The 144,179-nt window shown below is 32.3% G+C and overlaps 1 protein-coding gene and 2 long non-coding RNA genes across 3 annotated transcripts; 2 read left to right on the top strand and 1 right to left on the bottom strand.

The window, feature by feature from the left end:
- Positions 1-8,252: 8,252 nt before the first annotated feature.
- On the bottom strand, positions 8,253-11,252 carry LOC133183420 (uncharacterized). Its single transcript, XR_009720636.1, has 3 exons — positions 11,177-11,252; positions 8,840-8,926; positions 8,253-8,518 (listed from the first exon to the last, which is right to left on the bottom strand). It is a non-coding gene; the product is annotated as an uncharacterized LOC133183420 (long non-coding RNA).
- Positions 11,253-45,830: 34,578 nt separating this feature from the next.
- Positions 45,831-47,270, top strand: LOC133183423 (uncharacterized). Its single transcript, XR_009720638.1, has 3 exons — positions 45,831-45,978; positions 46,057-46,150; positions 47,224-47,270. It is a non-coding gene; the product is annotated as an uncharacterized LOC133183423 (long non-coding RNA).
- Positions 47,271-60,011: 12,741 nt separating this feature from the next.
- LOC133182507 (uncharacterized) lies at positions 60,012-134,389 on the top strand. Its single transcript, XM_061317352.1, has 35 exons — positions 60,012-60,284; positions 64,314-64,388; positions 64,488-64,610; positions 64,931-64,996; positions 65,401-65,490; positions 65,680-65,758; positions 69,827-69,912; positions 70,037-70,270; positions 71,623-71,697; positions 72,095-72,181; positions 72,356-72,514; positions 72,789-72,872; positions 79,304-79,458; positions 79,750-79,795; positions 82,711-82,944; positions 83,209-83,283; positions 90,101-90,220; positions 92,760-92,927; positions 123,580-123,663; positions 124,365-124,480; positions 124,587-124,635; positions 124,848-125,084; positions 125,170-125,244; positions 125,892-126,002; positions 127,003-127,161; positions 129,478-129,561; positions 129,715-129,809; positions 130,832-130,889; positions 131,107-131,337; positions 131,432-131,506; positions 131,727-131,825; positions 133,033-133,200; positions 133,320-133,403; positions 133,483-133,580; positions 133,674-134,389. The coding sequence occupies exons 1-35, from the start codon at positions 60,012-60,014 to the stop codon at positions 134,185-134,187; spliced, it is 4,566 nt and encodes a 1,521-aa protein (XP_061173336.1). The 3' UTR covers positions 134,188-134,389.
- The last annotated feature ends 9,790 nt before the right edge of the window (positions 134,390-144,179 follow it).

Raw genomic sequence — 144,179 nt, 5'->3', positions numbered from 1 at the left:
GAACTGAAAAAAGGGGATGCCAATGACTGGAGCCAAATACGTCGAAGGAACAGAGCTATGCATGAGGGAGACAATCCTTAATTTTGAAATAAATTTATAAATTTCACCACAGCAATTAAATATATATCTGTATTTTCAAGCTGGTACCGAAGTACATAGCTACTGTGCTGTAGAGACCCTCGGGAACTAACAATCCACCAGCAGAGGCCACGACCCAGGTGTCGTAATGTAAATCACATACGGTACCAATTTTGATGCACCAGATGTGTATTCCGACAAATTTTGTCATTTTATTTTAAAGTTACTCAGACTCAGAGGGTAACTGATGGTATTCTCTCCTGAAGAAAGGCATACAATAGCAGCAAAAATTGCAATTTGAATATTAAGAGCGTGATCTGAGCTTGAGCGAGAATTGTTTGATAAATTATTAACCGTTTAACGGAAGTTAATGAACTTAGTATCATTGAAAATACAAGGAAAATATACACATATTGTGACGTCATTTTATATTTTTTATTGGCTGCATAAAATATAAATTAGAATCAGACATATGTATCACCTATCATAAAAAATATTTGACTTAATGAATATAAAACACAAACTGTAACGTACGTTTTTACGCGATAAGTAAAATTCAATGTTCCAAAAAAGGGACCTGTCGTTGTCTCGATAGTAAATGATTAGCAGCTTTGTATATTACATATGAAAAACATATATTTTTAAAGATATTCTTCATGGAAGTAAATAAATCTCCTAAGGAGATGGGTGAACATAGCGTGCAGAAAGCCTACAGATTCAGATATATAAAAATCATTTCAATTTGTGAATTTAGTATTTAGAGTAAAGTTCTCATAATTGAAATTCATGAAATTATAATAAACAAAACTTTTCTGAGGAAAATTTTCTCGGCAAAATTTATTCTTTTATTAAAATAATAATGTGGCGTTCGTGGGGTTCGAACTCTAGCAATAAAAATTATGAGTATCATTTTCTTTCGAGACTAGCACGCTAACCACTAGACTACACAAGTCCTGATGAATAGTGGCATTTAAATCATCCTTATGATATGACCCTTGACTTTATGGATTTCATGTATTTCTCAAAAAGATGCAAATGCTATGTCATAAAAGTATATTTTTAAGGTATAGTGGGTCTTTGCTCCATGTTTTTGGAAACCAAAAAATGTATATTTTATGCAAAGTTTGAGGATTAACTTTCAAAAAATGGAGCGAAGACCCACTCATATCGAAAAATAATGTTACAGTATGAGAAAATGACTCTTTTTGCCCTCTTTAGTGCGTATATAATATTTCATAGGCAAATAATTTCAATCTTAGTGAGATTTTTGAAAATTGTAGAGATTTTACATAAAGTATATTTTAATGTTAGATGAAATATCAAGGAAATTTTTGATATAATTAAAATTTAATTTTTCACCTTCATGTTTGTCACACTATAGGCTTTTCGCTCGTCATGTTCACCCATCTTCTTAATGGACTTTTGCGAGAAGCGCTGACTTTTACAATCGACGGCTTACTTTTACACTGGGACAATATACGGCAGCTCTTTTGAGATATAAATATTTAGCTCAACTATTAAATAAACGATAATAATTCAAAGTATATATAACGTTGTCTACGGAGGGGAAGGAGATAACACCCTATACTAACCCCCTTCTTTCCCATTTGACCAACTGCTGCCAAGTTTTCATTCCGAATTATTTGATTCCTTCATAAATTGAGATTGAAAGGAAATACTATCCCTCACGAACAAGGTATTTTAAGTTATGTTATTCTACCTCCCATCATCTCTTGTGTTGATTGCATACAAGTAAATTATGTAAGTGCCTCTCACACCATACCTATGACTTCTAGTGAGGTTTTCTAATTTAATATCAATTCCGAACCTCCGTACATAACACATGTTTAAATGTCAAAGTAAGCTGTCGAGTGTAAAAGTCAGTGCTTCTCGCAAAAGTCCAATAAAGAAGAAAGAACATTCTGATGTATGATCTTTTTAATGTATAGTTAACCTTTAATTCTGAATAACTTTTCCCACTTCAATCCCATCCACCAAAACTTAAACTTATATGTATAAAGCGGTCCTCCGGGCTGCAATTAAGTAGAATTTGAAAATAAAACACTTTTACAAAATTAATTTATTACAAGTCTTTTTATGCTTATAACCATATAATTACAACCTGAATTTCCACAGCCTAATAGTCTAACTTAATGATAGACAAGTAAGGATTTGAATATAAATAAAGAATGTAGCAGGCGAAGTCAACTGTGTCTCTCCCGATCTATCCATTGCATGCCTTGGCTAATTTGGTAATTAACATCGGGATCGAAATGCTTGAAATGGAAACGAAAGTCAAATCAATAAAAACTGAAAAGCTTCAAAATATGAAATAATCCAATATTTATGCTGCAGAATTGAAAATACATGAAAATACATTTTAGATACTTTTCAAAACAGTTTCAACTGATGCGCCAAACACTGAGTAAAATGAATTTGTACAATTTTATGCTTCGTTGCGTATAACACACGTTTCATGAATATATGCGAATCAGTTAAATTACTGCGAACCAGGTTATAAAACTATTGAAAATGCAAACTAAAAAAAAAATCAATATAGGCAGTTTTCCCAGAGAATTCAGCATCAAACGCCTAACTGTTTTTAACTGTATTTACTATCATGATTTTATTGGTATATGGTGTTAAAATAGGGATTTCGTTGTTTAATCAATATTGATTTTACTGAAACGAAATCTACTCTTCGTCAACCTCCCAGAATCCCTTGCGCTCCTTAGAACCAATCTCAGGGTACCAGTCTACCTCCCAGAATTCCAGGACATGCAAGCTCAGTTGAAGTTCTTTGTAAGATAACTGTCTAGTCAGCCCACGGGCTGACTAATGACAAGTGTGGAACTTTGAGCAACCTGAACCCGAACAAATTTGACACCCAGTGTATCGCTAGTTTTAAAGAAAAGAAGATGCTTAGTGTAAAGTTAGACATTCCTTAATTTTCAGTAGATTGATTAAATCAAAATAAAATGCCAGATTCGATATTTAATCAATTTGATTCTTTTCTGCATCAGCGATATCAACGAAACGCCCTCAAGCAGCAAATTAACGAGGTCAATCTACTTGATCTCCGCATACGTTTTCACGCAGCGTTGTTTCAGACGCGTCACAGTACCCTTGATTGTCGTCACAATTGAATACAATAACGTCACAGTTAAAATGTTGACTGTGCGTGTTGAAAGTTCGTTCATTCTAGCATTTTTATCAATTACTATGTTTTAATAAATTAATACGTTTTGATTAAAAAACAACTTTGTAACATACTTTATTTTTGAGATACAACAATTTTTTTTTGATAATTATTATGTAAACCTATTGCGCCTGATAAAGTATCTTAAATATAATTTGAAGTCCTATTTTTGTGCTTTGATATGCTCCCTTTTCACTACAATAAAGGTTATCCACACTTTTTTCATTTTTTAAATGAGGAATGGATATAATTACATAATATATGTGATAAGCAAAATATTTCACCATTTAGTTTTTTTTATCAATTCCATTGTTTTTCATGTAGTTTTAGCATATAATTGTGTGTAAAACCACGAAAAAGTGTCCATATTTTGAAATTGCCCCCATTCCACACAATCAAGGAAAAGTAACAAAATTTCGATCTAATTTTTCTTAGCATGGTACAAACAAATAAATATTAAAATTTCAAAAGTATTTGCCGGTACGTTTTTGTAATTTCCAACTAGATTGGGCCTCGTTAAGGACATTGGCAAGTCAGGGCTTTCCGGAGAAAAAAGGTTTAATACATGGGTTTTTTCACTTGTAAAATAGTGATTGAGAGTGATCTCCCGTGTAGAATTCTCTAAGCGGTGAAAACCAATAAAGCGTATGTTATAGAGGTAAACAAAAGCACGTATACTTCCTTCAACGGGTAGAATCATCTATACAGCAAGAAAGAAAAGTAGTAATGGCTTTGTTGTGCATTGTATTCAGGGACAAAGAGCAAACAGGTCGTCATTTATGCTCAGTATGCTGGGAAGGGCAAAGATGTGACATATGCTGACAGGTAGGTCGACCATGCCGACTGAGAACAGTTCTTAGGTCGTGTGAAGGAATCAGCATTTAGTAATTACGAATAAAAGTTAAAAATAAATCCATGCCAATATTTTATGACAATGTGTTTCAATCAATTCAGTCAATTACATGATAAAAACAATCAACCAGTCTCTTGACCAATTTTAGCTGTTAAGGGACGCAACTCAAAAATGATGATCGGTGCCGGTATATCCATGTCTTGTTTCTATATATACATTTAAACCAAAATATCTAGAACTCATAGGAAATGAAGTTACAATAACGTATATAATACAAAAACTGTATGAAATAAATGTGTTTTGAAGAAATATTATGGTGAAAAATTATGTAGGTCCCTTTTATCAACATTTTACATAGGAAATGCATTAAGAATTGTAAAAACACTAATTTGACAAAATCTAAAAAGGAATGCTGGATTGGTAGGTAAAACGATCCAGAATATAGCCTATTTAGTACATTTAAACCTACTCAAAAGTTCTTGAAAAATTCTATACAATAACCAGGAACCTTGCCAATGTCCTTAAGTCATAAATCAAGAACGATAACTGAAATTCACTAATATTGGAAGTAAATATCGGGGTAGTAAACGCTAGGCTCGCAATTTTCTAAGCTTATTAAAATTTAAAATTATAATTACAGTATTAAATAACTTGTGATCTTTTGTATATATTTAGAAAATGTTTTTTATGTGTATGTAGGCCTAAATATTATTATGTGTATGTGTGAATGTATCTCAGTTAAATAAACCACAAATAAAATAAATACTTATCTAAAGAAATACGAATCATTCTGTGTTTATCTGCTTTTTTTAAATCTTTTGACACGGGTGACTTGTTTTGACTTTTGTTTTGTAAGTTCATTCCCGTGCTGGTCGTTTCCCGGGCTAGTCAGTTTGAGATTTGTAATTTGAAGTTCTGATTAATTTCTTTACAGTCAACTTAGAGTTTGGGTCTTTGGATTTAAGGTTTGTTTTATTAGTATTCTTATTTATTACGTAGCATATTGTAGTATCTGTGCGACTGTCCCATGGTACGACCTACTTATGATGTTACGTCAGATGGCGGGACAGTCGCACGGACCTCTTTCAGCACCAGGATGTCGAGAAGACAGGACGTGCACCAGAGACGCAGTCGGTGAGTCGGCCAGGGGCCAGAACCTGCGGTATTTGTATTTGTACATAGTGCAAATAAAGGTTATATAAGTACACCCCTGGTAGTTATTTTAATATGTATCAATTTGCCTATATTTCATTTAAAGGTGCTTAGACACAGATTTGAAGTTTATATTTTCTCAAATTTTCTGTATAATTGTCTGACGTCATGGCGTCAGACAGTACTAGATTTAGCCGGATTTTTCTCGGGGACGGGTGAGATTCACTCCGGAAATCGCAAAGCACATGCGCCGAATTTTCACTCTAAAATAGTATATTCCGGAGTAACTCAACTATTTCCGATATATAAAACTTTTTTTCGTAACAATTATGCTGAAATAACTCAAAAAAGTATTTTATTATTTAAAATAATGCATACTCCTGAGTCAACTCTACATTTTAAGAGGACGATAGTTTAATTCGGGGGGGGGGGGGGGGGGGGGTAGCGTAGCGGGGTGTTTAGATTATTTATTTATTTTCAAACTAGAAGATTGTTTATTTCCAAGATATTTAGGGACGAATTATTTATGTTTAACAGTTAAAGAAGCAAATAATAATAAGAAGAAAAGGAAAAAAACAGCCTTACTCCACAACTCTATTTGGGGGAGGGGTACCAACAGGCAATAAAAAAAAAATAATTATATATATGAAATAAATATTAGATAGATAATTAAAAAAAACCCAGACTTACTCCACAACTCTCTTTTGTGGGGGAGGGGGGGGGGGGTAGTTTGGTAGTGGTGGTTGTCGGGGGGGGGGGTGTTACCAGCAGGCAATGAAAAAAAATTCTTGCCAGCTGGGGAAAAATTATCTATTTCCAACATTACGGTAACCATATGTTTCAAAAAACTAGCAGCCCCCCCCCCCCTTTCAAATATATGGTCGTCCTCTAAACAATCTGAATTTGCAAATACATTTTATTTAGTACCTCTCAAATAAATATTGTAGGTTGTCATCTTTTCATTTTGAACAAACAAATTTATACTTTGCAAGCATCATGGTAAATGTATTTTATTTTTGCCATGTGTAGGTGTATTTGTTTGCATGTGTTTATGCATGTTTGTTTTGTAAAAATGAAAAGTACTGTAAATAAATTTACAAGAATACAGATAAAAACTGTGTATTTACTTACAACACTATTTTAATATTAACTTTTATATTACGTGTACTACAGAATTATAATAAAAACTCATGTTTGAAAAATTTACAAGAAGAAGTCCCAGGCTTTCACATATTTTAATCTTTATGTGAATTGTTCAAATATTAAACAGTAAACATTGAGCCAAACATTTGTATAAGCAGTATATAAAAATAACTCAGAATAATCATAATTTAATTTCATAATATTTTTATTATGACAACATACATGTACATGCTGAATAAAAAGACATATGAAATCAAACTTTAAAATGTTTTGTTCTTAAAATAAAGGTGACAATTGTACTAGTGATATTCTTTACACTCATACAAATATGCACATGTATTTAGTTTATCCTGCATTTGTTTATAAAAGTGTCTACCTATTATATCATTTTATTCAATAAGATTTTCAAATTATAGACAATAAATGTTAACTAAACAAAGTTTTTTGAATGATCTATGTACAGGCATGGGCATGTCATAACACATGAGATATAAATATTTGACTTACCCAGATATTACATTCTTATTTGCTTTAATAGGAAAAATGGGTAAAAAATGTTCTCAGATATTGGATGAGGTAAAAAAAAAAATGAATCAGAATCTTTTGAAAGATATTGATAATAATTATGTAAATTAATAATTAAATAATTTTGTAAATTTATGTACATATTGATAATAATTGTATAAATTAATAATTAAATAATTTTGTAAATTTATGTAGTACATGTTGTTTTTTTAATTCACATCTTATGAAGCAGGTTAAACTACATTATAAGGTAACTTTCAAGAGTACTAGCTGTCTGGGCTTCATCATTTAAAATAGTTAAAAAACATTTTTTCTTTTTTTTTCTCAATAAAGAACCTTTATGCATGCACCAAAAGTGCTAAAATAACAAACCAAAATAAAAAGGGAAAAAAGGACGCCCATGGGCCATAACTCTCAAAAAGTCATATTAGCCCTGTTCTTCTGAAGAACTTTTAAAAAAAAAAATTCCTCGTTATTCCCATAAAAAAATTTTGACCCAATATGGTGACCCTACCTTGGCCCCGAGGGATTATAATTAAACTAAATTTAAATTCACTCAAAATGGAAGGACTTCATTATCAAACTACATTGTACATACTGGATATGTACATTATCAATATACATGTAACTAAATTGACCTTATTGTAGAAAAGAATGTTTTAAAAATGTTATTTCATTTCATACACTATTTTAGCCTCAACCTTATCCAAGGATCCATAATTTGACAAAAAACAAAAAGCCAAAGGACCTTAGTGGTCACCCAAGTTTTTCATTATCGTTGTTGAATAATCAAAGGGGACTAACTTCTCTCAAAGTTGAGTGAAAATACCCTACATAATCAATTGTGCATTTCCAAGGCAGCAGAAACCCTGACCCTGTGGTTATGAATTTTACATATGTGGTAACAACACCCTTGCTCATTACAACTTTTCAATTGATTTGCCTGGCAAATGCCTACAGAAGAGAGAATAAGATTTTCAAAAATTTAATGCATTTTCAATATACGATGAGGACAGCCATGCCTTAAGACCACCCCTCTCCCCGAATTTTTGCTTTTTCTTGATTATCGCTGCTTCCAAGAAGGTACAGTCCTCTAATTGAAGAAACTGAATTTCCTTTACTCAAGGATGCCTTGTGCCAAGTTTGGTTGAAAATTGACGTTTCTGGAAAACAGTTCAAATATGTGAAAAGATATAATACATTGACAACAAAGGACAGATTTCAATCAGAAAGGCTAGCTGACACTTCACCCTTTGGTTCAGATGAGCTAAAACATATGAATGCTAAAAATTACCAGTACTTCAAACATGCTTTTAAAATGTAAACATTAACTAATTAAGTTCTCTCTGGATTGTAAATGTCAGGATAAGGAAATCTGATAAAGATTGGCAATAATCTGAGGGTATGAAAGGAACTCCTCATCACCCAACAAAACACATGATCCTGAGATGAATTCCTGCACTGCCAGCTTAACCAAATGAGCAATGGCTTAAGGCAAAAGTCTGTCTACCATTGCCAACCTGCTACTGGACTTAACGCACAAGTTATAGGTCCATTTCTGAGTGCTTCTAGGGTTGCACACATGAAAAGAAAAAGAAAAGATATTAACTACAAGAAATGCTAATCACAAATCATGCATTCAATATATTCTAACTTTGTAAGTTGTATATTTTGCTTTCCTAATCAACAAGATGTTCAATAAATTAAGATTTCTTCTGCTTGAAGCCTTTTCTTACTTTATAACCTAATTTAAGATTAAATTCAAAGATTAAAATAATTTCACAAAGCACTTCATTTATTCGAATTAGAGTCTCGGTGAAGATTGTTATTTGCATTTATATAAGTGACTCCTTTAGCATGTGTAGTGAATATCAAGACTGAAGTTTTACCATCTTTTGTCTTCAATTTGATCCTCCTCCCAAATCGTTGATGGTGGCACTCTCACCCTCTGCTGGAATCCAAGCTGACCATTTACCCTGCAAATTAAAACACACACAATTCTGAGCTTACTTTGACCTCAATATCAAAAAGAATCTTTTGTAAGTCATAGGTAATTATTTAAATTTCACATTAAAGCTGGTTTAAGAATGCTCTTAGGGATATAATTTAGAAATTCAGGTATTATATATGTATATATAGTTATATACGTATATATATTTACAATTGCAAATGTTTTCCTTTATATAATACTATTTGAAGAAGACGTACTGTAAAAGTATTATATTTAGCATGTATGATATTTAGCGGAAATTGATTTTTGAACAATTTAGCACAGATTTGAATTAGCACATTTTTAATGTTCTTATTTATGTGTAATATGTTTACAGTACTTAATTCTGTATACAAATAGGTTTGTCAATTATGACCATAAATTCATTGTCATAAAGGATTGACATAATTTTACAGTGATGTCATAAGCAGTCAACTTGTTCACACATTCAATTTATACCATTGAAGTTCGAAAAAATAAATCATTTCATGGATTTAAAACTAAAGTGTGCAAACAATTGTTATAAATCGGTCCAGCATGTAAAAATAAGTAATAAGGTATCATTTTAATATTTATATCATGATGAAAATTTGGGTTGGTATATCATCAAATCTACCATAAGGGATTTGATCCATATTTTACATTATGATAAAAAATTCAAAACAATACCTTATTTCTTAAGTATAACAGATAGACTGACAGACAGATGGATAAACCCAAATTAATATCCAATGCTTTCAATAAAATCATGGGCCAATTAGCTGATTTTAATGGCCTTTTCAAAGGTATTGCTGGCAAAAAAGAACCATATATTAGACCTTATTGAATCTCATTACAAATTATGTTCATAAAAAAGACTTATGATATCATGATGATACTTTTTTTCAAACATGATCATCAAATTACCTCCAAGTGCAATAATTTCATTCAATAGTATACAGTTATGGAAAGGGTATGAGGGAAATAGCAAATTTATGGTTCCCCGAGGGAGGAAACTATTTCCCGAGGCGGCGAAGCCTCAAATAATTAATAAATTTATAATCTAGCCTTGTATTTTCACCAATTTTGAGATAATGGGTTGAAATATTTTTTTCTTTAAATATACTTTCTTTCTTTATTGAATAACTTTAAGCCATACGACCCATCTGCATAAGCAAAATAAACATATGTAATTGTGAACGCAAATTGGCAAGTGTCTGCATGGGGTGGAACCCCTAGTGTTCATCTGTCCAATCTAGGATGAACTGAATTAAAATATTAGTTTGCTTTGAATTATGAGAGTAAACTATACTTTATAAGTTGTGATTTTGATATCTTATGTCAAAGGAGAGTCATTCCCTCCATTATAACTTTTGCAGAGTATGCAAAACTCCAGCTCAGTATGAGGACCTGGAGAAAAATGCATATTTCATTAATATGACAATTTTTAGTGAACTAGTCTTGGAGCAATAGGTCATCATTCACAGAAAACTGCATGGATTGAAGAGATTCCTGTGTTTTGATTAAAATGTTTGTCAATTGCTATGATTATTTTACCAAAAAGGGATGAAATAAGTTCATTTTTTTACTAGTGGAAATTTGAAAGGTGAAAAATTTATATTGTACTTTGTACTTGCCTACTTATCATAACATGAACTTGCCAACATTGAAAGTAGTAAAGGGGTCCACATCTATGGTAACATACATGTATGTTACGTTTTCCAAAAAAGAAATAAAATTAAGAAAAAAATAAAATAAAATTTATTCCTCAGATTGATAACTAATATAACATGTGATATTACTTTAATAGTTCAACAGCTAGTCTCAACATTGAATTATTTATAAATAAAATAAAAACAAATGAGAGATAAAAAAAATTATTCGTTGCATTATAAATGTAAAATATTCTTTTGCCACATTTTTCACCAAGGATTCTTTCCTAACCTTTTCTTCTTCCCCTTCACACCATCCTAGCTTTTTACAAGCCCATAGGTTGGGGTTGTGTGTGTGTAGGCCTGGGAGGGGGGGGGGAGGTCATCCTTCACTCTTTTGGAGAAAGTTATATATATTTTACTATGTAAATTTTCATTAAAGATAATCCCCCCCCCCCAAGGCTATACATATGTAACCCCCCCCCCCCCCCCCCGGCCACACACACACAATAATTTAATACCTATACTGTTTCCAATAACAAATATATATATAACGTAAATGAGAAACGCTTTTACTGAATAAGAAGTAGGAATTGTTCACTTACGATCAGTTTAAGAAGAGCGCACATTGATTGATTGAGCTTTCTTCTATTCATGGACGCCGCCATGTTGACTTGGGTAATTATGATCGGGTTTGAGGTTTAGAATTTTGCGCATGCGTACTTCTAGTTCCGGAGTGAATCTCACCCGTCCCTGAGACACCTTCGATTTTAGCCAAGGCTTATTGGCCAAGTCGTTCAATAGAATTATTGTAATAACTCGATCTTGGAAACTTCATTCTTTAACTATCAATTTTGAGAGCATGGGAATTAATGGCTAAACATCCAAACAAGCCAAAGCATTGGACCTAATTATTATCACATTATACATTACACGTAACATAACATTTTCCCACTCTCTTATGTATTACAATCATTCATGTACGTCCAGCAAAACAGCAGGAATGAAGCTGGTCGATCAGGTCAACACGTATGCCGTATATCATTATCTGATTAACTAACAGATGTTTATTTTTAATACATACCGTCTTTCTGACGTTTGCTCATTTAAAACAAGTTGATTAATTTAAAAAAAAAAAATAATTCTCCCAACTGTTCACCAACTGATGTTTAGATTTTAAAATAATATGTTATATCTTTTTTCTTTCGAAAGCACCGGTTATATTTATGCATCTAGGAAAAGGCCAGTCGGAAGAAATTTCATGGGGAGATAATCAACAACCAAACATTTCAATGGAAGGGGCACTATCAAGGAAAATTTCCTTATCATTAATATCAAGCAAAAAGGTTATCATGAATTTCATACGTTATTATTTACTTGAGTTATGGGAAACAAGCATAAAGTAGCAAAGGTGTTTTAAAGTATACAATTACAGGTATATATATCAGCAAAATACGGAGGGGGGGGGGGTCCCGAGTTCCTATGTCCATGAAAAAAAAAGAAAATTACAAGTAATACCTGTCAGTATATATAGGATAAATACATAATTGAGTTTCATTTCATGTTGATGTTACAGGATTGAACTTTTTTGTTTCTTAGTGAAATAATTTTTTTTCTGGATTCAGGATAATGTTGAATACAATGGACTCAACTTTTCTTTATTAATTCTTCGTATAATAATAAATTTGCTCACGTCAGACAAGCTTTTTAAGAAAGCCAATACTTGTATCAGAACTTATATGTTGCTATAGCATTTCACACGAAAATAAAATTAAAAACTTATTTAATCTGGAAATTATTGAAACTACGAATTTCGGGAGGCGTTTGATTAACACATCCTTAACACATCCTTGCACTTTCACAATTTTTAACTCTATCCTTAATACTGAAGAAAAGTAGCAATTTTGTTGTGTATTAATTAGGGATGTCAACGAGTACCCGGTTAACCGGGTACTCGATCGAACGTTCGAGTATCGAATACTTAAAATGGTACTCGGTTACTCGGAAGTATATTTTTTTCTTATTTCAAAGTACATATTTTTATCAAAAACTTATCCAAAAAATACTTAAATATTCATATGGTAATTAGCGTGTCGTCATCTACACCTGTAAAACACCTGTTATCGCCTGTGGCTGTGCATATACAGTAATTAATGACCAATCACCTGATACACAGCAGTTCTCACCTATTGTGGTCCTTAATTTTTGGATGGCTTCAATGATTGTTTTCAGTAAACATCGTTTAAGTGTGGTCTATTATATTCAAATCGTTTTTAAATTATTTAATTAATATACGGTAGCGAAATCGGACATGCATAGAAATACCGCTACCCACTTCAAAAGTGAAGAAATGTTTAGAAATAACTAAAGATTTTCTAAAAAAAAAAAAAAATAATAATAATAAATTGAAAGTCAGTTTGCGTAGTAGGTTTAGTGTGAAACAACCAAATTATGAAATAATATTAGATTAACGATCCCAACAACGTCTTTTCCTTCTCTTTCGTTTGTCTAACATCACAAAACTGCGTAACAGATTGTCCTTTTGCGTTGATGAAATAGGTCCTAAACAAGAACTGTAAACCATTTTTAATTTTTTATGTATTAATTGTGTCTTTTAAGTTTATTTGATAAATAAATTTGGTACCAAAAAAATTATTTCCCTTTGACTTAGTTGTTTATATACATTTATAAACGTGATAAAACAGCTTTGGGATTTAAAGGAGCTTAACTGGGCTCAAGAAAATTAACACACTGTCTTGTATTTTCATTTTTACCGAGTACCCGGGTACTTGATCGGAAAAACGTCCGAGTAACCGATTATCAAAAATTGACCGATTTGACATCCCTAGTATTAATAAATAATATTACATCTATAATCCAGAAAATTCAGAGTAAAAATGTGCGAAAGCAAAACCCACTCACTTAAGTATTGTCAGCTCGCGCTCAGTGCTGTGTAGTTGTGTACAGAGTTTAACAAATTGAATACACCCGTGAAACGTAAACTGTTTTTGTAAACAGGGCACGAGCTCTGTTGTTGTTAATGTTTACGTTTCACCGTGTGTGTTCAATTGTTAAACTCTGCACACACCACTGAGCACGGACTGGCAATAGGTGAGAGGATTTTGCTTTCTTCATTCCTACTCTGGAATTTCTGCATTATAGTTTTAATATTTTTCATTAATAAACAACAAAATTGCTACTTTTCTAAAGTACCAAGGATAAAGTTAAAATTTGTGAAAGTGTAAGGATGTGTCTATCAAACGCGTCCAGAAATTCGAAGTTTCAATAACTTCTAGATAAAATAAGATTTTTTTATCAAATTTTCGTATGAAATGCTATAGCAACATATAAGTCATGAAATTATACTGAAAATTTGAGAAAATAATAACTTCAAATCTGTGTCTAAGCACCTTTAATAACCACTCGAATATTAACGTATGGTTGGCGAGAACGTGTATTGCATGAGAGTGCAGTCAATTAAAACTTTAAAATATAGTCTAAAGTTATGTTGCTTAAATTACAGCTTTAATATTTGCATTTTTATTGTAATTCAGATTATTATTTTCACAGTCTTAAATGAGAGAACGACAGAGTGAGCAGGATTAAATAATCTCGTTAAATTTTCACAACACCTTTATTTTAGTAATTGAGTATATTATTTACACAGAATATAAAAATTTTAAACCCTTAAGTTATATATTTATTATACAGGGAAACATCCAATGAATCATCTGCTTAGCGGCATATTACATGTTTGACCTTTACACCTCGTGTGAGTTAAGGATATATGTGTGTTATTTATTATTTGCATGAAATTGAGTTTCATGTTATTTTCTATGTTCATGAATTATTTCAGTTCTGGTTACTGAAAGTTATATTCGTTGCTTTTTTTGTTTATATTTCATAATTTCTAAATCGGAAGTATGTAATGATTTAATTTCTTTTCATATTTTGTAAGAGTAAAATTTCAATATGGTGATATCAGTATTTTCTATTTATTTCTATAATAAAGTAATTAATTATAAAGATTTTGTGAAATGTTTTGTTTGTTTGTTTGTTTGTTGTTTAACGTCCCTCTCGAGAATTTTTCACTCATATGGAGACGCCACCACTTGCCGGTGGAGAGCTGCAAATTTTGTCCTATACTCGGCACTTACGGCCATTGAGCAGTGAGGGATCTTTTTCTTTTTTCTTTTTTTTGCCAGCACCTACTGCGACACGGGACCTCGGTTTATACGGTCTCATCCGAAGGACCGGTTTCCACGTCCCACAGTGGGATTCGAACCCGCGACGTAAGGATCAACTCCTTACTCCGCGACTCTAGAGCAGACGCTCTAATCACTGCGCCACGCGGGCGATTATGTGAAATGAAAGTTCAGTGTAATATATTACGATTAAATTGACTTGTTAATATTTGTTTATGCCATGCATTGATTTTAATTTTTTGTTACAGGGTGTATTTATGTTGAATATGTAAAAATCAATCCTCCAAAGAAATCCAAGCAATCCATGTTTATTTGGGAAAATAGCAACAAAACAACATTTTGCAAATCCTTTGGTCGATACAATGACCTTGTTAGCAAATACAAGTCGAATATTGACTGACGTTTTTCATGTGGACGTCGACAGGGGTTGATTACTCTTACATGGTACCTTGTCCCACCTCTTATGTTTTTATAGGCCCGTGTTTGCTCTGCTCTCATGTAATCTTTGGACTTTTGAACTTGATTACTGTTTGTTATCTTCATATTTCACCTTTTTGTTTTTTCAACACACAGTTAAACAATAGATATGTCACAGTGGCTATTGTTTAAATCTTAATCTTTCTTTATCATCTCTTTTATATTTGGATATCTTACTGATTATAGACGCTTATGGCAAATTATATTTTAGTTTACTTAAAGTTATTTATGTAGTAATATTCCGCTATCACCTGCAAATGGTGTTTACGTCTCCCAACTTATTCGATATTCAAGAGCATGCTCTGAGTACGATGAATTTTTAAACCGAGGCAGTCTACTGACAGATAAGTTTGATGTTACAGGGATTTCAACAACTTTTTAAAATCAGCATTTCATAAATTCTATGATCGCTATAAAGATCTTGTTAGCAAATATAACATATCATTGGGTCGTAATTTGGCTGACTTGTTCATACCAATTGGTACGCCTTTATTTTTTATACTAAATTTGAGTACTGATTGTTCCGTCTACCTGATCAATACATAGGACCCATTGCGGGTGTGATCGATCAACAAGGGATGCTTACTCCTATGAAGCACTTGATACCACCTCTGGAATTTCCGGAAAATTTATGCCATGTCCATAGATTTGTATTGTTTGTGGATTTTTTTTTTTTTAGATCATCACTGTTATCTTCACCTTTTTTTATTATGACCAGCTAACAATTACTATATAACAAAACGGACGACTTCTGGATCGGCTTTTTCATCGCCAACTTCTTATATTTATTTATGTAGTATGTCAAATAATGACCTTGCGTAGAGAATAGTGATCCAAACTCCCCTAAATAAATAACAGAAAATCTTTTCTACATTTTAACTTTATATTTTAATTAACAAAATAATATTATACAACAAAATAAACTGCTTTGGTGTGTGGTCGTCCGTGTCCCTCGAATGTCGACTACGTCTATGGATTTGTTCCAAACGGTGTTTAGGCTAACTACAGTCTCTTGCAGCTAATGAGGCTCAGACACCCCTCTCCAGTGCAGAGGAGGTTACACGTCCGTCTTGCGCTCAAGACTATGAGATGTGACTGGTACCGGCCGCCATCTCTACACTACTATACAGGAATGAGACCTGTTAAATATTATACACAGAATAAAATAGACATACAACTTACTACGTGAGTACAATATGCACAACGCAATAAATGCTTTACTATACAATAGTTATTACAGAACGTAGAACCGACAAATAAAGACACAAACAATCCACCGTACAATTAAGACTCAAACATTTTTGAGTAACTATAAATAACAAAACTTAAAAATATCAAATGTAATAGCTTAAAGTTGCATATTTTAGAAATTCCGTATCTGGGTGTTTTAAGATATTTACAACTTTATAAAATATTAAAAACAAACAAAAATAAGGCTTACCTCAGAGAAGCAGGACCATACAACTAAATTCTAAACAAGTAAAAACTCAGTGGTCTGCCACGTGTATAAGATAAATCAAACAGATCTTGAGAAGTTTTGAAAACGTCCTTCTCCCAGGACTGTCGTGTCCAAACTGAAGCACGGGCTTACAAATATTTTAAAGGTCCGGTGATTTGAGGTATAAAACAGGGTAACATAAACTCGGTGAAAAATGGAGGCTTCCCACAGGTAAATATAAATTGCTTGCGTGTTCGATTAGGAACATGTAGATTTTAATGTGACATAGTAATATTCCACTATCGCCTACTTATGGTGTTTAAGTCTCCTAACTTTTTCGGTAAGATGGAGCATGTTTAGAGTACTATCGACTTTTAAACAGAGACAGAATGCTGACAAATAAGATAATTTTACAGGGCTTTCTACAATCTCAATCATAGTCAGCATTTCGAAAATTCCAGGGTCATTAAAATGACCTTGTTGACAAATACATTTATTTTTCCATTTTTTTTTATTTTGTAAGGTTATAAATTTTGTTATATATTTTGAATTAATAACTTTAACTAATTTACAAATATCCGTGTTTTTGATCGGAATTGTTCGAGCGAACTGGATATTTGCTTGGACAACTTAGCGAATTACAGTGTATTTTCTTTTTGGCTAAAAGGATTAAGAACTAGAAAGTCTGCTATTGCAAGCAATAGCGTATGTCGCCCCGAACTGGCTTTATTAGAAATGGTCTAAAAGTGTATTTTTCTGTTGTTGCTGTTGTTTTTAAAGAAGCTTTTAAAAACACATGGTCCAGTTGCTGGAATTGGACTACCGACTCTTGGATTGTGGAGGATTTGTTGTGCGGAGATAATAGTTTTGACAGGCAGGATTGGTGATTAATAAAAAAATGATTCCTCAAAGAACCTCTCTTTTGTTTTATTTCTGATTGATGAACATGAAATACACCAGAACACAGATGTTTATACATGTAACTAACACTAACATTTCCGGAGAATTGGATTGTATTGAAGAAATAATATCGCTAGTTTTTAGTCACTACTGATACCGGAAATGATTTAACAATACAAGTGGTTTATATTAAAATGAAGTAATCGTAAATAAGATGATTTACACACAAGCAACAGAAAAGGCATCACGGCAGCGGAATAAGGGAAACTTGATTTACAAAAAGTAAATTTTATATCTCCGTTCATCAGTACAGAAATTTGATTAACTAATTGAGGCAAGCACATTTTCATGAAAATTTATTTTGGGTCTTTAGCAGATTTAAAGTCGATCAGAGGTTGAATTCGGGTTAAGAGAAATATTTTATGTTGTTGTTATTCTGGGTGAGGTGCGCGCGGGTGTGTGTAAGGGAGGGGGGGGGGGTAGTAAAAATGTACAGTAACTTTTTGACTTTACATTAATTAGTTAACAGAATTTTATTTGAAAACTGCATGTGAAAATAAAGCATTACGCAAGAACAAAAACTATCAGAGAAAAACGACACTTATCAAAAACATACTTGCTGCATACACTCTGAGGAATGTCAAAAATTGTGGTTTTAATATATTTTATGATAGTTGTGCAAGTTCATTTCATTTATTGAAATAAGGTAGCAATGCTCAATAAATGTATAACTTGTATAATTATACTGTAAAAAGAAAGAAATATCGTTTTCTTATAATTTCATAAAGTATTATCTGTTAATTGGATTTTAAAATACATTGCATAATGTCATGAAATTGACATAAAAAATAAATGGAAATTCAAATTTCTGTTTCTAAATAGACATTTCATTTTTCATTACTAAAGCAATACCCATTTGCTAAGCTTGGAAAACTATCAACTCGTATCAGTCCTTTCAGTACTTTGATTAAAAGATACAATGGTCACGTGACCGCGACTTGTTCCCTACCTGGCTTCAGCGACAAACTTTGAAAGGGTTGGTGATTTTTATTCCTGTAAAATTTCATGAAGATTTTGAAAGCCATCTACGAGAACGCTCGAGTACAAAACTAAGGTGAACCAAAATACGAATTCGTTCCGGTGGCTGAAGCGATGGACCTGCTCCAATTTTTTTGCGGAAAACAGTTTGACTCAGTAGAAAGAATAAACCTTTAAAGTTTCCAAAAGATTGCTTTCGTAGTTACTGAGAAAAATAGAAATTAAAGATTTTTTCACTTTTCGTCCGTTTCCATGGCAACGGTAGGAATTTAGAAAAACTTGAATGTTGACTGCACACTTAGAGATTCTAACTAAAATTTCTGTAAAGTTTCATCAAGATTGTCCAAGCGACCTCTGAGAACATATGAGAGCATAATACTTTTTTCTGTTTTGTTTCTATGGTAACTGTGTGCGGCCAATTCCAGGTTCTTTTAAAAATGGAAATCTCTTTGACACAATGCAAGGAATAATCCATTAAAGTTTCAAAGTGATTGCTTGGGCTGTTACTGAGAAAATCGAACTTAAAGAATTTTCTCTTTTCCTCTGTTTCCATGGCAACAATTGACAATTTGAAAATTTTAATTTAATTTTTAATTTTAAATGCGAGTTACACAACTACAGTTACTGATATCATTTCCATAAAGTTTCATGATGAATGTTCATGGGACCAGAGAGGACACTCCCGGACAAAATTCGTCACTTCCCGCTCGTTTCCATGGCAACGGTAACCATGTTGAAACTGAAAATTTTTTCCACACAAATACAGATGGTCATTTTTTATGGAAAGTTCCAACAACAATGCCCCAGCCATCTGCGAGAAATTCCCCGGACAACGTTTTCATGCGTACAATAGCCATATGTCGCCCGACTTCGTTCGGGGCGACATAATTAAAAATTAAAAGGCCCGTGAACCAAAATGCTCACCTGAGATACACGTACATGTAAAATGAAGATACAGGGATGATATGTTGGTCTCATTAAATCGTTCGAATAAAATGAATCTGTGTTTCATGATAAATTGACAATAATCGACTTCAATCTTCGCTGTCTTGGTTTGAGAAATGTATCATTTTTTAAAGAAGATTAAAAAAAAAAAGATTTTTCCCTTGTATCTTCCAGAGAGAGAGAGAGAGAATTGTTTATAATGTCTGTCTAACGGTTAATCGAGCTGCATTTGAGGGCATGTATTTTAAGTCAATGACTTTAACAGTGTACACACATGTTATTTTCTGACATATAGCAAAAGTGCCCTACAATTTGAATAGGAAGAATTGTGTTTAGATACTTTTAGTACATTTTTATTAGAATCGAAAGAACAAGCATTAATTAACCAAACGTATATTGCAAACACTAAAGTGGATATGCAAGCAATTTAACCTAAACTGCAAGTAAAAATTTCTTGAAACCCGAGAAACCACAAAGGAATGAACAAGTTGGAGAGAATACTCGAAATCGGCTATTATCCGTGAAATCGCGTAAATAAGACCCCTCAAAATGGGACTGCGTAAGATATATAATTTTTTCTATACTTCAAAATATTTACCAGAATATATACTTAACTAGTTACATGTAATATTCCAGTAAATCAATTAATTCATCATACAATGTTCATAAATGTATTAGAAGAGCCCTGACACTCTTTTCCTGAGAATATACGTTTGCTATTAATTATAGATGTATATGACCAAAATTTTTATTCAAAGGACACCCCCTCCCCATTTTTTGAGTTTTATCTATGAAGAGCCCATGTATTTTTTCCCATGTTATTTTCTTATTATTTTTAAAAATAAATTTATATTTTTTTGCCTGTCAATTTTTTCTGAAATCCTTACCCTTACAAAAAAATTCTACATGTCAAAATCTCACCACACCTCTCGAAATAGTTTTTTTTTCAAGTTTAGCGAGTTTTTTTGGGGGGTGGGGTGGGGTACGTGAAATCCCCCCCCCCCCCCGCAGAGATCTCTAAAAATTCAAAATGCTTTGTATTTTGCAGCAAAGTATTATTTTTTTCCCTGTTTATTTTTTAATTTATCTTTTTATTGTTCATTAATAAAAACGATTTGCACGTCTTTTCACATGTAAGTTTTTACAACCCAAAAAGCTGAGGAATGATTCAAAGATTTTGTTTCAGGTTTCAGGGATACGGAGTACAAATGAAATTTTAATTTTAAAGTTAGATTATAAAAAATGAAATAATATAGATAAACGTTAAAGCATTTCCTTAATAGCAATATTGATTTCTTTATCATTGAATTACTGAAAATGCCTGTATGTAAAGACTATCTTCGGTGTACATCGGTCTCACGGTGGTAATGACCGGTCAGCAGAGGATTCTTACTCGTCCTAGGCACCGGTATTTTATGTCCTGTTCACAAAGATTGTTAATAAGAATTCTGAGATCGATTGTTCTTCGTTATCCTCACCTTGTTTCTGTACTTGTACAAGTTCAAACACGTAATATCGTTCTTGAACATATATATGTGTGTAGGGGGGGGGGGGGGGGTTGGAGCTAGCAAAATAATTGACTACTCTCCTAAAAGTCTTTGACATGCAAAGACAAAAAAAATATTATTAATGATAAAAATTCGGGAGAAGAGGAAAATGTCCAGATTTGAAAATGATATTTCGTTGGAGGGGGGGGGGGGTGTTCTTCGAACACTACTGATAAGGGAAAAAATAAAATACATTGGGATTGGGGAATTTGACTATCCTTCAAAAAAGTGGGGGAAGCGAATTAGGGAATGTTTTTCAATGAACCTTTAAATGATAAAAAATTACAGTTAAACATTATGTTTTGGAAAAAAATCGAGGGGGGGGGGACATAAAAAGTGAGTGCCAGCCAGATTATGTACGTACGGAAGCCGGTTGGTGCCAGGTAGAAAAAATATTTTATCTGGCGGCCGCCAGATAACTTTCTGGCGGCCGCCAAATAATTATCTGGCGGCCGCCACATAAATAACTGGCGGCCGCCAGAAACTTATCTGGCGGCCGCCAGATAAAAAGATCTGGCGGCCGCCAGATAACTTATCTGGCGGCCGCCAGAAAGTTATTTGGCGGCCGCTAGAAATTATCTGGCGGCCGCCAAATAATTATCTGGCGGCCGCCAGAAATTATGTGGCGGCCGCCAGAAAACTTTCTGGCGGCCGCCAGATAAGTTATCTGGCGGCCGCCAAATATTTATCTGGCGGCCGCCAGATAATTATTTGGCGGCCGCCAGATAATTTCTGGCGGCCGCCAGATAGGTTTCTGGCGGCCGCCAAATCTTTTTATCTGGCGGCCGCCAGATAAGTTTCTGGCGGCCGCCAGTTATTTATCTGGCGGCCGCCAGATAATTATTTGGCGGCCGCCAGAAACTTATCTGGCGGCCGCCAGATAAAATATTTTTCTACCTGGCACCTACCGGCTTCCGTATGTACGAGAATCAAAAGGAGAACATGACAACAAAATCGCGGTATAATCTTATTTGATTTTTACATAAACTTGTATTGTTATTTAGTTCTAGTTCTAGTAATATTTTATCCATTAAATAGATGACACATTTTGTTATGAATTTGATTTTAAGCAAAATATAAATATGAAAACAATTCATATATTATATTATATTATATTATATTATATTATATTATATTATATTATATTATATTATATTATATTATATTATATTATATTATACATACATTAAATAAATTATATACAAATATTAAGATATGAAAGACTTTCCTTTCGCTTCGTGTTGATATGGAAAATTAATTTGTGTGAAATGTGTTTCCATACAAATGGAATTATTTACAAATGGTTCATGTTTGTTGAATTGCTATAGCATTATTATAGATCCCAGACTTAAACTATTTTGTAGTTCTGTAGTTCTGTAGTGCAGGGTATTAACTTGAAGATATTGCAAATACTTTTAACACTGAACAAAATATAAAGCAGAACGAACATCTCTTTTGTTGCAGAACGTTAAATGCACTATCCTCCGTGAGTATTTGTTGCCATATGCGCATTAAACCAGACTTCGAAATTCTTTCTCTACTGCTGTTACCTTTGCGTTATATTCATCTCCAGGTGCAAATTGACTTGGCAAAGTGCCCCATATCAATGTTTAAATTTTATAAGGTGATTACACTGCCTATACCCGAATTCGCGGATTCAACGATACCCTGATATCGGGGACTATACGCGATTTCACGGATAATACCCGATTTCGAGTATTCTCTCCAACCTGATGAAGTCAGTAAAAAACTTGATCATGCAGATATCCATATCTCGTCCCCAAAGTTCAGTTAATCCATGTGCTTTATACATGTCCCATCTTTGATGTTCTGGATGCTTTCCTTTGTCAGAGGAATGCTAGATCTTGTATAAAGAAGAATCATCAAATCTGTTTGAACAAATATGTACATGTATATCCTTAACAAAATCTACAAGGTCATTATTCTACGGGGGTCATTTTTCTTCTCGTATGGTCTGCAAATTTTAAGGGTGATGCCACTTTTTCTACAGGCAAAAGGTTTTTTTTTCGACGTTGCATAATGACCGGGGATCATTTTTCGATGTGGAAAAATGACCCCCGGTCATTATTCTACGGGGGTCATTATTCGTCTTTACACCGGTCTTTAATGTTGTGTAGCCTTGCGAAGCATAGTAGACGTATATATTGTTCGTACGTGGAACATGCTCTTAAGTATCGAATCAACTGGGAGATATAAATCCCGTATGCAGGTGATAAGGGTACATTGCTACATTATTAAGTAAGGGAGGTTGATGATGGAAAAGTTGAAGTCATCACGTTCATCATAAAGTTTTGGTGTTAGGTTACCATTAACCTCTTTTTCTAGTAAAATATCCAAATATGAAACAGATGTGTCAGACTCTGTAACTTTTATTTCAAGTTCACTGGGATATATCGAGTCGACATATAAATGCAAGTAACTATTTTAAAATGAAAATACGTCTAATCGTCGAGTCGAGACCATCAAAATTTTGAAATTAATGCACCACCCTTCCTTACGGCTAATTTGTACGTTTTTGGAAAGGAATATTATTAAGCAATTATTTTCGTCCGGTCGTAGAAAATTCTATGGTCAAAATTTAAAATAATAGGTAATAAGTTAATGATCAATGATTGAAATCTGACCATAATAATGAACATATTTAAAAATTAAAGCTAAAGGAATCTATAATTTTTCTCGGATTTTGCAATAAATTTGTATGGAAAATTGATTTTTAATGTGAAAATATCGATTTCATAGAAAAACAAGGAAAATTTGAACTAAAATGTCCGTCTATCTGTCCTTAAAATTAATTGTCTTGGAGTAGATTTAATTCAGTGCTGATGTACAGGTTTTTTTGTTCATAAAGTACAATCAGAAAATATTAAGTCAGGTGCATGTATAAACAGTAATTAGGAATTCAAAAAAGGACACCCCTCCTTTCACCCCAACCCCCAATATACGAGATATGACTAAATTTGAGTTTTGTTGCTTTGAAATAATATTTTTATTTAAACATTAAACATCAATAATTTTGAATATATTGAACTCTTAAAAGACATTTCCTGTTCCTGAAGCATATTAATCATCTATATGACGTCATACACGTTAAAGCAAAATAATTAACTTTTTTTGTTTTGTTTATAATTATAGATTCGTTAAACAATTTTATGAATATGAAAGCAGTTTTATCAAGGGTTCTTATACTTCGAAATATACAGGTGTATGCTCGGCGCATATGGCCTTTGGACATATGGGGTTCTTTTAGGGGTCACACCTGTTGTCACAAGACAAGAGCCAACCGAGTGCTAAAACTCTTGATAATTTTCGTCTCCCTCATACAGTTTGCAAAAAAAAAAAATTACTGATTATTGTCTATGTTTCGAAAGGTTATGAAAATCTGATGAGATTTCGAATAAGCGTTAACTCGTAAATTCTGCCTGTTATATACTCGGTTGCGAGGATTTAGGAGCAGAAGATTTTGGACATGTATCGGTGATATAGTAGCAATTCTATGAAACGGGACAAAGAAAGCATTGTTATATTACTGACGGTATGCATGTGCTAGAGCTGTAATTTCTCTATCTTGTTCACCACTACATCACTTTACAAGGATATGTTCATTTGAAAAGCAGAATAGAAACTTGATTGAGCTCACAAAATGATATTCCCGCTCCAATAGGAGTTTTCGTCCGGTCGAAGGTGATTCTTTAAAAATATCATCGATATTCATTCGGGGTTTAAGAAGGAACTGCGTTAACAAAATGGATACCCCTTTTGACAAGAATAATGGCAAAGTCCATGTTTTGATATAAGAAATCCCAAATATCTTTCTGGTCAAGACGTAAAATTAAAGTGCACAACACAACGATTTAAAATAAAGATTAAATATGTGAAAATCTAATAAAATTTTATTCAGTTGAATAGGAGGATTCAGAATAAAAGATGGAGACTGGGAAACCCCGATTCCGATGGAAACGTAAAATAACAGGTGCTTATTATAAGGCAGTTTGTATTAAAGATTCTATATTAGATAGCATGAATTTGCAAGAGGAATTGCGGATAAGGCATGTCCTCCCCGAGTGTGCCGGATATACTGATGGCCAGATACCCCAATTACTTTAATGAACATGTGTACACCCCCCTTCCCACCACTTTTGAAGAGGAAGTAAAGTAAGTGATGTACGATCTTTATGATATATAGTCCTTCCAATGATATACTAAAATATTTCCTACATTTTTTGTGAATGTGTCAATAATATGTAAATACTGCATGTAGTTGAGTGTAACATTGAAAATTTTCAATGTTACACTCAACTACATGCAGTATTTATTATAATATACTGAATGTTTTATACGAATGCATATTACAGTGAACCTTGCGCCCATAAATTCTGTGCAGTCAATATTTTTTTTGGAATATCACCCGTCGTCAAGCAATGTTGACTGTTGCTATGCTGGAGGGCGTGGCTTCATTATTCAGCGGGTAATAATGTTTTTAACAAATGTTTCTCGACGAATCAGATTCAACTAATTTACATAAAAGTATAATATCACTTTATATCGTTCTTCTCTTTCTATTTCATACAACTTAGCATCGCATTTGCATTGCTTACGACGCAGAAAAGCAATCTCTAATCATGCAAGACACTGTTCAAATAGAAACATGAAATGAAAGTAACATGCTTGACCTTTACGTCTTCTTTAATTGAAAAATAAAACAGAATAATTACATTCAAATGCTTATTGATTGAAATCCAGACTTTATTTGGCGTCTTAAGGAGAAAATTTAAAAGTTTGTCAAAACTTGCATATTTTCTCTGGAAATTGAGTGCTTTCGTTCGAGCGTACATTCAGATTTGAATTTTTTTCTTTTTAAAACTTTAAGATGAATACAGTAAAACTTTTTTAGCCTTTGTTTGATTAAGAGAAGAAGACAATTTAATATGTTTAACAATATTTTGATCGGTAATCAATCGGTGCCATAATCACAGGTGGTGCTTGGATTCTATAATTCATTTCCGGTTACATAAAACGTTTAAAATTCCAGATCAAGGAGAATTAAAAAAAAAAACTTAGTGTGAAGATATCCTTAGGTCTAATTTGGTCGTAAAACATCGTTTGAATAATTATCTTGAAAATATTTAGGTAAATGTTCGTAATTTATTACATTATGTAACTATGGGAATGTATTTTGTTAGTTTGTGAAAATGAGTGATTTTGTGAAAATTATGCAAAAATGATACAAAATCTGAAAAAAATAGATGATCAAAGTGAAGTCATACAAAATACTGTCGAATACTGACTTAATACATTTAAGATTTACATGAAACATTTAATCTATACTTTGTAGTTTCTAAGGCACTACATGAAATAATTCACATTTTCATGAATAATTTTTGCAAATTTCTTATTTTTTAATTGTACAATGACTCTAAAGGCCAATGATAATATTTACATATTACTATTTTTGTCATTTTACATCCAAAATATTTCTTTTTTAACTGTGTAATTAAGTTATCGGTAAAACAAACATCTAATTACTTTACAGATATTGTTTTTACAAAGGAATGATCAAATTCCCACTTCGCCTTAGTACTTTTTCACATTTTCTTACCTATATTTCACAGTTTAGGCGAAATGGGAACAAACCTAACTTTCAGCCGTAGGGTATGTCGGTGCATTAAACTCGAAAAATAAGCGCCTTTTTCTAGGTTTGTCACTGCACTATTGTGTGTATAATCAGAATGTTTTTTAACAAACTGATTTTGTAAATGACCATTGACAAAGTTAGTAAATTTACGAGTTCCATTTTTATTGAAAAAGCAGCTGTCTACGATGTCAAAAAGCCTGAAATTTAATTTATCGTAGGGAATGGTTGTATAATTTGTTGAAAAGTCGTACGTTTTGATGATATTGACCTTGGAAAAATTTGTGATTTCAATTTTCTAAAACTCCCTTGGAGTTTTTAAGTATCCACATCCAATTAACACCACTTCTCGAATATATTGTTGTACAGTACTCGTGAGGTTTCTCCTTCACTGCTGTTAATATTTTATTGAGGAGTAAAGTAAGGGTCTTTGTAGAAGTTCTATGAATCTTTGTTAGAATTTTTATGTAGTTTAGGAATCCAGTATAGGTATGGTAATTCAAATTAAATTTGATCGTTGGGAATATTAAAAAAAAATTTAACTGACATATGACTTTGAAGAATTTTCTCCTTAGAAAGGTAACTATGAGTATAAGTTGGATTACCACTTGTAGAATTAAATCCATGTTCCTTTAAAATACAATTAAAATAATGAGCCTTACAAACAAAGACTATTTTGTTACCCGCTTTGTCAGCTGGGACCAGTGCAATCTATCTAATTTTTTTTTCACTTCTGAATTATTAAAGACAGAAGAATAAATGTTTTTCATATTGCCCCTCAATCGCTTAATGAGAGATTTCAAAATCCATCTGATAATTTTAATCCATTCTAGATTTGACAAAGTGTCAGTGTCTTCTTTTTCATGTTTGGCCCATCGACTGGCGTAATCTTTCACAAGATTCATAATAATTATAAAATTATGATGCCAGTTGAAGGAACGGGGTTTCCAACATTTTTGCCCTTTTAAAATGAGGATTTAATGTCCTCCTTATTAACTATATTAACATCACCGGTACTGACGTGTCCAGCAGGACTATAGTTGTAGGGTGAAGAAGAACATGAACACACGTGTAGGAGGATTATGTTTCAGATGTTCAATATCTAGGAACTGTAGAGTTTTTTTGTAGTTTGGAATAGTCGATGTATATTTGTAAGAAATACAAGGCGTGGACTTCAACTTGAAATATAGTAAAAAAAAACAAGACTGGACCTTTGTGTGATCAAGATTTTTACTAATATTTTCTGCGTCAATTCATTTGTTGACAAATTGAAGTTTATGGAACAAGCGGGTCGCTTGAGCAACATTTGCTTCTGTAAAACGTGGCGGTTTAAAAAAGCCTATGATTTGCAAAACTAGTATCCAGAATCACGAATCCAAGCCTGTATTCTGGAGTCGAAGAATCCAAATATTGACTTTCCTTGACCTTTTCAAATAGATCATTTAGAACTTTCAAAGGGACAGAGTAAAGTTTGGTGCGAATATGATGAAGACCTAACTGTTTATTTACATAAGGTAATAGTGAATCAATAGAGACATCGTGTATAATGGATTTTGTAAGACCGAATTTATTTTTATTATTTAAGAGTTGTTTATTTGACATGAGCACTATCTTATCGAAAAGGAAACACAGCAAACATGATTATTGAAAAAGTACAATCTTTTTATGTAATGACCACATATCATATATTGCAAAAAGCACAATCGTATCATGCAATATCCATAGCATACATGTACGTGTATAATGCAAAACACAACCTTATCATGAAGGAACTACATCACATAATGCAAAAGTCATACGATAACCATGGGGTATTATTAAAAAGCACCATGCAACTTCTCATGAAAAAGCAACATCAGATACCCACAAAAAAGCACCATCGTTTCATGCAATAACCAAAGTATATTATACGAAACACAGAACTTTACTGAAGAAAACACAGCATATAATGCCAAAGCACTATCTGATAATGTAAGATCAGATGCACGGTCTTATCATAAAACAAATCACATAAGGCTGCTGCGACAGATAGAATGTTGTATAATTCATCTATAATTTTATACAAGCTGCAAAGAGTTAAAACTGATCTGCACGGATCATAAAGCAGGCCTTTATGTTTAACTTCGAGTCTTTAAATCTTTGGATCTTCATTCATTTCGATCTCTTAAATTTGCACTGTAAGTCTTTATCAAGCAAAAATTATTTGTAAGGGGAAAAAGAACTGCAGCTCTTAAGATAGGCATGAACCAATTGTCCTATGAGAAATCCCACATCTTGTCTACAGAAACTTCCTGATTGTTCTCCTTTATAATTATGTAACGTGCAGTAAACACTATCGAGATGTACATGTATTTACGGCTCAGGTTTAGTGAGGTAAAGTGGTGTAAATCAAATATGGATTCTAAAAAATTAAAATCCTCAATGTTTTCAAACATTCCTCACGACAAATTGAAGAGCAGGCAATTTGACATCATAAACAACTGCTTCCTTAATAGAATTAGAAATTGTCATTTTTCATATTTTGTGAATTGTACTCTACAAAATTGTTCAAATCATTCTGTTTCTCCATGCAAGTACTCTGAAGTGGATATTAAAAGGTGCTGGAATTCCCCCATTTACATATACAATATCTATGTAATCATTGGAGACCAGGTCTTCCAACAGTTTTGGAAAACCGATGGAAACTTATCGTGCTCCTTTATTTAGCGACATATTATATATTTCTTTGAAGGAAAGGTTATTCAAAAATTTTTACCGGAGAAGAAGAAAACTTTTGCTGTGGCCTTCAGCTCAACATTTCGATATATCGATGACATTGTATCAATTAACAATTATAGTTACCTTCCTTCATAGATTGACTCGATATACCCATGTGAACTCGAATTAAAAGACACTACAGGGTCTGCCACATCTATTTCCCATTTGCATGTTTTATTTATATCAGACGATGAGGGTCAACTAAAAACTAAACTTTATCATAAACGGGATGACTTCAGCTTTTCCATTGTCAGCTTCCCTTATTTATGTACAAATATACCAACAGCACCTGCATGTGGTCTTTATGTCTCTCAATTGATTCCATACGTAAGAGCATACTCTGAGTATCATAAATTTTTAAATCGATGCAAGCTACTGATAAATAAAAATCAATGTTACAAGGATTTCAACAACCTGATTTAAAGTAAGCTTTTTACAAATTCTACGGTCGTTATAATGATCTTGTTTGTAAACAGAAACTATCAGTGGGTTATAATTTGTCTGACATGTTTAAGACCGTTTGATAGGTCATTGCCTTTATGCTAAATTTGACTTAGGATTACTCCGTCCACCCGATCAATAAATAGGGCTCACGGCGGGTGTAACCAATCGATAGAGGATGCTTACACCTCCTAGGCACCTGATTTCAAGTTGTCCGTGATTTTGCCCTCTTTAGGATTTGTATTGTTTACACGATTCGTTTTTTTAGAGGATTTATGAGGTTGATCACTATTTCTCATTTTCATCCTTTACGTTCTATCCTCTTTGCGGTATTTTGAGTTTAATTTATAATACAGTTGACATACTCTTAAATACTCTCCACATATTTCATATAACAAAATGTTGATTCCATAGAATATTCTTCATCGTCAACTGCAATAGCCGTGTTTTGAGTCAAGCCAGGACAACGTTTTTTATTTCCTGTTTAGTAACGCCAATAACGTAATTTTAGGAAAATGTTCCACGGGGTACTTCCGGTTTACATTCGAGTCTCGGGTTGTTTACTTTAGTTACACAATAAATCAAGATTATGTACGCTTGACATCACCTATTTACTGGTATGTGTGTATATATGTTTACCATTAGGGTAGAGATATTTTTTTAATGTAAGTTTATTTCAAATATCTATGGTTTTCCTTCCAAAGTTAAAGCCAGTTCTTGTACATGTATCTCACGATACCATTATCCATTGTTTAATTTAGTACGTAGTAAATATAATGTTTAACGACTACTTTGTTGCATTTTACTCTATAAGTTGTATATGTATTTCATTCTGGAACGTGTAGTGTCAATATGCGTTGTCGTGAATTGTCAATTCGGCGGTATTGCAGCAACTGTAAAAAAAGGAGGAGGGCTGAAAAAGAGACTAAATATCATCGTTGCGTCCTCATTGAACACACGAAGTTTAAAATATACATGATTGCTACACATATTTAAACATTTTTCCAATATGTGATGGAATGGTAATTAATTCTAAAACGCCTGATAATTGGGTACAACAGCTTGAAAGGCATCATCTCACGATTTGTTCATATTTCAAATTCCGTGCACAAGATGATGGCTTTTTCATGCTAGAATTTAAAAAAAGACTTGGGTTTCTTGAATTGCATAAATATATACTTATAAAAGACAATGGAATTCAAACTGAAATTGAGTTTATTGTCTCGGTGATGTTCAAGATACTGTACCGAAATTCAACCGAGTAATATTACAGCATCTATATACACTTGTAACAATGAAATATGTGGAGATAACGAACAGTATTCGAGCTCAAAAGGCCATTAAACATTACAAAATAGGAGCAGAGCAAACACGGACCTCCAAAACATCAGAAGTGGGATCAGGTGTCATGGAGGAGTGAGCATCCCCTGCCGACCGGACACACCTGCCGTGTGCTCCTTGTCATGATCGAGAAATAACGGAAAAATCCGTAGAAAAATCAGTGTGTAAATAATGACCTAACAATAAGTATGAAAAAAGTCGGTCAGCATTTGACTTAATGATAAATTGTATTTGCTGACAAGGCCATTGTATCGACCATAGAACTTGAAATGTTTTTTGTCAATAATTTACCTCATTTTAGAAATTGTACACATGTAGAGCATGCTCTTGCGTATCGAATCAACTGAGAGATATAAACCCCGTATCAGGTGATGAAGGTATATTACTGCATAAATAAGGGAAGGCGACGATTGAAAAATTAAAGTCAACACGTTTATCATAAAACTTGATTGTAAAATTACCATTAAGTCTTTTTCAAGTAAAATATCCAAATATGAAACAGATGTATCAGTCTCTGTGGTATCTTTTATCTCAGGCTCACCGGGATATATCGTGTCGACTTAAGAATGGAAATAACTAATGTTAATTGACAATACGTAGACGACATATCTAAATGTCGAGTTGAAGGCCACAGCAAGTGTTTTCTTCTTTTCACGTAAAAGATTTTGAACAAATTCTGCTTCATATGAATACAAAAATAGGTCTGCTAATAACGCGGCGCAATTGGTACCCACGGGAATTCCAATAGATTGTTGCAAGACCTGGTCTCCAAAAACCACATAGATATTGTCAATCAGAAACTCGAGCATCTTTTTATTATCAACTTAAGAGTACTTGTGTGTACAATCAGATTGCTTTTTAGCAAAGTAATTTTGCAAATGACCAATGACAAGGTACGTAAATTTACGAGTTCCATTTTTATTAAAAAACATACTTTAATTTATCGTGGTGATTGGTTGTGTATAAAGTTGAATAAGCTAAGTTTTTAAGCTGTTGATTTTGGTAAAATCTTGTGATTTCAAATTTTCCAAAAGTTCCTTGGAATTTTTTAGCATCCACATCTGATTACATTAAACTATTTAATTTAGAAAGTTTGAAAGTCCTAATAAAATGTTTTTCTTTATCTCGTTTTCGATTGAATAAGAATTGTACAATTTATAAAATAAAAGTTTTATTTCTGCATCAGTCCTGATGTTCACTGACTTTAAGTTTACGGTATTCCGGCACGTTATTTGTTGTTTATGGACTTGGATCCTTTCCCGCAAGGAACTTCCCGTCTCTCCAAAATATAATCTCTGCAAACAAAACATGTTTTAACGTATATGATATTTCTAGTTTGAAAGGACATGTTATTATTAACAGTAAACTGTTTCCGCTAAAATTAAAATGTTTTCCTTGTTGTACGTAAGTATGGACAGGTACCACAACGTGGATCCTGGCACTTGGTCACATGAAATTCTGTCGGTTCTTTAAAAGAGGACTTAGAATTCGTCTGAGGTTCTTTGGCTGTCTCCTAATGTTTATGAATTTTCGATTTAATATTTTAGACATAGTTTCATCGGTTTACAAAACGTCGTTGAAGTGAATATGATGACGATGCGACCGTTAGGGCGAGCACAGATACGTATCCAGTTTTAATTTACATCCGTCTCTTCAAACCGCACGTGATATTTGGTACGTCTAGACTCTGACGTCACCTGACGTCGTAAGTAATTTGCATTACCAATCGAAGCCTTGAACAGTGCTGGTTTTAATGAAGAATGTTAAATCTACTGTTTTTTCTGCAATATCAATTAAATCAGTGTGATTTTATTTTTTGTTGAACTTTTGTTGACGTAGTTTGCGGAGAAATGCATTTCGCAAAGCATCATGGGACCACAGGTTACTGCGGAAAAAAATTCGTTTGGATCAATGTGGAAACAAAAATTTGATGCCTGGATTGATATATATTTTTTGACTGATTTTAAATAGAAATTACATAAATAAACAAGATGTGTTTGTGAAACACTGATGCCCCCGTATGGCAACTTATAGCAAAGGTTAAACTTTCTCAAATGTAAATCAAATATGTTGGTACCTAAAGTTAGGTCTTGTCTCGAGGAATAAACCTGTGAAATATGAAAGCCCTAGCAGAAACCATTGAATAGATATGGAAAAGGTTAAAGTTTTTTTTTTCAAAAGTATGTCAAACATCAAGGTCAAGGTCAAATGGTCAAAATTAATGGTGCCCAAAGAAAGGCCTTCTCCCAAGAAATGCACATGTGAAATATGAAAGCCGAAGCACCAATCGTTCAAAAGTTTTGACCAAGGTTAAAGTTTTCCAAAAGTAGGTCAAACTCCAAGGTCAAGGTCAAAAGGTCAAAGTTGTTGGTATCCAAAGAAAGGCCTTGTCATAAGAATTACACATGTGAAGTATGAAAGCCATAGCTCCAACCAATCAAAAGTTATGGGCAAGGTTAAAGTTTTTGCGGACAAACAGACAGACAGACAGACGGACAGACAGGGCAAAAACTATATACCCCCGAATCTTCGATACGGGGACATAAAAATATAAAGAAATCGTAAGTTTTCTTTGGTGCTTAAATATGCGACTTTGTTATGTTTTCTATATAATTCTATAAAAAAAATTTGCACATATTTTAACATACTCACAAAATCTTACAAAGTTCTCCCTTTTTTCCTGGTAAACATCATTCAGGTTACTTATTTGAATATAAATCTACGAGAAATATTGCTGATTTCTGAAAAAAAGTTTGGTTGTGTTATTTATCCTAAAAGCAACGTTGATCCGCCTCTTCAAACTTCAAACCGCACGAGAAACAGTCTAGACTGTGACGTCAATGACGACGGAATTTACGGAGACAGCCGAGCGTCTGGTTGAATGAGACTACAGGTCTTGTGCAATATTTAATGAAATACGTTGTAGAGTAGATGCAATTATTTTTTTGTTTCTTTTAAGCTCTCCGCAAAGAAAGAAAAGTAAACCTATCTCTTTGTAAGGAAAAATTATCATTGGTCTTTAGTATGTTTTGTAATAATTACGCATGGAATCTTGTTAGCGAAGGAATTCCGAATGTTGCACAAAAAAATTTGCCTGACGTATGTACAGATTTTATTCCGAATTTCCTCTGTTCTTACACGTAAGTCTATTGAGCTCGCTATAAACAATTGGTGCAACGTTTTTATTTGGGGATAATGGGTCGTTACTAATGGTTGGATCTTAAAATTTGTCCTGTTTTGTTGCGCAGAATTGAGGAGGTCCGTACTGTCTAATTCCATGGCTTTTCAATAGCATCATCAATAATTTTGTCGGGATAGCTTTGTTTCCGTAGATATTCTTTCAGCTCTTGTAGTCTTTGTATTCTGGTTGATTCATTATTAATGATGGTGCATATTCTTCTCGCTAAATTATAATGCAAAGCTCTTTTCATATGTCGTGGAAGGCACGAATGAAAATGAAGATACTGATGCGTATCTGTAGGTTTGTAATATATATCTGTCAAAATGACGTCGGTTTCCTTGATTAACAAAATAATTAAGAAATGGAATTCTACCTGTACTTTCTTCCGCTGTAAATCTTATATCAGGATTAAGTTCGTCCAGTCAAGTTTTAAAAGTAGACAGTCAGTTCGTTGTCGCTGAATTTCCATACAATAAAAAATAGTTCAGATATCTTTTCCAGCAATTAGTAATATCAATTTATACCTCTTTGTTGAATTGTTCTGCCACTTTCTGATACGTTTTCTCTTCTAAGTATCTTAATGTTAAGATAGCATGAAACGTGAAAGTATCATTTGAATACACTATATCTATTGCTTCCAAAAAAAGTCTTTTAAAAATCTGCCGTTATTTTTTTTAGGATTCTAACTGATCCAGTATTCCAAGGCTTCAATTCCCAGGGAACTTGATACACCGGTATTACTGTATGTTTATGACATCAAACCACAGGAGTTCGCGTACCTATCAATTTTACCGAAATTTTCAGTAAATATAAAAAATACGTAATACCTATAATAATAACACAAGGAGTGCAACGCATTCCAGGTCACCGGGGAACCCCTCTCTTCATATCGAGGCTGCCGCGCAATCAATTTTCAATCGAAAATTATAAAACACAAACCATTCTTTTCGGAAGGAACCATTCTTTATGTCTCTTAATGCACATGACTTGAAATGCCTGTTTAACAACAGTAGCAGTGACATTTCTCAACGACTTTGCTCAAACGTTGGTTGTCCGCGACGCCATTACGTGACGTTATAATGGGTGCGTTGATTTACCTAAAAAGAAAAAAAAATGCCTGAGATGAACAAAAGTATGTAAATTTATATAATTTAAGGTCATATACGATATGAATGTTCTACAAACAAATTCAACAGTCCGATTTTACATACCGACGATGTAAATAATATGAAGAATACAACGTACAAAATGATACATGTAAGACATCAAAATGAATTACATGTACTTCCAGTAGACAAATGATTTGAACGTAACAGGGAAATGTTTTGAGCTGTGCGTTTCTCCTAAAGGATAATTATTATTTCATTTTGACATTTGAAACATCATTTCAAAATATGCTTTGGGCACTTTTTGATATTCTTGCATGAAGTGTGCGAGGGTCTGTACATGCATGTGTAAAATGAAATGAATTATTTAATAACGTAAAGCTGCATTCATGTGAACAAAATTGTGAGTGATATACATGTAGTTCAATAAAAAAAATCACATATCCCCCCAATAAATAAAAGTAAAATGGAAGCGCACGTTCAGCGATTGAACAACCTTGAATATCTAACCAACCCCCCCCCCCCCCCCCCCGACAACTTATACATCAACATAGTAAATACATCCCACGTATATAAATACTTATAAGATGACCTCTTTTTCTCTTGTGAAAACAACAGACAAGTATAGATCAGAAAAGCTCACTTGAGCCTTCGGCTCAGGTGAGCATGAGCACAAATTATGTGTTACGTATTTTTTTTTAAAATAAGTATTTAATAGGTTTTTTTTACTGAAAATTTAGTGAAAATTGATGGGTACGCCATCTTCCGTCATAGTACCTATATTAAATTCTCAAAGTGTACGATTGTAAAATGATCTTTTCGTTCTTCCTTTTTTTACTTGTCAAAGATTTCCTTGCCAAAATTGAAAACACATTAACTTGGATTAGACACCCCCACCCCCACCCCTCGACTCCCCTGCTTTCAATTTTTTTTAATACCTCAAACGTAATCTAGTAGGAATTTATGCTTAATTTTTAATATACTACATTGAATAAATTCAATAAGGATTGGAAAACAGGCAAACCCTTTATATACCCGTTCAATGTCTAAAAGGTCAAGACAACAAGGAGTAGTTTAGTATACGTACATGTAAGTTAATAATCAATGAAAAAGATTCACGGGCAATTTTTTAAAAAAATTTTTAGGGGTATTTTAGAATAAAAATGAAGATGATGTTAGCCCCCTAAATTATTCACTTATTGTTCCATCAATACATAAAAATTTAGATTTATTATTCATAAGTTGTGTATTGACCATCCCCCCCCCCCTTCCGCCTGATGCCCCACAAATCTGCTAACTTATTAATGTAAAATGTTTTATATATTTTATTTATATTTCACAATAGACAAACAAGTACCCGTATTTCAAGGTAAAGGCTTTATCTCTGGTATCATGTTGTATATGATTATTCATTTCAGGCATTATATGTTCCTTTTGGGTAAAGCGACGCGCCCGTATTACGTCACGTAATGGCGTCGCGGACAACCAACGTTTGAGCAAAGTCATTGAGAAATGTCACTGCTACTGTTGTTAAACAGGCATTTCAAGTCATGTGCATTAAGAGACATAAAGAATGGTTCCTTCCAAAAAGAATGGTTTGTGTTTTATAATTTTCGATTGAAAATTGATTGCGCGGCAGCCTCGATATGAAGAGAGGGGTTCCCCGGTGACCTGGAATGCGTTGCACTCCTTGTGGTATTATTATAGGTATTACGTATTTTTTATATTTACTGAAAATTTCGGTAAAATTGTTGGGGACGCGAACTCCTGTGATCAAACGTAACTAGCTTGCTGTTATTATCAACTTTCTCTGGGAAATAACGGAGAAAATCAAAGTCATCTTGTTCATAACTTTTGACTCCAGAACATAATGGTTTTAGAAGGATGTCTAGTAGATTACTAAGTCTTTGCGTTGGTGCTGATGGTCCCCCCTACTATTGGTCGGATTGTGAAATCGTCTAGATAAGGACAATTTATGTATTTCTAGCACTGGGATTTGATGGTTCTTATTTTTCTAGATTTATGAATCTTTGGCACTCCATAAAAATTGTTTTCACTAAATTCATAATTAGTTAGGAAGATATCTTCTTTTTCTGTTAAACTCGATGTAGTTTTATGACGTTTCAAAAGATTCTTAATTTTCTGCATTGTTTTTCTATCGTTGTTGATTGGTATTTCTTCCTAGTACTCAGTGTTTGATAGCAAATTCATTATGTAAATATTATAATCAAAGAACTGAAAGTACTGCTATGAGTTGATGGTATTGTTTGTTAGTTGTTTAACGTCCCTCTCGATATTTTTTCACTCATATAGAGACGCCACCACTTGCCAGTGGAGAGCTGCAAATTTTGACCTATATTCGGCACTCAGGGCCATTGAGCAGTGAGGGATCTTTTTCGTGCCAGCACTTACTGCGACACGGGACCTCGGTTTATTCGGTCTTATCCAAAGGACAGGTCTCTACGTCCCACAGAGGAATTCGAACCCACGACGTAAGGATCAACTCCTTACTCCGCGACTCTAGAGCAGACGATCATACCACTGCGCCACGCTGGCGACGTTGATGATATTGAATATATAATGTTTAAATCAATTGAGGTCTCCAATCCATATTTGGGTTATGTGAAATAAAACCTCATAAGGTATGATAAATATTGTGATGTTATGTGCATTGAAGAAAACTATCACTTAATTTTTTTTGTTTGAGAAATAAAATTAAATCATTTCTATTGCACCTTTCCCATCATGTATTTCTAACACGTATTCTTCTTATTTTTTTTTTTAATATCTACTTGAATGTATAATAATTAATCTCAAATCAAACCTTTAAAATAGAAAACAAATAATAGTAGTTAGTTTTGGGATTTTTCGTAAAATGACTATTAAGCTTGTACATGTATTTAAAGTAATTTTTCATTTACAAAATATTAAAGAGTACCATCATTGAAATGGTTACAGAGCACAGAATATCATCATTAAACCTAACTTGAATAGTTTTAGGACACTCCATATCTTTTGACAGAAATATTATATATCAAAATGACTAGAAATTTCAAATTTGGGGAAAATGGCACAACTCTAATAAAATCATACCACAGAACGAAAAAAAAACTTCTAAATAAACAAAAAACAAAAACAGCATTTTACAAACATAACTCAAACTAAGAGGCCCAACTTACAAGAGTTTTACAAGTAGGGAATATTTACAAACAGCGCAAATTGAATTATTTTATTAATATGCACATTGAATATTTTCACTACTTTCTTAAACTGACAATTAATTTGACATTTTCAATGCACGTCAATATGTTCCAATTCTCGTGATTAAGCCAGTTTTAAAATTCACATCTTTTACTTTTTTTTTATATGCAAATTACATGATTCAATTTTCTTGATTTAGTTACTATTGGAATTCAACTCCTTGTCTTTCAAAATTTACATGCACATTTGATATTTCCGTTCTCTTGATTTAGACACTCTTGAAATTCAATTCCCTGCCTTTTATAATCATTGATATGCACAATAAATATTTCAATTCTCTTGATTTAGCTACTCTTGAAGTTCAACTTCTTAACTTTTTATTGAAATGAGCATTTTATATGTCATTTCGTTTGGTGTAGTCACTCTTGAAATATAACTACTTGACTTTAATTGATATGGACATCGAATAATTCATTTCTCTTGATTTAGCTCTCTTGCAATTCAAATACTTGACTTTCATTGACACATGTATGCATTTTTAATATTTCAATTCTTTCGGATTTTGATTTGACTTGAAAAAAATCAAAATTGATTTGAAAAAAATATTTTATTGTTTAACACAAAAGAATCAGAAACAAGTTCTTACAACTTTTCGACTGAAGACTTTAAATTCATCACAATGGCATGGTGTATTGACTGTCTACATGATCTTTTTTTAATTTTTTTTTAACAATTTATACTCTTGAATTAATTTGATTTCTAGTCTCTTCACATTTATAATTATGCATTTCACATTTAATTTATCAAAAAATCTTTTTTGTTTTTATTTTTATTTACTGCCTTTAGTACTAATAATTCACTTTATCATATGGTCAGCATCTGATACATGTAGCAAAACACGGCTGGAAATAGTAAAGGAGGACGCTTTTCAGCGTAATACAAACATTTAATGAGATAAGAATCACAGGCATGTTAAGTGACCATTACTGTATTTAAAGCTTACTGTGGAGCAGATCTAGATTGTAGAAGATAGGAATTCTCAACAGTGGTTTTAACAAATATTAGTGTGTAATTTATCTCGGCTTTTGTCTCATGTATCTTTAGATCAATCTGAAAAGAACTTGAAGCACAAAGTTGTCCGCTGCTGAAAAAAATATAACCCTTTAAGCCTACCTGACACATGAAAAAAAGTCAGTTAAATGTTTTCGATACATCAAGGTCATAAAATTGAGAAAACTACAAAAACATTATCCTTAGACATCAGTATCACTGATACGCTCATGTAATATCAATTAATACATTTAATGTTACTAAATAAGCATGCTAAACTCACATGCCAATACATAATGGCGTTTTAACCATGGTTTAAATTATTTGATTCAGTAGCAATCGAAATTTTTTATTGCTTGCACAAGAAATAAGAACTTTAATTTCAAAATTATTTTTTCAACTGGTACAGCTCATTTCTTCCGTTTGAGATTAGTAATTGATTTACTTCGACCTTCTTTACTGTAAACTTCTCGCTTTGTTTACAAACAAGGACCGTGTTCTCTGTGTTGAACGATTCAATACTAACGCGGGAAAACTGCTCTATTCATTAGCATAACAGCGCAAGAATTAGTTTATTTATATACCACCAGCACGTCAAGCTTGTAAAAATAACCTGGTTTGTACAATGTTCAATTTTTTTTAACTTTCTTTAAAAATCGTCTTCAAAATACTGCTTATTATAGAAACCATTTAATGATTTATCAAAAAAAACTGTTTGCACGACATATCACTTTTGTTGACTGCATGTCCCTAACACTATTTTCTCTCGCGGATTGACACAAATTCCAATAAAATTTATAATAAATATTTTTTTATAAACATTTCTAAGCATATCAGGAAACTTATTCTTGTTCTGTAGATCATGAAAATTGTAAATAAACCTATATTGTACAAGAACCTGTACGCAAAATACTCAAACGAAAATGTGATTAGTTTCGATACATTGGGGAATCCCTTACAAGTCACATAACAGGAGTTGATACCATCAACTCGTAAAATTAGAATCCTTGATTACAACCGCATTACCTTTGTCTGCTTCTTTTATTACTGTAATAGCAATGGATTCATCATTCGACAATGATTTAAGTGCATTCTTATTTTGCGGTTTTTGTTGTTATTATATGTATGCCATTACAAGGTTTTTCTCTGTTTACCGTCCACCCATCTTTAAAAAACTACCTACCTATTCGCACAAAATACACAAGCTAAAACAAAACACAAACATTAAAGTTATAGAAATGACGTTATTTAAAGAATTTCATTTCATTAATCTATTTTCTCGTAGAAGGATCTGTTCTTTAGCAAAATCAACGTATTAAATGCTTAGAATATACTTAATATGACATATTTGAGACAAATATTTAGAGAGATATCGACCAGAATAATCAATTTCAAGACTCCGATTTTGTTAGTTTTTCCTGATATTGGGTTTCAAAAAGCAAGGCGCACGCGGACGCTAAACATAGAAAAAAAAAACTTGGAATGGCCTTATTCTGAGGCAAATTATTTAATGTCTCACAAACAACATTTAATTAATTAATGAGGAATGCCACACTAGAATTTTATTTAATAGATCTTTAAGACATCGCTTTTGAACTGTGGTTTTAGCATTGAAAGACCGATATCAGCTCTTAATTATTTCATACGATTTTTATTTTTGTATTTTTTCAGAGAAAATGAAAAAAAATGTTTTATTTGCAAATAAGATGCTTTATGGTTTAAATTTGCTGTTAATAAATGTATAATATGAATGTCTAATAAGATATGTAAAGAAAGGTTGGATAGTCATTTTAATTTTGTAAAAAAAAAAAAATAAAAAAAAAAAAAAAGAATTATCTATGAAAATGAAACACATTATTTGTGTTAGATAATCATATTTGAAAAGAAATTGCAATGAAATTGCGAAATTTTAGAGAAATTATTTTTTTTTTAATTTTGGCCAATCCCGATCGATATTAAACTAATTGCTGGAAAAAGATATCTGGACGATTGTTTTATTGTATGGAAATTCAGCGACAACGAATTAACTGTCTAGTTTTAAAGCATTAATGAATGAACTCCTGATATAAGATTTACAGCGGAAGAAAGTACAGATAAAATTCCATTTCTTAATTATTTTGCTAATCAAGGAAACCGACGTCATTTTGACAGATATATATTACAAACCTACAGATACGCATCAGTATCTTCATTTTCATTCGTGCCTTCCACGACATATGAAAAGAGCTATACCTTATAATTTAGCGAGAAGAATGTGCACCATCATTAATAATAAATCAACCAGAATACAAAGACTACAAGAGCTGAAAGAATATCTACGGAAACAAAGCTATCCCGACAAAATTATTGATAATGCTAATGAAAAATAGACCCTCCCCACTGAATTTGCAGAGTTAAAAAATATATTTACTCAAGCAACTAAAAGTGACCTTGGACCCCCTAGAAAACGTTGACCCCTTTTAAGTTGGTATGAAAACCCCTGTTAAGTTGGTATGAAAAGTCATACAAATGAAGCTTAAGAGGTGAGCAGCTACGCCCTCCCACCTCACCCAACGAAATAGGTTTTTCACATTTGGGAAAAGAGTTTTAAGTTTGTTTGTTTGTTTTGGGGTGGAACCCCCCCCCCCCTTTCGGTTAAAAGTTCCTGGATCCGCGCCTGAACGACTCATAATTCATAAAATAAAAATGTTGCACCAATTGTTTATCCCCTCTACGACGTTTTGAAAACCGGTGAAACTATGTTTAAAATATTTGAAAATAGAAAATTAAATTCATAAACAGTAGGAGGCAGCCAAAGAATCTCAAGCGAATTCTAAGTCCTCTTTTAAAGAACCGACAGAATTTCATGTGACCAAGTGCCAGGATCCGCGTTGTGGTACCTGTCCATACATACAACAAGGACAACATTTTAATTTTAGCGGAAGCAGTTTACTGTTAATAATAATATGTCATGTCAAACTAGAAAAATTCACTCGATGCATAGTATTTTTTATTCAAATCAGTGATACTGCAAAACGAAGTCAGCAGCGTTCTAAATTATTTTTATTTTTAGTATTTTTTAGACCACCTACTCATATTTTTGGAGCAAAAAATTGTAAACAATAAGAAAAAAAACTTTGTCCTTACCGATTGATGTTTTAAAGTTTACAAACTTCTGTGTGTTTCAAAAATATATTTTTACTATTTTAAATCATTTGCCAAGTTTGTATATTAACTAAGGTTTATCTAAATAATAAAATCAATTTTGTAACAAGATTTTTTGTACAACTTCAAGGAAAATACACGACATTTGAGTTTACACACAACATTGTCAATTTTTTCTATATGGAAAGTTTTGGAGACCTCATACAAATATTAAGTTTATGAAATCCAGTTATTCATAATAACATTTAAAAGCTCTGTTTAGAGCTCTCAAAGAAGCAAGCAATAATTAGTCTAGGTAAATGTTTTATATAGATTTGATTCAAAAAATATGTGGAGATAACGAACAGTATTCGAGCTCAGAAGTCCATCAAACAATACAAAATAAGAGCAGAACAAACACGGACCTCTAAAACTTCAGAGGTGGGATCAGGTGCCATGGAGGAGTGAGCATCCTCAGCCGACCGGTCACACCCGCCGTGTGCTCCTTGTCATGATCGAGAAATAACAACAACAAAAAATCCGTCGACAATTCAGTGTGTAAATAATGGTCTAATAAATAGTATGAAAAAAAGTCAGTCAGCATTTGACTTAATGATAGATTGTATTTGCTGACAAGGTCATTGTATCGACCATAGAACTTACGAAATGATGACTTTAAACGAGACTGTTGATATTCTTGTTTCATCAACTTGTTTGTCAATAATTTACCTCGTTTTAGAAATTGTTCATTCGTAGAGCATGTTCTGGCGTATCGAATCAACTAAGAGATTTAAACCCAGTATGCAGGTGATAAGGGTATATTGCTACATAAGTAAGGGAAGGAGACGATTGAAAAGTTAAAGTCATCACGTTTATTATAGAGCTTGGTTGTTAGATTACCATTAACGTCTTTTTCTAATAAAATATCCAAATATGAAACAGATGTGTCAGACTCTGTGGTACCTTTTATCTCAAGCTCACCTACCTGTAAGCTCATATAGTTTATGGATATGATTTGAATGAAATTGCATTAGCAAGTGTTACTAAAAATGGAATCTATAATAGACTTTAATCCACTATGGATGCACTCACTAGCACAATCAATTATGAAATGTCCTGGTCCCGATTTTATTATTGAAAAGGTGAGTTTTCAAGGACATTTCTAGGAAATTGAATCAGCAAGATTCTCCCCTAATAATAATAATGGTCTTTTACACACACACCCCCTCACACCCACACACACCCTCACACACACACACACACACCCTCACACACACACACACACACACACACACACACACACACATATATATATATATATATATATATATATATATATATATATATATATATATATATAACCGTAACATTTTAAAGTTTTTTGTGAACTGCCCACTTAAGTTTTTTTAAAATACATTGTTTTAAGAAATCAATAAGCTGTATATGGCTGTATAATTTTTTGTGGATGCATCTTACGTCGTCTAAAATAATAAGATATATCCAAAGTCACAATAATATTAACAGATTGAGGATAAATAAAACATGTTTTTCAGAAATCAGCAATTTATCTCATAGATTTATGTTCATATAGATAACTGAATAATGTTTACCAGGTAAAGTATGAAACTGACTTAAGATTTTATAATTGATTTTTTTTATTTCATTATTATTTTTAATTTACATTTTTTAAATAGATTTACACGGTGGAAAATAGAAAAAGTCGCATATTCCTGCACCAAATAAAACTTAAAATTTCCAAATATATTAGTGACTTAATATTTACGTCATTACAATCAAAATATAGCAATCAATGCATCGGGGTTTTTTTGTTTGTGTTCTGTACATGTATCTTTAAGAAGGAATAAATAGGTTACGATATGTGGGCACAGAATACTTTTTTCGAGTCTTTGTCACTCTTCCATGAATAATGATTCAGAGAAAAAAATTAAATGGACCAAAATCGAGGGATAAACAAAATGCATGCTTTAAAGATTTCCACTATCCTTTTTTAATCTTAAATTTTGAAAATCTTTATCGCATTAAAATGTCTATTCCTCTTTTTTTTTTTTGTTCTAAATCTAAAAATCATAATTCATGGAAGAGTAGCGAACGTATAAACGAAGTAAGTATCAGTCCATGTAGACATCAGGCAAAATGTATATGAATATGTTTCATAAGGAAGTGTTTAAAACACTTTTAAGTAAGTATTTTTATTATAACAGTATCTGACAACACTTATGAATCACATTGCGATTGGCTTTTACTCGAAATGGTATACATAATACTTTTTACAAGTTAATTTTTTAAGAAAGACAAGCTTATCTTTTAAAAAGATAGGTGAGCTAGCGCTGTAGCTATCATAAACCACAGAATTAGATATCTGAATTATTTGATTAATTTGCTGAATCGATTAAGGGGATGGCCATTTGATTCTGAGGAGGGGGGGGGGTCGGGTGGGGTGTCTGGCAAATTTATTTATTTTCATGCCAGTCAAGGACAGATTATTTATTTTAAAGATGATCAAGGACACATTATTTATTTTCTTCTTCAATGAAAAAAATTTGACAAGCAAAAAAAAACAACAACAACAAACAAACAAACAAACGGGGACGAACGGAGGGGGGAGGGGGGGGTTAGTAGCACTAGTCAAGGATAGATTATTTATTGTCTAGCCGGTCGAGGACAGATTATTTCTTTTCAACCTTTTTGAGGACAGATTATTTATCTCCATTAACTGCCAGCCCCCTAATTATTAATAGGAAGACGCATTGGTACACTGGAAGTGGTTGGTGTTGGGGGATGTGTCCGAATAGAGTTTTGTGCAGTTTCATTGGAGGAATTGTACTCCAGAAGGAAAAAAGCACTTGTATGTTCATGACTGATAATGCATATATAATCTCAATCATAGCTTTCAATTTAAGATTCTTGAGAATTCAAAATAAGCTTCAGATCATTCACAAAGATCTGGTTTGGTGATCTTCAGACAAACAAAATGAGATTGTTTTTGGTAAGTCATTTTGATGAAGATAAAAGTTGTCATGATTTTGATATCTAAAAAAATTAAAAAAGCATTTTTTTTTTTCAGATTTGTCATCTTCTGATCTTGTGTACATTGTTCTTCCCGGTTGAAAGTTGGTGGCTTTTGAATAGCGGAAACGACAGAGGGTGTCCAAGAAGAGGTAGGTGAACCGCCAGTTATGATTATTGTCTATAATGAAAACAATTTATTGTGTTCTGTTGTGTTTATAGCTGTGTTTATAAAGTATGTAAAATGTAGTACAAGCTTTTCAAAAACACAAAGGGTTATTAAAGATATGAATACAAAGATTCCTTTTGCCAGTTGTCAATATAATAAAAATTTCTAAAAACTTCATATACATGTACACCGTGTATGCAGTAACTTTCCATATGTACTTGGTGGTAAATACAAAACTTACAATTATGATAACATATGATGTAGATTTTTTTTGTACCTCCACCTTGTAAATTTAAAATTAACTTCATGATTTGATATTAATTTTAAATTCCCCTCTACCGCAGATACATGTATGCTATAACGCCAAGCTTTTAAGTCGACATTAAAAAAGTATCCTACTTTGCAATGAAAATCTGCCGTGAAGGACATCTTGTTCACACTTGCTCAAAGTTTTCCTTAAATAAGCTCCAGTGTGCCCCCCCCCCCCCGAAAAAAAAAATAAATCCAGCTATATTTATTAATTAAATACATGTTCTTAGTTTTATTTCATTTTCAGCAGTTAAATACAGCAATTTATTTATTGAATAAAAGTGGTATTCAGTCACAGTGTGAAATAATATTAAAGTGATATTGTAACACAATATGATGAAATATCAGAAGTCCGTCAAAACTCTCGATTTTCCTTCCCTTCACAAAGAATGTTGTAAGAAATACTCCCTGGCCTGTTATAAGATAGAGAGTAAATAAACCATCCTGACAGAGACAATAACTACCAAAGTTTCTCCAAATATGTTGTTGAAATCCATTTTTACAATCTTACAATCATTTACCTATGACGTGTAATACTACAGTATTTAACTGTGCTTCGCACTCGTGAAAATATATTTTAAAAAATCCTATCCCACTCGAGAAATAAATTCCAAAACATTGAATATCCTCTATATATTTGTGATATATATATTGTTTGTTATGACATCATTTATTTCTTATTTGATTTTAATAATTACTTTATTAAAATTTTTGTATCAGATTCATTTTTTACAAAAAAAATTACAGGCAATGCCAGGGCGTATTACTTTGGTACAACAGACCTGAATTGCATGATGGGAAAAAAAGGGAAACTCAGCGAAAAAGGGAAACGCAGTGCGCCTATAAGAGGGGCGTGGGATTATACCCATCGTTTTATCTACTACAGAGGGAAATATTTTGAATTTTTATGTGAGTTTTTTTTCAACAAAAATGTTTGAACAATTTTTCATTCTTGTTTACATGTATATTAAAGTTATTATTAATTTTGATCAAGTAAATCACATTCCCTCCCCCCCCCCCCCCCAAAAATGAAATACAAACCATTCAGTTTTTGTACAGGTCACTGCAATCACAAACCTTAAAAAACAATGTTCATTTCCAGGCTTTTTTTATGTATCACGAATTTACTTGATAAAGATAAACGTAATTATACAATTTTTTTTTGCTTTATTTTACAAAGTATAAACACCTCATTCCCCTTTTTCATCACATTTTTAAACATTTTACCCTAGGTCAATCTAAAACAGAATATAAGTTATCAGTAATTAGTTTCTACCTTGCACCTGTAAGCCCGGTGACAATTGTATCAAAATCCTCGGTCTAAAGACATTCATTTCTTGCGAATTGAGACCATGATACCTCTGAACATTTCTGCGCACGCGTACAATAAGAAAGAAGAAGTGAAACAATATTTTCTTATTGGAGCACATAGGCACTTGTTTGTGTAATAAATTATTTGACCCATAGTGTAATATTACGCTTTGGGCAAAGAAAAATTATATTGTTTTCCATAAAAGTAGATTTTTTAGGTTCTGAAACCTGTTATTTTCTGAAATCTAATACTTTCAAGAATTAAAATTTACATATGTCAGGCAAAACTTGTCATTTTCCCTGTTTTTTAAATTATTATTTTAATTTTATTTTATTATTATTATTATTTTTTTTGTCACGATGTCTCTTTAATAATTTGCAGTTCTTAGGAAAACTCTAGTTTACAATACATAATTACGTATATATGATACTATATAAATAATCAATTATTATCCTTTTATATTTTCCCTCATGAATTTTCTTAAGTATTGACGTCTCTCACAGATTTTCAAATGAAATTAAAATTCGTTGTCGCTACGTGCAATATTAAAATTTCTTTATTCTCTGTGAATGATAGTATTAACTTTTTATCTGTGAATATTTACATTTCCTGTGTTTTACTACTAGTCCAACTATGAACTGAATGCCTAGTGCATAGTCACACATAAAAATATTTACATAGAAACTCACGCATAAATGACGTCACAATGAGGCTAAAGTCAGTAACAAAACAGTAGTAAAAACAGGATGTGTTTGTGAAACACTAATACCCTCGCACGGCAGCTCATGGTGAAGCTTAAAGTTTCTCAAATGCAAGTCAAACTCCCAAGATAAAGGTAAACAAATCAAAATTGTTGGTACCCAAGGGAATGACTTGTCACAATTAATACACCTGTAAAATTTGAGAGCCCTAGTAACAATGTTTAAAAGTTATGCTCAAGGTTAAAGTTTTTCAAAAGTAGGTCAGACTCAAAAGTCAAGGTCAAAGGTTCAAAATTATAGGTATTCAAGGGAAGGGTTTTTTTTCACAAAGAATACACCTGTGAAATATGAAAGCCCTGGTTCCAACCGTTCAAAAGCTATGGCCAAGGTTAAAGTTTTTTCAAAAGTAGGTCAGATTCAAAGGTCAAGGTCAAATGGTAAAAATTGTTGTTACCCAAGGGAAGGTCCTTTCCCAAGGAATACACCTGTGAAATACGAAACCCTAGCTCCAACTGTTGAAAAGTTATGGCCAATGTTAAAGTTTTTCAAAAGTAGATCTAACTCCAAGATCAAGGTTCAAGGGTCAAAATTGTTGGTACCCAAGAAAAGGTCTTGTCATAAGGAGTTGAAATTGATTGTGACGTACGTCATAATGGTTCTAGCACCAAAAAGTTAGTCTAAAGTCATTTATAGATCTTGACCTTAATGCACTCTTTATCCTTCTGTTGGGGGTTCAGGGGACCTCCCCCGAGATATTTTTTTTAAATGGCTCCAAATGGTGCATTTTTCAGCATTTTAGATTGAATTTATTAGTTTTTTTCTTGCTTTGACAGGGCCCCTTTTGGACTTATACATTTAAGTTTACACAAAATTTTGTATTTTTTTTATAAAGAAAATATTTGCCGATCTTCGGCTTCTAAAAAGTTTATTACTTTGTAATTTTCATCTACACAAGGAACACTTTTCAATACAACTTTTTGCACTATATAAATTGTACCCGTTTGGAGCAGGTCACAACCTAACCGTTACAAGTGGAGGAATTTACTTTTCCAGTACTAAAGCTAATTTGATTGTGAAAATAATGTATTAAACATTAATTTTAAAAAAATAATAAATTCTTATTTCTGTTCTACCCAGCTAAAGGTGCGAGAATCGGAACTTGGCGTGCAAGTGACCATTGTACAGGGAGGACCGAAAGATCTCCAGCTGGATACAGCTACCTAAGTTTGTATTGTATCCAACGATGCGCTAGGAGTTATGAAAATGTGTACGGCCCTTACAATCCTGTTACGAACAACTGTCACATCTTCGCTAACAGAATGTCTAAAGTTTTGTGCAGAAGAGGTTACATGTGCCCGTCATGGTGCAACTAAAGCTCGATGTAAGATGATCAGATAGGCAAATCTGATATTCAAAAGGGAACTGTTCTTAACTGCATCACAAAATATTGATCTGTTTATATAATATAAATGTAATAGTATCAAAGAGACGGATTTAAAGAAATTAAAATTCAAAAAGGGAGGAAAACTGAAGTGTCTTACTATTCAATCTAATATTATAATATAATAAAAGTTTCCATTCAAATGACTCATTTTCTTTTTTCTCTGTATGCGAAGAACCATTTAGATTTTGATTTTACGTCATTCTAAATATTAAAAAAATAAAGCAATTTTTTTCCCAGAATCTGAATGTATATTTCAAAATATATCAAATATTTTAATGCATTTTTGACTTGCTCCATTCGATTTATTCAGAAACAGAATCGGTGTATGCTTATAGACCAATAGCAAAGTGAAGAAAGTAAACATCGAAACAGATAAAACAGTAATTTGAAATAAATCTTAGATAAAAGAACAAAATTTTCACCACGAAAAAATTACATTTTCTTAATGCTAAACATTTTAAGCTTAAATGAAAAATAAATACATAATATGATGGAATGAAAACTTGCTCCTTTAGAAGTATCATTATAATTTCGTTTTTTTTCAGTTTAGAGTATTATGAGATGTACATTTGTATTATCGTCCTCTGAACTCCTTCCACAGGACATATTGTGACTTCTTGCTAAAAAATGAATTTTATCAAAATAGTCCAGTAAATTTCGAAAGGCATACAAACTTTGAAAATAAACCTCTTGATCATGTACTTACAAATAAATAAATAAATATTTTATCACGAATCCATTATAATCCTCCGAGCATTTATTATTTCCTTCAAGTATTTTAAAGTTTCAATCTTGATATCTCCCTCCAGAAATACTAACAATATAATTTCTTGTTTCATACGAGCCATTTACATTTTAAATGTACACTATTACGAAGATACTATTAACAAAGCAAAATACACGTTTGCTTTTAATTCATTTGGTCTTAATTCTTAATTTAGTTTTAAACTTTCATAATATGACAAATTATTCGGCTTCAAATTTATATCACAAATGTATTAAGATTGTTATTACTCATTTCAAAGACAACAACAAATAAACAAACAAACAAACAAAACATTTCAAAGACAAGTCGTTACTCGGGAAATTGTCTCAAAAGAAACCAAACACACAACGTGTGCTATTCTTTTAGCAACTAAGGACAACCTACGCGACTTGCATTCCATAAATGCAGTTGGACTGGGGAAAAAAAAAAAAAAAAAAAAAAAAAAAAAAAAAAAAAAAAAAAAAAAAAAATATATATATATATATATATATATATATATATATATATATATATATATATATATATATATATATATATATATATATATTGCATTATTTAAAGCTTGTCCGCCTTCAAAAAAAATCATTTTGTCACTGTTTGGAATTGAATGTAACATTTTTGAATACATCCACAGTTATTCTTTATTAATTGAGATACTAACATATTTATGGACGTTACTTTATTCTGTAATAGCTAGGTTCACTTTATCTATAAGATGGCCCTGGTCATAAACCAATTAACTAACCAAGTCCCAATGTCCCATTTCAAACATCAATATAAAGTAGAGAAATACTGCTTTCATTTCCTATAAAAAAGTTTCCTCTGAGAGTCCAGATATTGAGAAACAGGCTTTGTGAAATTGCAATGTTCCTGAATTTTGAAGAAAATGGGTGTTTTTGAGTACCTTCAACAAAGACTTAAAATATGAGCCAACCCTCGATCCAAAATATAAAACATGCATTATAATCTAGTGAAACAGCTCTTTCATTATATAATTGAACATTTTGGATCAGAGTTTGGGTCTATGTAGCCGCAGAATTGTAGCTCTCTGCTTGAGAAAATTCGGACAGACAAAGCAGAGAGCTACAGATCCAAGCGTTGTAAAAACCTTCGATTTACGCCGCCGCTTTTTTTGTCGCTCGCTTCGGGTATTACTTCTTGTATTTAATGCTTTCCCCTCTACTTTAAAAATAGCATCCGATAATAAACGATTTATTTTACTCCTATTTCTGATACTTTATTTACCTTCCAACAGTTCCAGACGGCCGTATGTGGTTTTGGAATATCAGTTAAAAAATGCATTCCGACGTCGACGTTGGTGTCATCCTGAAATAACACGCCCGAGTTTTATTTATCTCATTTCTTTTTTACATACATATTGTATTCTTTGTAGACAATATAAATTATATTTGAACCTCCTGAATTTTTTATTTACATTTTCTCGGCAAGTATATATTTTTAGAAAGACTTTATTTTTCGCACGACCCCCAACATGGACGTCGGGATGGTAATTTTTTAAACCGACATTCCAAACTATTAAGGGCTGTTTGGGATCGTTGAAAGGTAAATAAGGTTTCAAGAATGGGAGTAAAATATATGGTTAATTATCGGATACTATTTTTAAAGTGGGGAAAACCGAAGCGAGCGACAAAAAAGCGGCGGCGTAAATCGAAGGTTTTTACAACACTTGGATCTGTAGCTCTCTGCTTTGTCTGTCCAAAATTTCTCAAGCAGAGAGCTACAGTTCTGCAGCTATGGTCTATGCAAAATATTGAAAAACAGCTTAAATTTTTGGTCATTTTTAAAGAAATTCTCAGGATTTGAGGATAATGACGCAATTCATGACGTCATCATACGTGGACTAGCGAGAAAAATTTGTCATTTTTAAAAGATATGCAGTCACCAAGGGTCCAATTGAAATTTTATGTATTTTCAACTAAAACTGGGTAGTTTTGATTTTTCAAAAATTCACAGGGCCAAAAAAGACCTTAATTAAACCTTGTTCTTTTGATGTCATAAGAAACTTTTTCTTAAATATTTCGTGTTCGGATCTTGCAACTCCAGTCATATGAAAGATGATGCTTGCGTTTCTGATTGACAATAACTATGTAGTTTTTTGAGATCAGGTCTTTCAACAATCTGTTGGAATTCTCATGGGTACCAATTACTTCCCCTAGTTAGGAGATCAATTTTTGCATTCATATGTGTAGTGTATGTGACACCCCCCTTTTTATGCAATGACAGTTAGGTTGTATGACATTTATTAATTGATCCACAACGGTGTTAAATCATTCTGAGCCAATGACTGTAATATTTTGCTATATTTGTGTGAGCCTGGTATAGAAACTTGTAGAAGTAATTGATAAATTTATCTTTGCATTTGTAGTATAATCGATGAATATATCGAGTTTGAATGGCGGTATTTTACGAATGACTGTTTTCTGATATACACTGAATATTGTATTAGATATAAAATGTTTTCTTTTTAATATTTGTTGTGAAATATATTTTTATTTAATTGATTAATATGTAAGAATTAATTATGTCACACTAGTATAGAATATTTGGTGACACTTGTTCACGCGAAAGGTTGTGATATTTTACTATTGACCCATCAGAATGTTCGGTATAATTAATCTTTGATTAGAAATCAAATGAAATTTCAAAATTAATAATTATTTTCCTTTATTTTCCAGCATTTTCCGTTATTTTCTGTCATAGGATAATATAAAAGTTAGACACTGAGAAATTTTAGTCACTCTTCTGATTTATTTTGATTTGGTAGGTCAGTTTTACGGAACCTTTGGATTTTTTTTTTAAGGATTTTGTTTTAACTTTTATTTTTTCTATCTTTATTTATTTTGATTTAGGATTTTTTCTAAATATATATATTTATTTATTCAATTAGGATAGGATTTAACCGTGTAGGACATTAATCGTAAAAATACTATTGTCCGCCATCGGTTGTTTCAAGGACTCAACAGTCTATGACTGGGTAGTTCTCTTTATCAATTATTTTAGCTAGGTTTATTTTGTTTTACAATTTTACTACATTTTTATTTAATTTTTATTTTAATTCAAACTACGTAACTAAAGTTACATGTTTCTTATGAAGTCTTTCTCTTTTATGATGATTAAAGTTGAATAGTTCAACAAAAGTCAATTATTTATTTACATATAGTATAGTAATTTAATTTTTCTAGATACATAATTTTTTTTATTCAATTATTTTTAATAGAAATTTTATTGAAGTACTTGTGAATTTAAATGTTGCTTCACGACAAACTTACTGAAGATTATTAGAGTTATCTTTCTTTGCCCTTAGTTATAAATAACCACGGCTTGTGTCCTTCATTAATAAAGTATTTTAGGAGTTTAACAAGCTTACCTGTTAAATACAGTAAAGCTTGGTATTAAGTTTTACAAGTCAAAGTTATAAATATCTACGACTTTTTGTCAAAGATATTAAATAACTGGAAATAGATACGCTAGATTTTGGGGGTGGTTTTCAATCTGTTTTATGATATAATTTTTTTTTTAAATTATTTATTTTAGTTAAACTTATTTATTATTATTATTATCAGTTTAGTATGAATGTGGTGTGAATGACGTCGTTTGAATAAATTGTTTGTTGATTATGCACTTAAGGAGGGATTCTTCTCTTAAGAACACTTATTTCTTATATTTAAAAATCAACGAAATTTTCACAGAATCAAGAAGACAATATCACTAAGTGATGGTAGCAGTTAGATTAAATTTGACCGTTTTATATTAGAGGCAAGGTCAGGTCAAGGTCAGTACCTTTTCCCTGGACATTAAGAATAAAAAAATACTGTTGCCAATCATTCGATGCCTCCTTCTATTTCAATAAATTAAATGTTTTTCTTTTTGCATAAAGAGATATTACCATATAGGGTCTATAAGATGATATTACCAAATTGACATAAATAATTTAACTAAAATGGATATTGGCTAATCCGAATTTTCTCTATATTTCTTAAAATTTTAAGATATTTTAGTTATTTTTATATGCTTCCAATATTTAAATTTTTCTTATTTTCACATATGGTAAAGTTGTCACATAAAGATACAAAATGATATAAAAGCAAAAAGTTCTGACCGTTTACTAAGAGAGAAAAAACACTTTTTACGGATTTTTGGCTCAAATCTTAACTTAGATTGGAAGCTTTTAAAAGCTAACATAATTGTAGTTTGTTTGGAAAATCATATTTGATATATTTTAAAAATTTAGTCCTTTATTATTAATTTAACTTACATTTAAAAATTTTCTCTAAGTCTTTGATTGTGTAAAAAGTATAACTAAATTCATTGTTCTATAATTATTTTGAGAGGCAGAAAAGAAGATATTTTCATACGCCGCCATTCCGCCAAAAATATAGTCCCTGCTAGATTTCAAACTCAGTTTACCATTCATTTCTATTTAAAGTTGTACAATTGTGATGAGGAAACAAAAATACGATCTTTTAAATCTCTTACATCTAAATATATCAAACATATAAGCAAATATACTTTGAATATTTCATCTAGTCAGAAACCAGACAAGAATCCCTCCTTAATAAATTTAATTGTTTAATGTTTATAATCTTATGCATTCTTTACGAATGGTACATTTAAAAAAGGAGTTGAGTGAATTATTTATTCCATGAAAACAATTTTAGCAGAACCGCTAGCGTTGCATAGTTCAAAGAAGTATTTACCCGCATTCGAATTTTAAGAATGATAAAATGAATTCATAAAGAAAAACAAAATAAAATAGGTATGAAATAAAATTTTGCAATAGTTGAATTTTATTGAATACAGATGTATGTGAATAATTTATGCAATTGATTTTGTAGTTATTAATTAAAAAACCAAGTAAAATTAAAGTAACAGACATCGATACTTCAATGGAATGTTACTTTATTCATTCTCTCATAATTAAAAAAAAATACAAAAAAGTTTTATAATTGTTTAACAAAGACAGGGGTACTGGGTACTGGTTCAACCTGATTTAACATGCATATAATTACACATACAATTATACACATCAAATCTTCATTATAAACATTTCCCCCAACACACACACACATACACATAGGATGTTAAATTTTATTTGAAAGAAAATTCACTGGAACTGTGTTTACGTGAACTCTCTTTAAAAAAAGATCACTAGTTTCAAAACTTCCTGGTTGTGTAGGTTCTGATCATTACAATCTGATTTAAAGGTTTAATTCATTTCAAGGATTTATTTTTAAGTTGTTTGGTTTACTTTAAACCCCCCATTGTATTTATGCACACCGAGCCACGTTTGACTGTTATTTAAACTATTTTATTTTCATCGTATTTGCGGCTCTCTTTTCAACGATAAAAAAAAATCAACATTTCATTTGTTTTGCTCCTGTCAATTTTGCACCAAATTTTTTTTGGTCTGCCCCACGAATACGAATTGAATACCAGGATATTTAAAGAGAATACCTAGCAATGCAATGGTCGTATTGGGTTGTTGTGTAGCTTTATGATAAGAAGGAACCCTGAATCGTTGGAGAGCAAAGGTTCGTATGAGAATACTTTACATTTGGATAATAATTTTTACTTTATTTATTTGTATATATAATCAAGAAAAATAAAAAGAACCCAAAATATTTTATTTGCCTAGTGCTGCTTTGGTAATTGAGAAGTGCCTAAGTCACCAACCGATGACTTGCCCGCAAGGCAAAAGAGTATAACATTTCTGCATGAATCTTTCTCTCTGCAATTGAATTAAACTAGTGACAATTATTTCCTAACTACATGAAATTCTATCCTCAGCATGAAAATAATCAATACAAAATTGAAAAATTAACACCATATTATATCATACATGTACCAAACCCACATCATAAGTCCCCATCTCAGAATAAAACAAACTGAAGTTGAGTAGCAGATTATGTTTATTACATGAAAGACAATTTCAACCTTTTACCTAGAATGTAAAAAAAAGAACGTTGTTGTAATTCTTTTGTCCAGAAGTGGGCAAAGACACGGAGAGTATATATACAGCTACACTTTGACACTGAAAATACCGATTTGTTGATATTTATAAAAGTTCTAGAAATACCCTTTCCAATTTTGGATGATTAGATAGCGTTTCATCGAAAATATTATTAATTAATGTTGATTTAATAACGTCTTTTTTCATGTCAATTTTTAAAATAATATACATGTAATTCGATTTTTTTCTGGTTTAAAATCAATTTTCAAAAGTAGACAGTAAATGCATGTATGTCTGGTAAATAAAGGTAAAGTCCGATTGATTTTTAAGCTAGGGCCCTCATTGATCACAAAACTACTAGTGCATGCTATATGGTTCTTTAAAGATAAGGTTTGTAAAGACTTTCTTGATGCATAGAAAACCGCATGGAAAACGTCTGAATAGAACGCATTCATTTAGATCCACGTGTTACGTTTTGAAATGATTTCTGTCTTTGTGTATTCAGGTCATTCAGTGAACATAATATAACATACACATTCCTTTCACTCAACCAATTAGAAATGACCCTTTGGTATGAAAGATAATCTAAAATCGTCTTCAGTTGTACTATATGGGATGCTAAATTTTCCCCGAATTTTAAATTTTATCCCAGTGTTCTTTTTTTTTTTAAATTGAAAAAATGGCAAAAATTCAACATATGTGAAAAGAGAAAGGCTCTGGAAAGTATGTACGGCTGGAAATCTTCAAAAAGGACTATAGCAACGGAATAAATTATTCCTTTTACACTTAGATTGACATTTTTTGATATTTTATTTACTAAATAAAATTAACTGGCATTTCTATTTTCAGTCTCATAAATCAGAAAGTCACCATGCAAGGAAAACCTTTATGGTATGTACTTCCTGAATAATTTTTTAAATCTGGTCAAACTGGTTTCTGAAAATAAATTGGTACGATGTTATCGGTTAGACAACTTTTTAAATGCATATCCTAGAAACAAAAAAATTTAATCTTATATGGATTTTTTCTCCAATTTTATTTCATGTACATACTATTGATGTGTAAGAGTCTCCAAGATTATGGTGTTTACATGATTAAAACAACTGCAGTTGCCTTGGAACTAAAATGGGTCATTTATTTCTAAATGTTTGAAAAATTGCAAAACTTTAAAGGATATTAACTACATTTATTTTGCTTTCAAATCCAACATACCACCTCTGGGGTCAAAGGAATATATTTATGCTTTGGCTTGCAAAAGCAGTGTTTCTTTTGTTTGTTTTGTTTTGTTTTGTTTTTTTTTTTCCTTTGAAAAACTACTTGATTCAAATACTCACAAATTAGTATCTGGAACCTTACAATAACATAAATTTTAGCATTTTCTCACACACTCTTTGTAAAAAGGATCGATCCATAAATAAAATACTAGGCTTTTATAGACCAAGCAAATTTTCAAATCACGAAAGGTGGCCTGATATACATCTTCTTTTTTTTTTTAAATCCGCGAATAACAGGTACCACTGAGAGAAGGTGTTGAGACATTGAGTCTTACGATTTCTTGGGGTGATAAATATTACAATTTTCTAGGAGTTAAAATTTTGGACTGAGATTCTATGTTTTAAGATTTCATACTAAACTGGACAATTCTTGAGTAGAAAACACTCATATTCCATTAAAAATCAGTTGACTTTCATAAAAACTTTAGCCAAAATATTGTCTATATGATTTAAGCATTGCTAAAAAAGGGGAAATCCTACTCTGAGAAAGAAAGAGGGGGGAATTTGACTCTGTTGTGAGATTTCCCCTCGGGGTGGGTAGGGGGAATCCTACTCTAGAGTAAAAAACTCCGGGGGAAAAGCTAGCTATGGGGGAAATCCTACTCTACATCACTGGTATATCTCATCTTGGTACATGTATCTATTGATATTCAGTCTTCTAAACAAAAATTTGAAAACCTTTGATTACTAGTATGTACAATGTACAATTTGCTTCTTGCTTAATGATAACCAAGTTCTAAATTTGAAATAACTAGGTGGGAGTAGATTCAGTAAATTCAATCTCCTGCAAAATGCTATGATCATATTTATTTTCATAATAAATTTTATTGTTCATGTAACTTTCATTCTGAGCATGACATTGGGACTATTGCACTTTTGACCTACATTCATTTAGACGGGTCAAAGGATAAGAAGTGTAAAATTTATGTAAGTTTGTTAATTAATTTACTTAAAATAAAGGAAATGACTGAATCTTCATTATCCTGAGCTAATGACCTTTCAAAGTCAAATTATAAAAGACTTCAAAATTAGAAATTATAAAGGTTGTATAAATGATATGTAACTGAGATAATGCTTTTCCCCTACACATGCACTCTTTGTGTATGCCCCCGCTTAGGCATTTTACCATTAGAAATGCTCGAGTTCGATCAGTGTGTGCACATCACAACTAAGTCACAGACACGTTTTCTTTTTTTTAAAAAATAAAATGTACTATATTTGTTTTGGGAGAAAAGTGTCGTACTAGTAATCTGTTATTGACTTTATAAAATCTTCATCAAATGTATATTTTTTCAATATTCAGGGAACAATTTTTGGAGGTGATGAAAAACTCATCACGATCCCACAGGAAGAATATTTACTCCATATCAGCGAACCTTGTTGTCCTGGGAATTATTTTTGTGAGAGTGAGTTGAAGCAAATTAAGTCAGTCAGGCACGTAGTATCAGGGTTATATATATAACCTTTTACTATTAAAATGTTCATTGAAGAGCTAGTTGCCCCCACCACATTTTTGTCGTGAAAGGAAGTTGGAACCCAACACTCCTTAGCCCACCCAAGTTTTTTCAGGTAACTGTCTTTTTTTTCTGAATGGCCTTCTACTTTCAAAAACGATACTACGTGCATGAGTCTTAAGTTTTGTATGAAATGTTATATAAATGACCCCTCGGCTAGCATATTTTTGTAATCATGTTTTTGGTACCCAGTTCTATTATCGCACGTGTAATTTTCAATAGGATCATGAAAATCATGCATCCGCAATTTACTAAATTTCTGTAGGGTAAATCGATATATATGTCATATTTGAGCAAAACATGTTATAATATAACGTATATCATTTGGTTTTGATGATTATTCTATTTCAATTATCTTATGTTGTTGCACTTTTTTTCATTTGTAACAATATTCCTAAAAAAAGAGATCTTAAGAAATCCTTACAATTAAATCTAAAAAAAAAAAAGAAAAAAAAAAAGAAAAAAAGCAAAAACAACATCGGAACACGAAATACAATGGTAAGGCAGTCTTAATGATACGTTCAATCATGCATAATAAACATTACTGAAAATAATGTGCTTCCTTTTTAAAAATGTACTGTCAATTTTTTTGAAGTGTATATCGGTTGGTTACTTTGTGATGGGACTTGTCTGGAAGATCCACACCGGCCTGATTAAGGAAAGCTGGATTGAGGTCCTGAACAGACTTTGGATAGGTAACCTCCGACTGGGGGTCACATTGAACGCCCTGGTACTAACTGGTGTTTGTCTTTTCCCTGTTTACGTCATCTGTGGATGTATCGGATTAATGGGGATATTTTGCAGGAAGCCAATCTTTATTGTTTTGGTATGTTAAACTATTAATTTAAGGAAACTTGTAAAATCGAATTTAGGTTTCGGGCTGTTTACCAAATTTTAGGGGAATTATGGCTCCTATGTTTTAAATATTTCCTATAAATTTTACTTGGGGAAGCGTTTTCTTGTTTCTTCTGTGGTTAACTTTGATAAGCCAGCATTGCGTTTAAGCTTTGTTTTTTTGTGCCTCAAAGTTGCAGCTCATATTGCTTTAATAGAATAAAACAGCCCTTGAATTTTGCAATTGCTTTCCATACTTAGATACATTATTTTTACTATGGTTGTACAATAATGAGTAAGAGTTCAAAATTGAGTTTAATTCATGTGTTCTTTTTGTTTTCCTTTAATTAATACGGTTAAATTTACATTATCGTACATCCACAAAACATTTGTTCTTTTTAGCTCACCTGAGCCGAAGGCTCAAGTGAGCTTTTCTGATCACATTTTGTCCGTCGTCCGTCCGTCCGTCTGTCCGTCTGTCTGTCTGTCTGTCCGTCCGTCTGTAAACTTTTCACATTTTTGACTTCTTCTCAAGAACCACTGGGCCAATTTTGACCAAACTTGGTACAAAGCATCCTTGGGTAAAGGGGAATTTAAATTGTTCAAATGAAGGGCCAAGTCCCCTCACAAGGGGAGATAATCAAGAGAAGACAAAAATAGGGTGGGGTCATTAAAAAATCTTCTTCTCAAGAACCACAGGGCCAGTAAAGCTGAAACTTATATGGAAGCATCCTGGGGAAGTGTAGATTCTAAATTGTACAAATCATGACCCCCGGGGGTAGGGCGGGGCCACAATAGGAAATACAAGTTTTACATTGAAATATATAGGAAAAATCTTTAAAAATCTTCTTCTCAAGAACCACTGGGCCAGAAAAGCTGAAACTTATGTGGAAGCATCCTGGGATAGTGTACATTCTAAATTGTAAAAATCATGACCCCCGGGGGTAGGGCTGGGCCACAATAGGGAATCAAAGTTTTACATTGAAATATATAGGAAAAATCTTTTAAAATCTTCTTCTCAAGAACCACTGGGCCAAAAAAGCTGAAACTAATGTAGAAGCATCCTGGGGTAGTGTAGATTCTAAATTGTTCAACTCATGACCCCCGGGGGTAGGGCGGGGCCACAATAGGGAATCCAAGTTTTACATTGAAATATATAGGAAAAATCTTTAAAAATCTTCTTCTCAAGAACCACTGGGCCAGAAAAGCTGAAACTTATGTGGAAGCATCCTGGGGTAGTGTAGATTCTAAATTGTTCAAATCATGACCCCCGGGGGTAGGGCGGGGCCACAATAGGAAATACAAGTTTTACATTGAAATATATAGGAAAAATCTTTAAAAATCTTCTTCTCAAGAACGACTGGGCCAGAAAAGCTGAAACTTACGTGGAAGCATCCTGGGGTAGTGTAGATTCTAAATTGTTTAAATCATGACCCCCGGGGGTAGGGCGGGGCCACAATAGGAAATACAAGTTTTACATTGAAATATATAGGAAAAATCTTTAAAAATCTTCTTCTCAAGAACCACAGGGCCAGAAAAGCTGAAACTTATGTGAAAGCATCCTGGGGTAGTGTAGATTCTAAATTGTTCAAATCATGACCCCCGGGGGTAGGGCGGGGCCACAATAGGAAATACAAGTTTTACATTGAAATATATAGGAAAAATTTTTAAAAACTTTTTCTCAAGAACCACTGGGCCAGAAAAGCTGAAACTTATGTGGAAGCATCCTGGGGTAGTGTAGATTCTAAATTCTTTAAATCATGACCCCCGGGGGTAGGGCAGGGCCACAATAGGGAATCCAAGTTTTACATTGAAATATATATAGGAAAAATCTTTAAAAATCTTCTTCTCAAGAACCACTGGGCCAGAAAAAATGAAACTTATGTGGAAGCATCCTGGGGTAGTGTAGATTCTAAATTGTTCAAATCATGACCCCCGGGGGTAGGGCGGGGCCACAATAGGAAATACAAGTTTTACATTGAAATATATAGGAAAAATCTTTAAAAATCTTCTTCTCAAGAACCACTGGGCCAGAAAAAATGAAACTTATGTGGAAGCATCCTCAAGTAGTGTACACTCTAAATTGTTCAAATCATGACCCAGGGGATAGGGCTGGGCCACAATAGGGGGAATCCCAAGTTTTACATTGAAATATATAGGAAAAATCTTTAAAAATCTTCTCAAGAACCACTGGACCAGAAAAGCTGAAACTTATGTGGAAGCATCCTGGGGTAGTGTAGATTCTAAATTGTTCAAATCATGGCCCCTGGGGGGAGGGTGGGGCCACAATAGGTATTACAAGGGGGGAGTCTGGTAATGAACAGCATGGCCAAAGTTACTCAGGTGAGCGATGTGGCCCATGGGCCTCTTGTTTTATTTCTTATCGAAAACTAAGGCAATAAATACATTATACGTAACTTACATGTATGTGCTAGTTAAATCCTGTTTTAAGCCATCTGTATACTTTTCATGGTTTTTAGAACAATGTATGTAACGTAACGTATGGAGCGAAAATCCAATTTTTACACTTAAAATTAAATTAAGATGATTATAGTTTTGAATGCTATAAATTCAAGTTCGGAATAAAAACAGCTGCGCGTACGGAAGCGTAAAGGTCTCTACATTCTAATTCATAAGAAATGAAATATCTATGCAAATCTTATGATAATTTCATATTTTTCTATTAATAAAAATCATCTCTCTTTGAAATAAAAATTATGTCCATGCAAAGTATGCATAATAAATATTGCTGTGACTAAAAACAATTAACTACAGCTACCCCCCCCCCCCCCCCCAATTGTTCAATGTTCCATTCATAAATACATTTAGTATCATCCCATGGTAAACATTGGATCTGCAACGTATAAGTGAACCTCTACAGTCTTGACCCCCCCCCCCCGAACTCAAAATTATAAGCAGTAATAAGTACTCATGTTGAGATGCTACCACATGCCGGTGTTGTATAGTTAGACTTCCCCCGGTAGACTAACTATATAGTGAGACTTGCCCCCGTTGGTATAAATATTTTTGACTTTGACCATAGAATTTTAAAATTCTTAATCTTGGCCATAACTTTTGAATGCCTCGGCTTGGGCGTTCATATTTCACAAGTAAGAAGTTGATCCTCAGGTCGCGGGTTCGAATCCCACTGTGGGACGTAGAGACCGGTCCTTCGGATGAGACTGTATAAACCGAGGTCTTGTGTCGCAGTAGGTAGTGACACGAAAACGATCTCCCACTGCTCAATGGCTCTGAGTGCCAAGTATAGGTCTAAAATTTGCAGCCCTCAACCAACAAGTGGGGGCGTTTCAATATGAGTGAACTATTCTCGAAAGGGACTTTAAGCAAGGAAACAAACAAAAATATTGACTCGATATATCCAGTGAACTCGAAATAAGAGACACCACCAAGTCTACCTCTTCTGTTTCCCATTTGAATGTTTTACGATGGCGGCCGACTAAAAACTGAACTGTATGACAAACAGGATGACTTCAGATTCTCGATTTTTATGTAGAGAAATTACAACATCACCTGCAGATGGTGTAAATTTAAGTCTCCCAAGTGATTCGCTAGGCAAGAACATGTGAATTTTAAACCTAGACAAGCTATGATAAATAAGTTATTGTTGCAAGGCTTTCAACAACCCCCTTTTAAGTCAACCTTTCGCAAATTCTACCCGTGGTCGTTATAATGACTTGTTTGTAAACACCATCTTTCGTTAGGTTTCATTTTGTCTGACATGTTTCGTACCATTTGTTAGGTTATTTGTTAGGTTATTGCTTTTATGCTCAATTCGACTCCTCTGTATACTTGATCAATACACAAGGCTCACTGTGGCTGTTGAAAGGGGATGCCTACACCTCCTTGGCACCTGATTCCACCTCTGGTGTTTTCAGGGGTCCCTGGTTTTGCCCTATTCCTGATTTGTTTTGTTTACTGGGTTTATGAGATTTATCACTGTTCGTTTTCTTCACCTTTTACATTATACGTATTAATTCTTTGAATATGATTATATTTTCAGTACATGCTGTCGCTAATGTTTTTCATCTTGACTGATGTAATTTTCCTCTCGCTGTTTGTTGTTCTTCGTGACGGAGTGAGTATAATATTAATGAGAGAGAGAGAAAAAAAGAAAGAGAGAGAGATGTACTTAATGTGATTAGATTTAAGTCAGTTACATTCTTTTATCTTCAAGTTTGGAGGATCGCTCGCTTTGGACTTTCAAGGTATTTACATACAGATGGCTGCGGTTTATCGTAGATGGCCTTATACCGATGTTAAAGGCATCAAAGACGATTGGTTTGACATGTTTTCTACAGTAGGTTCATTAAGGATATTGTCAATCCACATTTTCTGTAACGTCTGCATAATTGGTTAAAAAAGTAGTTAATGACTGCTTAAAGAGACAACTTCAGATCTCTTATAAGAATTTAAAAAAATACCCTGGATATATGTATTTTAAACTTTTTAAAGAAATGTTTTATTTACTCTCTTTTTTTTTGGGGGGGGGGGGGGAGAATATGGGTCTAAAAGATATGCAAGTCTTTCCATCGAAAAAGCATATTCCGATTCATGAAAAAGTCACATGTACATGTACGCATTATCATTTCCAACAGTAAAAGAATGCTTTTTTTTCAGTTGGGGTGTTGTGGTGTAACCAGTCAGCACAGCACATACAGCTACGAATGTATTGGTTACAACCCCGTAAGTGTAGAGATATAAATTATTTATATAATAAAAATAAAATTTTAGCTATAAAAGTCAAACGCATAAACTTCCATCTTAAATAAAATAAAGCCACAATTACCGTCTGTCAAATATTTTATCCATATGTTACACTAGAATTACTTTTTTATTTTCAAATTTTTAGAGGCACATGTAGAAAGTATATGTTAGAGATTATGTTAGAAAATTGTCCAGATAATCTCGTCAAGCGGCTTTTAATGCTTAAACTACTCACACCGTGGATATGCTCGTAAAACTTTAAAATCCATTCCTTAATTTGGGAAATTTCATTCACCAGAACTAATACTCTTCAAGAAACTATATTTTATAAACCCACGTATTAATGCAGATTTGATAATGTTTCTTTTTATTCTTTATTCAAGTGGGAAAATTGTTGGGGAAAATTTGGTGCAGCTATGAGGCCTTTTTTGACAACATATGCTTGCCTTGCAGGAATTTGCCTACTCACTGAGGTAACTTTTATCTTTAGGTCCAGTGCAGATAAATCTTTACAGTATAACAACTTGAGGAATAAATTGCAAGACATAATTCAAGCATTATAGTGTATTTATAACTTATTTTGAGATAAGCATAAAAAGTGATTGTAAATAACGTGTAGCTAATAAAAGTGATGGTAAATAAGGTTCACCAATTTATTTCAGATTGTACAACTAGGGTTATGTGACTCGATATACAGCCAAATGTCACATAAGAGATATCCCTTTGCTTTGGCACGAACCTGCATCACGATGCTCCAAGAGGCATGGAAAAAGTAAGGCATGTTACATTATAAGGAATGATAATCTTTTCACATTTATATTATGTCGAGATTGTAAAGTGATTAGTTACTTTGAGTCAGATAGAGTGAAAACACATCTAAACACTTTGACTTGTTTATCTAGACTGCCTATTCAAACATAGCATTGCATTGTAACGTTACCATAACGTCATATTTATAAAGATGCCATGATAAGAGTATACTAGTAACTTAATGTCACATACACTTTAACGTTACATATAGGAAGATTTTCATCAACATATTCCGGGACGCAAAATCTACAATAATCAAAATTTACAATGATAGAAAATTCATACTTTGCTTTGTGTTTTTTTTTAAAAAAAGATTAACTGGAAAGTCTTTGGCTTCTCCTCTCTGTGGAATCTGATTTGCTTAGTTCAAGAGGATACGATTTTGTAATGGGACGGTTTAATATGGTTCCGTTACTTAGACGTAAGAGTGCTGGTTTTGTGAGTCCATCTCTGCCAGTTAGGAGATCCACCACTACAGCAAGTTTCCAATTGATGAGTCTTGTGAAGTCATCATGGACTTAGACAAAAATTCCTATTCTGATTTTGTTGTATGTAGTTCCTGTCCTTCGGTGATATTGTTTCAGAGAAGTAAGGTATTCTGACTTCCATCTGTTCCAAAAGCTTTGTAGAAACTGAATTTGTCGTTTCGTGAATTTATTTGCTTTATCGTAATTCACTAGAGAGTTGTCGTTGGCATCCACTCCATTAAAATAAGGTAGAGATGTTAATCTTCTTCCATATAACAACTGAGATGGTGTAAGCGGCTGTAAATCATCTGGATCTGTTGATATGTCAGTCAGCGGTCTGTCATTCAAAATTGCTTCTATCTCCGTAACTAAGGGGTGAAGAGTCTCCATATTTATCTTTGAACGTCAAGAACTTTCAGTAAGGAAGTCTTTGTCAATCATATTGATCTCCTCCACCATCCACCATACCATGGATCTCGACTAGGGATGGAATTTCCATTGTACTCCATATTCAGCAAGTTTTGGTGTACATTTTCTGCATGTGATGCTCTGGTGATTTCCATTGATGCAGATTGAAAGATTGTTGCATTATCTGAGATCATGATACTAGGCATTGATGTCCTACTAATAAATCTTCTGATTGCAAGAAGAGATGAACTCTGTGTCAGGTTTTGTACTAACTTTAGGTGTAAAGCTCGAGATGAGGCACAGGTAAAGAGGCATATGTATGCTTTAGAATCTTCTCCCAATGTATCCTTAACATAAAATCAATGCCTGTCACGGTAAATGGGGGTTTCATCTGTAAACGGCCCTTTGGTTATGGAGGGGGTTCTGGAGCTTGATATTATTTTTCAGTGACTTTTCTACAGTTGACACATGCTCTAAGAATCCCTTTCACACGATGTCGAATCCTTGGTATTGTTCATGAAGTAAGGTAATTGTTGAATTTAAACTAACATGGGCATGCCTTTTGTTTATATCAACAACAATAAGATATGTCAATCGGTGATCTGTAGGAAGAAGGTATGGAAATTTTGTTTTTCTCCATCAGTGGTGCATTGTGTATTCTTCCTCCACACCTTAAAAATCCATCTCTATCAAGGAACAGTTTCAGATGCTGAACCAATGTTGGTTTCCTTCCAGATGGATGTTTCAGATATTCTATTTCCTTTGTAAACTCTGTTGTCTGTACATCATGAGCAGTCTCATAGCTTCACCTAATTCTTGTTTACTGAGAAATCCTGCTCTCCTTTCACTATAATGTCTGCAGTTGTGAATTAATCTTCTGATGTATGCAACATCATGAGTGAACTTTTATTCTCAAGTTTCAGTACTGAATGTATACCTCCAGTCATGTTATCCGCTGTAACTTGATCCTCTGCTTGACGATTCATATTACTCTCTTCTTCAGCGCTTGTGGAATATAGTATTGCGTTTGTTGGTCCATCCCATACAGGCCATTTCTTGGGTTCAAGTAACCATGCCGGTTGCCTCACGATCTTTCTGGTTAAGTTCAATTTGAAGGAAGGCCTTTTCAATATCTGCTGTAACTGCAAACTTGTTTAATCTGAATATGGTCAATATTGATGTGATGTCATTCATCAGCGGGGAATAAGGCTCAATGCAATCATTTAGACTAACATGTCCAGTTTTGTCCTTGCAGCTACAATCATACACAATTCTAATCGGAGTTGTAGAACTGTCTTTTCTCACGGGGTGGTGAGGGATGTAATGGACTGTATATTATGAATTTTCTGGATCTTCAACTTTCTCAATAAATCTTTTTTTCTTGATCCTGGATTATCTCACTATACAATTTTAACAGTTTTGGATCCCTTGCTAATCTCTAAATAACATTTTCTGTTTTTTTTTTCACAATCTCATAATTTGTAGGTAAGCAAGGAGAGTTTTCTCCCTTCCAGGGAAATTTAGCAATATAATGACCATCCTCTTGATCTATTGATGTAGTAGCATAGGTCAGAAGCTTTTCCTTCTTTCTACTCTTCATTCTGATCATCAATTCCCATGTATTCTATTTTCCAGAATTTTTGAAGTTCAATCTCTTCCATTTTATGTTCAGCCAAAATATGGAACATTCCTGGATGTTGTTTTCCTGATGAGTTGATAGGTCCAGATATTAGATATCCAGCATTTTATTTCAACTGCGGTGGGTCCATTCCCTCTGATCATTTTGTCTCCTACTACTGGTATGTTCCAATAATAGTCTGCACCAATAAGCATTGAAATATGGACTCGTTCCTCTGTGCTTACTGGGTGTGCCAATTTTAATCCCTTAAGGTATGGGAGTTCCTTGATATTGACAAGTGATCTGTTGGAGATTGGAGCTTCAATCTTTGGAATGATAATGACCTCCACTGGAATTTTTTCTCCAGTTTGTGTTTCTAATTGTACAGTTGCTTTCTCAAGATGACGAATTTTACTATTCTTGTCTCCAAATGCTGAAATTCTTAGGGTAATGGATCCATTTGACATAATATCAAGTTTCTGTGCTAGCTCCTTAGTAATAAATGAATTTTGAGCCCTTTCATCAAGCAGTATATTACAGGTGATTTCTTGATTTCCATATCAAATTGGTGTCACAGCAGTTTTTAGCAGCACTTCAGTGTTGGCTGTCACCTGTGTTGAAGAGTGAAGCTGGAATGAGTGCTCTCGTTGACGTGGTTGTTTCGCTTGCGCGCGTTACTCAATTTGTTTGCACACACCGTTGCAGTTATGAGACTATATTTTTCAAATAATAATGATTCATTGCTTAAATATACAATGTATAGCTGCATCAGGTAGGAGTTTGATACTCTGCGATATACAAAAACAAGGAATAAATAACGTGGCTTTCCTCTGTCTGAGAAAGAATAAATTTATTTATTCACTCTTATGAAAATGTTTGTCAGTCTAGAAATATATGCAAATGCACCAGTCCTTTTTGGCATTGAAAACTGATTACTATATTGAAATGAAATAAATGTATTGTCAGAGAATAAGTGGTCGACCTTGAGATTAAGTGAAAAACAAATTCTTCCACTATTTTAGAAAATTATCTCAATAAACCTGCAATGTTCGACAGGAAATTTAGGTAATAAGAAATTAAAGTCATTGACACAATAACCTACAACAACTGAAATGCCCTAGCTGCATGTACATGTTTCAGTGTTTGATGTTGCATACTGGAAGTCATTGACAAAATGGGGAAAACATTTCATGGGTTAAAAATATATAGTACTCAAATATTTGTTATAAACCAGTCACAAATTTAAATATAAGATATCATTTTTTAACATTTAGCGGGGTGTAAATATGGGTTGGTATGTGATTAAATCTCCCCAAAAGCCTGAAGGATTGATCACAAGACTAATTCGTATTTACATTCCGATAGAAGTTTAAAAATGATACCTTATTTCTTAGTTATACATATTGATAATGAATAAGCAGTGTACATGTTATTTAGAAATACTGTCACATTCAGTGTACATAAGTACATTCATTATCATATTATGTAAAAGTATTTGCTTGAAAGTGTTGAGAATGACAAAATTTCATATTTCTTACTTTTCTAGGTCTCGACTAGGGTTTCTTGCAAACATTTGGAGGCTGTTGTCATGTGTATGTATTTGGCTTCTTTGTTGAACATCATTCCCAATCATTCAATACTGAGCTTTTTATCATGTAATTAAACTCAAATCAAATTCAGAAAAACTTATGATAACTTCATTAATGTCACACAAAGGTACCAGCAGTGTGTCTGATAGTGTTTGGAACGGTGCTCCTCACTGATTCTAAGCTGTCTGGGACCTTTGTCTCCGGAATCTTTGGGCATATCTACATACTTGGATTGAACTTCCGGGACATTATTGAAGGATTCGGAGTACTGATGATTGTTTTAGGATCTGTTGAATTTGTTGTGAATTCTTTAGCGTTTATATCCGACGTCATTCTCCATAACAGGACAAAGAGCAAAGTGGTAACAATGCTAAAACGGGTCTGGTTTTGTTATCTTTGAATCTGTTGATTCTTTTACAAAATAATTATAATACATGTATTACATTTGATGTACGTAAGATATCAATTTCTGTGTCTATTTTTTTCTTTTTGCTTTTTAGCAGCATTTGGCCTTCTCCCACATACTCGGTTGTAAATAAGGCCCGTATAAAGTTAAGACTACAACATGATGCTTTTAAATTAAACAACCTGGGATTTTTTTTCAGGATTTAAGAACCTTAAAAGTATAGTAAGGATAACATTTATTTAAAAAAAAAACAATCTACTTTGTGTTTATTCAGTTTTATATATTACATGTTTAAAAAATGCTTGATATTCTGAATTCTTTTCAAAGCAATGTGAAAATCATTGAATTCCTTAGTTCCATTTTGAATATTTCGTAGCACTGAAGCAAGTATGGTCACATCTAGTCAAAGTCAAGACTAACTTCTTCTTATTTTTTCTTAAAAACAATCTAAATTACTCATGTTATATGAAGCTAAATGAAGAGTCAAGATGTTTACCATTCTATCATTATACGATATGTCAAAAAAGGCAAGAAAAATTATGAACAAAAATAAGAAAGTAATCGATTCAATGATCAGGCTAACTACGAATTCATGCATGTAATGTAATCAGACGTCACAAAGTCACATAGAGGGAGGTGAAATATTCAGAGGTCGAAATATAGAACAGATAAAATAAAATATATGCAGACATGACTAACAAATGCACTTTCCCAAAAAGTTTTAGTTAAAGTGAAAAATAAAATTTAAAACTTGGTAAGATAGATAAACATCAATGTCCATTCTATCATCATTGATTTGGACACTTGCACAGACTTCCTGTTCAATTTAGAATGATTACAATGTTGAAAGAAAAAGAGATTACTACAAACCTGTTAGTTCTGTGTAAGAATTTTAAAAAATTGTAGCGATTTGGAAAAGAAATGAATAAAAGAAGGCCTGTTTTGTATCTATTTTACGACAATAAACATAATCTACTTTAATCTAATTTATTGTCATATTCTTATATGTACTTAGAATTTCAAAGCCCAAGTCACATTGCGCTGAGAAAATGATTATAATATAGACATTTTTAAGACATCAATGTGCAACAAAAACACATTGTATACATAATAACATTAATCATTTGGGTAGGCAATATCGTTACCGTGGCCACCTGATAACCACAGGACTGTGTTAAACTTAAATAGGTAAATCTAAAGATAAATTGACAAAAAGAGAGACATTGATATTTTCTTATAAATTTTCATTATAGTAAAGACTTGCATATAAAGCAATTTATTTTATAAACACTCTTTTTTTTTAAAAGATTGCAGTAACCAAAGTTCTGTTATTCATCACAGAAGTTATCTGGCTGGGGTTAATCATCAAACTTGCTGTTCAGGTAAGCTGTTTTAAGTTTACATTTAGTTTTTTAAAAAGACAACGTGGTTAATGTAAAATTTGTTTTCTTTTTTAAAGTAAACAACAAATCTTTGAAACAAAATGATAAGTAGGAATAGAAAAACTATTAATTGTTCATATTCGAAAAAGAAGCAATACATCACGAACCAGGCATATTTATTGAAATGTCTTTAGAGATCCCAGCACTTACATCAAATAAGCCTGGAGTAGTTAATTACTTGAATTGTTTCTACAGACAAATAGTTTTTCTTACATTCAGCATATTAAATTGCGTTCTTAAGCTGACCAAAAAGTATATATTCATAAACTGTAGCAAAAAAGCATACGTGTATTAATCCATCCAATTTCCAATTAATAACTTTATCTGTATAACACAGGTCACAAGTGATCTGAGATTCAAAATGGCAAATTTATTGAGAAATTTCTCTAGCCTTCAACGGGCATGGTTAACTCTGTTTGGAGAAGTAAGTACACTCATTACATTATGCAGTTAGCATTTATTTTTAATATATTGATATTGTTTGAGAATATTGTTTAATAGATTATTGTCATCTGCTTCTTATAAGAAAGAAAATTGATACACATCGTTACTTCAACGTTGTACAAAATTATTGGATTTTTCCATTGTTTTTCCTCAGCTGGAGTGTTGCGGTGTAACTGCCTCGAGCGATATATGTACTTTGACGTCTGGAATTTATCATTGTTCTCAGCTACCTCTAACGTGCTGTCAGCACAGTTTATACAATGTATCAGAAAACACTCTCTATAGCACTTCAGTGTGCAGTACGCCAAACACAGTTAGTATTATAAGGGTCAATCACTGTATTTTCTTGTTTAAAAGATGCTATAAAATGGAAAACATTGCATCTTTTGTAAACCTAAAATTTCGAACGTAGATTTCGGAACTCAGTAAAACTGTAAAACATACATTAAATCGGGTGGTCTTTTGTTTTGTTTTGTTTTTTTAACAGTAAGCAGACCTTTTATATCTCACTTTAGAGTTACTAGCACATCAAAAATTTTATTATGTTAATAATATTCTGTGTTTTTTTTTTTTTTTTACATTTAAAGCCCTGTTTGGAAGCAGTGTCATCCAGATTTAAGACTTACACCACCGGGTATTTCGTAGGAATATCTCTGTCTCTTCTGTTTGGGGTAAGTATTAATATATTTTCCTTATCCTTGTACCCTTGGTTGTACATTAATAAATTCTTCAGCAAGGTTCAGACATCGGATTTGAATATGATACTTTTAAAGCTATTTTGTAATGTTTATAGTCATATAAATTTCCTAATAAAAATCAAAAGATTACCATATCAAATATAGAGATACCGAACTGTTATAAAACTCAAGAGTCCATTGAAACAGTACAAATTGGCAGTAGAGCAATCACGGACCTTTAAAAATATTAGGGGTTGAGAAGGTACGTGCCATGGATGAATAAGCATTTTCTGTCGACCGGTCACACTCGCCGTTTTCGGGAAAGCGAAAGAAAAATCTGTAACAGTTCAGCTTGAAATTAATTGCGTAACAATTTGTATGAAAAACGTCAGACAACAATCGACTTAATGATAGAATATATTTGCTGATATGGCCATTGTATCAACCATAGAAACTGCGAAATATTGATATTGAAGGAGAGTGTTGATATCTTTGTATTATCAAATAATTTGTCAATAGCTTGTTGTTCGAATGTAGAACATGCTTTTGCGTTTCGAATCTACTGGAGACGTAAACTACATATTTGCAGTTGATAATGTTATAAATATTGCTATATAAATAAGGGAAGTTAACGATAGAGTAATTGCAGTAATCGCCACACGCAAAAGCAATAGACGTTTTCTTTTTTTGTATAAGTTTTTGAATAAATTTTGCTTGCTTTGAATACAGAAATTGGTCTGCTAATAAATAACACGATTTTGCATATAATTAATATGTTTTAAGTATGAATATAATTTTTTTGGATATAGATCACATTTTTTAAAGGTTTTGCAGATAAATCTAAGATTTTTGAATATGATTATCGATTTTAAATCATAAGTTTTATATCAATACCAATTTTCAAATATTAATAAAAGATACTGTAAATCATAAAAATGTTTACAATTTTATGAAGAAAAAATAGGATTTGTATGATAGGAACAAATGTTAAATTTTTATTCTGTTTATGAATCATAAATTAATCATGAATTATTATTAATGTAGTGAATATACATTATTTCTTTGAAATATTCTCCTCTATTCCTGGTTAATAATAGATAAACTAAGTGAATGTTTATGAAGAACAAGGGTAACTTTGGTAAAATTTGTGAATTTCATGGCTCCTGGGTTTGGTGTTCTGGTGTAAGGGCGGAGCTCTCTCTATATTTTTTTTCAATTCATAGATTTTATTTGTGCTTTCACATATACAGACTATAACATTCAATACATACTTTCATTTCTACTTCCTGATACTTCATATTAAATACATTTTCTTTGTAGTAAATATATGTCGCGTTTCAAAATCAAACTGAAATTATATATGACATATTGTACATTTATATGAATCTTCACTGTGAAAGCTTTATATACAGAAATAAAATTAAAAAAGGAAACAGGGGGTGAAAGGGTGCAAAAAGTGAGGTGGGGGAACAGTATTAAGTATTTTAACATACTTGTACATTTGTATATAAACTTGAGAAAAAATAAATACATTATAGCATATCACAAATAGTTTTCCAGTATTTTTCATATTCTGAAAATTTACAGTTTCTTAAAAAGTATAACTTTTTCAACTAATATTCTATCCACAATATTTTTTCTAGCATTGAGATGCTTAGTTTAGGCACATTTTTAAACCTACTAGCAAAAGTTAATTGCTTAACAGTAAGTATTTATATATTGTGTAGTCTAAACATGTTTTTGTTGTTGAATTTGCCAAAAAATATATCCTTTCTATCAAAATTAATGGTAAAATGAAACTTATCTATAAACCATTCCTCAATATGACACCATATTTTTTAACGCAGAAACACTCGAAAAATAAATGTTCAATCGTTTCAACATCTTGTTTACAAAAGGAACATACAGGTGAATCAATAAGTTTGAGTTTATAAAGGTATTTATTTGTTGCAATAATCCTATGCAGAATTTGAAATTGCATCCACTGAAATTTTGCTTCTTTTGTGACTTTAAAAGGAAGTTCAAATATTTTTATCCAGTCTTTATCGCCAAAAAATATTCCATTATTTTCGCATTTTTCTAGTGCCTTAATTGCTTCCTTTTTCTTTTAATGAGTACACTGTACCTGTCTTTACAACCTTTTGTACTTTTATAAAAAATATAAAGTGAATTAGGGATAAAAGGTCCATTTCTCTTTTTTCAATATCAATACTTTTCAATATTTTTAAAACAGCTACTTCTAAACCTGCATATTCTACAAAATTTGTTTTTACATTTAGGTTTGTGAGGTACTAAAGGCTTACGAATTTTCCTTCAGAGTCAAACAGATCTATTACAAAAATAAAGCTTGCATCGAAATGACTTTTCAAGAATATGAATGAGTTGTTCATTTTAATTCTTGGATTAAACCATTTATGTTAATGAAGACTTTGCATATTTTTTGACCCGAATCAATGATTTTACCAAATTAAGTAAAACCTCTTTCCAAAACTTGTTAATTATTTTATTACACATATTAACAGTAAATTCTAAACCTCTAACCCATAGAGATTCAACTTTCATTCCTTATTCTGATTCAAGAAGTTTTAGCCATTTTGTATCTGAGTAAATCAGTCTTCGGATCCATGTTGATTTTAATGCACATAGAAAATCTACATATTCAATCATTTTCACACCCCCATTTCTATAATCTTGAATCATAACATTTTTCTCAACCTTATGAATTTTACTTCCCTATAAAAAGTAGTAAAGGTCTTTCTCATTCATCTAGGAGTTCCTTATAAGAGTTCGGAATAGTCAATCTATCTATCCTTCTGTATTCAATAATCCAGAAGTGAAAAAAGAATTAGATGGATTACATGATCAGTACGTACTGGTCCCTGCTGACAAAGCAGGTAACAATATTGTCTTTGTTTGTAAGGCTCATTATATTAAATGTATTTTAGAGGAACTTGGATTTAATTCTACAAGTGGTAATCCAACTTATACTCATAGTTCCCTTTCTAAGGAAGAAATTCTTCAAAATCATATGTCAGTTTTGAATATTTTTAACAATATATTCCCAGCAACCAAAATGAATTCGAATTAGCATATTTATATTGGATTCCGAAACTTCATAAAATTCCTTACAAACAAAGATACATAGCGGGTTCCATTAAATGTTCAACCAAGCCTCTATCTTTACTCCTCACTAAGATATTAACAGTGGTGAAGGAGAAACTTCAAAAGTACTGTGCAACAATATATTCGAGAAGTGGTGTAAATCAGATGTGGATACTTAAAAATTCCAAGGAACTTTTGGAAAATTTGAAATCACAAGATTTTACCAAAATCAACAGCTTAAAAACTTACGACTTTTCAACTTTATACACAACCATTCCCCACGATAAATTAAAGTCCAGGCTTTTTGATATCATTGACAGCTGCTTTTTCAATAAAAATGGAACTCGTAAATATACTTACCTTGTCATTGGTCATTTGCAAAATTATTTTGTTAAAAAACATTCTGATTGTACACACAAGTACTCTGAAGTAGACATTAAAAAGATGCTTGAGTTTCTGATTGACAATATCTATGTGGTTTTTGGAGACCAGGTCTTCCAACAATCTATTGGAATTTCTATGGGTACCAATTGCGCCCCGTTATTAGCAGACCTTTTTTTGTATTCATATGAAGCAGAATTTGTCCAAAATCTTGTACGTGAAAAGAAGAAAACACTTGCTGTGGCGTTCAACTCGACATTTAGATATATCGACGACGTATTGTCAATTAACAATGGCTATTTTCATTCTTATGTCGATACGATATATCCTGGTGAACTTGAGATAAAAGATACCACAGAGTCTGATACATCTGTTTCATATTTGGATATTTTACTTGAAAAAGACGTTAATGGTAATCTAACAACCAAGCTTTATGATAAACGTGATGACTTTAACTTTTCAATCGTCAACTTCCCTTACTTATGCAGCAATATACCTTCATCACCTGCATACGGGGTATATATCTCTCAGTTGATTCGATACGCAAGAGCATGCTCTACGTATGTACAATTTCTAAAACGAGGTAAATTATTGACAAATAAGTTGATGAAACAAGAATATCAGCTGTCTCGTTTAAAGTCATCATTTCGTAAGTTCTATGGTCGATACAATGACCTTGTCAGCAAATACAATTTATCATTGAGTCAAATGCTGACTGACGTTTTTCATACTAATTGTTAGGCCATTATTTACACACTGAATTGTCGACGGATTTTTCCGTTATTTCCCGATCATGACAAGGAGCACACGGCGGGTGTGACCGGTCGGCAGGGGATGCTCACTCCTCCATGGCACCTGATCCCACCTCTGATGTTTGGAGGTCCGTGTTTGCTCTGCTCCTATTTTGTATTGTATAATGGACTTTTGAGCTTGAATACTGTTCGTTATCTCCATATATTTCAATATGAAATGGTTAATCTTTGGAATAATCAGGGATTTAATCACTGCTAATCTACCAAATGGAGTAAGTTTTTCTTAACTGCCATTGTTTTATCAAACGCTTTATTTCATTTAATTTTGAGGGGTAATTCAGTTTAATCATTTCGTCTAAATTAATAGAAAATTTTACACCAAGAAGATCAAAAGTAGAGTGATTCCAATCTAACTTCCATCTCGAGTGAAAACTTCTTTGGAATTTTTTTTACTGCCAATCCAAACCATTTAATTTTTTTAAAATTAATTTTCGGACCAGATACAAGTGCAAAATAGTCAAGTTATCTTAATATACCATCCATAGACTGTGGTGATCCATCAGATATAATTGAAATATTATCAGCATATTGTGAAAGTTTATATTCCTCCCCATCAATTATAATTCCCTTTATGTCTTTAGCTCTATATAATTTATAATGAAATGATTTTTGTCTTTGAAAATCTGTGTCCCTTGGTATTCAGCAGAAAAACTAGTTGCAATCTTATGAAAAGCAAGGGCGCCTCTTTCAAAATAATTAAATTCATTATATCCTATGCATGTAACACGAGCTTTGATTGGTTACAAAGTCGGGTGTAAATTTCCGTACACCCGACTTGTTCTGGGGTAAAAAAAAAGTCACGTCACAAAGCATAGTTTCTCTATGATAAAAAGCAAAAACTCATGACGTCACGATGCATTGTATGACGTAGTAAATCTTATCGATAGCATGGAACACAGTTGATTGAACTTGTTTACAAAAAAATTATTTGGGTACAAAGGAAATATATTCTTTATGCAGGTCAAATCAAGGGTGTACGGGGATTTATCTCGGGTTGCATTCCATACATCCTTCGGCCTCAGGGTGTATGGAATAAAAACCGGAGTAAATTCCCGTACACCCATGATTGAACCTGGATAACTAATATTGTCCCTGGATTAGAGGTTCTGTTTAAAGCGCTTAGCACCATTCATATAATGGCAATGTATTTAAGGAATGAATTTAATAGCTACTCAGATTATACGGTATAAACTGGGTTGGGGTAGTTTACGCTTTATAAACCGCGTTCCAACCCAGTTTAAACCATATTAATTGGGTAGCTATTAAATTCATTCTTTATAATTTAATTTTCATTCATTTGGTTTAAGAAAAAAAGATGATTGTCTTTAAAAACGAGTTCAATTTGTACAAAATTTGAATGTAACGTCGGGCGGACCGATACATTTTTGACGCAAGTCATTGTGACGTAGGCAAAGCAATTTACACCATACAAAATAATTTTTTTATCCAATCAAATACCGTGTTACAACAACAATTAAATTATTATCTCTTTGAAATCTTCTTCTCTGTCCTTGGTATTTTGCTAACATACTAAATACATAACTATGGTAAATCTTTCAAATATTTTGAATTCCTTGGGTCAGAGCTCTGATGTTAGGGTGGAGCTTTATTCATTATGTAATGGAAATGCATTAACTTTTTTGAAAATTATATTCTTTGCTTCTGGGAATTTAGCAAACAAACTAAATGCACGGTTATAATAAGCAAGGGTGCCTCTTCAAAAAGCTTTCTTCTCAAGGTTGTAGTAAACTCAGGTAACTTCTAAGACAAGACCCATAGATCTCTTGTTCAAACTTCAAATCTCTTTTCTCTTGATTCAGATTCATTTTTTAAAATCTGTTTTATTTTCGTACTAATTGTAAGGCCAATATTTACACTCTGAAATTTCTACGGATTTTTCCGTTTACCCGATAATGACGAGGGGCACACGGTGGTAGTGACCAGTCAACAGGGGATGATCACTTCTCCATCGCACCTGATCTCGCCTCTAATGTTTTTGGAGGTCCATGTTTGCTCTACTCCTGATTTGTATTATTTAAATGGACTTTGAGCTTGAATACTGAATACTGTTCGTTATCTCCATATTTCATTTATGTCTTTATCAGATATATGAATATTTATACATTTTAGGTTTTGGGAATAATATTAACATTCCTCCATATAAGATCACTCAGAGATAGAGATGAGATAGAAGATGGAGAGCAGAGAAATGACGATCATCCCGAGCTGGAAAGGAAAACGACCCCAAAAAATAGTTGTAGACGGATGATTAACTACTGTAAAAGGTGAAGCCCAACTCTTGTTAAATACATGTATGCATTTACTGATATTTCAAAATAAGAATATTAATATTGGTGTATGCACTTATGTTATAATACAATATTTAGGAAAATGAAATTGTTGCATGTATTAAGTCTATATAAAAAATGAATAAAAAATCAAATACCAACAATATTAAATTTAAGTTGTCTCCTTTGACTTAAGTGTTCTTAATAGATTTTTAAATTGCTAGGTAATGTATGAAAATTATATTTGAGAAAATGCTTCTTCTTCTTTATGTACAAGGCTTCTTTTAGGGACATACAGCGCAAAATGATAGTCATAACATCTGCAATTTTATTGGTAAGTTTATTTGATGTTAAATTTGATTTTTATAGGTTTTCTTTTGTTTTTTAATCAAGAATAATAAATGTTAGCATTTTTCATTTTTCCAAAAGAGATTAAATTGTCAATTTTAGTCTACATGTATTTGCTAGAACGTTTACAAGGGTACTACTATTACCGTGCTTTGGGGACTGTGGTGATAACTAAGATTTCTAAACCTGAAAAACAGGACAGGAGACAGTCTTAAAATTAAAGCTGTTTATTCGTGAATGTCCGTCGCAAAAGTGATCATTTACAATCATAATAAAAGATATAAAACAATGATACTCTGTATAATTAAAATGAAAGTGTAAGATAATGCCACAAATAAGAACATGTGTTAATTAAACATCATCTCATGAACACACAATTCATTACAGGTATTATAACATGTCTACTGAATATCTTCATTATAAAAATAAATGAGTTAAAATAAAAATATATAATTAATATCAATTGGGAGAATTAGCTTGTAAAACATTTACTTGGCTATGAGAGGGGTATGAAAGGAATAGACCAAAAATAGAAAATTCACATGTTATTGTTTACAATGAGTCTACTTCCTGTATAGAGACTCTGACTTCCGGTCATACAAAGGGGGGGGGGGTCCTAATGGACAAACATACAAAGAAACCCTAATCTACTAAATAAACACACTTTACAGTAAAACCTAGTACATTTACCATATTCGGTCATTGAGTACAAGTACACATGTACTAAGCTACGTTCTACTAGTCTTGCATATGATTTTACAAACAATCTACACCTACAGCATGTATAATAGTTATGCATCATAAGAACATGTTTACTTACATAGATACTTTCAGCATTTTTCCTTTTTACAAACGATTAATAGAGTAGAACAGTAAAATCGACTGCACGTTTACTTGTACAACAATATTTTGAATACTAAATAGAAAACCAGTACAAAATAGATGCAAAATATCCGGAAAGGTCAAAACAGTAAAATCGACTTAATGACTTCTTTCAAAACCTCTATAAAACACTACTTAATAATTTTGTTTCATGACACATACTTTTCAAATATAAAATACAACATATGTTTATCTACAGATTTGTGAAAAGTAACATTTTGTGAATATGGGATTATTACTTACTACATGTATTTTATCAACATGAACTATTAAACAAAATATAAAAATGAAAATAAAGGAAAATACAAAGTACAAAGTAAATCTACATTACCTGAAAAACAGGACAGGAGACAGTCTTAAAATTAAAGCTGTTTATTCGTGAATGTCCGTCGCAAAAGTGACGGACAAAAACCCGATAGCGTCCCCTGTCCAGGTGTTGAGTTATTCTTGCCACTAATTGTTACAAAAGGGCGTTAATCTAAAAGGACTCAGACTCGACATCAAACGGAAGATTAACAATAGGGCTTTACGGCAAAATACAATTTAAGTAATTAAGAAAACAAAGTTCCATTTGCGGAAAACTAAGAAAAGCACAGATTTTACACGAAAGGATGACACTAATTGATTTCACAACTTTTCTCAAGAAAACTGACAAAGGGCCTCAAGTTATTATTTCTTCTAAATCCAAAGCCATGAATTTTATTGCAGTAAATAAAAATACCAACTGGTAAATAAAAATTAATGAAATAAAAATAATTTGAAATTGATAATAAATTTATACTTAAAATAGAAAATATATCAGAGGGTCAATTTTACACTATGATACTACAGTGGTTAAAAACCTTCAATACAATTATTTTTTTTTCCAGTAACGTGAACGAAAATGCTAAATATTTTTAAACTGTGCATGTTTTGAAGGTTTTTAAACCACATTTTTAATTTATTTACATTTGCGAATATTTTTCTTAGATGAACCTATAGAAGAGAAAATATGTTCAATTCTGTATGAACTTATTAGGGGGTCAGAGGTCATGGCGTGACCGAATCACACAGCGAGACGATATCTTGTCTACATATTTCTGTCACAGTGACACTGGTTTCGGAACTTCTGAACCGTCAAAGCGATGAAAAAGATAAAATTATTGAAACATATATTTTTTTTTCGTTCAACAAATGATCGTTAGATCTTTCTTCGGTGTGAAGAATGTTTCTAATTAGCCTAAAATCACGCTTACCTTTTTAACCCGAAATTCCTTTGAAGGTATGTAAACTGAAGACGATAGCACCGCTTTTGACTTTATATATAAAGAACTCGTACAATAATAGTAAGATAATTCCCAGTAGCGATCATTGTTTTTTCATTATGAACAGATATTTCCTGAACTGGACTGCTAAACATTAATGTAAGTATTCAAATGTTGGAGCGAGGCGAACTCTCAAGACCAAACAACTTCTAGGTCATTGCGCGTCACAACATAGCAATACGGCGGGCCGTTCGTGTAATAAATGCAGTTCTATTCAGAATATTCCTCTCAAATGTAAATAAAAGTAATAAACAACAATGTTAAAAAGTTCACTGGGAAATGAACTTGGTTGGTACGTGATCAAATCTTCTGAAAAGCCCTTCGGGCTTCACAGGATTTGATCACGTGACCAACCAAGTTCATTTCCCAGAGAACTTTTTAACATTGTTGTTTATTTCTTAATTAATCATTTAATATCTTCCGACTAGTGATTTTTTATGGATATGTTTTACCTCCTAACAATGTTTTTTTTTCCAATTGGTGCATTTTAAAGTGAAATATTTCCATTAGAAATTTTGACAGGCCTGCTAATTGTAATTGTGAAAATCAACGCAATTGAATTAATAGACTGTTATCGTGAACAATGTCATTTTATTCATATTCTCCTTTTCTCATCATCAGCGTTTAAAGCGTAACATTCAATTTACACTGCATTATTTCAGAATATGTTTTAGCACAATTAAGCTAATGAATATTAATTAATTCACATTTCCAGATGATTGCAGTGGGACTATTTACAGAAGGATTAGTGTTGATTTACGATAAAGTGTTCAACCATGACATTATCCGGGATGTCCTCTGGAGTGCCTTATCCTTTGATGGCTTGTCCTTCAATCATATACGCCAGTCTTATTCGGCATTTATGATTTCTTCAGCTATTGTAATTCTGATGGTTTCCGTGATAGGAATGTTTACCTTAAGAACAAAATCAAAATATCTTCATATCATTGTGAGTATTTTAAAAGCACATATTTAGTTTTGCCACTTTTCATATTTATGATTTATCAAGTAAGAGTTTCAGCCAATTTTATTATGAGCCATTATCTTGAATTGATTTGACAATTTTTAAAATTTATTTTACCACATTAATACCTCTAATATTGAGGGTATGGATAACATATATGCATAGTGTTTTGTAAATTCTAAATAGGTATTTCTCTCTCTCTCTCTTGCTATTTGTGAATGATAATAATGAAAATGATTGCTGTTGTAGCAAATAATTTTGGTCAGCCTGTGCTGTTCTTTAATGGTTATTGGTACTGGGCTTTGGGGAAAGTCAAAAGATACAGTAAGTATAATGAACAACAATATCAAATAGTGAAATATAAAGAGGGGCTTGATTTTTTTCCATATAAATTCATTGAACATGCTATATTCAATGTATGTTTAGTTATTAAATGAAAAAGACAGAAATTTGGGAAATGTCCCTATATTCAAGTATATCAATTATATATTGCCATTCTTTCATGACAATAACAATGAATTTATTCTTATGCATTAACACAAAAACAGTGTAGGGACAAATTACAAGTATAGTTTAATATATGCATTCGTGAAAAAGAAAAAGTACAAAGACAAAAAAGCTTAGAATCAGCTAACCAGGACAGCTAACTCTCTCAATGATAGTTTTTATAAAATATACATACTTTTTCCAATTTAACTGTATTCTTGCATTAAAAAATTGTTTAAAGGTATAAACATGCATATACATGGAGATATAAATAGAAGTTCTTTGAAATAAATGACAATCTTGATTTCAAAATAGATGGATCAATTACAATTAAATAAGTAATGATATTTATCACCAGTTTCCTTTTTCGAACATAACTTACAAATTCTATTTTCTTTTGGTACATTTTTATCTCCCAAATTCAATAGAAAATTATGTATTGCAAGTACTAAACATACAAAAAAAATTTAATACTTGCAAGGCAAAGATACCAAATACTTTTCTAGAAAAAATAAAGTCGTAAATATTCTATCATTGAGGCTTTTAAACATTTCACTGTACCATGACTGTTTAAACTGATCGTACAAGGTGTTAAAAACTACTAAAATATTAAAGACAGACTTGAGTTATATAGAAGTAAATGATGCATGGTCACTGATTGAACATGATATATTCAATGCATGTTCAATCATTAAATTGAAAAAAAAAAAGGAAACTGGGTTATCTTGCAAATGTTCTATATTAAAATATATATCAATTGTATACTACCCTGTTATATCTTTTATGACCAAACAATAGGATGATGTTTGCAGCCACAAAGAATAATTAATGATTATCTTGTAGTATCCTACAATCAATTATAACACCATTCGAATTTTCTAAAGAAGGCGGGTATCACCTCGAAAATGTTCATGGATTTCACATTTTTTGGTCCTCACGTTTTTCTTGTTACATTTTTTCATTGTATTTTGCAATACAGTATGATTGTTGAAATAATATTCAGTTTCAAATTAAATATACATTTTTTCTTCACCCACAACTTATTTTACAGACATATTTGTCCTCAATTACTCTTTGGTCTTTTCTAGAGATCTTTTAAAATGTATTTTTACACATAAAGTTCTAACAATTAAGTAAAGATACAATAACATGAATTCTTAATGTTGGATAATTCCAACACTAAGAAATGATTTAAAGAATTTAGAGGTGCATTGTTACAACGCGAAATGTAATAACAACGCAAAATGTAATAAACTGGATTTATTGCATGTTGTGTTATTACATTTTGCGTCGAGATCAACGCAGAATGTAATAACGCAAAATGTAATAGCACGATTTTTGGATTGTTACATTTTGCGTTAGGATTAACGCGAAATGTAATAATGCACTTTTTGTTTGTTACATTTTGCGTTACTTAATTTTTGCGTTGAGGACAACGCAAAATGTAATAAAACAAAATATTTTTTTTTTGGCATTGTGTACAACGCGAAACATCACATTGATTGAAACATATAACAATGGGGAAACTCGCTTCACTAAATAAACAGACATATCTATGACCATGAGACAAAGTTTAACGTTACGGTTTTTAAGGATATTACTAAATCTTATTGTTTATTTTTTAACGCTGTTTCTAACATTTTTATTGAATACTTAAACTTTGATTGGCATGTCTATTTATAAATCAGTCTGTATTATATATCTATCACTGACATTCTTAATTATCAAAGATTGACCATGTGTCCATTAAAAACTCTTGATATACATGTACGACGTGCATGTGTACATTGGTTAGCGAATTAGAAGTGCATGTGTTTGTGTCTAGCGAGGTGAAGTGATGGGTAGGGGTTACTCGTATGTTGATCCTTGTATTTTTATGCACATGCAGAAACTATCCGTTTTATTGTTGAAGAGAGAGAGGGAGAGAGAGAGGCAGAGAATTTTACTTTTGCTGGTCTGCACTGCACATGATTTGTAAAACAGTATGAAATCTTAATTGTCAAGAAACCCCCTTCCCGCTATATTTACACCTGCCAGTAAAAATAAATAGATTTCTTTTCTAAATTTCAGGCATGTGCCTATCAAACAGCAAACGCAAACTGATACACTGATCAACGAAATAACTCCCCCCCCCCCACACACACACAAATACATGTACGTGAGCACGCGCGTTTCTTATTTGCAATACAGTGTACCTATGATTTGGATATCAGCTGATTTTAAATGGCTAATGAAATCAATATATGATAAAATCAGATCTAATGAAAGAATTAGCATATGTTTATTTTTCCTTTTGTTAATTTTTTTTTTCATTTTCTTCATCCACTACTCAATTGAAAATTATTCTCAACCTGACTTTTTAATTATTTAAAGTATGTTATTACATTTTGCGTTGTTGCATTTTGCTTAACCTCGACGCAAAATGTAACAACGCAAAATGTAATAATCTAAAAATCGTGTTATTACATTTTGCGTTGATCTCGACGCAAAATGTAATAACGCAACATTTAATAATCTTAAAAAGTATGTTTTTACATCTTGCGTTATTACATTCTGCGTTGATATCGACGCAAAATATAATAACGCAAAACGCAATAATCCCAGTTTATTACATTTTGCGTTGCTATTACATTTCGCGTTGTCATGTCAATACAAGTTAATGTCGCTAGGCCTTGTCCCATATTCAGAAAAAACACTTGGAGGTTGTTTAATATTGTTTGAGTATGAGAAAAACATATGAATTTTTGGACTTGGTAGAAAGAAATGTTACCGAAGGTTTTTAATACAAAGGTCCAACAAATCATACGTTGTATGTTACATTTTCTTATTTTTAGGTCACTTGAGTAACTCAGGTGACCTATTGCAATCCGTTTTCGTCCGTCGGTGTGCGTCGTTTGTCGGACGTAAACTTTTGAACATTTTCAGCTTCTTCTCTGGAGCCGCCGAACCAATTTTAACATATTTTGGTAAAGAGCAACTCTGGGCAAAGGGGGACAAAAATTGTGAATTTCATGGTACCTGCCCCCGCAGGGTCTGAGGGGTAGGGCCAAAACCATAAAAATTAGTGAAAATTTCATAAAATCTTCTTTTCTACTCCTAGACATCAAGCAAACTGTTGTCATGATTATAACATACATTAAATCCTTTAACTTAATTGTGAAATTCCTGGCCCCAGGGTCAGGGATTCAGGAGTTAGGATGGGGCTTGATTGATCACATAGTGAAATTATATTCTTTAAAAAGCTTCTTCTCTCCTCCTGTATATTAAACAAAGAAACTAAGAGCATGCTTTATGACGAGCAAGGCTGTCTCTTCTAAAATTGTGAATTTCATGCCCCCTGGGTCAGGGGTTCTGGGGCTAGCGCGGGGCTCTATTGATTATATAGTGAAAATGCATTAATTCTTTGAAAGTCTTCTCTGCTCCTGGGTATAATTAAAACAAACTAAGTGCATGGTTATGATAAGAAAGGATGCATCTTCCAAAATTGTGAAATTCATGGCCCCCGTTTTGGGGGTACTGGTGGAAAGGGGGGAGCTCTATTGATTATTTGGTGAAAAAGCATAATTTCTTTGAAAATATTCTTTTTCTGCTCCTGGTTATAAAGCAAAGAAACTAAGTGTATAGTTATGATGAGCAAGGGTGCTTCTCTCAGAATTGTTAGCTTCATGGCTCCTTAGTAAGATGTTATGGTGAAGGGTGGGGCTCTTTGAATAATATAGTGAAAATGCATTAATTCTTTTAAATAATTCTGTCTCCTCCTTAGTGTTGAGCAGGTAAACAAGGTGTATAATTATATTTTTAAAACTTGTTTGTGGTCCCAGGGTCAGGGGTTCTTGTGGGGCTGCTCTATTGATAATGTAGTGAAAATGTTTTAATTCTTTGAAAATCTTCAACTAAGTACATAAGTATGATAATGAGGGAACCTTTTCCAAATTTGAGAATTTCATGACACTGGGTCATGGATTCTGGTGTTAGAGTAGGGCTGTTTTGAATCGGTAGTGAAAATGCATTATTTCTGTGAAAATCTATGCTCATGGGCATATCGGAGGCAAATATAGTAAAAGTTTTAATAAGTAAAGGTATTTTTACCAGAATTGTGAACATCTCTACTATTTTGTCAAGTGTTCCTGGCCAGGGCTCTATAAATTTGTATTCTACTGAGAGAAATTATTACACCTTGGCATTTACTTTGATAAGTAATCATTGCAATTAAGGTTATTGAAAGGTTAATAGAATTATGCAAAAAATTTTATTGTATAATACAAAAAGTACTTCCATAGTTTTAAATTGTTGTATTATACTCGAGCGACCATTTAAGCCCTTGGGCCTCTTGTTATATTTTGTCTGTCTAGTACATTCATGTACATACGTACTGCAAAATCAGCAATTAATACTTTGATTTAAAGATTTTCGCAGCAATGAAAATAAATGTTAACTGATTTACAAAGCATTGTGAAATAGAAAAGTGATTTTAAAAAAAGAAAGACCATTTTATTTTTTACTAAAGAAAAAACTGCGATACCTCATTTACAAAACAAAAAAAAACAAAAACAAACAAACAAACAAACAAAAACAAAAAAAACCCACCACCAACAACAACAAAAACCCAATAGTTTGCTAGAGTAAAATGGCAGTCGGACAGGTTCGATCGCCGTTGGCCAGATAGCTCAGCTGGTAGAGACGGGACTAGTGATTCAGAGGGCTGGGTTCGAATTCTGGACTGGTCTTTTTCTTTCCTTTTACATTGTTGTCGTGGTAATGCCCTAAAAGACCAGGTGAAAGACCTGCAAGTAAAGAGCCTAGGTTGGTGTCTTTGGTGCGAAGACATTTAAGGAGGGAGGAATGTGGCGGCGAGACAGGTTTGATCGCCGGTAGCCAGGTAGCTCATTAGTTGAGCACCTTACTAGTCATTCACTTGCGATGGACCAGACCAGGATTCAAACCGAGGTCCCCTTGGTTCGAATCCTGGTCTGGTCCATCGCACTTTACTCCTTCCCTGTTATCAAAGATTTTAGTCATTTACTTTAGTGAACAAAAGCATTTCATGGCACCAGGGGGAGGGGGGGGGGGGCACACGTCCCCCCCCAATAATTTTGCCGATATCTAGAATACTATAGAAAACTTAGCTACTATATGATTGTGCCCCCTCAATAAAAACGTCTGATGACTTTTTTTTTTTTTGCATGTCAAAGAATTCTGGTAGTTGATAGTGCCCCCCCCAACTGAAAATCTTTGGCTTTGCCCCCCCCCCCCAACTGAAATTGCTTCCTACGGGTCTGCATTTATACATTGAACTTCAGGGGGTTTTTTCATTTTCTTCTTGCATGCAATTTTTTGATATTAAAAGAAAAAATTACTTGTATATTCATATATTTCCTAAATTTAAATCATTGACATAGAGCGTAGGAGTTACTGATGCTACAGATCTCAAAAAAGTTTCATAGTAAATCGAAATATACTGGTAAAATTGTAATATTTCATAGTTAATCAAAAAATCAAAGTAAAGTATGTGCATGAAAGACTTGAAGTATATTCTATAGTGAACTATACTTAAGAAAGACGTAATTACGCCTGTTTGAAAGGCGTAATTACGCCTGTTTGAAAGGCGTGATAACGCTTTTTTCGCATTATTACGCCTTTTCGAAAGGGTTTGTAACGCTTTTTAAATTTATTTATCCATAGATTGATCCTAATAGGCTTTCGTGAAATAAGCACAGAGCAATAAATGAAATTCTGAAGAAAACAAGATATGTTTGTGAAACATTGATGCCCTCGTATAGCGGCTTATGACGAAGGTTAAAGTTTCTCTAATGAAAGTCAAACTCCAGGTCAAGAGATCAAAAATGTTGGTACCCAAAGAAAGGTCTCATCTCGAGGAATATACCTGTGAAATTTGAAAGCCCTAGCACCAACTGTTCAAAAGTTATGGCGAAGGTTAAAGTTGTTTAAAAGAAAGTAAAACGGCAAGGTCAACGTCAAATGGGGCCCAAGGGAAGGTCTTGTCACAGTGAAACACATGTTTGTGAAATGTGAAAGCCCTACATGTAGAACCAAACGTTCACCTGTTATGGCCAGGGTTAAAGTTTTTTAAAAGTAGGTCAAACTCCAAAGTCAAGGTCAATGCCAAAATTGTTGGTATCCATAGGAACAAGGAATGCACATGTGAAGTATGAAAGCCCTAGCACCAAATGTTTAAAGTTATGGCCAAGATTAAAGTTTTTCAAAAGTAGGTCAAGTAGGCCACCCCCCATTTTCGCTAGATCTCAGCCATTGTGATATCTTTTTATTCCATAAACGCATGAAAACAATGAAAGGAAGATTGTTCAATAAGATATGTCATGGGAAGTGATATTCTTCAGTGTCTTTGGGGCATCCCTAAAGATGAGTATGCTCTAGGTTTTCTGGTCATGGGTACAAAGACTTTGGACACGTGTAAAGGGTAACAGGAAATGCTTTAAGGGATTGAAAGTGTTCAGAATATGTATTACGTACTTGTCTCACTTTTAGATGACCTATTGCGTTATTTATTGAACGACCCTCGTAAAGGTATTTCACTGTTCAGTATAAGGTTTTAAAATGCAAACTCTCATGTTTTTGCCAATTTATTTTTTACAGAAGATCAGCTGCATTTCATTAAAGTGTTCTCTTATTACAGATAAGCTATAGACTGGCAAACGAGATGACCTCGTTTTTACGAAATTATGGATACAACGAAAATGTAGGATACATATTTTCAAATACAGCATCGTCAGCTTGGAGTAACCTTTTCGCCTTGGTATGGGGTATTATTCATACAATAACATATGAGCAAGCATATTTATTACTTTAGAGAAATAAACAGTACTGGTAAGAGAGAAAAAACATAGCTCTTTTAATTATATTAACTTTTGGTGTTAATTAAATTGTCGATGATATATTATTGAAGTCTCATTTATGATTTAAGAGAATGATGCACAACTGAAACTTCATGGTGCATCTCGAATCTCTATCTGCAATTATTTGTTTAAAATGTGACGAGGTCTAAATCATCTCAATTCCATTGCCATAATTTATATTTCTTTTTAAAAAATTCAATATACACTTTAATTAAAAAATTAGATTGATCGACCTTTTTTTTTTTTTTGACTGGGGTGGAACCCCCCCCCCCCCCCCTGGAAAAAGTTCCTGGATCCGCAGCCTGAATTCATTAATTTGCCAGTGCGAGGAACACAGAAATGTTAGCTTAGGAAGAAGATAAACAGTACAAAAGACATCTCTGAGCTTTTTAACTTGATATACGATTACCGGAATAAATTCTTTTGCAATGTCCAAGAGATAACTCCCACCTCCACCCCCACCCCCCACCCCAACCCTGGTTCTATTTATATGCCTTGACTACTAATCAATGCATCAAATGTTAGGAATAAAATAAACCATTTTTTACGTCCATATTATTTTATCGTCCTTCTGAATGTTATGTTTGTAAAATATGCATTGGAGCCTTCATGAAATGTGGTAATTCAACCGAGGGGCGAGTTGACTGGCGCTACTTTTACTTCCGTGATCAATGTCTGGAAAATCTTTTCAATAAAGTAATGAGTCTTTTAGAATTTTAGAAGTTGGATTGATATCGACCGTGTTTCAAAAATCACATTGGCTTTGGAAAGGAGATGGGCGAACACAGCGTGCAGAAAGCCTAAAGCTTCAAATATATAAAAATCATGTTCAATTTGTGGATTTAGTATTTTAGAGTAAAGTTCACATTATTGAAATTTATGAAATTATGGTAAACACAACTTTTCTGAGGAAAATTTTTCTCTGCAAGATTTATTCTTTTATTAAAAATAATGTGGTGTTCGTGGGGTTCGAACCCTAGCAATAAAATTCCTGAGCATCATTTTCTTTCGAGACTAGCACGCTAACCACTAGACTACACAAGTCCTGATGAATAGTGGCATTCAAATCATGTTTGTGATATGACCCTTGACTTAATGGACTTCAAGTATTTCTCGAAAAGATGCGAATGTTATGTCATAAAAGTACATTTTTAAGGTATAGTGGGTCCTTGTTCTATATTTTTGGTAACCAAAAAATGTATATTTTTATGCAAACTTTGAGGATTACATGTAACTTTCACAAAAATGGAGCGAAGACCCACTCATATCGAAAAATAATGTTATAGTATGAAAAAATGACTCTTTCTGCCCTCTTTAGTGTGTGTATAATATTTCATAGGCAAATGATTTTTATCTTTGAAAATTTTTTGCAAATTATGGAGATTTTTACATAAAGTATAATCTTAGATGAAATATCAAGAAAAATTTTGATATAATTGAGATTTAATTACTTAATTTTTTACCCTCATGTTTGTCACACAATAGGCTTTTCGCTCGTCAAGTTCATCCATCTTCTTTGATATTTTGGATATTTGAAGTAAACTTCTATAAACTCAACATGTAAAAAGTTTTTTGATAATTTAAAATTTAAATCTTTGATTCAAAATTCTAAGTTTCTAAAAATCAAAAACGTTTGAAACTTTCTTAAAAAAAAATATCAGAAGTGCAACAAAACTCCTAATTTTCCTTTCCTTCACAAAGATTGCTGCAAAATAACTCCCTAGCCCGTTGTGAGAAAATGATTTTTAATAAACTACAAAGCGTTTCCAAATAATTGCTAAAATCCATGTTTAATCTCGAAATCGCTTAGCTATGACGTCTCAGTCCTTCAACACTGACATCACAAACTACGACACTGAGTTACGCTAACACAGAAGAAATGGAAAATTCAAAGAAAATGTAATAAACAGAAAAACCAATGTTTTTTGATATTTTCTCTCGTGTTTTGCACTCGTGAAAGTATAAAAAAAAAAATCCTGTCCCACTCGTGATATTAATGCCATATTCAACTACAAAACAATGAATATCCTCTATTATGATAGGCAGTATTAACATGCAAGGGATTGTTTAGTTGTGAAATTTTAATTCTAAAACTGCCTATCAAATTAAAGAAGTGGGCTATTTTAAGTTAATCAAACCTTATATCCATATTTGTAATTGGATTAGACAAGTATAAGGCGAGGCAGTTGCATTTAAAGATTATAGCAAACGTTTGTTTTGATTAACCACTTAACTTATCTTAGTAGCCAAAAGGATTCTTATTTTATTTATTTATTATATTTCATATTTATGCTCTTTCTAAATTCATATCCTTGCTAATATCAGAATTGAAAATGTAATATATCACATCATGTTTTGAAACTCATAACAAACATGGGCATATAGTTAAAACAACAGCATATATCAGCTGTATATACTTTTAAAATATTCTTGTTGTAGGCGGAATGTTGCGGTATTTTTGATTATGCAGGCAGTGAGATATCAAGTTATCTGTCTGCCGATAAAATACCTATTTACTGTTGTAAAGAAAACCCCTTCACAGAGACCTACGTCCAGGATAATGACAATTGTATGGACTTCCTACAGACTGATCTTCAACATAACAAAGTAATGTATTTGTTATCACTATTCAAAATTGCTAAGCACCATCAAAGAAAATTATTATTTTGCTTCTCAAAACGTGTTCATGATGTGTTTGATATATAAATATGTTATCAAAGTAAAAACAAGAGCTCTGATGAGACTGTAGCTCCTCTGGTTTGTTTTTAACTCAAAGCTCAAACCTTTGCAACAGCAATAGATAGAATAATGATCCTTGCTTTAGTCTCTTTTTGTGACAAGATTTATTGCAATCAGACTAAAACTGTAGGAGTAGCCTTTTGAAAGAATTTTACAGAATTTTCTATTTTTTATAACCATGACAATATCGTTCATCAAAATCAAAAAGAAAAAAAAAAAGATAAAGACTATTACATGTATGTATCCCTGTGTAATCTAGTTTTGTGCCAGGTTTTGTTGAAATCAGACCAAAACAGTAGCGTTTTGAAAGTAGGGCCTATTTCACAGATACTAAATTTCTAGTTTTAGTAACTATGGCAACACCATTTATCGAAATCTAAAACCAATACACAGAATTATGATACTTAGTGTAGTCTACGTGTGTGCTAAGTTATATTAAAATAAGACCAAAAGTGTTAGAAGAAAGGCGTTTTGAAAGTATTTTACAAAAATTTCTATTTTTAGTAACCGTGACAACATTGTTTTTGAAATCAAAAACCGTTATACAGAATTATGTATATCAGTGTAGTCTATTTGTTTGTCAAGTTATAATGAAATCAGACCAAAACTGTAGGAGGAATGGCGTTTTGAAAGTATTTTACAGAAATTTCTATTTTTAGTTACCATGTCAACATCGTTCATTGAATTCGAAAACCGATACAGAGAATTATCATGTATCTTAGCGTAGTCTACCTTTTGCAAAATTATATTGAAATCGGGCCAAAACTGTTGGAGAAGTAGCATTTTGGAAACTGTTTACAGACAGACAGACGGGAGGACGACGGACACCTTACTATCGCATAAGCTCTTCTGGTCTCTGACCAGTAGAGCTAAAAAAGCACTTAAATTTAAATGTCTTAACTGATAAATAATGATAATGTTAACCGAAGCGTCACCATTTCATAAATTAAATGATCATCGTGCTCACCATTTTTGGAGAAATTAATTCATGTATTTTTCTTTGTGTTTGTGTTCTTAATGTTTGTAGTATCAAAAACTCCAAAAAATTATACCGTTTGCGACGTGGTCTAAATGTTTATCAAGTTACAATGAAATCAGACCAAAACTTTAGTGGGAATGGCGTTTTGAAAGTATTTCACAGAAATTTCTATTTTTAGTAACCATGTCAACATCGTTCATTGAATTCGAAAACCGATACAGAGATTATCATGTATCTCAGCGTAGTTTACTTTTTTGCCAAGTTATATCGAAATCGGGCCAAAACTGTAGCGTGCTAAAGCAGTCTGTATGGTGTCTGCAGGGTGTTTCTTTGGAGAAATTTCTAAAACAAATTAATACAATGAAAAGATTAATTTTTTTGGTGAAAGAGTGTTCCATTACGGAAGTCAATATAGGATCTATTAAAAATAATTTGGAATTCGATATAACGAATTGTCCAATTTGATATTGCGAATTTAATTCGTTGTAACAAATTTCTTTAATTTGATATAACGAATCCAAAAATTTGTTTTAACAAATTAAACTCTTTTGAACGATTCTTAAACTTGTTATAACGAATTAAATTCTTTGAAACGAATCCTTTAATTTGTTATAAGAATTTAATTCGTTTTAACAAATTCAGTAATTCGATATATCGAATTCATATATATTTAAACATAGGCTCGAATTGTTGAATTTGATTAAATGAATTGAATTCGTTAGTACAAAGAGCCATAGCGCATTTGATAGGCATTTTCGCCTACTCTACTAGTGATTTCTGAAATTCATTGTTTAACCAAAATTTTGTCATACAATCTTAGTTTACACATGCGTAAAACCAAATCACACAATATTGATATTTCAATATTAATAGTTCCCTCATATGATAAATATGAAAATTATCCAGTTTGTATGGAGTATATAGTAAATATTGAGGTATCCACCTAAAGATGACACAATGTTGCCAAAGACCACCCTTAACCAGAAAAACAACTTTTGAATAATTTTATTTGGATATGACTGCACTTCATTACATTTAGATAATTTTGGTTAAAGGTGGTCTTCATATTGAAAATGATGAAAATATATATTCAATTTTTCTTCTCATATAATCGTAAGATTTAGCAATCTGTCTTAAATCTATCCATCCGACGTCATTCACTTCGTTGGCGCAGTGGTATGATTGCTGGAATGTAAATATGGTGATTGCGAGTTCGAGCCCCACATTTTTCCATTTATGCTTTTCTTTTTTTTTTTTTCTTTTTTTTTTTTTGTATCTTTTCTACGTTTTTCTTTATTACGTTTTATAATATACATAATTTCAGAAAGTTATAATATACACACTTTGAAAGTACATGTATCTCGGGAAAATACAGTCCTAAACTATTTTATTAAAGTTTGCAAATTCATAGCTACTTGTTTTATTTTAATTGATTTTCTAAATCTTTTGTCTCAAAATTAGAGTATTGAACAAAATAAAAACACTAGTCCTCAAATCATATTACATAGTTTGATCTTGAATTGAAAAGGTATATCTATAAATAGAAACAGGTGATTTCCTTTTAAATTCTTGAGTCGGCCGTGTCGTCGTAGAGGCAGCTATGGCTCTTTTTGAATCTGTTTAAAAGAACTTAATTTGTTATAACAAATTTAAGAATTCATTATTACGAATAAAATCTGTTATAACAAATCTTTGAATTCGTTATTAATAATGAATTTAACAATTATGTTACATGTAAAACAAATTTAATTCATTATAACGAATTCAAAAAATTGTTATAACGAATTTTATTCGTTTTAACAAATTCGACAATTCGTTTATCGAATTCAAAACAATTTTGTAATAGTATGGAAGGGAATTACCGCCTAAAGTCTATTTATCTTGCTTTTATTCTTATTCTGCCTACTTCTTTATTAGGGCTTTTCGACTTTTGGCGAAAAGCCCTATTGTTTTCGTCTTGTTTTATTATTATTATTATTATTATTATACCTAACACTTTTACGTTTCGGATTTAAAGAAAACCTTTGGTTATATGTATTTTATAATAAAACCGTTAGGCAGCTTATCTGAATCTCTCCCGTATGTAAGGTTTTGTACTTCCGGAAACTTCACTTCCGGTATTTACAAGTAGAAAACTCAGATTTCTTTAGGAGCTTAAACAATTCTTATTTGATATGGAAATTCATTCAAATTTTAGCAATAGATTCTTCAAAGGAAATCCTACAAAAAAGTTAGCGACAGCGTTGTTGTACCTATGATACATTTTTGTGTTGTAAGACTCCAAAGTTAAGAAAAAGGGGGGATGGAAATTTTAAAATTTCAAAACCATATAGGAAAAATATTTTGAAGACTACATATTGTTAAAAGTGATTAATAGAACATGTACTATAAGTTTCAAGTCAATCCAAGCAGAACTTTCGGTTTTATGAGTCCCCAAAAATTGTCTATGAGAGTTTCTATGTTAAATTGAAATGACGCATGTTCCATTATTTCAGAAAGGAAGCAAGCAATTCTTGTCATATTTAAGTGGAATACTTACTTTTACACTGTCTTCAGGTGATTAGGTGATGAAAACAAAATTCCACAAAATAAGGGATTTTTAGGGGCCAGTACAACAAGACAGCTTTTCCCTGTAACTTTTTTATTTCTCAACAGATCTGTAAACAGCGTTCGGATTTGAGTTAAGCACGAAGAATACATTTTAAAAATTATGGTCCGTGGGGTCACTTTTTGACCCCTTATAGGAGTTTCAGAGGCCTGAAAAACAGTACTTTTACAGTTCTCTTGATTTCATCGCGTAATTAGAGTTATCGTTCTTTGCACGGTTGGCGAGCGTAGAAAGCGAAAGGAAGGTTTGGTCCTGTTGGCTGCGTAACTATACTTTTTCAACAAGCGCTCTGCTAGACTCGCCATGTATCCCAGAATGGTTCCTTTCATTTTGCTACATCGAATATCACATCAAACATAAGAGATCTCAGTGTTTTAAGATATTTGACCGGGACTTTAGTACGAAACTAAATTCGCTGCCACCTAAAATGCGTAGAACAAAAATACGGGGGTGGATCCTCAAGTGTTTCGTAGACGGACTTTCATAGATTAAAGTCAAATCATGTAAAGTTAGAAGGTACAGGGAAAAAAAAAACATGAATCTCATTTCATGATCACACAAAAAAAGCATATTTTACAAGATGAATTAATTCTAAATTAAATTAAAATAAATTTGATGTTTGAAAAAGAAGATAAATATCTGAAAGGAAATTGACTAATCATAACAGAAGAAAGAAATGACATCAAAGATATTTGAAGAAATTCTACATAAAATGTATATCTTGTTTCTCCGATCACCAGAAAAGAAATTTTAGGCACTTCTGAATTTCTTGTTCTTGCCGATAAAAACTATATCTTCTAGGTAAATGAGACAATGCCTTTTAAACTTTCCAGAAAGTTTTTATGGGGTGTTTTGTAAAGTATTCTGAAATTTTAGGTTAATACGATGTCTGGATTAGAGTTTGGAGAAAAAATCTACGTAGCCATTGCGCAGGGAAAAAAGAGGGGGGGGGGTGAAAGTAAAGTATGTTTATGTATATAAAGAATATACATTACAGAAATCTTTAGCTTACTAATGGGTTTATTGTGTTCAAAAGGTCAAAGGTCAAGGTCCTCTGACTAAAAAGGATGAAAGTAGGTTTTTTTTTTTTTTTTTTTTTTTTTTTTTCAGGTTTGAATTATATTAATGGTAAATAATAAAAGGCTAAGGGAGAAGAGTCGAAAAGCACTTCAATTTTCGTTGAACAACGAAAAAAAGGTCTAGTTATTAGGGCTTTTCGACTTTTGGCGAAAAGCCCTATTGTTTTGGTCTTGTTTTATTATTATTATTATTATTATTATTATACCTAACACTTTTACGTTTCGGATTTAAAGAAAACCTTTGGTTATATGTATTTTATAATAAAACCGTTAGGCAGCTTATCTGAATCTCTCCCGTATGTAAGGTTTTGTACTTCCGGAAACTTCACTTCCGGTATTTACAAGTAGAAAACTCAGATTTCTTTAGGAGCTTAAACAATTCTTATTTGATATGGAAATTCATTCAAATTTTAGCAATAGATTCTTCAAAGGAAATCCTACAAAAAAGTTAGCGACAGCGTTGTTGTACCTATGATACATTTTTGTGTTGTAAGACTCCAAAGTTAAGAAAAAGGGGGGATGGAAATTTTAAAATTTCAAAACCATATAGGAAAAATATTTTGAAGACTACATATTGTTAAAAGTGATTAATAGAACATGTACTATAAGTTTCAAGTCAATCCAAGCAGAACTTTCGGTTTTATGAGTCCCCAAAAATTGTCTATGAGAGTTTCTATGTTAAATTGAAATGACGCATGTTCCATTATTTCAGAAAGGAAGCAAGCAATTCTTGTCATATTTAAGTGGAATACTTACTTTTACACTGTCTTCAGGTGATTAGGTGATGAAAACAAAATTCCACAAAATAAGGGATTTTTAGGGGCCAGTACAACAAGACAGCTTTTCCCTGTAACTTTTTTATTTCTCAACAGATCTGTAAACAGCGTTCGGATTTGAGTTAAGCACGAAGAATACATTTTAAAAATTATGGTCCGTGGGGTCACTTTTTGACCCCTTATAGGAGTTTCAGAGGCCTGAAAAACAGTACTTTTACAGTTCTCTTGATTTCATCGCGTAATTAGAGTTATCGTTCTTTGCACGGTTGGCGAGCGTAGAAAGCGAAAGGAAGGTTTGGTCCTGTTGGCTGCGTAACTATACTTTTTCAACAAGCGCTCTGCTAGACTCGCCATGTATCCCAGAATGGTTCCTTTCATTTTGCTACATCGAATATCACATCAAACATAAGAGATCTCAGTGTTTTAAGATATTTGACCGGGACTTTAGTACGAAACTAAATTCGCTGCCACCTAAAATGCGTAGAACAAAAATACGGGGGTGGATCCTCAAGTGTTTCGTAGACGGACTTTCATAGATTAAAGTCAAATCATGTAAAGTTAGAAGGTACAGGGAAAAAAAAAACATGAATCTCATTTCATGATCACACAAAAAAAGCATATTTTACAAGATGAATTAATTCTAAATTAAATTAAAATAAATTTGATGTTTGAAAAAGAAGATAAATATCTGAAAGGAAATTGACTAATCATAACAGAAGAAAGAAATGACATCAAAGATATTTGAAGAAATTCTACATAAAATGTATATCTTGTTTCTCCGATCACCAGAAAAGAAATTTTAGGCACTTCTGAATTTCTTGTTCTTGCCGATAAAAACTATATCTTCTAGGTAAATGAGACAATGCCTTTTAAACTTTCCAGAAAGTTTTTATGGGGTGTTTTGTAAAGTATTCTGAAATTTTAGGTTAATACGATGTCTGGATTAGAGTTTGGAGAAAAAATCTACGTAGCCATTGCGCAGGGAAAAAAGAGGGGGGGGGGTGAAAGTAAAGTATGTTTATGTATATAAAGAATATACATTACAGAAATCTTTAGCTTACTAATGGGTTTATTGTGTTCAAAAGGTCAAAGGTCAAGGTCCTCTGACTAAAAAGGATGAAAGTAGGTTTTTTTTTTTTTTTTTTTTTTTTTTTTTCAGGTTTGAATTATATTAATGGTAAATAATAAAAGGCTAAGGGAGAAGAGTCGAAAAGCACTTCAATTTTCGTTGAACAACGAAAAAAAGGTCTAGTTATTAGGGCTTTTCGACTTTTGGCGAAAAGCCCTATTGTTTTGGTCTTGTTTTATTATTATTATTATTATTATTATTATACCTAACACTTTTACGTTTCGGATTTAAAGAAAACCTTTGGTTATATGTATTTTATAATAAAACCGTTAGGCAGCTTATCTGAATCTCTCCCGTATGTAAGGTTTTGTACTTCCGGAAACTTCACTTCCGGTATTTACAAGTAGAAAACTCAGATTTCTTTAGGAGCTTAAACAATTCTTATTTGATATGGAAATTCATTCAAATTTTAGCAATAGATTCTTCAAAGGAAATCCTACAAAAAAGTTAGCGACAGCGTTGTTGTACCTATGATACATTTTTGTGTTGTAAGACTCCAAAGTTAAGAAAAAGGGGGGATGGAAATTTTAAAATTTCAAAACCATATAGGAAAAATATTTTGAAGACTACATATTGTTAAAAGTGATTAATAGAACATGTACTATAAGTTTCAAGTCAATCCAAGCAGAACTTTCGGTTTTATGAGTCCCCAAAAATTGTCTATGAGAGTTTCTATGTTAAATTGAAATGACGCATGTTCCATTATTTCAGAAAGGAAGCAAGCAATTCTTGTCATATTTAAGTGGAATACTTACTTTTACACTGTCTTCAGGTGATTAGGTGATGAAAACAAAATTCCACAAAATAAGGGATTTTTAGGGGCCAGTACAACAAGACAGCTTTTCCCTGTAACTTTTTTATTTCTCAACAGATCTGTAAACAGCGTTCGGATTTGAGTTAAGCACGAAGAATACATTTTAAAAATTATGGTCCGTGGGGTCACTTTTTGACCCCTTATAGGAGTTTCAGAGGCCTGAAAAACAGTACTTTTACAGTTCTCTTGATTTCATCGCGTAATTAGAGTTATCGTTCTTTGCACGGTTGGCGAGCGTAGAAAGCGAAAGGAAGGTTTGGTCCTGTTGGCTGCGTAACTATACTTTTTCAACAAGCGCTCTGCTAGACTCGCCATGTATCCCAGAATGGTTCCTTTCATTTTGCTACATCGAATATCACATCAAACATAAGAGATCTCAGTGTTTTAAGATATTTGACCGGGACTTTAGTACGAAACTAAATTCGCTGCCACCTAAAATGCGTAGAACAAAAATACGGGGGTGGATCCTCAAGTGTTTCGTAGACGGACTTTCATAGATTAAAGTCAAATCATGTAAAGTTAGAAGGTACAGGGAAAAAAAAACATGAATCTCATTTCATGATCACACAAAAAAAGCATATTTTACAAGATGAATTAATTCTAAATTAAATTAAAATAAATTTGATGTTTGAAAAAGAAGATAAATATCTGAAAGGAAATTGACTAATCATAACAGAAGAAAGAAATGACATCAAAGATATTTGAAGAAATTCTACATAAAATGTATATCTTGTTTCTCCGATCACCAGAAAAGAAATTTTAGGCACTTCTGAATTTCTTGTTCTTGCCGATAAAAACTATATCTTCTAGGTAAATGAGACAATGCCTTTTAAACTTTCCAGAAAGTTTTTATGGGGTGTTTTGTAAAGTATTCTGAAATTTTAGGTTAATACGATGTCTGGATTAGAGTTTGGAGAAAAAATCTACGTAGCCATTGCGCAGGGAAAAAAGAGGGGGGGGGGTGAAAGTAAAGTATGTTTATGTATATAAAGAATATACATTACAGAAATCTTTAGCTTACTAATGGGTTTATTGTGTTCAAAAGGTCAAAGGTCAAGGTCCTCTGACTAAAAAGGATGAAAGTAGGTTTTTTTTTTTTTTTTTTTTTTTTTTTTTTCAGGTTTGAATTATATTAATGGTAAATAATAAAAGGCTAAGGGAGAAGAGTCGAAAAGCACTTCAATTTTCGTTGAACAACGAAAAAAAGGTCTAGTTATTAGGGCTTTTCGACTTTTGGCGAAAAGCCCTATTGTTTTGGTCTTGTTTTATTATTATTATTATTATTATTATTATTATACCTAACACTTTTACGTTTCGGATTTAAAGAAAACCTTTGGTTATATGTATTTTATAATAAAACCGTTAGGCAGCTTATCTGAATCTCTCCCGTATGTAAGGTTTTGTACTTCCGGAAACTTCACTTCCGGTATTTACAAGTAGAAAACTCAGATTTCTTTAGGAGCTTAAACAATTCTTATTTGATATGGAAATTCATTCAAATTTTAGCAATAGATTCTTCAAAGGAAATCCTACAAAAAAGTTAGCGACAGCGTTGTTGTACCTATGATACATTTTTGTGTTGTAAGACTCCAAAGTTAAGAAAAAGGGGGGATGGAAATTTTAAAATTTCAAAACCATATAGGAAAAATATTTTGAAGACTACATATTGTTAAAAGTGATTAATAGAACATGTACTATAAGTTTCAAGTCAATCCAAGCAGAACTTTCGGTTTTATGAGTCCCCAAAAATTGTCTATGAGAGTTTCTATGTTAAATTGAAATGACGCATGTTCCATTATTTCAGAAAGGAAGCAAGCAATTCTTGTCATATTTAAGTGGAATACTTACTTTTACACTGTCTTCAGGTGATTAGGTGATGAAAACAAAATTCCACAAAATAAGGGATTTTTAGGGGCCAGTACAACAAGACAGCTTTTCCCTGTAACTTTTTTATTTCTCAACAGATCTGTAAACAGCGTTCGGATTTGAGTTAAGCACGAAGAATACATTTTAAAAATTATGGTCCGTGGGGTCACTTTTTGACCCCTTATAGGAGTTTCAGAGGCCTGAAAAACAGTACTTTTACAGTTCTCTTGATTTCATCGCGTAATTAGAGTTATCGTTCTTTGCACGGTTGGCGAGCGTAGAAAGCGAAAGGAAGGTTTGGTCCTGTTGGCTGCGTAACTATACTTTTTCAACAAGCGCTCTGCTAGACTCGCCATGTATCCCAGAATGGTTCCTTTCATTTTGCTACATCGAATATCACATCAAACATAAGAGATCTCAGTGTTTTAAGATATTTGACCGGGACTTTAGTACGAAACTAAATTCGCTGCCACCTAAAATGCGTAGAACAAAAATACGGGGGTGGATCCTCAAGTGTTTCGTAGACGGACTTTCATAGATTAAAGTCAAATCATGTAAAGTTAGAAGGTACAGGGAAAAAAAAAACATGAATCTCATTTCATGATCACACAAAAAAAGCATATTTTACAAGATGAATTAATTCTAAATTAAATTAAAATAAATTTGATGTTTGAAAAAGAAGATAAATATCTGAAAGGAAATTGACTAATCATAACAGAAGAAAGAAATGACATCAAAGATATTTGAAGAAATTCTACATAAAATGTATATCTTGTTTCTCCGATCACCAGAAAAGAAATTTTAGGCACTTCTGAATTTCTTGTTCTTGCCGATAAAAACTATATCTTCTAGGTAAATGAGACAATGCCTTTTAAACTTTCCAGAAAGTTTTTATGGGGTGTTTTGTAAAGTATTCTGAAATTTTAGGTTAATACGATGTCTGGATTAGAGTTTGGAGAAAAAATCTACGTAGCCATTGCGCAGGGAAAAAAGAGGGGGGGGGGGGTGAAAGTAAAGTATGTTTATGTATATAAAGAATATACATTACAGAAATCTTTAGCTTACTAATGGGTTTATTGTGTTCAAAAGGTCAAAGGTCAAAGGTCAAGGTCCTCTGACTAAAAAGGATGAAAGTAGGTTTTTTTTTTTTTTTTTTTTTTTTTTTTTCAGGTTTGAATTATATTAATGGTAAATAATAGAAGGCTAAGGGAGAAGAGTCGAAAAGCACTTCAATTTTCGTTGAACAACGAAAAAAAGGTCTAGTTATTAGGGCTTTTCGACTTTTGGCGAAAAGCCCTATTGTTTTGGTCTTGTTTTATTATTATTATTATTATTATTATTATACCTAACACTTTTACGTTTCGGATTTAAAGAAAACCTTTGGTTATATGTATTTTATAATAAAACCGTTAGGCAGCTTATCTGAATCTCTCCCGTATGTAAGGTTTTGTACTTCCGGAAACTTCACTTCCGGTATTTACAAGTAGAAAACTCAGATTTCTTTAGGAGCTTAAACAATTCTTATTTGATATGGAAATTCATTCAAATTTTAGCAATAGATTCTTCAAAGGAAATCCTACAAAAAAGTTAGCGACAGCGTTGTTGTACCTATGATACATTTTTGTGTTGTAAGACTCCAAAGTTAAGAAAAAGGGGGGATGGAAATTTTAAAATTTCAAAACCATATAGGAAAAATATTTTGAAGACTACATATTGTTAAAAGTGATTAATAGAACATGTACTATAAGTTTCAAGTCAATCCAAGCAGAACTTTCGGTTTTATGAGTCCCCAAAAATTGTCTATGAGAGTTTCTATGTTGAATTGAAATGACGCATGTTCCATTATTTCAGAAAGGAAGCAAGCAATTCTTGTCATATTTAAGTGGAATACTTACTTTTACACTGTCTTCAGGTGATTAGGTGATGAAAACAAAATTCCACAAAATAAGGGATTTTTAGGGGCCAGTACAACAAGACAGCTTTTCCCTGTAACTTTTTTATTTCTCAACAGATCTGTAAACAGCGTTCGGATTTGAGTTAAGCACGAAGAATACATTTTAAAAATTATGGTCCGTGGGGTCACTTTTTGACCCCTTATAGGAGTTTCAGAGGCCTGAAAAACAGTACTTTTACAGTTCTCTTGATTTCATCGCGTAATTAGAGTTATCGTTCTTTGCACGGTTGGCGAGCGTAGAAAGCGAAAGGAAGGTTTGGTCCTGTTGGCTGCGTAACTATACTTTTTCAACAAGCGCTCTGCTAGACTCGCCATGTATCCCAGAATGGTTCCTTTCATTTTGCTACATCGAATATCACATCAAACATAAGAGATCTCAGTGTTTTAAGATATTTGACCGGGACTTTAGTACGAAACTAAATTCGCTGCCACCTAAAATGCGTAGAACAAAAATACGGGGGTGGATCCTCAAGTGTTTCGTAGACGGACTTTCATAGATTAAAGTCAAATCATGTAAAGTTAGAAGGTACAGGGAAAAAAAAAACATGAATCTCATTTCATGATCACACAAAAAAAGCATATTTTACAAGATGAATTAATTCTAAATTAAATTAAAATAAATTTGATGTTTGAAAAAGAAGATAAATATCTGAAAGGAAATTGACTAATCATAACAGAAGAAAGAAATGACATCAAAGATATTTGAAGAAATTCTACATAAAATGTATATCTTGTTTCTCCGATCACCAGAAAAGAAATTTTAGGCACTTCTGAATTTCTTGTTCTTGCCGATAAAAACTATATCTTCTAGGTAAATGAGACAATGCCTTTTAAACTTTCCAGAAAGTTTTTATGGGGTGTTTTGTAAAGTATTCTGAAATTTTAGGTTAATACGATGTCTGGATTAGAGTTTGGAGAAAAAATCTACGTAGCCATTGCGCAGGGAAAAAAGAGGGGGGGGGGTGAAAGTAAAGTATGTTTATGTATATAAAGAATATACATTACAGAAATCTTTAGCTTACTAATGGGTTTATTGTGTTCAAAAGGTCAAAGGTCAAGGTCCTCTGACTAAAAAGGATGAAAGTAGGTTTTTTTTTTTTTTTTTTTTTTTTTTTTCAGGTTTGAATTATATTAATGGTAAATAATAAAAGGCTAAGGGAGAAGAGTCGAAAAGCACTTCAATTTTCGTTGAACAACGAAAAAAAGGTCTAGTTATTAGGGCTTTTCGACTTTTGGCGAAAAGCCCTATTGTTTTGGTCTTGTTTTATTATTATTATTATTATTATTATTATACCTAACACTTTTACGTTTCGGATTTAAAGAAAACCTTTGGTTATATGTATTTTATAATAAAACCGTTAGGCAGCTTATCTGAATCTCTCCCGTATGTAAGGTTTTGTACTTCCGGAAACTTCACTTCCGGTATTTACAAGTAGAAAACTCAGATTTCTTTAGGAGCTTAAACAATTCTTATTTGATATGGAAATTCATTCAAATTTTAGCAATAGATTCTTCAAAGGAAATCCTACAAAAAAGTTAGCGACAGCGTTGTTGTACCTATGATACATTTTTGTGTTGTAAGACTCCAAAGTTAAGAAAAAGGGGGGATGGAAATTTTAAAATTTCAAAACCATATAGGAAAAATATTTTGAAGACTACATATTGTTAAAAGTGATTAATAGAACATGTACTATAAGTTTCAAGTCAATCCAAGCAGAACTTTCGGTTTTATGAGTCCCCAAAAATTGTCTATGAGAGTTTCTATGTTAAATTGAAATGACGCATGTTCCATTATTTCAGAAAGGAAGCAAGCAATTCTTGTCATATTTAAGTGGAATACTTACTTTTACACTGTCTTCAGGTGATTAGGTGATGAAAACAAAATTCCACAAAATAAGGGATTTTTAGGGGCCAGTACAACAAGACAGCTTTTCCCTGTAACTTTTTTATTTCTCAACAGATCTGTAAACAGCGTTCGGATTTGAGTTAAGCACGAAGAATACATTTTAAAAATTATGGTCCGTGGGGTCACTTTTTGACCCCTTATAGGAGTTTCAGAGGCCTGAAAAACAGTACTTTTACAGTTCTCTTGATTTCATCGCGTAATTAGAGTTATCGTTCTTTGCACGGTTGGCGAGCGTAGAAAGCGAAAGGAAGGTTTGGTCCTGTTGGCTGCGTAACTATACTTTTTCAACAAGCGCTCTGCTAGACTCGCCATGTATCCCAGAATGGTTCCTTTCATTTTGCTACATCGAATATCACATCAAACATAAGAGATCTCAGTGTTTTAAGATATTTGACCGGGACTTTAGTACGAAACTAAATTCGCTGCCACCTAAAATGCGTAGAACAAAAATACGGGGGTGGATCCTCAAGTGTTTCGTAGACGGACTTTCATAGATTAAAGTCAAATCATGTAAAGTTAGAAGGTACAGGGGAAAAAAAAAACATGAATCTCATTTCATGATCACACAAAAAAAGCATATTTTACAAGATGAATTAATTCTAAATTAAATTAAAATAAATTTGATGTTTGAAAAAGAAGATAAATATCTGAAAGGAAATTGACTAATCATAACAGAAGAAAGAAATGACATCAAAGATATTTGAAGAAATTCTACATAAAATGTATATCTTGTTTCTCCGATCACCAGAAAAGAAATTTTAGGCACTTCTGAATTTCTTGTTCTTGCCGATAAAAACTATATCTTCTAGGTAAATGAGACAATGCCTTTTAAACTTTCCAGAAAGTTTTTATGGGGTGTTTTGTAAAGTATTCTGAAATTTTAGGTTAATACGATGTCTGGATTAGAGTTTGGAGAAAAAATCTACGTAGCCATTGCGCAGGGAAAAAAGAGGGGGGGGGGTGAAAGTAAAGTATGTTTATGTATATAAAGAATATACATTACAGAAATCTTTAGCTTACTAATGGGTTTATTGTGTTCAAAAGGTCAAAGGTCAAAGGTCAAGGTCCTCTGACTAAAAAGGATGAAAGTAGGTTTTTTTTTTTTTTTTTTTTTTTTTTTTCAGGTTTGAATTATATTAATGGTAAATAATAGAAGGCTAAGGGAGAAGAGTCGAAAAGCACTTCAATTTTCGTTGAACAACGAAAAAAAGGTCTAGTTATTAGGGCTTTTCGACTTTTGGCGAAAAGCCCTATTGTTTTGGTCTTGTTTTATTATTATTATTATTATTATTATTATACCTAACACTTTTACGTTTCGGATTTAAAGAAAACCTTTGGTTATATGTATTTTATAATAAAACCGTTAGGCAGCTTATCTGAATCTCTCCCGTATGTAAGGTTTTGTACTTCCGGAAACTTCACTTCCGGTATTTACAAGTAGAAAACTCAGATTTCTTTAGGAGCTTAAACAATTCTTATTTGATATGGAAATTCATTCAAATTTTAGCAATAGATTCTTCAAAGGAAATCCTACAAAAAAGTTAGCGACAGCGTTGTTGTACCTATGATACATTTTTGTGTTGTAAGACTCCAAAGTTAAGAAAAAGGGGGGATGGAAATTTTAAAATTTCAAAACCATATAGGAAAAATATTTTGAAGACTACATATTGTTAAAAGTGATTAATAGAACATGTACTATAAGTTTCAAGTCAATCCAAGCAGAACTTTCGGTTTTATGAGTCCCCAAAAATTGTCTATGAGAGTTTCTATGTTAAATTGAAATGACGCATGTTCCATTATTTCAGAAAGGAAGCAAGCAATTCTTGTCATATTTAAGTGGAATACTTACTTTTACACTGTCTTCAGGTGATTAGGTGATGAAAACAAAATTCCACAAAATAAGGGATTTTTAGGGGCCAGTACAACAAGACAGCTTTTCCCTGTAACTTTTTTATTTCTCAACAGATCTGTAAACAGCGTTCGGATTTGAGTTAAGCACGAAGAATACATTTTAAAAATTATGGTCCGTGGGGTCACTTTTTGACCCCTTATAGGAGTTTCAGAGGCCTGAAAAACAGTACTTTTACAGTTCTCTTGATTTCATCGCGTAATTAGAGTTATCGTTCTTTGCACGGTTGGCGAGCGTAGAAAGCGAAAGGAAGGTTTGGTCCTGTTGGCTGCGTAACTATACTTTTTCAACAAGCGCTCTGCTAGACTCGCCATGTATCCCAGAATGGTTCCTTTCATTTTGCTACATCGAATATCACATCAAACATAAGAGATCTCAGTGTTTTAAGATATTTGACCGGGACTTTAGTACGAAACTAAATTCGCTGCCACCTAAAATGCGTAGAACAAAAATACGGGGGTGGATCCTCAAGTGTTTCGTAGACGGACTTTCATAGATTAAAGTCAAATCATGTAAAGTTAGAAGGTACAGGGAAAAAAAAAACATGAATCTCATTTCATGATCACACAAAAAAAGCATATTTTACAAGATGAATTAATTCTAAATTAAATTAAAATAAATTTGATGTTTGAAAAAGAAGATAAATATCTGAAAGGAAATTGACTAATCATAACAGAAGAAAGAAATGACATCAAAGATATTTGAAGAAATTCTACATAAAATGTATATCTTGTTTCTCCGATCACCAGAAAAGAAATTTTAGGCACTTCTGAATTTCTTGTTCTTGCCGATAAAAACTATATCTTCTAGGTAAATGAGACAATGCCTTTTAAACTTTCCAGAAAGTTTTTATGGGGTGTTTTGTAAAGTATTCTGAAATTTTAGGTTAATACGATGTCTGGATTAGAGTTTGGAGAAAAAATCTACGTAGCCATTGCGCAGGGAAAAAAGAGGGGGGGGGGTGAAAGTAAAGTATGTTTATGTATATAAAGAATATACATTACAGAAATCTTTAGCTTACTAATGGGTTTATTGTGTTCAAAAGGTCAAAGGTCAAGGTCCTCTGACTAAAAAGGATGAAAGTAGGTTTTTTTTTTTTTTTTTTTTTTTTTTTTTCAGGTTTGAATTATATTAATGGTAAATAATAAAAGGCTAAGGGAGAAGAGTCGAAAAGCACTTCAATTTTCGTTGAACAACGAAAAAAAGGTCTAGTTATTAGGGCTTTTCGACTTTTGGCGAAAAGCCCTATTGTTTTGGTCTTGTTTTATTATTATTATTATTATTATTATTATACCTAACACTTTTACGTTTCGGATTTAAAGAAAACCTTTGGTTATATGTATTTTATAATAAAACCGTTAGGCAGCTTATCTGAATCTCTCCCGTATGTAAGGTTTTGTACTTCCGGAAACTTCACTTCCGGTATTTACAAGTAGAAAACTCAGATTTCTTTAGGAGCTTAAACAATTCTTATTTGATATGGAAATTCATTCAAATTTTAGCAATAGATTCTTCAAAGGAAATCCTACAAAAAAGTTAGCGACAGCGTTGTTGTACCTATGATACATTTTTGTGTTGTAAGACTCCAAAGTTAAGAAAAAGGGGGGATGGAAATTTTAAAATTTCAAAACCATATAGGAAAAATATTTTGAAGACTACATATTGTTAAAAGTGATTAATAGAACATGTACTATAAGTTTCAAGTCAATCCAAGCAGAACTTTCGGTTTTATGAGTCCCCAAAAATTGTCTATGAGAGTTTCTATGTTAAATTGAAATGACGCATGTTCCATTATTTCAGAAAGGAAGCAAGCAATTCTTGTCATATTTAAGTGGAATACTTACTTTTACACTGTCTTCAGGTGATTAGGTGATGAAAACAAAATTCCACAAAATAAGGGATTTTTAGGGGCCAGTACAACAAGACAGCTTTTCCCTGTAACTTTTTTATTTCTCAACAGATCTGTAAACAGCGTTCGGATTTGAGTTAAGCACGAAGAATACATTTTAAAAATTATGGTCCGTGGGGTCACTTTTTGACCCCTTATAGGAGTTTCAGAGGCCTGAAAAACAGTACTTTTACAGTTCTCTTGATTTCATCGCGTAATTAGAGTTATCGTTCTTTGCACGGTTGGCGAGCGTAGAAAGCGAAAGGAAGGTTTGGTCCTGTTGGCTGCGTAACTATACTTTTTCAACAAGCGCTCTGCTAGACTCGCCATGTATCCCAGAATGGTTCCTTTCATTTTGCTACATCGAATATCACATCAAACATAAGAGATCTCAGTGTTTTAAGATATTTGACCGGGACTTTAGTACGAAACTAAATTCGCTGCCACCTAAAATGCGTAGAACAAAAATACGGGGGTGGATCCTCAAGTGTTTCGTAGACGGACTTTCATAGATTAAAGTCAAATCATGTAAAGTTAGAAGGTACAGGGAAAAAAAAACATGAATCTCATTTCATGATCACACAAAAAAAGCATATTTTACAAGATGAATTAATTCTAAATTAAATTAAAATAAATTTGATGTTTGAAAAAGAAGATAAATATCTGAAAGGAAATTGACTAATCATAACAGAAGAAAGAAATGACATCAAAGATATTTGAAGAAATTCTACATAAAATGTATATCTTGTTTCTCCGATCACCAGAAAAGAAATTTTAGGCACTTCTGAATTTCTTGTTCTTGCCGATAAAAACTATATCTTCTAGGTAAATGAGACAATGCCTTTTAAACTTTCCAGAAAGTTTTTATGGGGTGTTTTGTAAAGTATTCTGAAATTTTAGGTTAATACGATGTCTGGATTAGAGTTTGGAGAAAAAATCTACGTAGCCATTGCGCAGGGAAAAAAGAGGGGGGGGGGTGAAAGTAAAGTATGTTTATGTATATAAAGAATATACATTACAGAAATCTTTAGCTTACTAATGGGTTTATTGTGTTCAAAAGGTCAAAGGTCAAGGTCCTCTGACTAAAAAGGATGAAAGTAGGTTTTTTTTTTTTTTTTTTTTTTTTTTTTTCAGGTTTGAATTATATTAATGGTAAATAATAAAAGGCTAAGGGAGAAGAGTCGAAAAGCACTTCAATTTTCGTTGAACAACGAAAAAAAGGTCTAGTTATTAGGGCTTTTCGACTTTTGGCGAAAAGCCCTATTGTTTTGGTCTTGTTTTATTATTATTATTATTATTATTATTATACCTAACACTTTTACGTTTCGGATTTAAAGAAAACCTTTGGTTATATGTATTTTATAATAAAACCGTTAGGCAGCTTATCTGAATCTCTCCCGTATGTAAGGTTTTGTACTTCCGGAAACTTCACTTCCGGTATTTACAAGTAGAAAACTCAGATTTCTTTAGGAGCTTAAACAATTCTTATTTGATATGGAAATTCATTCAAATTTTAGCAATAGATTCTTCAAAGGAAATCCTACAAAAAAGTTAGCGACAGCGTTGTTGTACCTATGATACATTTTTGTGTTGTAAGACTCCAAAGTTAAGAAAAAGGGGGGATGGAAATTTTAAAATTTCAAAACCATATAGGAAAAATATTTTGAAGACTACATATTGTTAAAAGTGATTAATAGAACATGTACTATAAGTTTCAAGTCAATCCAAGCAGAACTTTCGGTTTTATGAGTCCCCAAAAATTGTCTATGAGAGTTTCTATGTTAAATTGAAATGACGCATGTTCCATTATTTCAGAAAGGAAGCAAGCAATTCTTGTCATATTTAAGTGGAATACTTACTTTTACACTGTCTTCAGGTGATTAGGTGATGAAAACAAAATTCCACAAAATAAGGGATTTTTAGGGGCCAGTACAACAAGACAGCTTTTCCCTGTAACTTTTTTATTTCTCAACAGATCTGTAAACAGCGTTCGGATTTGAGTTAAGCACGAAGAATACATTTTAAAAATTATGGTCCGTGGGGTCACTTTTTGACCCCTTATAGGAGTTTCAGAGGCCTGAAAAACAGTACTTTTACAGTTCTCTTGATTTCATCGCGTAATTAGAGTTATCGTTCTTTGCACGGTTGGCGAGCGTAGAAAGCGAAAGGAAGGTTTGGTCCTGTTGGCTGCGTAACTATACTTTTTCAACAAGCGCTCTGCTAGACTCGCCATGTATCCCAGAATGGTTCCTTTCATTTTGCTACATCGAATATCACATCAAACATAAGAGATCTCAGTGTTTTAAGATATTTGACCGGGACTTTAGTACGAAACTAAATTCGCTGCCACCTAAAATGCGTAGAACAAAAATACGGGGGTGGATCCTCAAGTGTTTCGTAGACGGACTTTCATAGATTAAAGTCAAATCATGTAAAGTTAGAAGGTACAGGGAAAAAAAAACATGAATCTCATTTCATGATCACACAAAAAAAGCATATTTTACAAGATGAATTAATTCTAAATTAAATTAAAATAAATTTGATGTTTGAAAAAGAAGATAAATATCTGAAAGGAAATTGACTAATCATAACAGAAGAAAGAAATGACATCAAAGATATTTGAAGAAATTCTACATAAAATGTATATCTTGTTTCTCCGATCACCAGAAAAGAAATTTTAGGCACTTCTGAATTTCTTGTTCTTGCCGATAAAAACTATATCTTCTAGGTAAATGAGACAATGCCTTTTAAACTTTCCAGAAAGTTTTTATGGGGTGTTTTGTAAAGTATTCTGAAATTTTAGGTTAATACGATGTCTGGATTAGAGTTTGGAGAAAAAATCTACGTAGCCATTGCGCAGGGAAAAAAGAGGGGGGGGGGTGAAAGTAAAGTATGTTTATGTATATAAAGAATATACATTACAGAAATCTTTAGCTTACTAATGGGTTTATTGTGTTCAAAAGGTCAAAGGTCAAGGTCCTCTGACTAAAAAGGATGAAAGTAGGTTTTTTTTTTTTTTTTTTTTTTTTTTTTTTCAGGTTTGAATTATATTAATGGTAAATAATAAAAGGCTAAGGGAGAAGAGTCGAAAAGCACTTCAATTTTCGTTGAACAACGAAAAAAAGGTCTAGTTATTAGGGCTTTTCGACTTTTGGCGAAAAGCCCTATTGTTTTGGTCTTGTTTTATTATTATTATTATTATTATTATTATTATACCTAACACTTTTACGTTTCGGATTTAAAGAAAACCTTTGGTTATATGTATTTTATAATAAAACCGTTAGGCAGCTTATATCTCTCCCGTATGTAAGGTTTTGTACTTCCGGAAACTTCACTTCCGGTATTTACAAGTAGAAAACTCAGATTTCTTTAGGAGCTTAAACAATTCTTATTTGATATGGAAATTCATTCAAATTTTAGCAATAGATTCTTCAAAGGAAATCCTACAAAAAAGTTAGCGACAGCGTTGTTGTACCTATGATACATTTTTGTGTTGTAAGACTCCAAAGTTAAGAAAAAGGGGGGATGGAAATTTTAAAATTTCAAAACCATATAGGAAAAATATTTTGAAGACTACATATTGTTAAAAGTGATTAATAGAACATGTACTATAAGTTTCAAGTCAATCCAAGCAGAACTTTCGGTTTTATGAGTCCCCAAAAATTGTCTATGAGAGTTTCTATGTTAAATTGAAATGACGCATGTTCCATTATTTCAGAAAGGAAGCAAGCAATTCTTGTCATATTTAAGTGGAATACTTACTTTTACACTGTCTTCAGGTGATTAGGTGATGAAAACAAAATTCCACAAAATAAGGGATTTTTAGGGGCCAGTACAACAAGACAGCTTTTCCCTGTAACTTTTTTATTTCTCAACAGATCTGTAAACAGCGTTCGGATTTGAGTTAAGCACGAAGAATACATTTTAAAAATTATGGTCCGTGGGGTCACTTTTTGACCCCTTATAGGAGTTTCAGAGGCCTGAAAAACAGTACTTTTACAGTTCTCTTGATTTCATCGCGTAATTAGAGTTATCGTTCTTTGCACGGTTGGCGAGCGTAGAAAGCGAAAGGAAGGTTTGGTCCTGTTGGCTGCGTAACTATACTTTTTCAACAAGCGCTCTGCTAGACTCGCCATGTATCCCAGAATGGTTCCTTTCATTTTGCTACATCGAATATCACATCAAACATAAGAGATCTCAGTGTTTTAAGATATTTGACCGGGACTTTAGTACGAAACTAAATTCGCTGCCACCTAAAATGCGTAGAACAAAAATACGGGGGTGGATCCTCAAGTGTTTCGTAGACGGACTTTCATAGATTAAAGTCAAATCATGTAAAGTTAGAAGGTACAGGGAAAAAAAAACATGAATCTCATTTCATGATCACACAAAAAAAGCATATTTTACAAGATGAATTAATTCTAAATTAAATTAAAATAAATTTGATGTTTGAAAAAGAAGATAAATATCTGAAAGGAAATTGACTAATCATAACAGAAGAAAGAAATGACATCAAAGATATTTGAAGAAATTCTACATAAAATGTATATCTTGTTTCTCCGATCACCAGAAAAGAAATTTTAGGCACTTCTGAATTTCTTGTTCTTGCCGATAAAAACTATATCTTCTAGGTAAATGAGACAATGCCTTTTAAACTTTCCAGAAAGTTTTTATGGGGTGTTTTGTAAAGTATTCTGAAATTTTAGGTTAATACGATGTCTGGATTAGAGTTTGGAGAAAAAATCTACGTAGCCATTGCGCAGGGAAAAAAGAGGGGGGGGGGTGAAAGTAAAGTATGTTTATGTATATAAAGAATATACATTACAGAAATCTTTAGCTTACTAATGGGTTTATTGTGTTCAAAAGGTCAAAGGTCAAGGTCCTCTGACTAAAAAGGATGAAAGTAGGTTTTTTTTTTTTTTTTTTTTTTTTTTTTTTCAGGTTTGAATTATATTAATGGTAAATAATAAAAGGCTAAGGGAGAAGAGTCGAAAAGCACTTCAATTTTCGTTGAACAACGAAAAAAAGGTCTAGTTATTAGGGCTTTTCGACTTTTGGCGAAAAGCCCTATTGTTTTGGTCTTGTTTTATTATTATTATTATTATTATTATTATTATACCTAACACTTTTACGTTTCGGATTTAAAGAAAACCTTTGGTTATATGTATTTTATAATAAAACCGTTAGGCAGCTTATCTGAATCTCTCCCGTATGTAAGGTTTTGTACTTCCGGAAACTTCACTTCCGGTATTTACAAGTAGAAAACTCAGATTTCTTTAGGAGCTTAAACAATTCTTATTTGATATGGAAATTCATTCAAATTTTAGCAATAGATTCTTCAAAGGAAATCCTACAAAAAAGTTAGCGACAGCGTTGTTGTACCTATGATACATTTTTGTGTTGTAAGACTCCAAAGTTAAGAAAAAGGGGGGATGGAAATTTTAAAATTTCAAAACCATATAGGAAAAATATTTTGAGACTACATATTGTTAAAAGTGATTAATAGAACATGTACTATAAGTTTCAAGTCAATCCAAGCAGAACTTTCGGTTTTATGAGTCCCCAAAAATTGTCTATGAGAGTTTCTATGTTAAATTGAAATGACGCATGTTCCATTATTTCAGAAAGGAAGCAAGCAATTCTTGTCATATTTAAGTGGAATACTTACTTTTACACTGTCTTCAGGTGATTAGGTGATGAAAACAAAATTCCACAAAATAAGGGATTTTTAGGGGCCAGTACAACAAGACAGCTTTTCCCTGTAACTTTTTTATTTCTCAACAGATCTGTAAACAGCGTTCGGATTTGAGTTAAGCACGAAGAATACATTTTAAAAATTATGGTCCGTGGGGTCACTTTTTGACCCCTTATAGGAGTTTCAGAGGCCTGAAAAACAGTACTTTTACAGTTCTCTTGATTTCATCGCGTAATTAGAGTTATCGTTCTTTGCACGGTTGGCGAGCGTAGAAAGCGAAAGGAAGGTTTGGTCCTGTTGGCTGCGTAACTATACTTTTTCAACAAGCGCTCTGCTAGACTCGCCATGTATCCCAGAATGGTTCCTTTCATTTTGCTACATCGAATATCACATCAAACATAAGAGATCTCAGTGTTTTAAGATATTTGACCGGGACTTTAGTACGAAACTAAATTCGCTGCCACCTAAAATGCGTAGAACAAAAATACGGGGGTGGATCCTCAAGTGTTTCGTAGACGGACTTTCATAGATTAAAGTCAAATCATGTAAAGTTAGAAGGTACAGGGAAAAAAAAACATGAATCTCATTTCATGATCACACAAAAAAAGCATATTTTACAAGATGAATTAATTCTAAATTAAATTAAAATAAATTTGATGTTTGAAAAAGAAGATAAATATCTGAAAGGAAATTGACTAATCATAACAGAAGAAAGAAATGACATCAAAGATATTTGAAGAAATTCTACATAAAATGTATATCTTGTTTCTCCGATCACCAGAAAAGAAATTTTAGGCACTTCTGAATTTCTTGTTCTTGCCGATAAAAACTATATCTTCTAGGTAAATGAGACAATGCCTTTTAAACTTTCCAGAAAGTTTTTATGGGGTGTTTTGTAAAGTATTCTGAAATTTTAGGTTAATACGATGTCTGGATTAGAGTTTGGAGAAAAAATCTACGTAGCCATTGCGCAGGGAAAAAAGAGGGGGGGGGGTGAAAGTAAAGTATGTTTATGTATATAAAGAATATACATTACAGAAATCTTTAGCTTACTAATGGGTTTATTGTGTTCAAAAGGTCAAAGGTCAAGGTCCTCTGACTAAAAAGGATGAAAGTAGGTTTTTTTTTTTTTTTTTTTTTTTTTTTTTCAGGTTTGAATTATATTAATGGTAAATAATAAAAGGCTAAGGGAGAAGAGTCGAAAAGCACTTCAATTTTCGTTGAACAACGAAAAAAAGGTCTAGTTATTAGGGCTTTTCGACTTTTGGCGAAAAGCCCTATTGTTTTGGTCTTGTTTTATTATTATTATTATTATTATTATTATACCTAACACTTTTACGTTTCGGATTTAAAGAAAACCTTTGGTTATATGTATTTTATAATAAAACCGTTAGGCAGCTTATCTGAATCTCTCCCGTATGTAAGGTTTTGTACTTCCGGAAACTTCACTTCCGGTATTTACAAGTAGAAAACTCAGATTTCTTTAGGAGCTTAAACAATTCTTATTTGATATGGAAATTCATTCAAATTTTAGCAATAGATTCTTCAAAGGAAATCCTACAAAAAAGTTAGCGACAGCGTTGTTGTACCTATGATACATTTTTGTGTTGTAAGACTCCAAAGTTAAGAAAAAGGGGGGATGGAAATTTTAAAATTTCAAAACCATATAGGAAAAATATTTTGAAGACTACATATTGTTAAAAGTGATTAATAGAACATGTACTATAAGTTTCAAGTCAATCCAAGCAGAACTTTCGGTTTTATGAGTCCCCAAAAATTGTCTATGAGAGTTTCTATGTTAAATTGAAATGACGCATGTTCCATTATTTCAGAAAGGAAGCAAGCAATTCTTGTCATATTTAAGTGGAATACTTACTTTTACACTGTCTTCAGGTGATTAGGTGATGAAAACAAAATTCCACAAAATAAGGGATTTTTAGGGGCCAGTACAACAAGACAGCTTTTCCCTGTAACTTTTTTATTTCTCAACAGATCTGTAAACAGCGTTCGGATTTGAGTTAAGCACGAAGAATACATTTTAAAAATTATGGTCCGTGGGGTCACTTTTTGACCCCTTATAGGAGTTTCAGAGGCCTGAAAAACAGTACTTTTACAGTTCTCTTGATTTCATCGCGTAATTAGAGTTATCGTTCTTTGCACGGTTGGCGAGCGTAGAAAGCGAAAGGAAGGTTTGGTCCTGTTGGCTGCGTAACTATACTTTTTCAACAAGCGCTCTGCTAGACTCGCCATGTATCCCAGAATGGTTCCTTTCATTTTGCTACATCGAATATCACATCAAACATAAGAGATCTCAGTGTTTTAAGATATTTGACCGGGACTTTAGTACGAAACTAAATTCGCTGCCACCTAAAATGCGTAGAACAAAAATACGGGGGTGGATCCTCAAGTGTTTCGTAGACGGACTTTCATAGATTAAAGTCAAATCATGTAAAGTTAGAAGGTACAGGGGAAAAAAAAACATGAATCTCATTTCATGATCACACAAAAAAAGCATATTTTACAAGATGAATTAATTCTAAATTAAATTAAAATAAATTTGATGTTTGAAAAAGAAGATAAATATCTGAAAGGAAATTGACTAATCATAACAGAAGAAAGAAATGACATCAAAGATATTTGAAGAAATTCTACATAAAATGTATATCTTGTTTCTCCGATCACCAGAAAAGAAATTTTAGGCACTTCTGAATTTCTTGTTCTTGCCGATAAAAACTATATCTTCTAGGTAAATGAGACAATGCCTTTTAAACTTTCCAGAAAGTTTTTATGGGGTGTTTTGTAAAGTATTCTGAAATTTTAGGTTAATACGATGTCTGGATTAGAGTTTGGAGAAAAAATCTACGTAGCCATTGCGCAGGGAAAAAAGAGGGGGGGGGGGGTGAAAGTAAAGTATGTTTATGTATATAAAGAATATACATTACAGAAATCTTTAGCTTACTAATGGGTTTATTGTGTTCAAAAGGTCAAAGGTCAAAGGTCAAGGTCCTCTGACTAAAAAGGATGAAAGTAGGTTTTTTTTTTTTTTTTTTTTTTTTTTTTTTCAGGTTTGAATTATATTAATGGTAAATAATAAAAGGCTAAGGGAGAAGAGTCGAAAAGCACTTCAATTTTCGTTGAACAACGAAAAAAAGGTCTAGTTATTATTATTATTATTCTTTTTCTTAACACTTTTTTCGTTCAGCGTTTAAGGAGTACCTTTGAAAATAGGTATTTTGTTTTATAACCACTAGAAAGCAAACCTAAATGTCTCGCGTATGTAATGTTTTGAACTTCCGGTTTACTCACTTCCGGTTTCTACTAAAGAAAAACTGAAATTTCTAAAGAAGCTACAATCTTTCTCATTTTCAAAGACTAGACTCTCAAATTCAAGATATAAATTTTAGACACAAATACCTACAAAAAAGTTAGCGACGGTGATTTTCGGCCACTGATACTTTCTGAGATATAAGACTTCAAACATTCAAAAAGGGGGGATGAAATTTTTAAAAGTCACAATTAAGGTTTCAAAATTATTTTGAGCATGGAAATATGTTAAGACTAATAAGTAAAACATATAGTGTAAGTTTCATATCGATCCAAGAAGAACTTCCGGTTTTAGGGGTCTTAGAAAATTGTCTATGGGAGTTTCTATGTTAAATTGAAATCAGTCGTACCACGTTTTCTCTTAAAATAATCAAGATATTCTTGTGAGATTTTAAGTGTAGAATGACCTAGATACGGTACCGACCTCATTAGGTCATGAAAAGGTAATCCGGGAAAGTAAGGGATTTCTAGGGGCCAACATTGAAAACATACTTTTTCCTATAACTTTTTTATTTCTCAATGAATTTTTAAACAGTTTTCTATTCTGGGTTCAGATCAAAGAGAGCAATCTAAAAATTATGGTCCGTGGGGACACTTTTTGACCCCTTATAGGAGTTACAGAGGACTGAAATAATGTAATTTTTATTTATTTAAAAAATAATGGAGTAAGAGTTATCTCCCTTTGAACATCAGTTAACAGGCTTACATACTCTTTAGGTTTCAAGTTTGGTATACATATGACAAGTACTTCCGGTTTTATGAATCTCTAAATTTGTCTATGGGAGTTCTCATGTTAAATGGAAAATTGCACATTTCACGATATCTCTTAAAGTAATCAAGATATTCTTGTGAAAATTTAGAGATATAATGACTGTGATATTGTTCCAACCTCATTAGGCTTTGAAAGTATATTTCAGAAAAATAAGGGATTTCTAGGGTCCAAAGTTGAAAACTGACCTTTGCCCATAACTATTTTAATTCTTAATGAATTTTTGAACAGTTTTCTATTCTGGGTTTAGCTTGAAGAGTCCAATCTAAAAATTATGGTCCGTAGGGTCACTTTTTGACCCCTTATAGGAGCTACGGAGGACAGAAATAGTGAAATTTTTATTGATTTCAAATATGATGAAGTAAGAGTTATTTCCCTTTGCACATTTGTTGGCGGGCTAACATACTTTTTAGGTTTCAAGTTTGGTATGCATATTACAAGTACTTCCGGTTTTATGAATCTCTGAATTTGTCTATGGGAGTTCCCATGTTAAATGGAAAAATGCACATTTCACGATATCTCCTAAACTAAATAATATATCCTAGTGAAAATTGAGTGTTATAATGACTTTCATAATGTTTCAAACCAATAAGGGTCTGAAAATAAAATTCTGAAAAATAAGGGATTTCAAGGGGCTAATATTGAAAACTGATTTTCCCATGTAACTTTTTTATTTCTTAATGAATTTTTGAACAGTTTTCGATTCCGAGTTCAGCATAAAGGGTACAGTTTAAAAAGTATGGTCCGTGGGGTCACTTTTTGACCCCTTATAGGTGTTTTAGAGACCTGAAATATAGCAACTTTTAGTAATTTTCAAAATTAACATTGTAAGAGTAACCCCCCTTTGCAGAGCTCTAGTGAAAATTACATACTCTTTAGGTTTCCATTTTTAAAAGCTCTAGAAGCCTTGATCAGGTTTGATTTTTTTTTTTTTTTTTTTTTTTTTTTTTTTTTTTTGATGTTTTTCATTTTGTAAGAGTTATCGCTCTTTAAGGTCCATGTGATTTTAAGCGTCGAAAAGCCCTCCGTTTTTGTTGAACGACAAAAAAGGTCTAGTTCTTTGTTATTATTGTAACTATATGTCACTTTATTGTTTTCATATTCATCTTTATTACATTTCACTTTGAACTTTTTTCATTCTTCATTTTGTCCTTACTTCTATGTTGCTTTATTCTTGTAAATTCGTTCTCCTTTCTTTTAAATTGATACAGTTTCTTTAATAAATAATTATGATCATCTCTATAACAAATGTAAATTCAGTCACGCAAACCATGAAGCGCATTCAACGAAGACGAATACAAGTAGTGTGAATTTAATGCGGCATTTTAACGCTAGGTGGCAGGGTGTTCGCTGCGAGTGTTGGTAAAATCAGGTACGCAAACCCGGGCCGAGGTTATTCGAGATTTTTCAATTTTCTGCCTTAATACTTTATCAATCGAACACAAATTTTCAAATATGTACATGTATGTTATAGGTTCAGACATGTACCCGGTTTCGTTCCCCCTGAAGGCTGCCTAGATGGTAAGACTTCCCCTGGAAGACTAGTTATATAGTGAGACTTCTCCAGGGGAAAGTCTCATTATATAGTCAGTCTTCCCCCTTCATAGCGAAACTTTCCCCTTTAATTTAGTTTCCGAATATTTTTTTTTTATTGTAAAACAATGTTTTTATACTAACGTTTTCAGTGTTTGGATAAAAGTTATCCGTCCTATATGAATGAATAAATAAATAAATAAATAAATAATTAAAACATTTTAATAGTGTTTTTTATAATTAAAACTTCTTAACCATGCAGGTAAACATAGTAAACTGCACGTTTCTACGGGTAATGACCTCTTTACTGTTAAACTAATTATGTCTTTTTTCTTTTGATAAGAATCGTCTCGGAACAATACTATAATCTGCTGTGCACGATAAATTTTCAATGCGCACTTTTATATTGATTCATTTGAAACTATTCATCTTTTTTTATATATATATAAGATCATTACTAAATATGCAATATGTACATCGTCGATGTAAATAAAATCGAAACTGACCAAACACGGAAGGGGAAGTCCCACTACGGTGGCTTAGGGCGGAAGACTCACTATATAGTCATCCCCCCCCCAGAAGGGAAGTCTCACTATATAGCCAGACTTCCGGGGGGAAGACTCACTATGGGGTAAGTCTCACTATATATGACACCGGTAGCAAGGGGGCTGGGTGCTGGCCACCAAATATTTTTCTAGCCATAACTTTTTACTACTGAAAATGTTCAACGAAAGTCTGGTTGACACCCTCCCACTTTTTGTTGTAGTTTAGTCAAATAAGGGCCATGTACGTAGTGACGTATGAGTAAAATTTGGTACTGAAAGAAGTTGGACCCCCCCCCCCCCCAATAGAATTTTTGAGTTTGAAGAATTTTTCTCGTTTGTTTGTTTTGGTTTGTTTGTTTGTTTGTTTGTTGTTGTTTTTTTTGCTTGTCAAGATTTTTAGGTAAGTTATTTCTTTTTCTCTGGCTGCCGCTTTCAAAAACAATGCTACGTCTCTAAGTTTTATCTGTATTCGCTGTGAAAATTGCGAATATTTATATTCATGTATTTATATTTTGAAAATCTCAATATTTTAGATTATTTTTGGCGAATTTTGATTTCCAGTTTGCTAAGATGGGTAGGCAATATCAAGCCGACATTTTACATATTTTTTGCCAAATGAGACATTGACAAAATAATTTTTTGAGTTATTCTGATGTCAAACACTGTGCGCTTCATGGTTTGCGTGACTGAATTTACATTTGTAATAGAGATGATCATAATTATTTATTAAAGAAACTGTATCAATTTAAAAGAAAGAAGAACGAATTTACAAGAATAAAGCAACATAGAAGTAAAGACAAAATGAAGAATGAAAAAAGTTCAAAGTGAAATGTAATAAAGATGAATATGAAAACAATAAAGTGACATAAATTTACAATAATAACAAAGAATAAAGAAGTAGGCAGAATAAGAATAAAAGCAAGATAAATAGACTTTTGGCGGTAATTCCCTTCCATATAATAGGTCCTGAATGGGCTTCCTTAGTTGTATATGTTTAAGAAATGAATTTGATTTTTAAGAATCCATGAGGACATGAACTACGACGCTTTATGCCGACACATTTCATGAAGCGCTTTAGCGCTTCATTATAAATATGCAGAAGTGCAGCGTTATAGTTCATGTACCTTATGAATTCTGAAAAATTAAATTCATTTCTTGTATTTACTTTATTTTTCTGATGACTTGCCACATATTTTTGTCATTCAACGATCATTTTTTGAAGAAAAAAAAGTTTGCACTATTTTTTGACTTCAGTCACATCACAATGGAATTATTCCTACTCATCCCACGGTAGTTCATGAGAACGTGAACTTTTTCTAATTTGAAAAGAATCTTAAGGAAATTAATTGGAAATGTAAATATTTGATCTTTAACTTAGAAGCTGCTTCTTTTGCCACCTTACTGACACCATCGGTAATCATCACTTTATATCTGTGCAAAACTGTGTGTAATGCACGTCAGGAATTTGGTTTTCGGGCAAGAAGGTTATTTAAGGGTCTTGTCATAACACCAAGACATATGTCAATTTCACTGTATTAGGAAATATGGTATATAAGACATATTAGTGCCGATTAGGCAGAGGTTCAATTTGTTCAACAAACGATCGCGAGAATAACAAGTTCTGCATTAGCAATTTTGTCTGGTATATATATACATGTAGAGAGAGAGAGAGAGAGATGAAGAGAGAGAGAGATAGAGTAACCAACAAATTCTGATTTTTAATGATTATGTATTCTTATTTTACAGTCATGTAAAGATGCATTACTTACACGACTTGATGTTTACAGTAATCTATTTTTCGCACTCTCTGGCTTAACTTTTGCAGTTTTAGTAAGTTATTTTCATTTATATCTTGACTTATGTATAGAATTATCCAAAGAATCGTTTCGACATCCATTTGACCATAGTTTTTAATATTTCTTTCAAAATCCCTGTAATTTCACGATTTTCTGTCACCTGTGAAGTTGCAATTGACACATAGAACGCATGCAGTTGATAAGTAGGTTATAAACAATTTCATATTGGTGTTTGTCCTTAGATCGCAGAGGACACACAGTGCACTACAAAGTTAGAAGGTGAAATTAAAATGTAGGCTGGAGCTGAATATCTGTTTAACTAATGGTATTAATAGAGATATTCCTGTTTATACTAGAATGAGGAATTTAATATGATTACAATCCTTAAAGTATAAAGTAAAAAATGAGGAAAAATTATATTTTGACGCGTTATGATGAAACAACAAATTAAAAAATTTTATTACGTTATTTTTGTATTAAGATTTCATTTAAGAATGTTAACAATTGACTCTAATTAAAGAATGATTGTGATTTGTTAGTAAATAGCTAAATCTCATAAAGAGGGCAACGCATTACACCTCTAAAAAATAAATGTAATAAGCTTTTATTAGTATTCCAAGAAGGTCACTCAACTCAGCAATGCTTCTCATGTGCAAATGTGCATACATTTTATACTTCTAAGGTTTTAAGTTAAGTAAGTTAAGCTTGTTTTAAGCATTGTTTTTCTTTTTACAGACTTTCCAGTTTATTTTGATAATTTACAAGTTAAAGAAAGGGTATTTTATTCCAATCATCAATGACAAATACTTGAAGATGACAAAACTGTTGTGTAAAACGGAAAAGGGATATCGGTAATTTTAACATGTGTTTTGTTTTTATATTAGAAGATTTGATATTCACATATATTTTTTCAACTGGAATAAAAATACAATTTATTCTGTAAAACATTAATTGCAGGAAAATCTTTACTTTCGAAAAACGAATGATATTCACCATCGCAGCATTTGTGAGTATCTAATTAGCTCCATTTTTTCTACATCTAATTTCTTGAGTTAAACACCTAGAACAGGATGGGTTTTTTTTTAATAAAAGCCAATTAACACAAAGACTACCACTTTGTCTTGGATGCGTTAATTCTACAGAACTTTTTTTCCTAAAAATGCTTGCAATTTAATTGTAGAATTTTTTATAAGACCTATTTTATAATTTTTCTTTCAGTTGTCATCCTTAAGCATGTTAATACTAGGTATTGTCATGAAGCACGATGAGAAAATGACGGGGGGATATGTATACCACGTGTACAGATATCTTTACTTCAGAGGTGTTAATTTCTTGGACATTGTCAAGGATACGTATCTATCGTTAATCATCCTTGGAACCTTGTCGGCGACAATGGGCTTGCTTAAGCTAACAGACGTGTTTCGAGAATTACAGAACAAAAGAAAAAATTACGTGGTATGCCATTTTTAGACGTATAAACTACAAACTATTATTTATTATTGTTTGCAGAAAGACATTTTTTGTTTGGTTTTATATTTAGTATACTGGTGTTGTGACGATTTTAATCCTTACAAAACTGGTCTGCATTTCCTTGATGGCAACAGTTCGCATAGACGTGAGTATTGAATCAGCTGTTGTTGTTTTTTTTATTGTTTTGGCGCCAAATACTAATATTAGATCTTTCCCTTATAACTCTCCATAACTGTTAATGAGTTCAATGGGGTTCCATCTTTACGTGTGTAAAAATTTAAGGATTCAAATAAAATATATTTTAAAATCATGTCAAAATCTATATTTCTCATGTAAAGTATGTGTTTAAAGATGGGCACGGGACAAGGTCTTTGAAAAAAGAGTTGACAGACATAACCATTTAATACTTCTTAAAGACGTTTTTGATACTTTTAAAAATTTACATTAATTACTGTAGTCTTTGTCTGGTTCAAACATATAAAAAAGACCAAAGGAATATTGCATTTTAAAAAAAGTAATAATGTTTCTAAATACTTTATAAATATTCCATCAAGTCTCTGACCTGATTACTCAGACTGTATATTTCAACAAATTATTTTTTCTTATGGTATCGTTATTAAATTTTATATCACATGTCTATTTGTTTATTATATGGGTTAGGGGGATATTACCCGTCTTTTTTTTTTTTTTTTTTTTTTTTTTTAACGGACTTTGTTGTTATAAGTGTTTCTAATTTATTCAATTTCGCTGGCTTTTTTTTTAAATTCAAAGTTATATGTATTTCATTGGTAGATTGATGAAAATGCTTCCTATCAATTAACAAATATGGATCGGCAGTATCGAAATCAAAACACTTTGTATGACAGCATGATGTACAGCATCCTGAATCGTTTCTACAAAGTGGTAAGATTTATATTTGAAAATTTAGAAAAATATATTAGACTGAATTTAAAAAATAATCTTGCATTTAATTAGACATAATTAATCCCGTAAGTGTCTATTACTTGACTGTTTTCAGAGTTCAACCTCTTTAAAAGTGATTTAACTTGATTTTTAAGATTTATTTCATCCAAGCTTGTAGCATTTTTTGGTAAAAGGAAATGAAACCAATTTTATGGTTTACAAATGGTTTGGGTACAAAATCCAAAATGAATGCATTTTTAAAAAAAAAAACTTTGCCATGACTCTTGTCATTCCTTTTGGCAAATAGCTTACTTGCCAAAAGCCCTATACAATGTGTTCCGATTCTGGAATAGGGCATATTTGGTCACATATTGAAACTTGCTCACTCTGTCAGTGCGTCCCCTGATCCTGGTTTTAGGGATAAATTGCTCGTATATAATGAAAATGTAACACCTAACAGACAAGCAAATTCAGGTAACTTTACCGAACGCTCTACAGAGTATTTCTTCAATATTAGGGAATTCGTGTCCTTTGGATTCAGACACAGGCACGTAATATCGGGGGGAGGGGGGTGTTCCCCTTTTTGCAAAAACAGCTTTTAACTGTTCATTTAAAGGCTGGTTGCCCCCCCCCTTCTTGTTGCGGTATAGTTATATCCTTGTTGTTATGTGGCAACTTTTTAATAAAATTTTGTTGTTAAAAAATTGGAACCTACTCCCCCTCTTTTCTTGCTTGACAATTTTTTTTTCAAATTAGTTTTCAATTTTTTCTGCCCCCTTTTAAAAAAACGATACAACGTGCCTGTAAGAAAGGAATTGTCACTGTTAATCTGCTAAAAGAATATTGATACTTATTATAGGCTAAACTTCAGAGCGTTTCAATTATGGTCTGACTGAACGCTGATATTATTTGTTTTGATATCAAAGCGCACATTCAATGAAAAAAGTACATGAAATTTTTCATACCATTTAAAACGTGAACTCATATGATTATTCAACAGTTTGATTGCTGTGGTGCTGGGGGACCATATGAACTGGCAAACATGGCATCTACCAGTGGATACACAGGATATACAGGAGCCCAACCATATGCCTGTTGCTATGGAGATTCATATCTGGATTCTTCCGCTATGCTCCTTAGTGTCGTATGTGAAAAGAAGGTAATTTGAAAGTTTGTAAACTTTGCTACACTTTTAATTTGACAGAAATAGTTTTCCTTTTAATGTCACTTGAATCCGACTTATTGTTATTTTTATCTAACATGTCCATCTTTTTTTAAATTTGGACTTTTCCAAATTAATTTTTTTGTATAACTACAGCTAGACAAGAGAGAAATGAAGAATATAAAATACTTCGATAATTAATGAATCAAAAATTTAAAAAAAAAAAAATGTTCTTTTAAGACATTCCCGATGAAAGTTAAGGATTCCATGGGCGGATACAGGATTTGTGATTGGGGGGGGGGGGGCGTGGATAACTTTGTTCAGACAGGGGGTCTGGGGGGCTGCCTTAAGGCCCCCAGTGGGTTCAGGGCGAAGCCCTGGTGGGGGCCCAGGGGGGGGCGAAGCCCCCGGAAGCTCCTGGGTTTTCGTGTATTTTAAGAGTAAAACCAGGCACAATAATAGGGGTATTGGTTAGTTTATATGTACCAAAGTTTGGCATTATTAATACAAGTCATATCATACTTTGAATAGAGGGGGCCTAGGGGGCGAAGCCCCCGGAAGCTCCTGGGTTTTCGTGTATTTTAAGAGTAAAACCAGGCACAAAAATAACGGTATTGGTTTGTTATATACCAAAGTATGGCATTATTGATATTAGTCACATCATACTTTGAAAATTTTAGGGGGGGGGGGGCGTGCGCCCCCCACGCCCCCCCCCCCCTTAAATCCGCCAGTGGATTCAGAAAAGGAATCCAAAGTTTTATCTAGGGCTTAATATAATAGTCGTAATTGCTTGTAAACATTTTTACTAGTTTATTTTTAAGTTTATTGGTTTAAGAGCAAGGATGGCGCCATGTGTATTAAAAGAATATTTTTGTTTTGAAAAGTTTTATGCATTTATTATATATTTGTGATACTTGATATTCGGGGTAGATCTAGAGAATGGTCTTAGACTTTACTAGTATCTCAAAAAGTTGTTTTCAAAGATCACGAAACCTGCATGTTGTCGGATAAATGTGTAAAAAAAATTGTTGTTTCAACCATGTGCAATCGAGGTACGCATGACAGAAATGATACTACAATGTATATTGTTCTGACTATATTCATATATAGTAAATACATAGATGATTTTCAATGCTTTGTAGTTGGATATGGAATTTGTTTCACGGGTGGGACAGAATTTTTTGATATTTTCACGAGTGCGAAGCACAAGTGAAAATATGAAAAAAATCCTGTCTCACGAGTGAAATAAATTCCTTATCCAACTACAAAACATTGATTATTTTCTTTGATTTTTCCTTTGTCTTTTCTTAACACACTGTCACAGGCTGTGACGTCGTAGTTGAGCGGTTGAGACGTCATAGCTTAGTAATTGTGAGTTTGAAAACATTGTAACATGGATTTTAGCAACATATTTGGGAAGAAATTGGCAGTTTTAGTCTCTATCAAGACGGGTTACTTACTATCTCTTTCTTATGACAGACCAGAAATTATCTTTTACTTACTTTGCTTTCACACTGTGCGAAAATATCACTTTTATTCAATAAATAAATCAAAGTATTTCACGGTTGAAAATGTAATAAAAGTTTTGATTTCATCAAATCAAAAATGTTTTTCGATGCAGTATCATGTTGAGATTGGAAGATCAGGGGTTTATTTATTAAGGTGAGGTAAAAAAGGATATGTTTTCATAGAAATATTCAGAGGGAAAATGATATAAAGAGTAGTAGTTAAGTCACAAATTGCAAGAGTTCTGCTGAAGTGTGGTGTTGATGAACTTCTGGTAAATCATAAGCAAGTGATGAATGGGATAGAGGTTAAACAAACTGATAGATAAAGAAAGATATAATAATGCTTGTCAATAGTGAAAAGGAGTTGCAGCATGTTATTAAGTTCCACATTACAATTTAATTATGAAGTTTCGGAGTAAGGAGTTGATCTTTACGTCGCGGGTTGGAATCCCACTGTGGGAAGTGTAGACCGGTCCTTCGGATAAGACCGTATACACCGAGGTCCCGTGTCGCAGTAGGTGCTGGCACGAAAGAGAACCCTCACTGCACAATGGCCCTAAGTGCCGAGTATATGTCTAAAAATTTGCGCCCTCCACCGGCAAGTGGTGGCGTCTCAATATGAATAAAAATTTCTCGAAAAGGACGTTAGACAACAAACTAATAATGAAGACTAAATTCAAATTTTAATTTTTTTTAATTTATTAATGTTATTTTGAATCGTATCACTAGTGAGCGTTATTTTGAAGAAATATCTGGTAATATTGATAGCAAATGTATTTACTCTATTCCTCTTTCTATTCTTTAGGCTTGTTCAACAGAGTTTTTAAGTACAGTTGATCTCTACAGTAATGGATTTATAGCAGTCGTGTCTCTGACGACAATCTTTGAGGTAATTTTAAGTTGCCTAATGATGAATGCTACTTATGTTGTAATTTGAATTTGCAAAAGACATTCAGCATATTATAAAACAATATCAACCCTTGTAGAAGTTACTTATTATTCTTAAACTGATCAGTAATCAATATTTCTTTATATGTTACAGATTATTTGCATTGTCATAGAGCTTCGTGATACCGTAAGATTAAAAAAGACGAAACAGTTTGGTGTATTGAGAAATGTCAAGAATTTTTTTTTAGGGTAAGCGATTTCAATAAAAGCAAAGCTAAAGATAAGTCACAAACTAGGACTTTGCAAGCAACCATACACGTATGACATCCTTCACTAGGAATCAAAAGAAGAATGACGATTCAAAAATATTGGGATGTTCTACTTTAGTCTTTTAAAGTATCAGAACATGCAATACAACAGTCGAGAACTTCCTTTCAAAAATGAATTACTACTGAAGCAATCATATGAATATCCCTCAGTATTAACCTTTTATTTTACATTTAACGAACTATAATCAGACAAAAAGATTTTTTGATTTATCTCTGCAGCAGAGATTAAACAATCCATCAATATTAATAACTAAAAAATAATTGAGCATATAAGGACTGACCTGAACAGAAACATGCGAAACAAATAAGTTACTGTCCTTAATTTTTAAACTCTGTGTAAATCATGTTAAAGGTAGGGAAACCCAGTAGTGCAAACCAAAAATAAATAAAAAAAAAATAAAAAAACGAAATTATTAAATAAAGAAAACGAAATTATTAGATAAAGAAAACGAAATTATTAGATAAAAAACAAACAAAATTATTAAATAAAGAAAACGAAATTATTAAATGAAAAACTGAAACTAAAATACGGAATTTATAGATGCGCATGCCACACCAGCCGCAACAGCAAATACAAACGCATCCATTTCCCCGCAAAATATAAGAAAATCGCGGCTTGATCCCAGAACGGTATTGACGATTACAATGTCACTACTCTTTTTGAAGTTATCATTTATGATAAAGAACTTATTATGGTCTTCAATTTCTTCATCAAACTATCTGTGCTAGCAAGAAGGTTCGGATATTCAAGACGCATATGCCCCCTTTTACACGTGTACATAGCTAACTTTTTGAATATTGAAATTAACAACCAAACAATCGCCTGTTTACAGATACTTAATATATTTTGATGAATATTTATTCCGAACTAAAATTTTGTATTTTTCTTCGAACTGCTTATCTATAAGTGTTCTTTTTTTTTCTTTTAAATTTTTTGCTTAGATACGATGGTCATAAAAAGAAAATAACCACAGGGATAGTGCTATCCGTTGTTATCATTGTAAGTTTTTGTCTTTGCATGTGATTTTAGCTATTGAATACTGTCAGGATTCTCATCCTGTTTGTTTGTTTTGTTTTGTTTTTTTTAGTTTAAAAGATAATATGACACTGCCAAATTATTTATGAGTTAATCAGATGCGAAATACCATTTTATAAATTTTTGTAAAGATAAAGTTAAAGCATAAAAATGTTGCTAAAATCTTTGTCTCAAAACTTAGCTTAACTCCTTTGGACTGGTTGCTGAAAGCTTCATTCTTCGCCATGACTCCGTGTTCTCCCATAAACAGATAGACCTCATCTTCGGTAGCATCTCAATGATAAACCTATCCTTCAGTAGGAATCTCATCATCTGGAGGTGGTTATTGATTACTTCTGCAATACTTCTAGTGTTAGGGGGATTTTACACAATGATGTCAATTCAACGAGGATCAAAATTCCTGCATCTGACCGTATGTCCTCTCTTGTGTTAGTTCTGGAAAAAAAATTGTCTCCCATTGTTCATTCCTGTTTCATTAAATAATTCTTTGAATTTTTGTTATATAGGCGCTTGTTTTTCACAGTTTCTGTTTATGTACCATAATAGCTGTGACTGGATGGTGGATTGCAGTCCATAAATCTGTAGGGAGAAAACTACTTATTTATAATCTTCATGCAAGATTTAACTTGCAGATTGAATCCCAAAATACGTGAAAATAAATATAAATTGAAATATCGTAAATATATTAATACATGAATAATAAATTTTCACCGAAAAAATTGTGGAGATTTTATATATATATTTCAAATGGACAAATTGTGAAAATTCAAATATTTTAAATGCTCTTCTATTCCATTTCAGGGTCTTTCAGATTACATTTTTCCAACACATTTTACTTCGTACTTGAATTCTGCTTACAGTTGGTCGATTGATGGTGCTTGGAATAATCTGTTCAATACTGTAAGTTTTAAGGTCAACTGTGACACTCAGTTGACCTATTTCCCCCTGTTTTTTGCTTGTCGCCGGTCGAAAGTTTTGAAATTTTTATCTTTTTCTCATATACCGTTAAATCAATTCTTAGCCATTTTTTAATATAAAATTTATGTTAAAGGGGAACATAATTTGTGAATTTCATGATCTCCATCTCCCTGAGGCCTGGCCTGGAGGGTGGGACTAAAACCATGAAAAGTAATGCCATTTCAAAAAATCATCAAGCAGTCAAACTGTTGGTATGAATATGGTAAGCATTAAGCCCTTTACCAAAATCGGGAATTTCATGTTCTCATGTAGGGTTCTGGTGTAAGGGTGGAGCTCTATTGACCAGATACTGAAAATGAATAAATATTTCTTAAAAATATCTCTGTCCTGGATACTAGGCAGACAAAATGCATGGTTATGATGAGTAAGATTGTATCTTCAGAATTTATAAAATTCATGGCCCCTGGGTCATAAACTTTGGCGAATGGGCAGGGCTGTTTTGAACAAATAGTAAAATAACACTATATATTTTGATTTGTACCAATAATAGAAGATAAAGAGTTGGAAATGTAAAATGAAATACATGTACAACTGTATACTCTGACTACACTTGTGTAATGCTTGTTCCGTTCTGGGGGAAAAACTACATTTCTTGTTTTGAGTGAAAAAAAAGTTTATACTTTCGTAAATTATAAAAAGAAGAGATCAAAACTGGAAAAAAATACAAAACAGCAGATTTATGTAGAAGAGTACATGTGTAGTACCGGGGGAATCGCTTGGGCTAAATGCTAATCCAGAACAAAATACTCGTACAAAATATGTCAAACGATATATCACATGTTTTCAGCTCAGAATCTATGTTTGTTTAGGTTTTGGAAGTCAGGGATCTCGCCCATTAAAATATCGTAGTTTTTTGTAAGCAAGTGTCTGATTTGTCATCATAGTTTTGACCGAGCTTTTTCTTATAAATATTGCTGTTAACAGAAAAAACAGTTGCATAAGTTAATTTAATACATATTCTATGTACATATAAAATATATCTATCAATTTTATTTGCTTTATTAATTATCAAATTGTAATTTTTATTTTTTTTTTATACGGTTAGTAGTAATGAATTGAAATGAAATTGCTTTCAGTGAATGTATCCGTTAAATGTCACTGATACATTTCAAAAATTATGTAATTGTAGCTTGAGTGTTGTGGATATAGAACCGGATCAGAATTCGATTTCTATTATACCTATAAGCAAGTTGGTACTTCTGGGTTTTCCCAAATGTCCCTTTTCTGCTGTCATTCGAACCCATTGACAAAATCCTATAACTACAATAGCAATTGTTACCCATCACAATATAGAGAGGTGAGTGAAATTGAAAAGTAAAGTGTGATATAAATGAATATATAATAGAGATATTCTTATGATGATTGAATAGAATCGATGATTATAAATATTTGAATTCTATGACATCATCTTTTTAGCCGTGCTATGATAAGCTCTCGGAAAGACTTCTTCGTTATAGCATCGGATTTTACGTCATGATGTCAGTGTGCCTTATAATGGAGGTAATTTTATATTTCGTTTCTTGTTTCATAAAGTTTTTAAAAACTGAAACCTGTGTTGATATAAACTTACTTATTACAGATAGTCCTAATCATTATACTAGGGGTCCTGATTAAGAATGATGAACCTTTCAGAGCTGATAAAGTATTGCTAAAAATAAAAAGTGTTTATTCAAAAAGGTAGGCATTTTAATTTTTTTTTCTGTTTTTCTTGCATCAATATTTGTGAAAAAAAATGTTTCTAGTTGAATTGAGATTTCATTATTATATTAGCCAAAGGAAGAAAAACAAACGAACAGATACAAAGGACACTGTAAACAAGCAAGATGAAAGCGAAAGTATTACGTTGAGTAAGGAAAATTCTCCAGATTCAAAGAAAAGGAAGGTTAAGATCGCGGACAACAAGATAGAACCTATGTCCACTGATCCTGAGAATATAAGAAATGTCTCAAATGATACCACTAATAAAGCTCCAAACAATATCGCACCATCGTCTTCTGACTCTCGAAGTCAGAAAGATGACTCAAAACATACAAGCCATATTCCTGTCAACTCTTCAAACGACGACGACACTCTGAATCTAACAAAAGAGGAGTCATCTCTCGGCAATGAATTGCCGACACAGCCAGACAGGGATGAGAACCATGGTGTTAATACAGAAGAAACAGAAAGGGATGCAGCAGCTATAGATGATCGAACTTTGAATAAAGACAATCTCGAACTGAGTAGACAGAATGAGGACGATGTAAATAACCTACAGATAGATAATAATGATGTAAATGACTGACATGCTGTAGCGGATATGTTTCTACTGAAATCTACTGTAAAAGACAAGAATAAGGATCTGAAAATATGATGTTTGTTTTATGCAATCCAAGCAATGTGGAAATTCTCCTACTAACTTACCAACTTTACATATGTAAAGTTACTCTGGACATGTGATGATGAACTTCTGTTTTGTCATAACACAAGTCACTGTTTTGTCGTGTACTTGTATGCAATATATGTTTATTACGGAAGCGTATTAGTGCCACTTGGACACTTTATTTTTTTTTAATTTCCACACTTTAATGTGTAAATTTTACACTTTAATGTGTAAATTTTACAGATTAATGTGTAAAATTTACACTTTAAACTGTAAAATTTACACTTTAATCTGTAAAATTTACACTTTAAACTGTAAAATTTACACTTTAATCTGTAAATTTTACACTTTAATCTGTAAATTTTACACTTTAATCTGTAAAATTTACACTTTAATCTGTTAATTTTACACTTTAATCTGTAAAATTTACACTTTAAACTGTAAAATTTACACTTTAATCTGTAAATTTTACACTTTAATCTGTAAAATTTACACTTTAAACTGTAAAATTTACACTTTAATCTGTAAATTTTACACTTAAATCTGTAAAATTTACACTTTAATGTGTAAATTTTACACTTTAATGTGTAAAATTTACACTTTAATCTGTAAATTTTACAGATTAAAGTGTAAAATTTACTCTTTAATCTGAAAAACATATATTTAATCTGTTATAATCGAACGGTCGTTTCATAGTGTTATACCTATGACATTTGAAAATGTCATCTGAGATGTTCACAAGTGTTTGCTGAAAATTTTATGCATATATATATATATATATATATATATATATATATATATATATATATATATATATATATATATATATATATAAATGATAAGTAAGAATGGGCGATTTGCGCATTGGCCTCGTAATTTTTCCCAGCAAAATATCGGGAATCTGCTTTCAATCCAGTATATTTCTTTAGTACTATAGTAAAGAGCGACGAAACAGTTAAAAATATATATCTCAAATATTTTTGTCTTCTTTTTTGCAGTTCGGATTGCTATTGTAAATTTATGGGTCTATGATCATGATGTAAATATAACAGTTAAAATTACGGTGATTTTAGAACGTAACAATAAAGAAACATCATTGAATTAAAGGATATTAATTTCTATGCTGTTCCAAAATTAATACAAAATCATATACTTTAATTATTTACATTAATATACTTTAATAATTAATATATTAATTGGCTATTTAAAAATTTTCAATTCAGTAAGTCATTCAATTGGTGCCCATAATAAATGTTGAATGTAATTCAATTAATGCTACATGTATCAATAATTGAACTGCCGAGTGCATCAAATGAATTTGCGTATAATGATGTCAGTATCATATTCTTTGAGATATGTGTGTTTGCTTTGATCTTCACTTTCATTGAATTCATTATTCTTTCAAATATTCTATGAAAGCCTCACTTATATCAGTGATACTAGATTGCTTATTATTTGTATTATATCAATACAGGTATGAGATCTGATAAGTAATTATTCGCCACGTTTATTGTTAAATAAGAAATCAAAATTAAATTTTATCATGCAGTATTCATGGTCTGTTGGCTTTATAGCGTGTTACTTCAGATGTATGAGGTTGCCAAATTGATTATGTGAATTAAACAGATAAAAGTGTAAATTATACAGATTAAAGTGTAAATTTTATACATTAATGTGTAAATTTTACAGATTAAAGTGTACAATTTACACTTTAAAGTGTAAAATTTACACATTAATGTGTAAATTTTACAGATTAAAGTGTAAAATTTACACATTAAAGTGTAAAATTTACACATTAATGTGTAAAATTTACACATTAATGTGTATAATTTACAGATTAAAGTGTAAATTTTACATATTAAAGTGTAAAATTTACACTTTAAAGTGTAAATTTTACAGATTAATGTGTAAAATTTACAGATTAAAGTGTAAATTATACAGATTAAAGTGTAAATTTTACACTTTAAAGTGTAAATTTTACAGATTAAAGTTTAAATTTTACACTTTAAAGTGTAAATTTTACAGATTAAAGTGTGAAAATTACAGATTAAAGTGTAAAATTTACAGATTAAAGTGTCAATTTTACAGATTAAAGTGTAAAATTTACAGATTAAAGTGTAAATTTTACAGATTAAAGTGTAAAATTTACAGATTAAAGTGTAAATTTTGCAGATTAAAATGTAAAATTTACACATTAAAGTGTAAATTTTACAGATTAAAGTGTAAAATTTACAGATTTAAGTGTAAAATTTACACATTAAAGTATAAAATTTACACATTAATGTGTAAAATTTACACATTAAAGTGTAAAATTTACAGATTAAAGTGTAAATTTTACAGATTAAAGTGTAAATTTTACAGATTAAAGTGTGGAAATTTAAAAAAAATAAAGTGTCCAAGTGGCACTAATACGCTTCCGTAGTTTATTAATGTATTTTTCCATTTCCTCACATGTGCAAAACGTCTCATTGATTTTCTCTTTTTAGCTGGAGTAGGGGTAAATGTATTAGAGGGAAATTAAAATATGTTACTCGAAAAGAATTGAGAAAGAAAATAAAAAAAAAAATGAGTAATTTTTTTTTTCATATCTTTGTTTTGTTTCCAAAACACACTAGTAAATATAAGATCCAAAAAGTAATTCAGTTAAGATACTTTACTCACTATAATATTGGCTAAATAAATAAGATACCTCTGATATCTACAAAGTTTTAAAAAAAGAAAAACATTTTTAAGAAAACATTCTGTTACATAGAGCTGCTAGTTCGGCATATACCAGATATTCATTACCAGACGATGCGGAGTGAAAAGTCTACAGTGTACCTATGTTATGAGATAAAAAATAAACAAATTATCCTTAATGAAAATACCTACAATTCATTTTCACCGTCTTTTGAATTTAGTTTCTATTGCTTTTTTCATAGCCTCTTCCTTTACGCCTCACTACAATATTAATCTTAAAAGCAGTGAATGAGAAACTTCAGGAGAACTGCAAAACAATATAATCGAGAAGTGGTGTGAATACATAAAAACTCAAAGTAACTGTTAGAAAATTTAAAATCACAAAATTTTACCAAAAATCAATGACAACAAAACGTACATATACGACTTTTCAACACTTTATACAACCATTCCCCACGATAAATTAAAGTCCAGGGTTTTTGACATCATTGACAGCTGCTTTTTCAATAAAAATAGAACTCGTAAATTTACTTACCTTGTCATTGATCATTTGCAACATTTTTTTTTTTTAAATATTCTGATTGTACATGCAAATACTCTGAAGTTGACATTAAAAAGATGCTTGAGATTCTGATTGACAATATCTATATAGTTTATAGTCTATATACAATGTCTTCCAACAATCTGTGTCAGAATTCCCATGGGTACCAATTTCAACCTCTTATTAGCAGACCTTTTTTTGTATTCATATTAAGCATAATTTATTCAAAACCTTATACATAAGAAAAAAAACACGTGCTGTGGCCTTCAACTCGACATTTAGATCTATCGACGACGTATTATCAATTAACAATTGTTACTTTCATTCATATGTCTACTCGATATAGTCCAGTGAACTCGAAATAAAAGATGTCACAGTATCTGACACATTTCTTTCATATTGAGGTATTATACTAGAAAATGACATTAATGGTAAGGGACTAGGCAATATTTATCACCAGGGTGGGACCGGTGCAAAAAAAAAATATATTGAGTAGAAAAAAGTCTTGGTCCCATACCTTACATAATAAAAAATAGTGTATATTCCATCTTCATTTGGTGTGAAGTCAAATTAATATCCATGAAACATGACCTTAATTTGCATCAGCCATCTAGAGCAATTGGATAGATGACTATCACTTGTAGGTACAAGGCAAAGTTTAAATGTGATTTTGGATTACATGCTACTTGAAAATGTATAAATATTGGATTTAATCAATAAAGAAAGATGAGGGATACCTCTGATCACTTTGGTACACACCTTGAAAACATAATTTAATTCTTTACATGTATTTACACATGGAAATATTCAAGAATTCTTAATTCTGCTTGTAGAATTTTTTTTTGAATTTCTGATATTTTAAGAAGATTTGAAATTCCACAGAAAACATACATCATCATGTTAAGGTCATTGAATCTATATTGGTGTGTTCTTTTAACGTTAACTTTTTTTTAATTTTTCAATGAATAATGACAAGTTTGGTACAGGTTTTCTTGTAATAACCTTATACTTTCTAAATCTCAAGCAATATTTTGTAAGAAGACTCGGAATTCCATAGAAAGCATCTAACATCATGTTAAGGTCAGTGAGTCAATATTGGTGTATTCTCTTAATTGACCATAATTTTTTTTAATTTTTTAATGAACTATGACAAGTTTTGAATAGTGTTTTTTTTAATAGCCTATACTTTCTTAATCTTCAGCAATATTTCGTAAGACTTGAATTTCCATAAAAAGCATCTATCATCTTGTTAAGGTCATTGAATCAATATTGATGTGTTCTCTTAATTGACCATAACCTTTTTTTCAACGAAATTTTGCAAGTTTGGTATAGTATTTCTTGTAATAGCCTATATTGTCTAAATCTTAAGTTATATTTTATTTTCCATAATCGTACTTGGAAACGTAAAGTTTAGAACTCAAGGTCAGGTCTAAATTGTTGAAAAAAACTGGAGAATCTGGGATTTGAGGGTTTATTATAGGGTTATAGATACTATTCATATATGATTATGAATGAAGTTTTCTCTCACTTCATTATAATAGAAAGTGATAATTATATTCAAAATATCATATTAGGTTCCATACTGAGGTATTTACATACAAATTATACCTGTATGATTTATTTATTGATATTAAGTGATAATTTTAGCTTTGTTGTAATGAAAAGGAAAAATAGAAATCTCTCATCTGTATTACTGTTATTAAAAAACTGCTTGTCCCTTTCTAATGAATGCCTAAAAAGTGCATGTCCCATCATACTTTGCACCGGGTCCCACCCTGGTGATAAATATTGCCTGGTCCCTAACCGAACAAACAAGCTCTATGATAAACGTGATGAATTTAACTTTTCAATCGTCAACTTCACTTACTTATGTAGCAATACACCCTTATCACTTGCATACAGGGTTTATATCTCTCAGTTGATTCGATATGCAAGAGCATGGTCTAAGTACGAACAATTTCTTAAATGGGACAAGCTATTGACAAACAAATTGATAAAACAAGAATATCAACAGTCTCGTTTAAAGTCATCTATCGCAAGTTCTATAGTCGAGCTTGTCAGCAAATATAATCTATTATTAAGTCAAATATTGACTTATATATCCTCTATTATATAATATGTTAACAGAAGTACAGTATTGTGTTCTAAATTTTTTATATCGATTCATTGCATGTAGTTAGATAGAGTTTGGACAATATTAATTATACAACTTTTGTTTGGTATTTTATATTGTTGTACATTTTCATACTTATTGATAGGCCATTATTTGCACACTAAATTGTTTTCGGATTTTTACGTTTTTTCCTGATCATGACAAGGAGCACATGACGGCGGTTGTGACGACAGGGGATGCTCACTCCTCATTGCACCTGATACCACTTCTGATGTTTTAGAGGTCCGTCTTTACTCTGCTCCTGATTTGTATTATTTGAATTTACTTTTGAGGTTGAATACTGTTTGTTATCTCCGTATTTAATGAACAGATACTAACTGTATCCATATTCTGGGTCAACTTACTACATTGTATGATACATGATAAACTACACAGAAGAACACGATGTTGCCAATAATTATGAAAATTAATTTATTTTAATACTAATAGGATGTGTGATAATTCTTGCAATGTAAATTTTTGTGATGTTTAGACAAATTTTGTATGCGTTAACAAGAATTCTTTTCACCCACCCCCCTTCACTAAAAAAAAAAAACAAACAAGGATAAATTATATTTTAAGTTTTTGTTTTCTATGTAGGGCTTAAGGTTAACAATATAACGCAAATTAAAACTAAACAAGAATTGTTGGAAAGGAAAATAAATGGGGAAAATGTAAAGCATTGAATTTTTCATATTTGAATTCAAAATACACTGAAAAAAATCTTAAATGAAAATACTTTTATTATTGTCAGGCGTAAAGATGCACAACAATCAAAACAACCAATTAAATATTGAAGACCATCACATTCCTGTCTGATACATGTATCTGTTAAATAGTTTATGAAAGATTTTATAGAGAAACTTGCTTTGTAAATGAATGGTAGGGAAAAGTTAATTCGTACATGTTTCTGTGCTATAAGAGGCATTACCTATTTAACATCCCCTGTCAAATACTTGTTCCATGGTGATTTTATTAACAGCCTACATTTTAAAAAAGATTTTTCCTACATATTCCTAGTATGTGAAAGCTTTGATCCCTCAATGTAGCCCCACCCTATTGTTGCAAGTGTAGTCGTTATTTGGTACATGTAATAGTGTATCTAGTCTGAAATGAGAAGCGTTTAAATATTTTTAACACTGATTTCTCCTTCACACCCTTTGATCTTTCATTATTATGTTGGTTTGCTGCTAAGATTTGGAAATGAATCTTTAATTTTTTTCCCTGTTTTCTGATTGTAGATCATATAAATGGTTAAAAATAAAGCTTCTTATAATTACCAACTCCTATGACTTTTTCAAAATAACTGCAAAAGTTTCCTTCCAAGGATGATGCAATCTGAAATATTTTCGAGTTCTTTCTTAAAATGAATAGGGATAAAATACCAAAAGTGCAGAAAAACCGGAGATTTTCCTTCCCTTCACAAAAGCGTTATTAAAACTCCCCTTGTCCTTAGATAGCAAGAGTATCTTATTTGCCATCCTGGTATGGACTAACATTGACAAAATTCTCCGAATTGTTAAAATTTAATCTCGTAATCAATTAGCTATAGCTTCTCACAACCACAAAAATATGACGTCACAGCATACGAAGGACAACCAAAGAGAATGTACATAAACAGAAAATTCTATATATGTACAGTAGTTGGAAATGAAATTTATTTCACTAGAGTGGCTGCATGGATTTTTTAAAATCTTAAACTTGCCTGGGGACTTAGAAATTTTGATAAGTATAGTTACATACGCTTTTCATACTAATTGTTAGGTCATTATTTACACACTGCATTGTCTACCGATTTTTCTGTTTGCCCGATCATGACAAGGAGCACACGATGGATGTGACCGGACGACAAGGAATACTTACTCCTCCATGGCACCTGATCCCACGTCTGATGTTATTAGAGGTCCATGTTTGCTCTGCTTCCGATTTGTATTGTTTCAATTGACTTTTGACCTTGATATTTGTTCGTTATCTCCATAACGAAAGAATTCAAAGAATTTTTCAAATCCCTTTGTAAAAAGAGAATAAAACGCCAACATACGTGTAATTAAAGAAACAGCTATTGTCAGCTTTAGCGACTCAACATATTCCTGATCCATGCCGTAGGTTTAAACACTGCACACACAGGAAAGAAATACTGAAGGTATGGCTAAGTATGTAATTGGGCGTGCAAAAATAAGGTTGATTTTCCGCCAGGGAAAAAAGTTGAAACATAATACTCTGTGTTAGGCATGCTCATCTAATAATGATGATCGTGTTAAGAAAAAAATCAGTGGACATTTAAAACCAATGCGGCACGAAAAGCTGTCAAAGGAAAATGGCAATGTCATTTCTGTGGGTCGTTTAGATTGGTAAGTCGGTCCTTATTTATTTTCAATTATTTATTTGGTCGCCCGCGAGGTGTTGTGGTTAGAGCGTCTGCTCTAGAGTCGTGGAGTAAGGAATTAATCCTTACTTCGCGGGTTCGAATCCCACTGTGGGACGTGGAGAACGGCCCTTCGGATGAGACCGTATAAACCGAGGTCCCGTGTCGCAGTAGGTGCTGGCACGAAAAAGATCCCTCACTGCTCAATGGCCCTAAGTGTCGAGTATGGGTCAAAAATTTGCAGCTCTCCACCGGCAAGTGGTGGCATCTCTTTATGAGTGAAAAATTCTCGAGAGGGACGTTAAACAAACAAACAAACGATTATTTATTTGCATTGTTTGGTTTGTGTTTTGAATTTGATAAACGTTCGGGTCTGTCTTTCCTTACGATACAGCGAACTGTGCAGTCTAAAAAATGCAAATAGAATGAAAAGTAATTGTACTAAATTTCATTTACACATGTTTTTTCATGAATTCCTGTATGCTTCTTTTTCATTTGGATTATGTTATCCATGTAACATTTTATACAAATATATCAATTTTCTGAAATGGACATGAAAAATTTTATATGTGTTATTTTATTTATTTATTTATTTATTGGATTCCTTCAAGTATCATTGAAGTAAATGGCTTTCATTTACCAGAAAAAAATCAGAATCTCGGAAGTCTGAATAATTACTATAAGATTAACACTACTATTTCAGAAATATATAACATCTTAATAATTTCAAGAAAGGGAACTTAGAGAGTGCAGGTCAACTATGAAAATATAACATTGAATAAACAAGCCAATCGAAGATACATAACTTTGACATATCACAAAAAGATTCTGCATCCGGATGTTTGGATTCTCTTGCAAATTTACATCATTTTTTCTTGCCACAGATTCACCCCTCCCCCAATTATTTGTTCTTTTATTTTCTATAAAACTTCATTTAAGTCTGGTTTTCTTATATATTTTGGGGAAAGACAGACATACTTAGAGACTGACAGAGAAATTGGTGGACGTACATATAAACACAGGGAAAACATGATTTTCTTGTAAATTTGTTGGGGATCTGCGGTTTAGCGGAGTGCGAACAGTTGTTTTTAAATCCCAAGCCAATTAAGGTTGTGTAACATCAAGGGATCTGTTTTAAACTTCCCGGTGTAAAAAGTATCTGTGTGTTCGATCTCTTATTCTTTAAGATTTTTATCTGTAAGGCTTAGCTAAAAAAAAGAATAATCAAAGAAAGATCTTTAATCCATAATAATAAATTGCTTCTTATTTTATGACTACTAGAAGTACCGGTATCTCGGATGTCAATTTCGTGCAAAATAGTTCATTTGTTATCATGCTTATCAGTCTTTAATATATAGCAATATGCTGCAACAAAGTAAACCCAATTAAATAAGATACTAGAGTATCTTAATGATAAATACATAAATGTGTTGTCAAACGATGTATTGGAAACCATTGAAACGCCTGACATGAATACGGTATTTTGGCGTGCCATGTACTTCACCTAATGTTCAATTTCTTGCCTTTAATTTGAGAACATATCTAAAACTATTTGATACTAATTCTATACATGTATTCATACAGTTTTAAAAAATCATTTTATTTCACCCAAAATATTTGGTTTCATCAATTCCAATGGTTTTGAATAACTCTAACAAATAAATATTCGAATTTTTAGCTTGTCAAAGAGCATTCTACACTTTTAATAATTTTTTACACTAATTATTTTTTTTAATAACCTCATTTAAATTGTAATAATTAAGCATATCATGAATACACATTTTACAAACATTTATGCATTTGAGCTATGTACATATTATATACCTCTAAGTCAATATAATGTTTCAGTTTTTTTTTCAATTGGAAGTTCCGAATAATGCACATTTTACTCTTGTAGATGCTGTAAGCTAGCACCGATCGTCACCTGTTCCAGTCACTATGAAATCTATAGGGTGAGTAATTTATGTTTTGTTAAACGTTAGAATTTAAAGAAATGTATCTTGTTTGAGGACATAATTTTGTGTATTTTCATTATATATTGTTTTCACGTTTTATTCAACATTACTGATTGAAATCTAATCCCCACCTGTTCTTAGCTCTTCTAGGCGAAGGCTCACACAGCTAATGCTATGGCCACTTGTGCAGTGTGTGTCAGCCATGTGTGTTTTTGGAATATG

This window comes from Saccostrea echinata, unplaced genomic scaffold (assembly GCF_033153115.1).
Source record: "Saccostrea echinata isolate AGI-Se365-2 ecotype Australia unplaced genomic scaffold, CSIRO_AGI_Sech_v1 ptg000009l, whole genome shotgun sequence".
Classification (NCBI taxonomy): Eukaryota; Metazoa; Mollusca; class Bivalvia; order Ostreida; family Ostreidae; genus Saccostrea; species Saccostrea echinata.
The sequence above is the reverse complement of the archived record's forward strand: the minus strand, read 5'-3'. Positions and strand labels throughout refer to the sequence as shown.

What these genes read in the sequence shown, in the direction of transcription:
- LOC133182507 (XM_061317352.1), top strand. Translation starts at nt 60,012, where the DNA reads ATGTGCTTCCTTTTTAAAAATGTACTGTCAATTTTTTTGAAGTGTATA. An exon ending in TGTGCAGTACGCCAAACACA is followed by an intron (nt 72,515 to 72,788) that starts GTTAGTATTATA and finishes TTACATTTAAAG; the next exon opens with CCCTGTTTGGAAGCAGTGTC. An exon ending in CAAAATATCTTCATATCATT is followed by an intron (nt 82,945 to 83,208) that starts GTGAGTATTTTA and finishes TTGCTGTTGTAG; the next exon opens with CAAATAATTTTGGTCAGCCT.